The 144,179-nt window shown below is 41.9% G+C and overlaps 7 protein-coding genes across 12 annotated transcripts; 4 read left to right on the forward strand and 3 right to left on the reverse strand.

The window, feature by feature from the left end:
• Positions 1 to 1,389: 1,389 nt before the first annotated feature.
• On the reverse strand, positions 1,390 to 13,788 carry gpr139 (G protein-coupled receptor 139; the record flags this gene model as incomplete). Its single annotated transcript, XM_083931064.1, has 2 exons — positions 1,390 to 2,372; positions 13,641 to 13,788. 2 exons carry the CDS (start codon positions 13,786 to 13,788, stop codon positions 1,390 to 1,392), a joined length of 1,131 nt encoding a protein of 376 aa, XP_083787190.1.
• A 9,541-nt stretch (positions 13,789 to 23,329) lies between these two features.
• proza (protein Z, vitamin K-dependent plasma glycoprotein a) lies at positions 23,330 to 30,170 on the forward strand. The gene is made up of 9 exons (XM_083931063.1): positions 23,330 to 23,460; positions 25,069 to 25,208; positions 26,460 to 26,617; positions 26,790 to 26,814; positions 26,903 to 27,016; positions 27,121 to 27,255; positions 27,618 to 27,739; positions 27,827 to 27,944; positions 29,170 to 30,170. The coding sequence occupies exons 2-9, from the start codon at positions 25,130 to 25,132 to the stop codon at positions 29,703 to 29,705; spliced, it is 1,287 nt and encodes a 428-aa protein (XP_083787189.1). The 5' UTR covers positions 23,330 to 23,460; positions 25,069 to 25,129; the 3' UTR covers positions 29,706 to 30,170.
• A 9,062-nt stretch (positions 30,171 to 39,232) lies between these two features.
• On the forward strand, positions 39,233 to 54,526 carry gprc5ba (G protein-coupled receptor, class C, group 5, member Ba). Its single transcript, XM_083930955.1, has 4 exons — positions 39,233 to 39,827; positions 47,748 to 48,776; positions 48,969 to 49,090; positions 51,141 to 54,526. Exons 2-4 carry the CDS (start codon positions 47,750 to 47,752, stop codon positions 51,183 to 51,185), a joined length of 1,194 nt encoding a protein of 397 aa, XP_083787081.1. The 5' UTR covers positions 39,233 to 39,827; positions 47,748 to 47,749; the 3' UTR covers positions 51,186 to 54,526.
• A 3,381-nt stretch (positions 54,527 to 57,907) lies between these two features.
• iqck (IQ motif containing K) lies at positions 57,908 to 73,006 on the reverse strand (the record flags this gene model as incomplete). The annotated part of the gene is made up of 9 exons (XM_083931248.1): positions 57,908 to 58,185; positions 62,025 to 62,136; positions 70,968 to 71,052; positions 71,451 to 71,528; positions 71,670 to 71,722; positions 71,976 to 72,073; positions 72,155 to 72,305; positions 72,382 to 72,509; positions 72,955 to 73,006. 9 exons carry the CDS (start codon positions 73,004 to 73,006, stop codon positions 57,908 to 57,910), a joined length of 1,035 nt encoding a protein of 344 aa, XP_083787374.1.
• A 913-nt stretch (positions 73,007 to 73,919) lies between these two features.
• On the reverse strand, positions 73,920 to 102,718 carry sun1b (Sad1 and UNC84 domain containing 1b). Of its 6 annotated transcripts, none has more exons than XM_083931460.1 (23): positions 98,837 to 99,033; positions 96,159 to 96,256; positions 87,355 to 87,552; positions 86,729 to 86,976; positions 85,740 to 86,012; positions 85,487 to 85,621; positions 84,927 to 85,055; positions 84,137 to 84,220; positions 83,154 to 83,264; positions 82,889 to 83,008; positions 82,667 to 82,760; positions 82,069 to 82,127; positions 81,118 to 81,302; positions 80,577 to 80,852; positions 80,385 to 80,477; positions 79,247 to 79,338; positions 79,020 to 79,164; positions 78,534 to 78,872; positions 78,324 to 78,408; positions 76,914 to 77,029; positions 76,008 to 76,175; positions 75,834 to 75,926; positions 73,920 to 75,746 (listed from the first exon to the last, which is right to left on the reverse strand). In XM_083931460.1, exons 2-23 carry the CDS (start codon positions 96,239 to 96,241, stop codon positions 75,630 to 75,632), a joined length of 3,243 nt encoding a protein of 1,080 aa, XP_083787586.1. In that variant the 5' UTR covers positions 96,242 to 96,256; positions 98,837 to 99,033; the 3' UTR covers positions 73,920 to 75,629. The 6 variants fall into 6 exon arrangements, with proteins under 6 accessions (XP_083787586.1, XP_083787585.1, XP_083787584.1 ...); XM_083931459.1 differs by lacking the exon at positions 98,837 to 99,033 and adding an exon at positions 96,705 to 96,914 and having other exon boundaries at positions 78,534 to 78,860; XM_083931458.1 differs by lacking the exon at positions 98,837 to 99,033 and adding an exon at positions 96,705 to 96,914.
• Positions 102,719 to 104,652: 1,934 nt separating this feature from the next.
• LOC310959790 (uncharacterized protein) lies at positions 104,653 to 105,844 on the forward strand (the record flags this gene model as incomplete). Its single annotated transcript, XM_083931249.1, has 5 exons — positions 104,653 to 104,782; positions 104,884 to 104,919; positions 105,268 to 105,420; positions 105,503 to 105,621; positions 105,722 to 105,844. The coding sequence occupies exons 1-5, from the start codon at positions 104,713 to 104,715 to the stop codon at positions 105,842 to 105,844; spliced, it is 501 nt and encodes a 166-aa protein (XP_083787375.1). The 5' UTR covers positions 104,653 to 104,712.
• A 2,183-nt stretch (positions 105,845 to 108,027) lies between these two features.
• ccp110 (centriolar coiled-coil protein 110) lies at positions 108,028 to 114,930 on the forward strand (the record flags this gene model as incomplete). Its single annotated transcript, XM_083931568.1, is given in 14 exon segments — positions 108,028 to 108,034; positions 108,037 to 108,191; positions 108,963 to 109,091; positions 109,673 to 110,864; positions 110,977 to 111,098; positions 111,360 to 111,537; positions 111,818 to 111,927; positions 112,066 to 112,182; positions 112,331 to 112,432; positions 112,527 to 112,643; positions 113,144 to 113,217; positions 113,344 to 113,409; positions 113,518 to 113,577; positions 114,828 to 114,930. Coding segments are annotated over 14 exon segments (2,505 nt in total). The 3' UTR covers positions 114,904 to 114,930.
• Positions 114,931 to 144,179: the final 29,249 nt, after the last annotated feature.

A 144,179-nucleotide genomic window follows, 5' to 3' on the forward strand; every position in this document is an offset into this window, starting at 1 on the left:
TGTGTGTGTGTGTGTGTGTGTGTGTGTGTGTGTGTGTCTCTCTGTGTGTGCACATTTAACATTTATGGTTTGTTACCGGGCAAGACTCGAGCAGCACTGAGACAGAATTGATGTACTACGTGACTGTGTTTGGGTGTAAAATGTTACTGAATTGCCATCAGCAGAATGAAGCAGAGCTGAAATGTGTCCCTGTTGCCCTGAGACCAAATCCACTGCTGCATCATGGGACAGAAAACCTTGGACAAGGGATAAAAAAACACAAGGGAAGGAGTGCTGATTTTTCTGTCCTCTCTATCTCTCAGAAAGCTAAAGGGTAAACACATGTTACATTCATTATATTCATCCAGAAAATGGCTAACAGTAAGTCATCAAGAACCATCCATAGTTAATAGAGGACTATCTACTAATAGCAGAAATTTCCTCTTCCTAATATTGGAAATGTGATTACTAGATAATGACACTTTGGAGTTTTTTGTCTTGCATTTATGTGAAGCTACAATAACAGTCAAGTCTACCATTAATAAATATTTAATCAACAATAAGCAGTCTATTCATCCTACAACAACCTCCCGGGGTATCCTCCATAGCAAGCGCCGACTTGCAGACGAGACCTGCGCTGCTAGGATGAACTCCACGCACTCACGAGAAAAGTCAGGAAGGGCTGTTCATTGTCGTAAAAGCCCAAATTAACATGCCTTTGAGACTCCTCTTCGCATTAATCTGGAAATGACAGCACTGTTTTAAAATTGCTTGAGAGACAGCCAGAACCGTCGGTGGCTCTGCCTGAGTGAATCACCCCTTCGAGGTGAGATGTTCAGTGTCTGGACAGAATATGTCTGGAAACGATTCCCAACGGACAAAGACACAGCTGTTCAAAGCTCCTCACCGTAGGCGGCAGTGCGCAACAGAGAGCTTCCATAAAGAAGTCAATGTCAACAGGCACTTGAAGCTTCACTAAGGATTCATCAAGTCGCCAGTTTATTCTTCAGCACTGTGGCTCATAAAAGTCAGGGATACGTGGTGGTGATATCCCTTTATTAGTCTGTGGGTCTGAAGTCAGTCATTTAGCTGTATTATTATTATTTTTTTGCATGGAGGAAACAATCAACATCTATTTGATGCTGCTCGCTGTTTTGTGAATACTTTATTGAACATGAGAGGCCATTTTTCTGTCAAGCACACATCTGCTGTTTGCTTTTCCGCCTTGCTAGCCAACCACTTGGTTATCGCTCAAAGCTAGCTAAACTGTCACCTATGTGCTCTCCAGGCGTGTTGACATTTTCAAGCCTCAAAGAGTCCCATGCGGGCAAAGCTGGTCACCAAGGAAACAATGCCTGAATATGTTTTCCCAACCACTGAGGGCGGGGGCAGCTGTTGGTAACTGAGGACTCAAGAGGAGATACAGATGGGCTTCCCATTTTTGTCATACTGGTAAACCAACATCTTGATGCAGTGGGAATTGGCTGGTGAGATCCAGGGGCTGCTTGTGATGGAAAAGTTGTGGCTGGCGTAAAATGGCAGAGGCTGCTTCCGGCAGTGAACCAAGGCTCGCAGCACGTTGGCTGCCATGCCTCGGAAACGCTTGCTGATGAAGCAGTAGAGGAAGAAGTTGACCCCGGTGTTGAGCAATGCAAGCATGTTCGCCAGATCCGTGAGCATGTGGAGCAGTCTGCCAGCACCTTGTGAGGCCGGAGGAGGGGAGTAGAAGTGGTAGAGGATCATGAGGGTGCGTGGCGCCCACAAAACAGCGAAAATGGAGGTGATGGCGAGGAGAATGGCGGTGGTCTTGCCGGTAGAGTAGCCGCGCAGACGGAAACAGCTGCGTCGTCTGCGCAGCTTACGAACGATGACAGCGTTGAGGGAAAAGAAGACAGTGCAGGGGAGGAGGTAGACGGTGGTGCAGTGCGCCCACACCAGGACATGCTGGGCCACGGTTCTCCTGTTGCCCTCCCCTCCTCCACCACCACTGGCCACCCCGGACAGGCTGTGCCACAGCTCAGGCCACCAGTAATAAGGAGCTGCAGAGAGCAAGCACCCAATATACACAGCAAATATCACCCTCCGTGTGCGGGCCGGGTAGGAAACTGTGTGGTAGCGCAGCGGGTGGCAAACAGCGATGTAACGGTCAATGGTGAGAGGCACAGTGATCCAGATGGAGGTGTGGATGGAGGAGAACTCCAGAACCTGCACTGCGTTATTTAGTGAAGGAGGCAGTGGCGTGGCCAAAATAAAATCCTCCAATATGAAGTCGACAAAAACAATGAGGAGCAAGACCAGGATGTCGGCGGCTGCCAGAGCCAGGAGATAGTTGTAGGAGGACTTCTGACGACGCAGCACCAGCTGGGACAGGATGACCACGGTCAGGATGTTAGCTGGGATGAGGAAGGAGGGGAGGAGGGAAGGTGATTGAAAGTAGATAGGTGGGGGAAATAGGGAAATGTTGAGAAAGTCGATGAGATTAGAAAAGGAATGGACATAGGTTAGGGCAGGGACGGAAACAGAAAAATGTAGTGTTAGTGGGCAGGCAATTGAAAAGAGGCAACAACAATGCAGCTCAACTGCACTAACACAAACACACAACACAAATGATTTTCAGCACCATCTAAAGCACACATTTTCTTTCAGTTTCAGCATGCTATATGCAACAAACAAAAATCTGTTATCGTCCCCAGTCAGTATGTACCATTTTCAACAAGCTGTCCTACTGTGTAATCCTCCTCTGTTTATTGCTCCCTTCCCTTCTCCCCTTCATCTACACCTGCTGTGTAATTTCAGCAGCACCTGCCTCTGCCTTTGGCCAAATTGTTATCTCTAATAAAGAGTAAAGCCACAACAAAAACAGGAGGGAAGTGTGCAGCATAACAGCCTTGGTAGTCTGCTGAGTTCACTCCTGCCTGCAACTCAGCCGCCAGTAATTTAGCTTCTAAAACAAAGCACAAGGACACCCAATCTCTTCCTGCTGGCCTCCATTTTTCAGTGTTTATGCCATATCCCAGACATATACTGTCATACCTTCTCTCCCATGTTGTCAAATTAAATGTTGCCCTCGTCACCTTCTTGTTTATTTATTCCAACTCTGTCGCTTTCTTTCAAAGGCCCGCTGAATAACCCAGGAGAAAAACGTGGGCACAAAGGCCTGGATGTGATTTATCCCACTGCTGCTTCCACCAAAGCATGACCTCTGTGCGCCTGCATCAGACAGGAGGAGCGCAGCTTTCTGCCACTCACGTGGAACTGCAGTTTTGGTGATGGCATTGAACAGGCTCATTACACATTTTCTTTCTTTCTCCTATTCTGTTCCCTTCTTCCCGTTGTCACATGCATATTATTCCCAGGTGATTCTCAGCATCAGACCGTTTACTTTACAGACTGCGAACTAGTTCAAACCTTTCCAAACTCGGAGGAGACAGGAAACAAGACACTGGCTTTGCTTACGCTGAAGTGTTGTTTGGAGGCAAAAAGAATAAAATTAGCGAAATGAATCATCGTCATTATCGTTACATAGAACTACAATCAACATGTCCTCACACCAAAACGACAGAAAGTTTCATTGCCAATGACTCCCACAACGACACATATGGACATTCAACCTTGTGAAACAGTTGCACGGTGGCAGTTTTAATCACGAAAGGATTACACGTGACATTCTTTTTAACGTTGTGAAACAAAACTACTTAAGTTTAGGCAATAAAACTTCTCGGTTAGGGTGAGGAAAAGATCATGGATTGGTTTAAAACGAGTCACGGATGTAACTAAGTGACAAAAATCATCGACAGGTTCAAGTTCACTTTTACTGTCACACGGGACATGAGCACTGGGTGAAAGTCCTGTGTTTGTTTGACTCATCCACCACAACAACCTCCTTCCTATGCAGAGATTAGGGCTCTTATACTACACCACCTTTCATTCTCGTCTGTTCCCGCAATAATTATGGTCGCTAGAGGTTGCCGCCTAACAACAAAATATGAGACATTTTAAGCTGCTTGCTCTATAAGGCTGTTTTGTCTGTGTGAATTCCTATGTATATATTAAAAGTATTGAAGAACTGTACCAAAAAAGTACTAGCTAAAGGTACCCTGTGTGTTATTTTTAAATTGACTTTTTTCCCCAGAAGAATTATTATTATTTCGTACAAACTTTTTCAAAGAATTTCAAACCTACATTAAGCCTGTGAATGTTCTCATTCGTCCAGGTCGTCGTTATCCTCAAAGCAATTTCAGTCAAAAGCAACTGGACTGGTTGTTTGTCTAGGAAGACGTTTCACCTCCCAGGCTGGGACTGTCCAGTCCCAGCCTGGGAGAGATGCGTACATGAACTGATGAAGCCTCTTGGATGAGAGGTGAAACGTCTTCCTAGACAAACAACCAGTCCAGTTGCTTTTGACTGAAATTGCTTTGAGGTCAAACCTACATTGTTTATATCCAGGTTTGCATGCTAGCAGTCCTCTTCTTCCTTGCCATTTCTGCTCCACTGCCTCCTTTGCTTTTTATGGCACATTAGGGTAGACATTATGGAAATAAATGTTTTTCATCTGAAAGCAATGGATTTTGTGTTTTTGGAGTAAGGTTATGATATTAATCCTGGAAAGCCTCTTATATAGTATTTGGCCATTTCTATTTCTTAAAGCACACTGATAGCATTCAATGCATGTGACATTGGACATGAAGTGTAAGATTTAGAGGTCAACTATCAAATGCACACAATAATGTATCCATACTTTACTGTTGCTAACCATGCCCACTTGGTAAACTTGCTGGTGCAGCATGAACACATGTCCGATCTGTTTCCTCAAACGAAGATGCCTCGGACATTGATTTGCATTCGCATCACTGAGACATCAATGCACTTAGCAGCTGTCACTGTCCATGCAGTGTGTGTGTGTGTGTGTGTGTGTGTGTGTGTGTGTGTTCTGTGGTTGTGTCCCCCTCTGCGGTAATAGATCTAGGATTGGATTAAATATGGCAGCAAGGAGTCTGGTACATCACACTTCACAGCCTCAGCCACTATCAGCTGATTACAAATTACAAAGCCGGCTCCAGATAATGACTAAAGATGTCCTTGCCAGACTGAAAGGATGTGTAGCAGAACACACACACACACACACACACACACACACACACACACACACACACACACACACACACACACACACACACACACACACACACACACAGATCATTAGGTTTGTATCAATACATTAACATACAATCTATCAATAAACATAAATGAGATGTCAAAGCTGTTTACAAGACTCGACAAGCCAATAGATGTGTACATGTAGGTCTGCTGGATTGCACTACACCCCCTTGCCATCACAGTCTGCCCCACTTGTACATCACACCAGCCTCCGAATAGGCAAGATAAATTGCTTTCATGTTGAGTCTTGGTCGACTATGTTATCGATTCTTTGTTTTCAGTTACTGGTCTTTCTTTGGGCTTTCTCTTCTTTTTATTTCTGGTGGTCAGTTTGATGCGTGATCGTAGCAAATGAATCCATAGTGCATTAGATTATAGTATAACCCTTGACATAAGGATATGGGTTTTCATAATACAATAAGCATCACAAGTTTTTTCTTACAATCTTCATTGTAATAACTGCAGGTTCTCTAAAATTCATTTTGCAATCGAAATATATCTTCTTTTTGTTTTTTGAATCAGCCAAAAAGCCGTTGGAATATAGGAGATACATACCCACTTCTTTCCCTTAGTAGTTCACCCATCTCATCAGCTTCCACTACACTGCTGGTCATAATGTGGTAAAAGAAATGATTATGCCTCTGCCATTTTAATATTTTTACAACAGATTTTACTCTGCGGTGCTATAAATGTTAAAAAAGCCTTATGTGGCTCCAGTGGGAGCTGCGCAAAGTCTGATAAATTGTCTGAAGTGACTCGAGCCAGCGTTGGATTGGGGCTGAAGACTTTGAAAATGAAAAATATCTTTTGCTGTTGAGTTATAAAGACCAACCCGACCTATGCTAGTGACTACTAGCATGACACACCTGAACCTCCGACCGAACTGTTGGCAGTTGCGTTGCATTATGGGTAATAGGCTCCAGGTTATAACAGGGAAGAAGATGAAGAAGAATGCGTGGATTAGAAAAGAGTCCATCCTGAGTGTGACCATGTTGTTGGAGTTCAGTGCTCAGTGTGAAAAACTATTAAGAATTAACAATAAATCATTGATAAGGGTCATTGTTTCATAGGGGTCATTGTTTGATCATCAGATCTGCTGTTCTGTTTAGCTACTTGATTTTATGTTCATGTTTTGGCCTACAGCTGGTTTCAATAGTCTCTTTTGTCTCTGTCTGGTGACACTGACTCTTCGTACGCATCGTTGCATACAGCCGCCTCTCACAGCTGTCAGTGTGTACTGTACACACACCTGCAGCCTCTCATCTGGCTTATGCAAGTGATCCAATCAGTGCTGTTGTTTTTGTACTCTGAAAAATTTGCTGCTAAACTCTGAGCTGCTCATAATCAACTTCCTCTTTAATCCATCGCCTCACTTCCTCTTTAGCACCTCTGCCCATCAATTCTCTCACTTTCTCTCTTTTTTTGCCCACATACTGTTAAACAGAGAGGGGTAATATGAAATGGAAACAGTGAGGCGTTGACTGTCAGTGGCTGGGTATTATTCTGTTTGAGTTCCCTGTTGAGACGGGGCCTTTCTACAGACAAACAAAAGGGATCCCTGGCAAGCTTGACATTTCTATTTAGCTCTACCCGGCTTGCACTGGGTTTCCCATTCATTTAAATTGACTTCTGCTCTTTACGTTGTCTCGGGAGCCAGGGAGGAGGGACAGACGAGTTGGAGAGCAGCACACTAGTGCACACACAGAACAGAGTAATGAGGACAACACGTACACAGAGGCGTTCATGCATGCATACAGAGACATGTGCCTCTCATGCCTGGACATTCAAGTGGACAGACATGCAGTATATTTTCTATTTGCTGGGAAAAATAAGTGTTTCCAGCTGAGAAGGGATTAGAATGACCTGCAGGACAGATAATGGGCTGCTGTGTGTTTGTCCCTCTGTTATTTGCGTGTGTGTGTGTGTGTGTTTGCACGAGTGACCCTTTCTGTCTATTTGTGTGGCAGTGCTTTTGTGTCTGCACTTCCCCTGCTGCTCCCATAATATCACGAGGGACAGAGCCATTGACGTTGTTTAGCGGGAAAAGAGAAGGAACAGCGTGCTCCTCGAGGTTTGTAACGAGGCTGACTCATCCCAACGCTAAAGGGACGTGCGGCACTGTGCTTCTTAACCCCTCAAAACCGGTTGCAAAACATGGTATGCTGCACACTAGTCGTTAGGCTATCTCATGGGCCTCATATTACACAGACAGAACTTCATAAAAAAGGAAATTATACCCCCCGAAAAAAAGACAATGAAAGTGGGCAGTGCAAATTCATTTATTTGGAGGAAATTGAGGTTCGGCTTTGACGGCTTAACTGGAGGCTAATAAGACGAGGAGTGGAGATGAGAGGGATGAGAAATTAGATGGAAGGTGAAGCAAAGTGTGGTCTGAAGAAGGTCACAGAGTTAAAAAAAAAAAAAAGAGAGAGAACAGGCTATTGAGAGGGGATGGAATGGAGGATTAGCGAGAAAGACAGAATGAGATAGAATGAGACCGAAAGGTATAGAGGAGAGCGGCAAGGTGATGGGAGGAAAGGAAGAGAGGTGAGAGACACAGAGAGGGTGAATATCAAAGCTTGCTCCAAAGGTCACAAGCACTTTGTTCCTGATGACAACCATTTCCCTTTTGTCTTCCCTAAGTGTCAGACCGAACATAAAGCAGGACGATTCCTTAATTCCTCTGAATAAAAAACAGGACCACATCCCTGCTGCAAAGCCACACAAAAAAAATATATGTTGAAGGTAAAATGAGGATTTTACTGACATGTTTAAAGTGAAGAGAAACTCCCTGATGTTGCCATAAAGTAAAGTCCTTGTTGCTTTTAATTTGCAATGAAAATCAGGCTTGTAATGCCATGCAAATTTTATTAATATCAATCCAACACATTTTATCGTGAGCATCAATGTGTGATCTGAGAGTTAATGAGGGAGGTTGGAGGAAGCTCATAAGAAAAGGAAGAATGCAATAAAGACAAAAGAGCCAGAATAAGAAGAAGAGGGATGAAAGGAAGCAAGATATTTAAGGTTAATGGACTTATGGAGTTAGAGGGGCCCCCGCTTGCTTCTAATGATATTGATGCTACTGCAGTGCCTTGCCGCTGCTCAGCTCTTACAGCCATTCATTTTACAGACAGGCCACAGTGAGTCAAAGTTTGGTGGATGTCTGTTCTTAGATCAAGGCTAACCCTGCAGCCAAGATGGAGGATGAAGAGGAAAATGAAACATTAGACGACGTCCAGATCACAGCACTATAATCAGTTTGTTGTCAGCTGGTCAAACAAAGTCAGCTCTGTCCCTGCATCGACAACATCTCTGATTTATTGCCTCAACCAACACCTCCCTCGTTTCTTGCCTCCTCTGTCCTTCTGCGCCCTCTCTGGCTTGTCTCCCCCGTGACAAAGTGACACCACTTGTCTTTCTCCCTTCCTCTCCTCTCTCTTAGACTGCAGACTGGAGACAAACCAGAGCTCAAAACTCTCTTCCATGTGATTCCCTGAATATTCCCTATTTATTCCCCTGCCGTCCATGCCTCGACAAAATGCTCTCACATCCTTTCCACTTCGTCCAGTTTACACTACCTAATCTCAAACTCCATTCTTAGAGTGATAGCATCTATTAGCGAGACCCCATCCCACCACATGCCCTGTCACTGGTGCAGATTGACAGATCAATAGTCCAAATTGAAAATCGCTGTAGCAGCTGACACCTGGCCTACACTGTGACGTGAAACAAGGGGCTGCGGTGAACGTCCCTGACCTTTTCCCCCTTCAAGTAGGAGCAGGGGAGATGTTTTTCCACTCTCTCGTGCACCAGTCACACCGCTGACAGACCAACAGCCACTGAAATTGCTGTGAGAGGCTTTGACATGGTGTACGTGAGTTCAGGCATGTTTGTGTGCACAGGTGGAGGACGGACACATGCACATTTCTGCTCACACAAATCTGCATCTCCACACCATCGGCCACGTACGGCATGTATTATGCATCCTACACTTAGATTACGTAAACATTGGTCGGTTTTATGATGAGTGATGATTATGTAGTTGCACATTCTGTTTCCAATCCCTAATTCTCCATGCACGACAAGATACATGGTTTGTAACTGCTCTTTAGAATGATGCATATGTTGTCTGTTAACATTATTTCATACAGCACCAACTGTTACAAATAGCTTCAAAAATAAAGTGGTATCTGACGAAGGTTTTGGTTACATTTAAGCACAAAAACAACTTTGTGAAGGAAACATTGTGGTTTGGGTTCAAATTTCTCATTTTCATGGTTACGGTAATCACTAAATGCATTTCCATCCACCTATTTTTCTGCACATTTTCAATTTGAGCATAAAAACCTTGAGTAGATATGCCAAATATTCCAAACTCAGAATATGAAAAAGCAAAAAAGATAAAAAAGCAGTGCTGCAGGAAAGATTTGGCAAATAAAACATGACGTACACTGTCATGAAGCATGTGATTCCCTAAAGATTTCTTTCCACTGAAGAGACAAAAGACAGCTGCAGATAAAAACATCTGCGTGGAGCAATAAGGACACTACCTTCCTTAAATCAATACACACAATACCTTTTCTTTATGGATTTCCACTGTTTGAGGTTTGAGTGGTTCTCTTTCAACTATGTTATTGTGTTAACTGACTGAAACATTTAAACAATTCACATTTTCTTTGCCAATTTTTCTGTAAATGTATATAAAATGTGTGCTACATTTGTATGGAAACCAGACCTTCACTCTACTTTCTCCTTTACTCCTGCGAGACCAGACTCATATTTCCTATGAACGCTAGAAATCTTTGTCAGTTAAACTTAAACAAATGTTGTTTCTGGCATTCGCTGTAACAAATGATGCTCTTGTTATTCTTGATATGCCAGTCTCACTGTCTCCAAGGTCAAAAATGAACTGGATATAATTGAGGAGGTTGAAAGTAAAGTACAGTTATAATCAGTGTTCCTTATCTGAGTCAGATACTTTATTTATTTTAGATCTCTTTTATTTCGTATACAAACATGCATTTTTTATTCTTAGTGGATTTTTTTATTTAATATTTAATTTCCTTTTTTTTTTTTTTTAGATATTCCTTTCTTTTTTAGTTTCCTTATTTTTTATACTGTTCTAATCTAAAAATGCAATCCTGTATCTTTTATATAATCTAATTTATATCTAAATCATCTAAATGGAAGTTAGCTTTGACAGATCAACATAGTGTATTTATAATCCTCTTTGGCAATTTTTGACAATTTTAAAGTTGCACTTGAGTGTTTACATCTTTCTTTCTACTCCCTTGCATTATACAGAAGACAATACTGTTTTCTACTCCCCTACTTTCATGTTCATGCTTGATTTACTGGTTACTTTGCACATTACAACTTTGCATACAAAACATATGATCATCTCATGGTATTAAATAAAACACTAAAGTCAATTTTCTGGATTCTTCAACCACTGTTCAGTTTTGGTTTTAAATAGGCTGGCCATCTTAAATTTCTCATTAATGCTTAAATGTCTTGTAGTGTGACCATAGATTGTATATAGAGGTGGAGCCATGTTGTTTGGAGCCAGAGTCTGCACAGTAGTGATCCGGCAGAAGAGTCACATCATCAAAATGTTGCCCGCACGCAAGTTGATCACGGCTGTCAATCATTTTACCCAAGTCAAGTCAAGCCGTCCATCATTATGTAAAGTCTAGTTTAATGCAGTGCAAATAACAAAACATCTAGCCTACATACACAGTCATGGAATGTTGGAGTAATACATCAAATGTGCATTTGAACTATAAATTTAGCAATATGTAAACAAAAATTCTAATTAAAATAAAATGTGGGCAACACTGTAATGAATCAAGGGTTTTGATAAAACTGTCTTCCCTGATGAGAAATTAAATAACAACTTCAAATGTATAGTTATTAATTATAATACAACACAATTTAATTTAGTACTTTTAGTGGCTTTCTGTCCTGCTGCACATATTTTACAAACATGAACACATTTGCAAGTTATTTAAATGCAGGCCTCTTTTTCGGTGACATTCAAGCATCAACACTGACTTTGAGTTGACAACACCTAAACAACGGGATATATAAAGTATGCGTGCAGGTAAAAAGTCTCATTGTGTAGAGGAATGTCCAACTCAAATGAAAACGCATGAAAGCAGCTGTCCTGGCTGGGATATTCAGAACAGCTTCACTGTCACACTCAACAGCTTCCAGACACTGTACAGTAAATGTTTTGGGACATACTGTACTGTACAAAGAGCAGGCCTCACTTCTGTTTGCCACGCCTGTTCTGTCTCAAGCAGTGTGGTGTGGTAAGCACAGAGTGAGAAAGAGAGAGAGCGAGTTAGTGGTTAATTAAAAATGTGGCAATTCGTCTCAGCACCGTCGTCTGAAGCTCCCCCACTCAGGGCTCAGAGGTGCTACTTCATTTGCCTCTGCTGTTATTAATCTCTTAACTCTGCTCTTCTTCTTCTTCTTCTGGGTGTCCTTGTCTTCCTTATACTCCATCCTGTTTATCCTGAGATTTTGGTTCATCATTTCCCTAGGACACAGAGTAATCATCTCCCTCCAATTTACTTCAGCAATCCCTGTTCTCATCACCTTCCATCATCTCTCTTTTCATCTTCAAATCAGCACTCTTGATGTGACCCCTCACTGTCTGCATCTTAAAAGGTCAAAGTCTGTGAGAAACGCACAAACATGACGACATTTCCCTGAAGCCCCTGTTGCTGTTATATCTAATAAAACGCTGGCCGGTAATCAAAGTTACGGCGTCAAATCCGTCGAGAGTGTTAAATACGCATGGGTCTGTAGGTCATGCAGACATCAGACTACTCACACATGCCGCACTCATGAAACATTCATGATTCAGCTTGAGCGGAACGAGCCGTGTCATAATGATTGAATAAGTTCGAACTCGGCTGCTCCAAAGTATCCGCCCGCCGCACTCAACACTGCCATTAATTTAGACAACCACTGTAAGATTGCATTACACTCCCGGGGTTATTGTAACTCAGTGATTAAACAAACAGCCTCAATCACATTTGTAAAGAAAGACAACTCAGCAGCAGAATCAAATAAAACTTGTGAAGCAGGAGAAACTTTAAATGACAGCAGAGAGAATTGCCTGTGCAAGACTTAATTTGCCATTGAGGAGAATTAAGAGATTTGATCAGAAAGAGGGGCTTTTACTTTTACAAGGCTGCAAATCTTGTGGAGCAACTGCAGTCTTGGCGTTCAAAAGCTTTTCACTTTGCAGTGCAGATTTATTTTGATCCAGAATAGCTTAGGCTGTTGATAACATCTCGCTCCCAGTCTTTATCAAGGAAAAGGCGTGCAGAGCTTATAATAATAAGCAAGAAAAATCACTGAATGTGTTTATCGAAATCAAGGTTTAATAGTCAAAGATTTGAATTGTCCTTAGCCCAGCATTCTGGTGATGGGCTGAAGCAGAGTGGGCGTGTTTCTGAGGGCCAGGATATTTCAACCCCTCATCGCAAACTCTGATTAGACATCTAAACTTTTTCTCTTTTATCTGACCTCCATGTTTTCTGTCTGTCTGTCTATCTGTCTGTCTGTCTGTCTGTCTGTCTCTCTCTCTCGCTCTCTCTCTCTCTCACACACACACACACATACACTCACAGACACAGACAAACACACACACACACACACATTCATGTACACGCATGCACCACTTTGCTTCCCTGTGTGAGACTAGGCCAGCGCTCATAGATCACGCAGTGGGAGAGAGGCAGTAAATGGGTCCTACAGTGACTGTGAATGGACTAATCAGTCAATGGTAAAGACGCAACAAGGAAGTGTCATCAATTCAGGTCATCAACAGGAGCCACGTAACGCGCACATGTCCCACTGAGACATTACTCACACGCCGTGCACACAGGCACAACAACTCAAGATTTAAAATTAAATAAAATAAAGGTACCGTTTGAAGGGTGAATAGTACGATTTAATGACGTTCTCCACGAGCTGGTGTTTTTCTCTTTTGTTTAAATGATGCTTGAATATTACCAACTAAAGAGACCAATGCACAAATAAACTCACACACAAACAAAGGCAAATATATACAAAGTACATATGCATGCACAAGGGATTGCATGCCACAAGGTCAGAATGACAAATCAACAGTGTGTGTGTGTGTGTGTGTGTGTGTGTGTGTGTGTGTGTGTGTGGTGTGTGTGTGTGTGTGTGTGTGTGTGTGTGTGTGTGTGTGTGTGTGTGTGTGTGTGTGTGTGTGTGTGTGTGTGTGTGTGTGTTTTTGTGTGTGTGTGTGTGTGCGTGCGCAAAGAGTGACATTCTGGAGCAGCTGTGCATGACACACACTCACTCAAACCGGCAGACAAGTGCACGACAAATCAAGATGCAAAGCATGACTCCTACAACCCACAGATGAGCACATTTACACAGAATAAAGCGTGTATGTGATGACAAACACACACACACACACACGTAAAACACACACTTGCTTGCACATTTCTTACCCGGCAGGCCGAGACAGAGCAGGACGCTGTAGTAGATGACAGGCAGTGGTCCAAGAGGGCATCCCTGGGCAAACTCAGGGGGATGCTGCCCCGGGCTCCAGTTGCTGACATTTGGGGAAAAAACGGGGAAGATGTGGCTGTGCTCCATGGCCTCTTCCTTGTCCTCTTCCTCAGCTGAGCTCAGTGTCAAGAAGCCTGGCCACACGAGCAAACAGCCTGTTCGCCGGTACGGGAGAGAGGGTGCTCTGTCCTTGGGTGCCAATCAGCATGAGTGTGTGCATGCGTGAGTTTGCGTGAGGCAGCAAGGTTGAGTGTGTGAGAAGGAGGGAGAAATGGAGGAGAGAGTGGAAGGAGAGGGAGACGGAGAAATGCCAGAGTTGATATGTGTTAGTAGGTGACGGAGAGGAAGCGGGCGAGAGGAGAGGAGAGGTGAATGTGAAGGTAGAAGTGGAGAGGGGAGAATGCTGCCTGAGTGTGTGAGCGAGGGGGGGAATGGGAGTGAGTCGAGATCACAGCGGGAGGAGGAGGAAAGAGGAGGAGAGATAGAGAGAAAGAAGAAAGGAGAGAGGAAGGTAGAAGAGAGAGAACAAGGGAATGCTCGAGAGCAGAAAGTGAGGGAGAGAGAGAGGAGGCTGAGGGATGCTCAGAGAGAAAAAGAGCGGTTCCTGTTTGAGGGCAGTGAGCACAAAGACAATAAAACTGACGAGGATGTGACAGAGGAGAAAAGATAAATGAAGGGTTAAATCGACTGTGGAAAAAGATGTTTGTCCTTGTCATATTGTCAATGAGGTCTCTTCATTGCACATCTCTTTAGTGCATATTCAGTAACTTGATGGTTGCTTTTGACCATTTATCCACAAATGAGCGCACAAGCCAAATCCAAACATGTACCCACCATCCTATTTGCATATCATAAACGTTACATAGTACAAATACATGTGATTTGGAGGTCTGTGTGTAGGTGTATGTGTGTGTAGGGCGGAGTGGGGCTGGGACCTGCTGCTCAATCTAATTTGCCATGCAGTGTGAACCGTCTGAATCTCCAGTTAAAATGTGCTAATGAGCAGAAGGCTGACACTGAAGAACACTGGAGTATTTCTTCTTAAGAAATACACCAGTTGTTTTCTCTACAAATGAACCTCATCATTTCCACAATACATCCCTTAGTTCTTTAGTCTAATTTAATTTATGCTAAAATGCACATACATTTGCATAAATTATGTCAGCCTATAAAACCTAATTAATTAACTTTTCTCTAATATGATATGTTTGTTATTCAAACATTTTCAGCGGCAGCTAATGATGCTTTCACCATCCTAATGAAGGCAATGTAGCTGGGAATACACATGTAGTAAAAAACTGGGGAATTTTGGGACCAGTTTATTCATTTGCTCATGAAATTATTGTTTTATATAATGACAGATTCAAAATCATGATTAAAAGTCAGACATAATTCAACCTCTAACAATACAATATTTATTAACGTAAATTTTTGAGGTACTTTTACTGTGAGCATTTCCATTTTATGATGCTTCACAGAAGAATCTGGTGGCTGATGTATGTGTTGCACTCTCCAACGCCACTCATTACCGCATTACATTTAAGCAAAGATGTTTGAGTTGTTTGAAATGGCTAGTCTTTCCCTCCGACAGAACTAGGTATATCTGCAAGTTATTACTCAAACCACTAGTCGGATACTGTTTATGACTTGGATTTGGGGGTTAAAAGTGTAGTGTTATATACACAAGTAGCTAATTAAAGGTCCCATATTGTAAATAATGAAATTTCCATGTCTTTTTTTTTTTATTATTAAGCAGGTCTAGATGCTATATAAATACTGTGAAAGTACCAAAACGCACAATCCACGAGAAATGCGCAGAGCCGTCAGGACTTCCGTACAGTTGTGATGTCACAACTATAATATATATAGGTAGAAAGTGCTGCTACAATGCCGTTACGTCATTCCCCGACTGCAGTGATTGTGCAGAGACAGAGAGAGCACAGATGTGGGAGACCCGGAAATGCTGACCAATCAGAGCAGACTGGGCTTAAAGGCACTAAAACAGAGCATTTCAGACACAGGGTGAATACGAGTAAGTTCAGACATAAAAAGTATGTGATTTAAAAAAAAATCTGAAGCATATAAACATGTTCTTATAGAAACCATTGAATGAGTATAATAATGTCTCTTTTAAACCAGGAAGGAATCACTGGCTAGCTTGTGATTTAGCTTACATAGCTTACTAAACATAGCATATAATCAAACTTTCTTTTATTGTATTTAGAAGATTTGCATCATTTAATAAAAAAAAGGAAATTATACTGTAAAAGTGGAATGTTATTCAGGATATGTATTTATTAAAGCTAGCAGAGACGCAGGGTACGTAGTTCGCGGCTCATCTTAAGCAGTTTGATAGTTTAGTGCTGCTTAGCCGCTCAGAATGATGATTTAATAGCATTGATTGATGGACCAAGGTACAGAACAGGTTAGTTTTCTGTTTTGAATCGGATTTGATCCGAATGTTATCACTCCATTAAATGGCCATACTCAGTACTCATCAGCCCCACAGACACGAGTTAGAAGGTGCCTGTTACATAGGTTCACAAAACCATTATCATCAATTCATGTGGTAATCATCACCATTAGGACCTCTTGGCTTTTTGACACTCTGAGAGGAAACGACGGTTGTTTGGGTTTAAATACTAAAGAACGTTGTGTAAAAACCATTCACATGGGACGCAAACTGAAGGTGAAAATCCTGTGTGAGTCTGCCCCAGCCTTCCTCCTTACGCAGTTGTCTGTCTTTTAATACCCTCTTACCCTTGTTGCTCTTCATACCGCGTCATCTTACAGCACCACGGTCAAGCAGTTGAGAGCATTATGGATGGGTGATCCAGCTTACCAACAAATTAGATGATAATAGCCTACTGGGCCAATTAGGAGGTATAGTAGGATCATACTGCCTTCAATCATCTGATAACAGATAAATCAACTGGGATTACATGTTGTTTAGTAGATTATAACCTTTGTTTTAATGGCATTTTATTACTTTATTTTTAAAATATAACAGGTTCTATAGGATCCCCTGAACAGATTAAAAATTAGCTTGACCTTCATGCACCAGCTACAATGTTTCAATGCTGCTCACACGTTCTTTCAATGAATCATGTGCTGAAAGTAGACATCGGAACAGCTTTATCATGAGTATGGTGAAACATGATGTCAGTTTAGAGAAATATCAGCTTTGTTTCTGTTCTCTCGGTGCCTCTTCAGCGCAATCAAGGCCTACGCCGCCTCACCACAGGTCTGATGAAACTCAACCACGCTCTGCTCTGCCCTGCCCTGTCGTTTGAGCGAGATACAGTATATCACTTAAAAGGTAGCGCATGTGGCTCAGACAAGGAGTCACATGCGCTCCTTGTTAAAGAGCTTTAGCCAAAGAAAGAGACAAGAAAGATGTTTTTGTGGAAGAAAACTTGAGTCACAAAGCAGGGGATCACAAAAGAGGATCTGGACTATCTGAAAACCTGCTTGGAGCTTCAATTATGGAGTCTGGAGTGAGCCTCTTCCACACATCAGATGGAGCGCACGGTATGAAGAATAAATTACAGAAATAATGGCTGACCTCTTTCTGCTTCTGCAAATTCCACTTGAATCAGATGCAGAAAAGTGAAGCAAAGTGTGAAGATTTGAGGAGAGGTGAACAGAGTGTAAAGGAGCTTTTGTCCTCTATGTGAACAAATGAGCTGCGGGGGACTCATGGAGGGGACGCATGGAGGGGAGCGCCGCGATTAACTGTTAAATAAAATATGGCCGGCTGACATGAATTGATCACAGAGAAATGTGGGACAGGTGATTCTTCAAGAGTAGCTAGCAGAGCTGTGAAAGACCCCCACAGGGGCAGTGCCTGCCTGCTCTGCAGTACTTAATACAACATCATCATTGGTCCTTGTCACAGAAACTCGATTACACGCAATATTCTGGCGCTTTGATACAGGCGTGATTTCATCGTGTTTGTTTTCAATACAGGACAACAGATACTGTACATGTGTTATGTGCCACAAATAACGTGGTGATAAACAAACCGAACCAGGGCAGGCGATGGTTGTTATGGAGCGTTGGTTATGAAGTGTAGTTATACCTTTACATGACCTCATTACATCCTGCAGTAATACTGTATGGGAAAGAGGTTAATGGTTGGAAAAGTCGGTGCAGGTCATCAGTGCTTTTGTGTGTTTGTGTGTGTGTGTGTGTGTGTGTGTGTGTGTGTGTGTGTGTGTGTGTGTGTGTGTGTGTGTGTGTGTGTGTGTGTGTGTTATTTCCCCATTACATCATCATTACACACATTGTCTGGGGATCTCACACTGTCACATCCTCAATGAACTGAGCAATCATGCGGACATGCACAAACATGCAACACCAAACTTGTGTTATCGCCTCAAACTCCACAGAAATGTTTGCATGTGTAAATGTTTTGTATGTTGACATGTGTGATTAGTTACGAAGCAGAATAAAGCTGATCTATGTGGCTTTGAAGCTGTTTCATTTTGTGGTTTATGGCGTGTGATGCTTGCATATAAGTGTTGCTGAATATCTGGAACACAGTAAAAATAACAACATAGTTATAGGCAGTTGGGGATCAATCGCTCCACCCCAACCCTCGAAACTGAAGGGCGTGGGAAAAAAGACGCCTCGCTGTCGCCCACTGTGTTACGGTTATATGTGCATCGTCCATATGTCCATCTGAAAAATGTCATTTTGGTGTCAGAATGTTTACAAGATATGTGGCTCGTGAAAAATAGGTCCAATATTTACATCAGTGACTACGGAGCTTATGGTCACATATTCACGTTCACTTCTCCACTTGGAATCAATCCCCCTGCTAAATAAATCGATTTAACCGTTTCACTATGCTGCCTTGGCGGTTTTCAAATACAGCCATCATCTGTCTCATGTTCACCATCTTGGTTTAGCTTTTTAGCATGCTAGAATTTGCTAATAAGCACTAAACGTAAAGTACAGCTGAGGCTGATGTCATGGGTATTTAGTCAAAAACTTGAGCTGATGCTGGAATGAGATGAAAAGTCGTGGCATCACCAAAGTCTCAAGTATTCATCCTCTGGGCAGCATGAATGCCTGTACAAAGTTATATGGCAATGTATCCAACAGTTGTTGAGATATTTCAGTCTGGACCAGTGACACAACAGCCTAGCCATCCCTTGAGCCACGCTGCTAACATGGCAAACAAGTAAAGAAAGAAGTGATGAAAAACAGAGGATATAATTAGATGCAAGGAGAATAATTGAGGTTCCAACATGCAGGGAGTCCCAGGGATTGCGTTATATCTATCAGAAAATTGTAAAGGAGCGAGTGACATTAATTATTGACGTCTTCCATGATGGCTGTTTGTTGAGAGCGCCTATAAAATTGGAGTCTGGATTTGAAGAGGAATGAGTCAGCGAGGTTACACGTGAGCGCTGTGCCGCTCGCTCTTTCCTGCTCCCCTCCAATTTAGAGCCAGCACAAGAATAATGAGAGAAGTGGGAAGAAAAAAGAGCAAGAGGGAGAGTGGGAGAGGGAGAGGGAGAGGGAGAGAGAGAGAGAGAGAGAGAGAGAGGGAGATGGAGAGAGACAGAGAGAGGGAGAGAGGGAGAGAGAGAGAGAGAGAGGGAGATGGAGAGACAGAGAAAGAGAGAGGGAGAGAGGGAGAGAGAGAGAGAGAGAGAGAGAGAGAGATACAAGAGGGGGTTCTTGAATAAAACATAACTGAGAGAAAGAGATCGATGGATGATTGGGGGAGATATGCAAAGCTCTCCACTCCAGTGCATGCAAACACAGTCAACATACAGTATGATATTGCGCACGTATGAACATGTGCACAACAACTTTGGATTTCCATAATCATAATCATTTACACATCTAGCAGGAGGTCTGCATGTCGGGGCAGGCTCTCCTTACATTCTCCCCAACCCTGGTTGAGTCTCCCTGGACAGGGGCAGTCCAGCTCCTGCCCCTGTCCAGCACCAGGGACCAGCTGGTCTGAGCAGGCTCTTATAATACCTCTGTTATTAGACTTGGGAAATGGAGACATTTAACACGGATGCAGCTGAGACTAAAGCCCCACGGCCCTGTCTGCAAATTGCATTGCTCTAACAAACAGTCCCATTGAAGTAAGGCCACCGAGGAGGAACTTTGGGTTTAGAGAGCCTTGATGGCCTCAGCGGCTCTTATCATTTGTGTCTTTGCTCATCGCCACAACGCTTATCATAAAGTTTGACATTAACTATGCAACAACTCTAACTACTGGCTCATAACTCCTCCTGAGTGAACTAAATGCTTTTATTTTTGTCATAGATATTAGATAAAAGATGAAGTTCTTCACCGTGCCGAAAACTTCACAGCCTCTTTTCCCTCAGTGTCTCAACTGTTTCCATCTAATCCTCCTGTCCACTTTGAGTTTCTCTTGTCTGTTTAAAGTGATTTGTGCAGAGCCCCAATCATCTCGTCGACTGTTTGTTGTCGTCTAGACTCGTGTGTGTGTTTGTTTGCAGTTAAGATTCGCCTATTGATCACAGCAGATAGCATCCCATTTTGTTTGATCAAGTGTGCGCATCAGATGAGTTGCTGATTCTGATCAAACGGCTGAGTTTTTTTCAATGCCTGTCTGCATGTGTGCCTGGGTGTATCATTAAACTCTGGTTTTCCACCAAAATATGCATACATGTCTTACACCTGTGCAAATAAATGCCAAACACTTATCTAAAGATTAAGAAGCATGTTCCAGACTAATACTGGTCAGTGTGAATGTTTACCTCATCACAGTTTATAGCCTTTATGTTGATATAAGTTATGAGCAGTTCAAGAGTGACTTTTCCTTCTCAGATTGTATCTTTCTGGTTTGTTATACATGCCAGAAAATAAGCACATCTTGGTAACACATTCTGTGAAGACCACATTTATAGTGCATTATGGGGGCATTCATAGTGAATCATAATGCATTTATAATGCTTCATGGCAGCACTCATAAACATACGTAATACTTTTTGATGCACTATATCAACAGTCAGAAAACGTTATAGATCTCTCATCTCATCTCATCTCATTTCATCTTCATCCGCTTATCCGGGGTCGGGTCGCGGGGGCAGCAGCTTTAGCAGGGGACCCCAAACTTCCCTTTCCCGGGCCACATTAACCAGCTCTAACTGGGGGATCCCGAGGCGTTCCCAGGCCAGTGTGGAGATATAATCTCTCCACCTAGTCCTGGGTCTTCCCCGAGACCTCCTCCCAGCTGGCCGTGCCTGGAACACCTCCCTAGGGAGGCGCCCAGGGGCAATCCTTACTAGATGCTCGAACCACCTTAACTGGCTCCTTTCAACGGAAAGGAGCAGTGGCTCTACTCCGAGTTCCTCACGGATGGCTGAACTTCTCACCCTCTCTCTAAGGGAGACTCCAGCCACCCTCTTGAGAAAACCCATTTCGGCCGCACCTCTAAATCTGAGGCCATGGCTCTCAGCAGGAAACCGGTGGATTGCTTACTCCAGGTAGGGAATGAGTCCTTACCCCAAGTGAAGGAGTTCAAGTACCTCGGGATCATGTTCACGAGTGAGGGGACGATGGAGCGTGAGTTTGGCCGGAGAATCGGAGCAGCGGGCACGGTGTTGCACTCGCTCTACCGCACCGTTGTGACGAAAAGAGAGCTGAGCCGGAAGGCAAAGCTCTCGATCTCCCGGTCATTCTTCGTTCCTACCCTCACCTATGGTCATGAAAGCTGGGTCATGACCGAAAGAACGAGGTATGTGACTTATAATACATTATAAGTTAAAGAATCGTATGGATGCTCTTGACTAGTGACTAGTTATGAACTAGTAAGTAAGGTAAGTGCTTTATCATAACGTTTCAGTGTTGATGGGAAGTAAAGTGTAGTGCATTCTCATGCATTTAATAGAATATGTGCTGCCATGACAACTTTTGATACTGCATGGACTAATTGCAAACTACGAGTCCTTACAACAGCTGATTGTTGAGGTGTGTATAGATGAGTGTCGCTAGTCACAATGTATTATAAACCCCATCAGTCATCTTCTAGTTTATAACGAGTCAATCCATAAGATAACTTATAATTCTTTATAAGTCACATCCATAATGTTTTATGACTGTTAATATGGTGCAGCAGAATTATAATTTATTATGAATGTGCTCATAATGCACAATAGATGTGGTCTTCATAGAAAGTGGTACCCATATATTTTTGTCTCTTTAATCACCCGGTGAGCCCTCAGATTTATCAATAGCAAATTGAACAGATTTTCAGTCCTGCTAATAGATATATAAACTAGAGACAGCTTTATTATTATAAGAGATCACAGGTGAAAAGTTGGGAATCAGTGCTTTATTCTTTAATAATGAAATGTGTTTTATAAACTCATAATATCCATTATTTGATCTGAAAAGCAACTAAAGCCGTCAAATTAGAAATAGTCCACTTCTGACTTTGGATCTCATTTTATCTACTTGTATTTAACTATATTCCATTCCAAGTAAGTGGTCTATGTGTATATTAATTTACTATGTATTTATTTTACGTGTATTTATAAAATGTATCTAAGGCTATCTACAGTGCCTATAGAAAGTCATGATACCGTTTTGTAATACTGACTTTGTTTTGTTTCACAGCCTGAAAAGATAATAATACATAAAAATATATATTTTCCTGTGTGATTTACACATTTTGCCTTTCAACATTCCAGTGATTTTTTTTTCAAAAAATTGTTTAGAATTAATAAAAAATCAAAAACTTCATTAGCATGGTTGGAAAAGTGATGGGTCCCCAGATGTAATACTTTGTGGAGGCACCTTTTGCATTAACTACAGCCGTCTGTTTGGGTATGACTCTACCAGCTTTGTGCACCTAGATTGGTGAATATTTCCCCAAATATACCTTATCTCCTGCTATCTCTTTAAAAATATATCTTATCTGATATATATTTAAAAAGAAATCCTATCTTGTTTTATTTTTAAAACCATATCTTATATCTTTTAAAAAAATATCTTATTTTATGTTATTTAAAAAAAACATATCTTATCTTAATCTATTTGTTTTAAATATCTTATCTTAGGCTATCTTTTTTAAAATATATTATCTTATGTTATTTTTAAAACCATATCTTATCTTATGCTATCTTTTAAAAAAATATCTTATTTTATGTTATTTAAAAAAAACATATCTTATCTTAATCTATTTGTTTTAAATATCTTATCTTAGGCTATCTTTTTTAAAATATATTATCTTATGTTATTTTTAAAAAACATATCTTATCTTATGCTATTTGTTTTAAATATCTTATATTATACTATGCATATATATATATTTCAAATATCTTATCTCATGTTCTCTTTTTTAAAAATATCTTATCTTTTTTGTTTTTGTTTGTTTTGATCTTGTCTTATGTTATTCGTTCCTTGTAAAGTATACAGTATACTGAGGTTGTCTATGAGCTTGAGGTTTTTACATATTCATTTATTTTATCATATGTTTTACAGTAAGGCTCTTTAAACTCAGTGTTGTAAGAAAGTGTCTGTGTCCTGCAGGTCCACCACATGGACGCACAGTATAGTGCACAGTGACAGTCAGCTCTGTGTTACAGCGCCCTCTGATGGTCGCTCTTTGTCATTACACTCACCGCAGGCAGTAAACAGTGAGCAGGCTCGGATGTGGTCATCATCCCTTATTTTGGATCGACAGGCCCGATCCCTGTGTTTCAGCACCAGCCGGGGAGAGAAGGACCAGACCGGACCGGTACCTTTATTCAGTCCGGAGCGGTAGGTAGTCTACGGAGCATCACTGTCGTTGGTGTTATTGTTGTTGTTGTTGTTGTTGTTGTTGTCGTTTCATAAACCGTTACTCAGACCCGTGTCGGACCCGCCCTGAACACAGACGGATATGTCAATATTTCACTGTTTTGACATGAAACATTGTAGCCGCAGCTGGCAGAGGAGCAGCAGCGCAGGAGATGCGCCACAGTGCTGGCTCCTTTGTAGTTTGTAACACCACATGAGCTAAATGCTATCAGGCTGGCCACGAGCTGCGCAGACAGACAGCCAGCCCTCTAACGTGAAGAGCGGACACATTGTTCTCTGCTGTGATCTACCAGGACTGAGAACACATCTATGAGGTTACTGGAGAGGCCTTCAGTGTTTGTTTACAGTGTGTTAACAGATGGTCTACACTAGTGAGGCCCGTCAGTGTAATGATGACCTGCTGCAGAAAAACTGCACTATCACTGATGGTTCAACAGCATGAGAAACAGCAGGATTTCATACATTTTTACACAATTATAATAAGAATTGAGTCACATTAACAACATGGTATTACATTCTACTGGGGACCGGAAGGTTTGAATGAATAATTGATTCATTAAATGTTTCATTTCATGGTGTTTTAAGTCTCATATCTGTGTCTTTTATGTTGGATGTTTTATTTATTTCTGAAGCACCTTGTGACATTCTGCTCTTGAAAGGTGCTTTACAAATACTTTACAAATATAAGACAACATATGTTTATTAGTAGACCCTCGAACCATTATCTATGATATAAATGATCAACACATGAACAGATATTTATTACTGAATGACATAGTTATGTTACTTCGATCCAAGCATTACACATACAGGCAAAAGCCATATTAAGAAAACAAACAGATGTTTAAGACATCAAATAAATAAGTTATGGGGGCGGCAGGTGCCCTGTTCATGGGCAGCCCCCTAGCTCTGACATCTCTCTATTAATGCACTTGTTCAGGTCTTTGCATGTGTAATGACTAATAAATATGTGCTTTCACACTAGCGCTGTTAAAAGTGAGTCTATTACCTGAACATTTAGTTTAGTTCTGTGAATTTGGACCCTTCTGCAAAAGACGGAGAAGCCAAAACATGGCTGCATGCTTTGGGAATTGCAAAACCTTGTGATCTTTAACTGACAGTTAGTTCTAAGAATTCTCCCTTTAATACAAGGATCTCTTCAAATCTATTATTTAATAATGACCAGAGCACTTTTGTGAATATCATTGTGGTGCCAGAGACGTCATCATCTTCCAGTAAACCTTAGAGTAAACCACTTTAATGAACACTAAGCACCACTCAGGCTTCACTTTAGTCATCTTTGTGTCCAAATACTCATATTTTTATGTATAGTTTCAATTTTAGTTATTCTATCTTAGTTTATATACGGTACCTCTTATGTTAAATTGTTACTTTCTATACCATCTATATTTATTTCTGTTGTTTACGTTCGGCTGCAACAAATGAATTACCGTGCTGGGGATCAATAAAGGTGTATCTCATCTTATCTTATAATAGGCTCCTACATCTCATTGTCTCTTTCCATTCACCGTGTGCATCATGTCGGTAATCTGCTCATCTTGTTTGTAGGAGAGCACATTGATCCCTGCTGCACCCGACAGCTTGATTCAGATCACGCCTCAGTGTCACCATGTGCTCCTCGACCACATCTGCCGCCCTGCTGTGTCTGCTCGCTGGGGCAATGGCGGCCATTCAGACCCCCGACACAGGTGAGAGAAGGCCAACGAGGAGCCAAATGGGACAATGGTGTAGTCTGAGCTCTAGATAGAGAAAGAGAAGGGAAGGAGTAAAAGGGGGTCAAGATGGCAGCATGCTGAGTACGTGACACGTCAGAGTTTCTCTGCTCTGTTTTAAGAGCTTCAGGGTGGAAGCTTTAACAGATAGGAGGATAGTTTATTTCTGATTATTGGTTTGTACCTATTTCAAAGCAGATAGAAAAGCTTAGTTTTTAAAAGAATGTTTCTTGACATTTTCATGTTGATTACTGTCTTGACATTTACATAAGTACTAAACTCAAGCACCGTTTTGAGGTACTTGTATTTTTACTTGAGTAATTCCATTTTATACTACTTTATACTTCTACTCCACTACATTTCAGAGGAAATATTCTATTTTTTCCTACATTTATTTGGAAACTTTAGTTACTAGTAACTACTTTACAGATTAAGATTATCAATACAAATAGTATTAACTGATAAAATAACTGTTATAGATTAAGCTACACAGCAGTATCTAAAGTAAATAAATCCAGCCACACTGTTACCAGCTGTGACATTAATGTGATATTTACATGAATCCGTCAATAATTATTATCTAATAATCTTATAATCTGAAATGAGCCTTTCTGATGCTTTTGTACTTTTACTAAAGTAACATTTTGAATGCAGAACTTTGACTTGTAACAGAGTATTTCTACAGTGAGGTATTACTGCCTTTGTTAAAGTAAAGGGTCTGAGTACTTCTCCCACCACTGATGAATGGTTATTTTCATAATCAGTTAATTTGCAGATTATTTTTTCAATTCATTGTTAGGTTTATAAAATCTCACAACAGTCCGAAACTAAAAAAATAAATTGTTCAAATTATGACATTTGAAAAGCAGGAACTAGAGAATTTTGGGTGAATCCTGTTTTATCAAAAGAATAGTTTATTTTAAATAATTAATAATTTTTCTGTTGATCAACGAATCAACTGTAATTAATCTGAATCTGAGTCTCAGGGGGAATGCTGTATGTCCAATAAAAGTTACAGAGACAACCTGTAACCCTGACAAAGAATTTCCCTTCCAATTCTATTAAATAGAAATCTCAGTATCAGTCCTCTGAAAAATGTCAGTGCTATTTTACAATCTTGAAAAAACTGTAGTTGCTAATCACCAAGCGTCTTTACGGGCAAACAGCTTCAAAATATCAGTCAGTCTGAGGTGGATGAACCTGCTGAGACATTAACTGTTCCTCCAGTGTTCTTGGACAAGCAGCAGGCGAGCTCGGTGATCTACCGTCAGAGGAGGAACATCGACGGCAGTAAGCAGGCTCCATCTAGCCTGGAGCAGGTCTGCATGGAGAAAGTTTGCAACTACGAGGAGGCCAGAAAAATCTTCCAGGACTCATACCGTACGGTGAGTTCCCGAACTTCACTGTCAACTCCCTCCTCCTTTCTCTCTGACCTCAAACCTCCTCAGTGCCTCGTCTTTCCTTGTCTATATTTTAGTGCCCATTTCATGAATTCATTGTGTAAATGCCATCGTACAGCTTCAACTGTGCACTTATCATGCATATTTTCTTCTGCAGGATATCTTCTGGGCTGTCTACATTGGTAAGCGCTGCGTTGAAATGATTTCCCATCACCCCACAGTCATTAGCAGCGCATCACATCGTCTCATTGACTTGCTGTCCGTGTTTAGATGGAGACCAGTGTGCAGAGAACCCCTGCAAGAATGGAGCTATGTGTTCGGACAGCGTGGGAGGCTACGACTGCGTATGCAAGTCGGGTTTCACAGGGGTTCACTGTGAAAAAGGTGAGGAGGTGGTGCCGGCAGGTTGTGCATGATCGTTGTTAATTCACTTCTATTTATAAAGTATGTGTGTGCTGCAACGTTCCCCTTCTGTTTCCACCATAAAGACCAGACTCTGTGCATTCTGGAAAAGAACAAAGGCTGCTCCCAGTTCTGTAAACCGGGCTACACATCCTATGAGTGCTCCTGCGCCCGCGGATGGAAGCTCAGCCGCACGGACAGGGATAAGTGTGAGCCTGAAGGTACGTCTATATGCACATCTAAATGTATGTATATCTAAATATGACAAACTCATGTTTCATTGGTTCTGGCAGGTACTTCTGGCCCCTCACCCATTCAGACAGATTTCTAGCCGAGCCCTGGGCCACTGTTTCATGGCTCTGATTGGTTGTAGGTCTATCCCATTGCGTCCAGAGGCATTTTGCTCTTCACCTTTGATAAGGCCCCCTTTTATTCTTCCTTTTAATAATAAAACACTATTAGCAATATATTTAAAACCCCGTTGAAGTTTTTTTTTACCCCAAAAAAATGATGACTAAATGTGATTCCAGTTGGAAATAATGTAATGAGAGAAAATAATAATTATAATCATCTCACATTCTAGTCTCAGTCCGGTTCCCCTGCGGTAAGGTGGAGAGTCTGAGACGGTGGGATGACAGGCTGTCTTCCAATGTTCGCAGCAACTTTGAAGGACTTAGCTGTACTTCTACAGAGTGTCCCTGGCAAGTAGGTACACACACTCCCACACTGTGACACATTACAAGTCACAAAAAACAGTCTTAATGCAGCATGTTAATGTGTTTTTTTTTGCAGGCTCTTCTGAAGAGTGCGGAGTCCGCAGGTTTCTGTAGCGGTGTCATTCTGAAGGAGAACCTGGTCTTAACTTCAGCTATGTGCGCCAACAAATACAAGTCCTTCCAGGTGGCTGTCGGTGAGTAGACATAACATAAAATCATTCCTTTAAGACCTTCAACAGTGGGTCCTCGGAGTTACTGCAGGGGGCCCGCCAAAGTGTTTGTTAATCTTTCCAATGTTGTTGTTTTTTTTCAAATATATGTCTGAAAGTATACATTAACGTGAATGCACAGTATTATTGGCAAATATAAAATACTGAAAATATAAATAAATACATTTACACATCCTTGATGACAGGCTTATATAGGCAAGGTAGCCACTAAGGTAACCATGTACAGATACAATTGAGCTGAATGATTCAATTTGCCTTCCAAATGTATGTTTGACATTAACTTATCATGTAAAATATATGGATATGTTAATAGTAATCACTGTAATATCTTAGTATTGTATGCACCACAAAAATCCGTGTGTAGAGGCTTTAGGCCCCCTTGGCTGTTAGGCCCAATTTAATATGCAACTCAATTTAATACAGTAATTGTAGTAGGGGGTCCCTGCTTTGTCTCTCTTTCAGCTAAGAGGTCTTTAGCCAAAAAAAACTCTGCTTTAAGACTATTATTGCTAGAAATGAACAACTAAACCTACAATATGGTGAGGTGTCTCTGTTTTACTCTAAAGTACATTGAGGTACTGTACAAACATTATGAAAGTATCAAGTCAGGCAGGATATGAAAACTGAAAAAAACTGTGTACAATATTTGGTACATGACTCTGCCTCTTCTATTTCTGTGCTCTAAAATATTTTGGACTGGGCTGCACTAAAGTCTAATTATAAGAAATATATCTTATCTATTTATATATTTCGTTGGCTTATTTCCAAAATATAATGAACAAAATGGTGTATGCCTCTTTTAAGCACAAATACACAATACAGATTAGGAGGGAGACTATGTGACTACACTAGTTTTGAGTGTCAAATGCAATGAAAGTCAAAGATTAATGTGCTGATTAATTGACATTAAGTTGTAAAAAAAGGGTGATATTGCTGTTATAACTTCTTATAGCCTTATGTGATGTCTCCAAACACTTTATTTTGTACAAAATCCAGAAATATTTAGTTTCCCATCACATCTTCACATTTGAGAAACTGCAACATGTTTGGCACAATTATCAAAATACTGTAGCTGCTGATGATCAACTACTCAATTGACCGACTAATCGTTGCAGCTCTTCGTGTTCGTATATGCATGAGCTTGAGTAACACCATTATTCCAATGTCTTGTCTTAATGCACCTCCTCAGGCAAGCGCAGCACCAACAATGAAGCCGGAGAGCAGACACTGTATGTAAAAGTAGTTCACGTCCACCCGCGCTATGTGGAAGGTCGCCCTGAAAATGACCTGGCTGTGATTGAGCTTCGCGACCGCATTATCTTTAAAACGACAGCGATCGCTGCCTGTGTGCCCGAAAAAGACTTTGCAGATAGCGTCCTGATGACTGGAGAGTTCCCGGCCATAGTCTCCGGCTGGAAAGAACCCGATCAGGAACCTGCTTTCCAGGGCCCACTCACCCTCAACCAACTGGCGTACAACCGCCTGCCTCAGTGTCTGGAGACTCACCCCACCCTGATGACTAACAAAATGGGCTGCACCACTCCAAGGGTAAATGCCGACTGCACCATGAGCTCCGGCAGCCCTCTGCTCACAATGTACAGGGATGTGTTCTTCCTCACCGGAGTGGTCAGCCAGCCGCCGGGGGCCGACTGCAGCAAAGGCTACATCTTCCAGAAAGTGTCGCGCCACCTTGACTGGCTGCGGACGCTCATGGGCTCACGTTAGGTGGGGTAGTTAGGGAGAACATGGAGGTTACTGGTTATGGAAAATATATCATAATGCAGGTGAATAAATACTAAGAACAGGGAATCAGATGAACGTTTTCATTGAGCACTTGTAGCTCAAGCTTCGTTTTGTCTTTCTGTCTTTGAATAATACCCTCCTAATGGAAAACATATAACAACCATATAGTATCAAGCTTGGTTATTGCTTCATGTCTGTCTTTGTGGACTTCCTCATTCAACCACAAGGTGGCGTTCTGTTAACATAAACAGAGAAGCGTTTTCTGTGCTATCAACCAGGTTAGAAGCAGAAAGAAATGCAATGAATTATTCAGCATGTGTTTTGTGACGTGGACATACCTTTAAATAACCTTTATGTGATGTTATTTTTAGCGACTACTGTTTGACATGCACCTTGTAAAACTCCAGGTAATCACTGTTCTATGAATGTAATAAACCCTAACACATGCCTGATGTCAACTCTGTCTTGTTATAGGATGAAGTATAAAGTTCATTTGAACATTTGAACTGTAGAAAGTATAGGTAGATGTTACATGGTTCATAAGACCTGTTTTAATTGAATCTTTTGAGGGTTAGCCCCTTGAGATGCACCATTGTGTTGTTTGAGGGGTGAAAGAAAACATGGACATTATCAAATAATAAAAATAATATGTAATAAATAAACTGAAGAATCTTTAATAATCAAAAACAATGAAAAAAGGAGGAACTTTGTACATTCTAAACAAGGGTTAGGGTCCTGAATCAGCAGCCAGGAACAACTTGACCAGTTCGCAATAGTTGAGTCCGAGACCATTTCTAGTCAAGGTACGAGACCAAGTATAAGACGTGGACTTGAGACCGGACTCAAGTACTGGATGTATTTTCATGACAGTCCATCTGATAGTTGTTGAAACATTTCACTCAAAAACACAAATGCCAACCTCAAGGGAAAAGTCAGTTGGATTCATCCTCTGGGTACCATAAATGTGACTCTTAGTTGTGGAGACATCACATTCTGGACCAAAGTGGTAGACCAGCTGACTGATTTTGAAATCTCTAGGGCTGTTAGCAAGCAGATGAGAACAAAAACAGTAATGAGACAGAACTCATGAAAATGTAAGTTATTCCAGTTTGAAGGTGATAAGGCTCTTCTATTTCTGTTAATACCTGTCGTGTTAAAACATGCAAACTGTGAAGCATAAAGAGGAACGTGTAAGTGGGGATCTAAATATATGATATAAAAAAAGAAAGTATTAAATCTGCAGTTCTCATAGTTTTAAGTGTAGCTATCTATTTATCTCAGCTAGTCATATATTCTCTTTTTGTCCCCCATGATATTAGCTTTCCCTTACTTTCACACATACCTCTGTGTTGTCTGGCAACATTTTCCCACAGTCACTCTCCCTCTGCAGTCTTCTCACAGTCTCCCCGTTGAACAAGGCCAGGACCGTGTCATGCAGGGAGAGAAAAGGAGAGGCAGAAGAATGGGCAAGCGCGAGAGAGTAACAAAAAAAACCTGGCCTGCCACTTCTGATCGGGCGCTTGAAAAGGACAACTCTGAAAGCTCGGGCCAATGTTGGCTGTTGCCATGGTACTCACCTAGGAGATGGCTCCTTTCTCCCCAAAAATGACTGTGCTCCTTTACTGGGCCGTCCAGTAGAGATTAATTTGAGTGGAGCTCCTTCCTTCCTGGGTCTGGTCCTGCTCTGCGATCCTGCCAGCTCCATTTATATGCTCAAGCTTATATATACACAGAGACGCACATAAACACAAGCAAGGTAGCAGCTAAACTTCATGTGCTCTGAGCTGATGGATCCAGGCTTCAAGATCAAAGAGCAACTGCATTGGTTTGATTCTTGAATCAAACCTAAAATTTGAGCCAATGGGGGAGACAAGGACGTGAATGCTGAGAGGGTGGAAACTAGCAGGAAAGGGGCAGAGTGAGAGGTGTTTGACAGACTGACAAAGCAAAGGCACGAAAAGACGGAAAATGGCTTGTAGATGAGAAGCAGGAACTCAGAAAAGAACCTGAATTTGTGATGTTGACACAGTCAATCCATGGATGGATTCATGGACCTACGTATATTTTATATATATATATATATATGTGCCTGTGTAAAAAGGCCCTGGAGACAAACATTTGCGAGGTCATTATTGATGTTGCAAAGTGAAAGCACTCAATGCAAAACCTTTCACTCAACACAAACTGGACAAAATGTCTGCAAATAGTTGAATTTTACTACAATGTGTCAGACATGTGGGTACATCTGGCCAGTGTCCTACTAAATCAATAATCCTTTACTCTCCCCAATCACCCCAAAACTAGTTGCATGCTGTGCAGCAAATCCTCCCTGGCCTTTGTGAGTGTGTGAGTGTGTGTGTGTGTGTGTGTGTGCGTGTGTGTGTGTGTGTGTGTGTGTGTGTGTGTGTGTGTGTGCATGCTTGTACATATGCATAAAACATACACGTTTATGTGTCTCGTTTATCGGGGGGCGGGGGGACATCAAATGACAGACTTTGGGAGGGATTATCTGTCTGTGTGGTGTCTGATTCCTCGCAGGGGGTTAGCAGTATGTCTGAGTGTAGAAGGCAGATTGACAGAGTGAAAGTCTCGTGCTATGTGTGTAATGAGCGCCCTAGTATCTGTGAAGGCACGCCTATGATCTTGTCCATTAAGATCCCCCCCAAAAAAAGAAATCCCTGTTCCCAATCTTCAAGACACAGTGCTCTGCGGCCCCTCCCCGTCTCAAACTCTGCTCCACGCCAGACAGAACAGCTTCAACTTGGTTGGGTAATTGTGCAGGAGGGTGGAGGTAACACAGGACCCTGAGAGGTTAACGCCTGGACTGGGTTGAAGTGGCTGCAGGAGAAAGAGAGAGACAGGCTATGTGCTTTTATATAACTCAGCTGTAGTCATATTAGTTGTTCGACAAGACTAAGAGTCTACAGCCTTGCTCACTCCACTGTGAGGCAAACTAAGCTCAAGCTTAATGCAAACATCAACATGCTAAAATGCTCGCAATGACAATGCTCACATGCTGACGTGTAGCAGGTATAATTTCCTCCAGGATAGTTTAGCTTGTTAGAAAGCTCATAATGCCTCGTTAATGTTATATTGCTTACCATAATCACCATCATATGTGGAATTTCTGCCAACAATATCTCCCACTTGGTGAAAATAACTAAAGTACTACTTGTAGGCTATCTGGTTTAACTTAAAGAACAAAAATGCTAATTTAGGATATTTACCTGATTCACAAGGCAGTGGGGGTAACCATCTTGTAATTAACCAATAGACTCTATAAGAAGAGGATGTAGCTGTTGTGATGTCACCCATTGTTTTGTGGACTACCATTTGAGTTTAAAGCCCTGATTTTAGCATTTCATTTCATTTCATTTCATCACCATCTTGCTTATTTAAAGTATTTCCACCTTAAAACTGCTTACCTAAACCATTCGTTTTGCAGGTAACCTTTTTTGGTCATAAAGTAAAGTATTGGACACATTCAGTTCTGACCAGATGAAGGCCCCTAGATGAAAACTCCATGGATAACCAAAGTGATTACAAATCCTCCTGAGGTTTTATGGCAATCCATCTTAAAGGCTGTTGAGATATTTCACCCAAACCCAGAAATATCACCTCCATGGTGGTGCGAGAGTAGAGATCTCATAGGATCACCAAAGTCAGTGAGATCCATCGTCATTGGTATCATGAATGTCTGTTCATGGCAATCCATCTAATAGTTGTTGAGATATTATTTTTTATAAAGATCCATTACTGAGCCTTAATGCACTGCAAACAGACATATTTTCTGTGTTCGGTGGCATTTCTTTTCTGCTGATTAAAGGAGAGCATTCTCGAGCCACCTTGGTCCTTGGGACAATATGTCATTTTCAGCATGTGGACACGGTGACTGGATGATAGAGGAGGAAGGTAAATCCTGGAGCTGCCTTTATTCCACTGACCTTACCCTGACCTTCCAGAGGTTAAATCCTGTTTAGAGCCATTAAGAAACCTGAGGAGCTGACAGAAAGCTCTCCAAGGCTCACTGAATGAAAACAAGTGCGCTACGGTCCATGTGGCGGTCATTGAAGTGGTCAAATAAGACCACTGTGTGTGTGTATGTGTGAATGCTTCTTTTGCATGTGTCCTGTCCTCAAGATTCAGGTTTTAAATTGACCCAACAAGGTCATATTCAGATGATGACCTTTAATATCTACCCTACTTCTACGGGGCTATGCTACTTCCAAAGGTCAGGACCTCCGCAGCTTTTCAGTATTCTGGGCGCTCAGTGACAGGCGGAGGGTTTAAGTTAGTGTGATGAACAGATGAGGTCAGGATTATCCCACTAAACACGTTACCTTCAATACCCAGTGACCAGCACATTTCACTAGTATTTGTCTGTATTAGTATTAATACAGAAAATACTTGTTCAGCTGATCTTTTCTCCATCACGCTTCACATCCTCCACCTCTGTAAGACATATGGCAGTCAGTTTAAAATGTGCATCTGGAAACAAAGTGCTTGTTTAAAATTAGACCCTTCCTGGTAATTTTGGACACCTGCATCCTGTCATAGTAAACACATCCTGTGAGGTCGTAGGCCCTCATCCTAATGCTTGTCACTGGAAACAGATGCAGCATGCGGCCTGTATTTCAGCCACCCTGCCGTTGTTCTGTGGTTCATTGTGTTTGAGCCGAGTCTTAACGAGGTGAGACAACCTCCGGGCAGCACGGGGGGGCATGTAATGAAGGGATGAGAGAGCGGGTGGGGGGAGATCGACACTGAAGGAAAGAGACAGACACACAAAAACAGTTGTTGCATACAGTACAACAGTGCGTAAACCAAAGGAAACATCACAGACAGTGGTCATTACGCTGTTGTTCCTGTAGATATATGACACCTTAAGAGCATGTTGTGTCCTCATTAAAGGACAATAACTCACCAGGCAGAGCCAAAGTTAGACTGCTGCCAGTCTGTAAAGCTATATTAGTCAGAGCCCCACTCATACAGAGGTAACTTGTCATCCTCTATAAATACTGAAGCAGAAGCACCGGCTGCACTAACTGATGTTAAAACCGTAGATATGAATGCAAACATGCACACACACACACACACACAGTGGAACAACACTGTTTCAGCTCACAGGCTTTTTTTGGGGAAGTCAAGAGAGAGAACAAATTACATAAACACAACATAACAACAACAGCACTGATCTGCTTCTTTATTGAGCACTGATCTGCTTCTTTATTTTAAATGCTGTTTTATTTTGGTGATTTATAATGTTAAGTTGTGTGTCATGTTTAGTTGTGTGTTGTTTTGGTTTTAAACGTGAAACTTGTATGTTTATGCTGCTGTCTTGGCCAGGACTCCCTTGGAAAAGAGATTTTAAATCTCAACGGGAATATTCCTGGTTAAATAAAGGGTAATGGAAATGAAAATGAAAAAACAACACAATTCATTCAGTGATCGGACACACAGTAATATTAATTACAATTTGGAAGGCACTGCAAGGCTATACCCTGTATTGCATTGTTAATGAAAGTGAAACATCGTTTGTGTGTCTTCCCTATGATCAGAATCTGCTCCAAAATGTGATGGGTTCTTCTTTTGCCCATGCTACACCCTTCCACCAAGTTTCATGAAAATCTGGTCAGTAGTTTTTTTCTGTAATGCCGCTGACAAACAGACAAACTAACTAACCAACAAACCAAACCTGAAAACAACCTTCTTGGCAGAGGTAATAATAAGGTCAAAATAAATCCATAATGTACCAAAAAACACATACTGTACACGTCTGTGAGTGTTGGATGTTTTTATAAATCAGAATGTACATGATGTAGTATGTGTGTATATATGTGTTATATATGTGCATTAAAGGGATAGTTTGACAATTTGGGTACTATGCTAGTTTGATAAGAAGATCTCACATATGTATGGAAAAAAGCTATTGCAGCTTAACTTAAACATAAAGAATGGAAACAACGCTCAGTAATACATGTTTTATGTGGTTTGTTTAAATGTACAGAGTTTTTCAGAGGGTTATGTGCCAGAATATTCCTTCACTGGGACCAGTGATAGAAAGTACTGAGTATAAATATAGTGAGTAGTATAAAGTATACTGAGTACAAATTTGAGGGCAGGCCTATTTGTACTTTACTTGAGTATTTCCATTTTATGCTACTTTATACTTCCACTCTGCTATATTTCAGAGGGAAATATTGTACTTTACTCCATCACATTTATTTGCCAGCTTCAGTTACTAGTTAGGCCTACATTTAAGATGAAGATTTTACACAATAGATAATATAACAACCTTTTAAAATACAACACATTGTTAAAGACTAACCCAGTGTCTGACCGTTTAGGCTTTTGCCCAGTGTAGTCAGGGTCACATTTCAGATGAGTTGTTAACAGCTGCAACAAATATTGTTTTCCCCTTTAAACTTCTCACATGGTTTCAGTTCAATACGTGTATAAATGATCCAATACCTCACCAAAAATTTAACCATAGAGGAAAAAGTGCACAGACCCAAAACCGCCTCACAACCCCTCAGATATATCTGGTGTCTCTTTATATAAAATTGTATATAAAAGTAGTTCGGACTAGCTCCACCTCCAGCAGCTAAAACAGTAACCTAATATTCTCATGGTGTCATATATAATAATATATCAGTCAGGGGACCAACCAGTACTTTTACTTTAATACTTGTACGACATATTGTTGCTATACTTATATACTTTTACTTAAGGATAGTTCATGCAGGACTTTGAATTATTACTAATTGGTACTATTACTTAAGTAGAGCATTTGAATACTTCTTCCACCCCTGACAGGGACCAGTAACTTTGTAGAGACACTGCTGGTTGCCAGGCAACCCCATAGTGACAGCGCCTGGCCACTAAAAGTCAGCCACGTAACACTGCAAATTGTTGTTTTTTACATGTCAACACAGTTTTGACATGTAAATTAGGGAGGTTAAGACAAGCCAGCCAGATTTTGTTACTTTTTGACAGAGCCATGCTAGCTCTTTGTCCTTTTCCAGTCTTTGTGCTAAGCTAAGCTAACCCGCCTCTGGACCCAGTATACTGTATATATTCATCAAATTGCATTTATTGATCTAACTCTCAGCAAGCAAACGTAAAAGGATATTCCCTTAAAAATTTGAATTTTTTTTCTTGAAGTCACAAAATGTCAAATTACCTTCAAAGCTTCACATTTAGAAACTTGCCTGCTGCAGGTCAATACACCTTGTCAACACTTTATCAACCTACTGTGTTGCGGTGACGTCCCTTCATTTATTGTCATTAGTGAGTGATATGATTGCCTTTTCTGTACACAATCTCTCCCTGCTGATAGCAAAGATGATGCAAATCAGGTAGGCTATTGATGATACAGCCAGAGCCTGTCTGCTGATAAAGTGAGCAGGCCATTAATCTCCTTAGTCGTCCTGTTTCGAGGAGTGACCCCCCCCCCCCCTCCTCCTCCTGCCGCCCCCTCTTCCCATGCTGTCACTCTCTCAGCCTGCACCTGTCAGATTAGTCTCACATCCTCAGCTGCCTCCCCATATGATACGCCTCCTTACCGCCTAGAGCCCGCATATCATCTCACTTTGCATGTATTTAAGTGTGTGAAAGGGAAAGTAGGTGGGAAAGAGGGAACGAGAGGGCAATCCCATGCAGAATGTGAGTGTGACTGTGTTGGTTCCCAATGCCCCCTTGGCTTTATACCATTCACATGTATAGACTAAAAAGTGTAGATTAACCCCCCATATCACTTGATGTTTTGCAATCCTATAAAATGAGATGTAAATCGGACAGAGAGGGGATGTTTTCATCTCCAGTGTTACTATTTAAGACCACCACCAGCAGCAGCAGCAGCATTACAGCCTGGTCAGAGGTGTCATGGCTGCCATGCTCTGCTCTTGCTTGTCCAACTGCAGTGGGGACAATTTTGGGACCCAGTGCAAATTGTGATAACACTGCCACAAATGACTTCCACATGCCCAGATCATGCAGCAACATAAAGGCATGATGGAAGTCCGGGTGGGGGTGGAGGTATAGTGGAGGTATAGTGGGGGTATAGTGTGTGTGTGTGTGTGTGTGTGTGTGGGGGGGGGCTCCACCATTCAGCCTCCGTGTAGATGGACTGGAGCAGCTGAGGCGACAAGCATGTGACGAGAGGGAGAAATATAAGCACCACAGCAGTTTGTGTTTGGGTCAAAGAGCCAGAGATAATCCCGGAAACGAGGTTGGAATACTGTCAAAATAAGAGTGTCACCTCATTAAATGAAAATGTATGATTTGCAAGAAGGGTGCCAGTGATTTGTGAGCTGACCAAACAAGTAGTAGCCCAAGTAAGAAAACCATGTCAATGTGTCTTTGTGAAATAATACTCACTCAAGTCTGTTGCTAGGTCCTCCATGATATATACCAGGGTTTGTTGTTCAATCATTTGCTCCTTCTGACTTCCTGATAGTCCATTGCCCATGGAAGAAATATAAATAATAACAATAATAACTTTATTTATATAGCACCTTTAAAAACTAACGTTTACAACGTGCTTTGACAGATGAAAGACAAAAGCATATAGAAATCCATATATATATATATATATATATATATATATATATATATATATATATATATATATATATATATATATATATGTATATATATGTATATACTGTATATAGAAACACATTAACAAGGTGAGAAACAACAAATTAACAACAAAAGAAATTAAATTAACAGATGAAGACAGCAAAGAAACCAAATGATAAAAATAAAAATGAGTAAATAGCCTAAATAAAATAAGTAAAAAGACGACATCATATAAAAAAGTGTATTTTAAGAGGTGATTTAAAGAAGTCACTGATTCAGCAAACCTTCCATTTTGGGAAATAGGCAATGATGTAAAAGAGTGAATGAGTGGCAAATTGTTAAATGTTTTGAATAAAAGCGCTACATAACGGCAGTCCATTTAATAGTCTTTGAGTCAGCTTGATGTTTTGGGAGAAAACACTGATTTGTATCATCTGTATATATCATTATATATAAAATAGTTTCATTTCTATTTCCAAGCAGCAGACTGTGATTTTTTCTTGAACTTTATTCTGAAAGATACAACAGGAAATGGAGGTTTAACAGGTTTTTTACGAGTTTAACTTGACGTTGTATTGGCATATTTTCTATGACTTAGCGAACGAGGCAATAACAGAAATACCGAAATCTGGAACTAAACTGTAGAGTACAAACTGTGAGTGCAGCTTGTTACAGTGACATAAGATTTAGGTGGCGCGTGTGCGTGTGTATGCGCGTGTGTGTAAAAGAGAGAGACCCCCGTGCGTCTTGAAAGGATCTATCAAGGTTTCCCCCCTGACAGGCACCAATTAATTTATCACCGAGTAAAGCAGTAAGAGGGAGGGGGAGGGGGGCAGAGAGTCAGCTCTGGAGAGCTGTCACTTTCTCTGTGCATGTGTGTGTGTGTGTGTGTGTGTGTGTGTGTGTGTGCGGAGAGGGATTACCAGTACGCGCGTTGTGCGGAGCGCAGTTTTGGTGATGCATTCAGTCGGGAGATTTGCAGCGGGGACCACTGAGCGTCGACCCGGACATTCAGCGGCATATCCATCGCAGTAGCAGGAGAAGGGGATCGCGCGGGATTTGGGGGGTGGCACCGTCTCTGCGCACCCCAGGACTTCGGCTCACTGTGTGTTTTATTTATTTTGATGTTTAATTTATTTTTATGATGCTCCTTTAGCGGTGCAGAGTGAAAGCCAACGATGCGCACCGCTGAACAAAGGATTTAGGGGGAAACGATCCAGAATCTCTGCCACATATTAATCCTGACACCCCGGTGTGTTTTGTCTTTGCCCGTTCTGCCTCTGGGGACAACAGACAGGGGCTGAAAAAAACCGTGTTCCTCTGTTTTTTTCAAAGCTGGAGCGGAAAGAATCATCTGGGCTCATCGCGTACGAGTCCATGTGGACGGAGAGAGAATACGCAAACACAGCGAGCGGAGCTCATTTCGAAATGTGACATTTTTTTACTCTCCCAGTCTCCCATCAAACCTGACAGCTGTGCATCTGCCTTCCTTGTCGATTGGATTTGTTTACACCCCTTAAGGTACGTGCTGCTCATCATGTAGACCATGTATTGATTAATAAAAATGGGGGTAGGGGATGTGGTATTCTTGTGGAGATGCGTGTGCGAGATACATAATCAGTCAGTGGGTAGGACTATTTTAACTGAACCCACAGGGGATCTCGGTTTATTTGAATGCACGTCTCGGGTTGATTTGTAATAACGCTGTTCCGGGGCTTGTTACCAATGAGGTGGAAGTTGCATCACTGACAGCCCGGGGAGAAAGGCGATGTCGATGCACCAAATTCATAGGTGTGTGCAGAAAGGGCACGCCGTATTGTATACATACAGTAAATGAACTGTACATTAACACACTGGGCATGGTGCATAAATGAACATTTACACTCAGCGCTTGGTACATACTTGTATATGGCCTTGACCTCAAAGGGCATTTGTCAAAAGCATGTCAAGCTTAACTAAAGACAAGGAGGACTTTGACCTATGTGATATTTAAGGACTGATGGCACATTTTTCTCACGAGGATGAAAAGGTTGGTCTCTTTTAGTAGCTGCAGCTCCATTCTCACCCCACAATACACTGGGATATTTTAGGAGTGTCAGTCACTCCTCCATTCTTTAGTTTAGAGGTTAGATGTCATGCTTTATATTTGGATCACACACACACACACACACACACACACACACACACACACACACACACACACACACACACACACACACACACACACACACACACACACACACACACCTCAGTAACAATAGTCTTGCTGCTGCTCCCTCAAACAAACACACTCTTCTGGAACCCCCCAGGGACCTTCCCATGTGGCGGGTATTGTTGAGAGGGGGTGAGCTGGAAAAAAAGAAAAGAAAAAAGAGCATTCTCCAAATGTGTGTTTGCATTAAGCTGCTCCTTAGGTCAGCTAAAACCAAGGGTGTCCCCTTTAGTAGACTTGCCCCTCCAACGCTGGCCTCAACAAAAGGCTTGTTGTCTAAACTCTTGAAAGAAATTGCACTTAACTGACCAACTGAGTCCAATTAGACTAAGGAAGTTATATGGAAATGGAAGTCAATGCATGGATTGACTTTCTGTAGGTCGATAGATAGGTGATACATTAGCCTCGAGCCTCAGTCAGTGCGGTATTTGTGTACTGGGAAAGCTCCCGGGCCTATTTTGGAGCGTTCTGTTTTCCGTCATTAATCAATATACAGCAGAGTGGAGCTGTTTATTCTCAGGCCGTGCTTTCATGAGTTAGTTAGCATCCTCATGGGAAAATATAATGCTACAGTATCTCCTCGGGGCTGATGCCATATGTACCATGTTTGGATGATTGTGTGTGTTAGTGTGTGTGGACTCTTGTATACACATTACACAGCTTAGTGTACGAGCTGGATTTTCACATACATCAGAACTTACCCACCCCTCCTTCCTCTCTCTCTCTCTCTCTCTCTCTCTCTCTCTCTCTCTCTCTCTCTCTCTCTCTCTCTCTCTCTCTCTCTCTCTCTCTCTCTCTCTCTCTCTCTCTCTCTCTCACACACACACACACACACACACACACACACACACACACACACACACACACACACGCGCGCGCTCCAGGCACAAGGCTCGCTCCAATTTGTCCCTTGCACATCCGCCTGTTCCTTGTTTCTCCTGCTCCTCTGATCACTATCACGCCCTCTAACCAAGTCGGATCTCTCTGGGCTCCTGTGACCAACCTCTCCATTCATCCCATCACTGTATCCAAGATGCTCATTGACATTGCACAGAAGCAGAACACATGACACCTGAAGTCTGCGGCTTTGTTTCAGGGTGCATTTTTTTAGGCTTGGGATGCCTTCACTTCATCACATTCCATCGGTTGTTGATTTAGGAAGAGGAGGAAGAAGAAGAAACGGGAGCAGAGGGAAGGGTATAAGGCACTTGCGCTGTTAATTGTTAAGTCAATTAGCATATGGTCTTGCTGAGAGCCCAGTCACATGGTAATGAGGTCTAATTAGGATGGCAGGGGATGTCTGAAGAGACGGGGAAAATACTTCCACTGTCGGTTTCTTCACGGTGACACCCAGGAGGTCGGTGCTGTGAATTGACTACCACTTTTTTGTGAGTCTATTTATTCCTAAAACGTGTCCTCACCAACTCCTTTTCAATATTTTAGCACACCCATACGTCTTACTTTGACATCTAGCACATTTATCCAACCGTCTTTCTTCTTCTGCATCTCCTCTTTTATTTCCATTTTCATCTACCACACAAGGGATTTGTGACATCACTCTGGAGCGTTACAGATGTGGAGAGATTAGAGACAAAGTCAGACGGATCAGATCATGCGATGTAATTCATAGTTACTGTGCATTTTATTTGAAGTGGGATGATGGTTGAGTTTCTAGTGGTAAGCTGAATGCAATCCCTTGCAATTGTTCAAGAAAAAACACATCAAAGTTACAGTAAATGTATTTTAAAGCATCTATGCACAGGAAACTTGCGTCCTACTGCGTAGGTGTGATCTCAGGTCTGTTTATTTCAGCAAACTTGCACCAGAGATATCTTTCTCAAAACACCAACTTTGAATGTGGCAGTGCTTTTTGCGATTTTCTGTATAGGAGGTCTCTGACTGAATGCAGGACTGCCGAGGAAGGCCATCTCTGCAGTGTCATAAGTTCAGGGATTACAACAACCATGTGTCCTATCAAAGTGTCCTTGAGTGAGGAAGAGAGGCTCCTATTTGTTGTGGATGAGCATCCTACCTAAGAGTGTTTCGACTCCACATTAAGCTCTTTTTCAAATGGAGCTCCTCCAAAACTACAGAGAGAATAGATATTAATGTATTCGGGGTTGACAGTGTGTTTTCAGTTCAGTTCCATCCAGGTAAATTGTAACATTTTGGTCGCCTAGAAATGTCAGCACTTTGCTAACTAAGCTAGGTAGGTAGCATGAATTTGAGCTGGTAACTTAATGATTTTCAACTGACTCTGTGTCACCGCAGCGTTTAGCTTAGTGCAGCACCATTGAAACAACACTGGCTTAGCACTTCTCCTCAGCTAAACCCTCTTCTCCAAACATGGTCGCTTATGGTTGCAGAAAACCTAGATGGGGATGGCCAAAATGTCAAAAATGAAGCTTCACAATATTAGTCCACAAACCAGTGGATCACGTCACAGTGGCTACGTCCATCACATTTATACAATCTTTGGGTAAGACAGGCAGGTCCATATTGGTACTTATTATCGTTACTTCTATGACCTCCCTCCAGGCCAAACCACCACTCTAGCAGCAATTTCAAGCCAATTATTCTCACTCAAGACACTAGAGAAGTTCATGAGAGCTTAATACATAAGAAACAACTGATAAAAGAGCAATCTGCGATACAGAGCTACAAGCTTATTTAGAAGCACAGATGTGTTTTTAATCCAAAGTAACTCTCATACAGTGAGACAGAACATCCAGACAGCCCGGGTTAATTTAACATGACTGATATCTAAGGCCTTATGTAATCCCAGCCTCTAAAAATGTAAATGTATGCGAAAAAAAAAGAAAAGGTCTGTTAGTGTTAGAGAAGAGGGTGGATAATGCTGTGGAGTTTTGAATGGCAACACCAGGAAGCAGATGCCAGCACAGGTCCTTCAAATGACCTGCTCACCTCAACAGCTGATCAGCGTGTTCCCATCCATACACCTACACACTCACACTCACATTTTCTCAGTCAGTAGTGTGAATAAAACAGAAAATGGAGATAAAAAAGAATTGAAGCAAGTCGTTGAAATGCATAATCTTCCACATTATCACCACAGTAATTAGACAGCATCTGCTTGTGTGCTATGTCTGATAATTATAGAAAGAGGTAATTGTACAGGACAGGAGGAGCAGATTTGATGGACTGCAGTGCTGCATATTTGCACTCTCACTCCTGTTGTATGTATAAGGAATGTACGCTGCATACTTGTCACATTCAGCTTTGTGTGAGAATGGGGTGCCTTCACACACAGATGCATAATACATGCCACCAAGCAGAATGTTATATTTACATGCAAATAGAGCCAGCACACATGGGCATTATGCCAGTCTGTGTGTGAGTGACACGTGCAGCATGAATGCATGTAACAGGGCTACGTGCAGAATACAAAACTAAGAAGGGCCTCTGAGTGCCAGCAGGCTGCTTGGCACTGAGGAAGATGATGCCCGAGAAACAGCAGCCATGCAGCAGAACTGGCAGGAACTGGATCCTTCCCCAGTTACATAAGATACACAGCAAGAATAAAGGCAAAGGGGGAGGGAGGGCAGCAGGAAGGGGCACAAGGAGGGAAGAAGAGGAAACCAAAATGGAAGGAAGAGGGGTGTGCTTGGGATTAGATGATGGAGGGGAAAAAGAGGGAGAAAATATGGGGAGAGAAGGTATGTTAGGTAAATCTTCCACAGCACATCTTCAAATGAAGCGGAGGGGTGAGAGCGCTCTGGCTGCTCCGGAGGAGAGGTGGCATTGAAATTCGACAGAATTGAGGATTTTAAATGGAGGGGAGGACAGAAATGGCTGCATGGAGCAGGAGTGAGAGAAACATGTCTCGAAAGATGGGAGGGAGAGAGGGAGGGAGGCAGGGGAGGATAAAACGGCGGCAGCATCCTCCGTGCTGCACAAAGCGGAAGGCCAGGGGCTCTCTCTATGTCTCTCTCTCTTTTCACATGACTCATATTAGTGGGAAGAAGGGAAGAGGACTTGAGCGTGTGGCCTGTGTGCTATAGATGTGTGTCGTGCATGTGTAAGGAGGAGCATGGGTGGTTCTGCACATGTGTGTGTATGTGGCCCTCTGTTTGCATCCTTCAGCTCACCAGTCTGCCAAGTTGCACTCAAAAAGCAGCCAGAGCAACCATCTGTGCAAGATGGAGTGACTGGGTGAGAGGGTGAGGGAATGAAAAAGTGGTGTGCAGGACACAGAGCCTCTGTCTGTGTGTGTCTCTCGTCTGGTCTGCAGCTTCACAAGCTGTGTTATTAGGAAGTGTGACAAAGAAGACAAAAAGAAAAGACAGAGGAGGAGCAGTCTGATCGGCTGGTTGAGGATGAGTGAACCTTCCTCTCTTTGTTTCCTGTCCCTTTTGTTTTATTCCTGTCATTTAGAGAGCGGGCGTAACCATAGTTATCTGTAGAGAAACAGCATGTTTAAAAGAAAGCCTTGGTTTATCAGGAGTGTGTCTGTTTTTGTGCCACAACATAAGCGTAGGGTGTTGTGTAAAAAGCTCCATTGTGAGTGTGTATGCATGTTTTGATGACTCATCTCTCTATAAGCACTGGCTGATGTTAAAGTAGACCAATAATAACCAGCGGTGGTGAAGCTGTTCCAATAAGGCGGGAAACAACAGGCTAAAATAACGCCAGGAAGACGAGGGAGCGAAGAATTTTGGTAATGAGAAGCCGTGAGGAGAAATTTTGGAGGGTGTAAATCTCTGAAGGATACATGAAAGAGCTCTAAATAAATGAATATGCACAAACACAGGCATACAGTGCATGTGTGCACATGCATCTTTCACTGTTATCCCCCCTAGGATCTCACAGAAATAAATAAAGATATATCACAAGATGTAAACAATATCTGCCGGAAAAATATGCTTTTTTTTAATGGATATTAAGCACATCAAAAGCTTGGAAATAATAGATGGAGCAGCTATGTACATAATATACTGTACATTATAGTATCTGACTTGGTTAGAGCTCACTCACTAATAATGATAATTAAGTTATTAATAGCATACTCAACCCTCTTTTATGTAAAAGTACTTGTAATAGAAAATCAGTGGAGGTGGAAGTCCAGATCCTTTAGGCATGGAGAGAGAATATGAAGCTGGGGAGATACTTCACCTATGTTAATCCAGTTCAGTGTCATGGCAACATGGGCATTGTTTTCAGATGAACGGTGTTTGGCCTGTCTCCCTGGCGGAAGTCCCCACAGAACTTAAAATTATATGTAAGTATAACTAGGACAATAAAGTATTACAAGTAAGAGTACTCACTACAGAAAAAAACCCAGGTTCTTGTTTGCACCATTACCAAGAGCACCAAGTGACACTTTCAAAGTACTTGTTTTGTCCAACTATCCAAACCGCAAGATTTTTGAAGTGACACCGAAATGCAGTTAATCCTCACTTTTGAGAAGCTTGGGTCATAAAATGTTTGACTTTTTTCCCTGAAAAATAAATTGAAATGATTACTTATAAAACAGTTCTAACCTTCTGTCCACTAAACTATTAATTGACCAATGGTTTCAACTCTAAATTCTTTATACTATCCAACAGTGTATCTATAACAAAACAGTTTATCATATTTTACACTCTTCATATATTTCATATGCAATTAATTTGTGTTGTAAAAAGTACAATATTCCCCTCTGACTTCTAGTGGATTAGAATGACAAAGTCCTGTGAAATGAAGGCCCTCAAGTCAAATACAAGTCGTTTAGATTTGTGCTGAAGGGCAATCCTTCAGTAAATGTACTTCATTACATTCCTCCAAGGTAGAAAGTGAGATGCATTAAAGTGACAGGTCATACAATCAAAAGAACGTCTGATTTGACAGTGTATTTGCTGCAGATCCAGCAGACATCCTCCCACTTCTGTCCCTATTTCCCTTTTGAAAATAAATCAGTCTGACTCTCTTGCTGTCTGGCCCATTTACTACTCTACACGCTGGAAGTACTGTGTGTGACCTGTTAGCCCTGGCTGGTGTGTATTTAAATCTACCTCTCTCCCCTGACGGATCGACCATGTAACTCTCCCTGACTTACTGGCATGGAGAGAGAATATGAAGCTGGGAATATCCAGTGTCCTTTACGTGGTATGTAAATATTGTGGTACAGTCTATTTGTGGACCCCTTGAGATTTTTTTTTAATGTCAAAACTACAGTTGAAATAAACATCCAAAGTGTAGCTTCAAGTGTGGAGTGGCTTGAAAAGTGTGTGTGTTCTTTGTAAGAGCAGATTGTTTGACACACTAATGTATGAGCCAGCTTGGAAAGAATTTCGGAAAGCTTAGCGATGTAGCGGAGAGACAGTTGACAGTAACCTGGCAGAATGACCTGCCGTCTGTGCGGCATCATGGGGCTTTAAATACAGATCAATCCCTCAAAAAAAAAAACCAGCTTGTCAGGTGAGACAATAACAAAGACCTCAATTAAACGAAATAATGCGTATTTGTATGTGCAGCCGTCCAACAGTTGTGATGAATAAAGGAATAAGTAGACTGAGAAAGCATTGATTTCGCTCACCGAGGGCTGCTTTGTTTTTTTTTCCACCGGGAAACAAAAGTACTCAAGTGTTTGTACTTGTGCTTGAGGCGCTGTGTATTTGTGCGCAGTGTATTATGCATTGTCTCACACCTTGCCTTGCTAGATGCCCTCAGATGCCTGATAGTGAGTAGAACTACGTGTACACACTACTTTCTTTCTCTGTATCTTGTTTTTCACTTTTTTTTCTTCATAAAAATATGCATGATGTTGCAGCTTTCCTGTCAGCGCCCCTGCAGCCGGTTCATCTGACTAGACTGGACAAATAATACACCTGAAACTCTCTTCAGAAGCCCTGTAGGTGCTCTGACTCACTTCTCTGTGAATTAACTGAAAACAGCTTATCTGGGCTTTTCTGGGTTTGTCATGAGGCTCTTTTTCTGATATATGCTGTGTTAATTGAGCTCATGGCTGCAATCTACAATTGGTGAAACAGTATGTGTTTGCGGAACAGTTCAGTCATTCACCCTGCATGAACTACTGTCCTTTCTTTCCTCTCTAACATAGCCTTGGCTGATTGTCTGTATTGTCACTCACAGGCACATGATTACTGTGGAAATGACTGACTGCTCAGCTCTGTTGCATTTATGACCAGAATGACTCACTCTGTTTCCCTTTCTCTCTCCATTCCTTTGACTTTCCTCCTTCCTTGTCCTCTTGTCTGTTGTTCTCTCAGAGATGGCCTTCCTCCCAATCCTCCTCCTGCTGCTGCTGACTGCTGCTCATCATGCCACCGGATTCTCGGAGCCTGTTGAGCCTCTCCCAAGAGGCTGCGGCTGGGGCCTTGAGCGTCCCTACACCCTCCTCTGTGACCTGGACTCCATATGGGGTGTGGCTGTGGAGTCAGTGGCTGCCGGCGGGGTGCTGACCGCCATCTTGCTGGCCCTAGTCCTACTGTGCCGCTTGCATCACATCAGTGAGGCTGAGAAACGCAGCGGAGTGGGACCCATCCTCCTGCTGCTCCTTGGCATCCTTGGCTTGTTCGGCCTCAGCTTTGTCTACCTGATCGAGCAGGATGAGTCATTATGTTTGCTCCGCAGGGCCCTGTGGGGTCTCCTGTTTGCCGTTTGCTTCTCCTGCTTGCTGGTGCAGGGTGTTCGCCTGCGCAGGATTGGCCGCGAGCGCCGGAGCCCTGGTGGCTGCGCCCTAACAGGCCTCGCGTTGGGTTTGAGTGCCGTGCAGGGCATCATCGCCGCTGAGTGGCTACTTCTTACCGTGCTGAGGGAGGGACGAGCTGCTTGTCAGTACCTGCCACTGGACTTCTCACTAGCCTGCAGCTACGTGCTCGCCCTCCTACTAGCCGCGCTTACTGCTGCCTCCCTGGCCCTGTGTGGGAAGACAAGTCAGTGGCGCTGCAATGCCATCTGGCTGCTGGTCACCTGCCTGCTGTCGCTGCTGCTGTGGGTGGCCTGGGTGGGTTTCTATCTGTACGGCAACGACTGGCTCGGGAGGTCCCCGGACTGGAATGACCCGGCACTGGCCATTGCTTTAGTGGCTCAGGGATGGCTGCTGCTGATCTTTCATGCCATTCCTGAATCCCACATCTGCCTGAGACCCCCTCCACAGCCCACTGCCCCAGATTACTTTGACACCTCCCAGAACTCGACACGGATGAGGGAGACTAGCTTCGACGAAGACATCCCTCTCTCTCACAGGCAGTTTGTGGAGAACCAGGGCTACGGATACAACGATGAGAACACTGCAGGTACAATCCAATATTTTAGAACAGACACGCATAAGATGCGTGGGCAGGCTTTAGGTAGAATGTAGGCCAAAGTGAGTAATAGAACGCCAGGAAATATTTGCATTCGTGGCTGGAAATAAGAACAAGAGGACATTTATGTGGCACAGGGTTACACAGTAATCTCTCTTCGCCTCTGTGTCTATTCCATGCCAGGCTTGAGGAGCGGTGGTGGTGCCGGGCCACATAACAGCAACACCGCCGCCAGGCCCAGCGCTCCTTTCCGCAGCAACGTCTACCAACCAACCGAGATGACTATGATCCTGAACGGGGGAGCGGTGAGTACATCCTCGCAGTCACAGGTACACGCCGCTTACACGCCGCTTAAACGCCGCTTAAACGCCGCTTAAACGCCGCTTAAACGCCGCTTAAACGCCGCTTAAACGCCGCTTAAACGCCGCTCTCTCATTCGCCCACACCAACAAGACTGCATGCACATTTGTGCGTTCCAGACCGTACCTCATTGCACAAGAATGAGGGAGGGGTGTGAGTATGAGAGAGTATGAGAGTGTGTGTGTGTGTGTGTGTGTGTGTGTGTGTGTGTGTCTTTGTGTGTGTGTGTGTGTGTGTGTGTGTGTGTGTGTGTGTGTGTGTGTGTGTGTGTGTGTGTGTGTGTGTGTGTGCATTACCCGTTTGTTGGATGCATGGCCATGTGCCTGTGTGTGTTGTATTTTGTCGGCACATGCATGGATGGTTTTGTCACAAATGGTCACTCATATGACATTGATTTGTGTATGGGTGAGAGCGAGAAAGTGTCCATGCACTCCTGTGTGTGTAGATAAGCCACGATTGTATCTGTTCACTGAGTGATGCGACTGTCTTGCTGGCCTGTCACGCCCTTCGTTATGCAGGATGAATGGGTACTGTGGCTGGCACAGGTGAACTCATTTCCAGCCACCGCTTTGAATCAGGCTCGCCACACAACAGCACAACACACAACCTCACACACCACTGGAGGCTAAAACGCTGAAGCAACACTCTCTACGGACTAAAAGATCATTTGTATTACTTGTGATCGCGGGCGTGCTAATTTAACCGATGGAATGCAGAGACCCTCCTTAAGCTGCTCTGCTTAAAATATCATTAGTGTTTCTGTGCATTAATTTTAAAGACAGTTTATTTATATAGCATGCTTCATACTCAAAGGGAAATGCTTTGCATAAGGCATACAATGTATTATTAGAGAAATTCAGCTTTTAAAACAGCATTTTAAAAGGATAATATACATTTAAAACATGGAAGCACAGAATTAAATAAAAGAGAGTGTAGGATATGTAAGATTGAGTTAACAGAATAGTTTGACTATTTGGGGAATAAGCTTTTTTGCTTTATTGCAGAGGGTTAGATGAGCAGATTGGTGCCACTGTCTTGCCTGCATGATAAATATGAAGCAGCAGTCAGCTTAGCATAAAGACTGGAAACAGGTGGAAACAAGTAGCCAGGCTCTGGCCAGAGGTAACAATAAAAACCAGAAACCCACAATTTTGCTTCGGCACGGATTAAACAAATAAATTATGAAATGAGTGAGCTATAAAGGTGCCGGGAGGTGGTTTTAACACAGCCACACCGTTTCCAATCTTTGTACTAATCAAGGCTAACCGGCTGCTCATAGTCAGCATTCCCACATAGGGGTCATCCCTACGTTCACAGGGTCTCAGTTCCTATGTCTCTTGCTATGAAGTAACATTGTAAGAGTTGGTATATTATAGATTTGCTGTTCATTGCATTGCACATTTGCTGAATGCAAAAGAATTTAAGAGATGGACGTTTCAAATGCAGATGAGTGGTAAAAATCTGTTGAGCCACTGTAGAGATATAACTATGTCTGAAATCAAGAAAACAACATATTGACCCAGGGAAACATACATTGAATATTTGACCTAAATGAATAGAATAGATGTCAAATTGAGAGGATACTGAGCTGGAGAACATAGATATGCTCCCCAGAAATGAGAGTGGTATTCACCTTCTCATCCAAGAAATTAACTACCCAAAATATCAAACAATTGTTTTTTTTAAGGTAATGGAGAGCATAAAAGATGATTTGAGCCAGGTCTTGAGCAGCTTTCAGCACACGATATTTCTGTGGTTTGCCTTAAAATCTGGGACAGTTAGACAGATGACACGTAAGGGTTAATGTCAAAGGAGAAGTCCCTCAGAGATGTATTTATTTCTAAACCAAGGGGAGGTTTGTACACAAGCATGAGTAAAACCTGTAAACAGGACCTATGCAGCTACTGTATGTGCATGTGTGTGAAGATGCATGTGTGAATATATGAAGGCATCCACATTGTTTATCATTTACAAACTGAATTTGTCCTTCCACAGGTGCCCTCTGCCCCTCCAACCTACACGGGGAGGCAGCTGTGGTGAGCAGAGGATTGGAAAGATGTGTGGTGGAAAATGAAGAAAAGGATGGAGAGGTTGAGGAGGGAGGGTTCCGGGACGAGGGGCCTGCCTGGTTGAGTTGGACTTAAAATGTGGATGCCAACGTGGCCCTTTCATTCTGTATACAGACTTAAACTCTGACTGTGTGCCAAGCAACTTGTATGAGTGTGTGTGAGAGTGAGAGAGAGAGAAGGGTATGGAGGACAGAGCTAAAGCTCTTCTAGCACACAAATCTCTATAGAGGGGTTCAAATCTCAAAACGTGACCAGCAAGTAGCAAAACAAACCACACGCTGACTCAGATCCGAAAATATCAACATGCGGTATTCTTTTTGTTGCATTTGCTCCCCTGAGACTATACAGCACTGTAAGCACCCTTGAAAAACTGTGAAATATATCGCTTTTTCCTGCTCCATCGCTCTTCCTGTCAGTCAGGATGTCTTTTCTGCTGCTCCTCACAATGCTGGCGCTCACAGGGAAACATTTGGCTCTGTCCTCCATCCATCCACAGTGTAGGTGAGCACATAGGCAACTGTACAGCCCGAGCACCGCCCGCTTACAAGGAACCAGCCTCCATGGGTGTGTATGTAGAGTATATGAGAGGGAAAAAAAGAGTGTGTGTGTGTGTGTTCCTTACATCTCAACTCCACAGCTCCGATAAAACCTTCCCCTTCTGGACTGTCACCCCTAAGTGAACACTTCTTCTTCCTCCCTTCTTCCTGTTCGACTGCCCCGTCTGTGAATATCACATAACTCTTCTCACCTTGCCTCATCCTCCCGCCTGCATGGACACTTTGCAAAATGTGAAACAGACTGTGAAGCCTGCACTGTGTTCGGAGAAGAAGTTCCCGGTGACCGCAGCAAAAACAGCCTGAAGCACCTGAACAGAGGGATCGCAAGCCGCTAATGAACTGCTCTTAGATGGCAGATAGACGGTGGAGTAGAGTGGCTTCTGATAGGGCGAGGATGGCGTCAGTTACCAGTGGGGAGGCAACTCTTCATGAATCTAGGTCAGACTGCTGCGTGCTGCTCTCCCAGATCTCCGGTGGCCACTGGCGTTTTGAAGCAGCCAGGAGAAACTGTCACTTTACATCAGCAGGAAACAGAGCGAGGAAATGAAACGTTCTCCTGTACTTTGCTCCTCTATCAGTGTTAACGTGTGTGATTTTATGAGCGTGGGGGAGTCAAGGTTTCTTTGTGGTGCTAAATATGCTCCACACAACTTCCAAGTGTAGCACAGAAGTGCAGGAACAACGCCGATGCAGATAAGGTAGTCAAAACTGTGAGTGACAGTCTACAGATAAAGCTGTGACTGGTGTGTGGAGATATCCTAGAGCCTTATAAACCCAGATTTACAGTGCAAGGTAGAAAGAAGGAGATAAAATATAAGAGGAGGGAGCAGGGAGGAAAGAGATGTCGAGCGACGGTCCAAGGGGAGTCTATGGAAGATCCGTGAGAGAAAATGGCTCCCTGGTCTGTCTGTGTGTGATGTGCGGGCAGCCGTGCTGCTCTGCTCTACGTGTGGTCGTCTTCTTTATCTAGTGAAGCGTCTCTCTCCCCCCTCCTCCTCCTCCTCCTCCTGTCTCTTCTTCGTCCTCTTCCTCCTCCTCCTCCTCCTGTCTCCTCCTGGTCGGCGTGCCAAGAAGGACTCTTGTTTCACTGGAGTCTCCATTTCACGCCCTTTTCCTTCATCGCGACACGTCTCTCTCTCTCTCTCTTCACCTGAGAAGCTGTGTACATAGTAGTGCTGTAAAGCTTTGCTTGCTTGTTTACGTTTTTTTTCCCTTTCTTTTTTTTAACTGTAGCCTGAGTTTAGACACCACCAGTGTCATATGACCCACTGGAGAACTGACTACTGCAAACTGTTTTTATCTGGGATTTCTTTTTTTAAACTGGTTTGCTTTGTTGTTCATACATTTGCTTGTTGTTACATTTTGCTTTTATTTCTCTCTGGCTGGTGTCTTTTATTTCTTAAAATAGCATTTTGGGAAATGTTTTGCCAACACTAGATAGGCTTTTATTATTTTTTCTGTTTGATTAATGTTTAAAGAAATTATATGAGGTTACGTTGGTTGTAGCTCCCGCGCAGTATTCTCAGTCAAGACAGTGGTCCTCTTTTTACTGTAAGGGTTACGGGGATACAAACCCACTTATTTTTATTTTTTCAGAAAAGAAATGATGGCTGTGAATATTTTTTGGCACTTCATGCAGTAAACAATGACTTATTCTACAATATTTTAGGGATAATTATTAAAAAAAACAAAAAACAGCAGGGAGGGCTGAAAAAACTCACTTCAAGCCCCTCGGACAGTCATTTTGGTGACCCCCGGTCCTCAACTAAGAACAGCCGATGGTTCAACCCTTGACTGCTGCTCTATGTTTATGTCTTACCCACTGGCTATTCTAAAATAGGACTGGTACCAGCAGGCCAGCTCCATGCCCAAAGAGAGCGTGTCCTGCTACGTCAGGCTCTGTTTGGGACGACTCTGGTCAGACACAGGCTACGAGCCCCCAGATCTGTGCGTCGTAGCCCACAAATAAGAGCTGTCCTCAGGGTTTTGGATGGTCAGCAGTAACTAGACAAAACTCTCAGAGCGGAGGAGGTGAGGTCTCAGTTCATGCGATGTTTTCACTCAATGTGGAGTACAAAAAAAACAAAAATAACGTGACTTTGTAGATTTTGCACTTCGTCGACTACCTATCTGTGCATGCTTATCACCATTTCTACATGTAACACCTTTCTCAGACGTACTTTTGAAAACTAACTATTTATGTAAAGGTCGTGTGACAGCAATCATAATTTCAGTGTATATCAGATGACACACTTAATGTCTGTGCTTTCTTAAACACAAAAAGAGAGCTGGCTCTTGAGAAGCAAAGAGATTATAGTCAGGGGAAAATGGTCCAAAATAGTATGATTCCCCAAAAAGGAATGCAAGGCCATCATCACTGGACCTAAGAATAACTTCCTCTGTTAGTTTGAAGACTCGAAAGGGGGCAAAAAAGAATCTTCTGACCGATATCGTCTATGTGTTTCAAATCAAATAGACTGTGGTGAAATTTGCACAAAACTTCTATGTTAAGTTTGTCATCCCTGGGCAGCCCACTGGACACCCATCCTCCCTGGGTTTGACATGTCCTTGCCTGTCCTCTCCTGATTTGTCTTGCCTTCAGACTGTTCCAGCGGGGCAGCTGACAGGGGTGATATTGGTTTTCACAGCTGTGACTGTGCAGTGACGCAGCATGCCTATGTATAGAACTTGATTCCCCTAATTAGATAAATTAAAACAAACAAACAAACAGTTAACTCTCTTGTTTCTGTAACTGAATCAGGAAAAAATATAAGTTCAATAAAAGTGTCATGTTTGTAGTTAACTTTTAATTGGATGTGGTGTGTTTTTTTCCCAGGTAGTGATGCAGTGACATGATTATTATGAAGAGTGTTGAAATTAGAGATATTTCACAGTTGTCTGACAATGATATAGCAGCCCATATTTGTTTTTTCAACAGAAACCCACCATTTATAAATAATAGGACCCAGTTAATGTGGTTAGTACAGTTTTCTGGAAAAGGAAAAATCTGAAAACACAGCCTTCCCCCTGCAGCTTTCGCTGTGCTGTCCTAAGTCCCTCCCTTTATACAGTAACCAGTACGTAATGATCTTGAATAAGCCACAGCCATGGTCCTTAGGCTACAGTAAGAAGAAGGCTACAACACTTCCTCTCCATCTCTCAAACACTTCGCCAATACTGACACGCGTTTTATTGCGTTCATTATCAGACTCTCTTTTAGGCTTTTAGAGAAGTCTGTCCTCCTTTTTTTTGTCTTGCTTTGCAGTCTAGGCAGTTAGCCAGTCTCCCGTCACAAGCTAAATTGTGAAGCTGATAAAAGGAGGTCTGGAAGTCTAGTTTCCTCTCAGACCACTTAAAAAATGCTGAAAGGTTATTATGGAATTAAAAAACAAAAGGCTAGTCCAGCCTTAAGACCAAGTGGGACATGTTATATATGAACAATAAACTCAGAATATTAGTCAAAATCTCCATGACTTTCAAGAAATCTAAACAAAAATCATTTGAATACTTTGAAGCTAATGTAATTAATGAATCCTTACATGAACATTTTTGGGAAATACACATTTCTCCTTTTACCAAGGGTATTTATAAAGCCACTGCAGTCGGTTAGCTTAGACACAAAACGGGGGCGATGGCTAACCTCTACAAAAATCGTTTTTGTAAGGATTATAAGAGATACAACATGTTAATTAGGATAATGAGCTTTAAAGGACAGAGCCAGGCTAGCCACTCATTTCAAGTCTTTGTGCTAAGCTAAGCTAACCAATGGCCCCTCGGTACAGTAGCTTCATATCAAACATGAAATCATTAGAGTGGTATCAACCTTCTCATTTTAAAATCAGTGGTAATTTAAGTAATACGTAAACGTGATTCCAAACAAGTTGAATCTTATCTTTAAAGCAGCTATAATTAATTAATGAACCTGCAGTTCCCCACAGTACACTATCTACTTAGCAGACAGACACTGCTGGAGTCTGTGGTGAACAGTGGATCATTTAGCAGCTCATGAGACAGATGAGTAGTTAGAGACCAAAAACTGAGCTAAAAGCTGGTGAATATTGGACTTATATTCGCCAGGTGGACACAAACATGAGCCCAAACGAACAACCATGTTTCTCCGTAACTGCTGGTTGAATAAATAAGAAAATGTTTCTTTCATTGAGAGTATGAGAATTTATGGAGTAACAGTATGTTTTCCTCTATAATCCTACAGGACACATAGCAAATGTACTTTGGACTGTAAGTCAGGTCATAAACATTTTTTGAACCTCTAACATGTTTTAGGGATTTGAACATTTGTGGCATACTCTTTACCCTGTGTATTCCTAGCTCACACAGGAATACATTGTGTGTGTAAACACAGTCGTATTCCACACTTCCACCTTCTGCCTGGAATCGCAGCCCAGAACCAGTTGTTTTCTGGCTTTGCTCCGACAGCCTGGTGCCCACTCCGTCTGAAACTGCTACTGTGTGATCCAGTTTCAGTAGGTTCCAGTGCTGCCAGACTCTGTGGAGCTGGCTGCACTATCAGATGTCCCCAGAATGAAATGGGCTGTTTTATCACCTCAGCCAGTAGCAGCTGTCTCCCAGGCATCCACATACCTGCAAAGGGAGATACATGACCCTCCTCATGCCTCACCGTGAGGCGGTGTGCGTCAGTGACTAGGATGGTCAGGAAAGTCGTCCATCAAAAGGCCGCCGGATTGCTGCTCTGCAGGGACACTGGAGAGGAAACCAGGAGTATCCTCTCAGGTATGTGATGGGAATATGCCAGGAGGGCACTTTATTAACACAGTTCAATTGACAGTCAGGAGAAGATGGTTATAACCTGTCCGGCAGTCTCTTATGTTGGCATGAAGGAGAGTAGAGAAAAGCAGTTGAGGAGTATTTTTATTCTGAATATTTTTTCCAATCAAATTTCATGAACTTTCCATGGCTGATGGGGGGGAGGGGGGCGTTGGGATGTCTCACCTTTATTGACTTTCAAAAGCCCAAAAAGCAAAATACAAATATTTCAAATCTGCTGACGTGAGGATACACAAAAATAAAATACAGCACGTACAAAATGTACAAATTTCCTGTAATGGGATCACATGGCAGTGATGCCAAATCAGGCCAGGAGCGTAAAGGGAGGGGGGCCTAAATCTATCTTTAATTAAGGTTAATTTAAGATAGACAGACATACTGTATATACCTGTCAAAATACTCAAGACCTCCTCCGCTACAGTAGCTGTCTCCAGGACTACAATTAGCCTTAAGGAAACAAACACACAGACTTATAAGGCGAAAACAACATCAACGTATATATATATATATATATATATATACTGTATATATATATATATATACGTATATTATTATTATTATATATACACCAATGTTAAAACCATTTATATTAAATAGGATATGATTTCGAACTTGCCTTACTGTAACAATTAAATCTACATAGTGTAGAGAGATATACAACAGGGTTATTATCACTTGTAAGATGGAGAATACAGGATGTTCTTCTTTGCTGCTCAGTCGGATAGCTGTCAATCACCCAGCAATGATCTCAGTGATGTTTTAAACACTCTGTTCTTTTGATTCTCTGTTTCCCTGACAGTGTAATTTCCTTTCCTGATAAACAGGATAGAAAGTGCTGCTCTGAAAGCTGACATACCTTCCAGTCTGGCCTCAATTCCTGGCTTGAATAGAAATGCTATAACCTCTTTTGTGGAGTGATATGTATTGCAAAGGGAAAAGGAAAATGACTTGGCAAGGATATACCATTTGGTTATCTTCCACTGAACTATCAGCTAGAGGGGCTGCGAGGAAACATTAAGTCACGTTACGAGAGGCTTCACATCCGACTGTAATAATATGGGAACCGTACTATATGGCGTTCATTTGTCGGGTGAGACTCGTAAAGGAAAGTGATCCATCAAAAAGGCAATGAAAGCAATCAACTAATTAGACATAAATCTCAGACCATAAATCCCTGCCTGGCCATATCCAATTGGTTACACACGTTTTTAATGGCTCATGTAATCACTTTGGTCAGTTTGACATCAACCTAACAGAGTTTAATAGCCTTTAAACACCAGAGAAACCTTGTTCACAGGAGCGAATGATTTCAGTTAACAGTACCACCAGTCTAGCTTAGGTTTTGAGTTCCTAGTAGAGAAGAAGATGCTACTGTCAGGGATTTTTCACCATGCACAGATACAGCCAGGAAATCAGTCAGAGATGGTGCAGACGCCATTTTCTCCATGCTGCACTGGCTTGGGGTCAGCCACTCACCGCCTTCAGGGCTCGTCTGGGGGCTGGGGGTGTGGACCACGGGGCTCTGGGGGGTGGCGGAAAACACATGGATAGACACGTCGGAGTCGCCGTGCTGGGGGCTTCCTGGAAGATCTGTCATGGCAGAGCCCACTGGTGACAAACAAGAACTGCATTCTTAATAGGAACAGGTTCATTGCTGTTGTAAGCAGACTGTTATTAATGGTGATTAATTTAGGCACACCTCAAAAATAAGCTTTATTTACGGGAATCTTAACATTTTGCGTCACTCTGCAAAAGATCTTTAAAGGGGAACACCACTTTGATATTTACAAGGCCCAGGAGAGTTCAATCAATATTTGTGAACATGAGCTGCTCTCTCTTTCAAAGCCGAACACCAGAGAAGTAAGTCTCAAACTTGTGAGGCCGAGTATTAAGTCTGGAGGTGCTCCATAGAAAATTAATTGTTGACCGATTTTGTGAACCCACAGGATGTTTGTTTCAAATACGATAACAACAAAAGATGTTTTATTCAAATATGTAGGCTAACTATATGTAGACATACATGATTCACATGTTTATTTGAGCGAGAGACTAATGATTTAAGGTTTCATTGTGTCAGGTGTTTCTGTTTCTAGCACACATTTACAAATATCAGTTATAAAGAATAGTTTGCAACCCCCATTGCTATCTGTAAAGCATAGACATATCTAATTATACTGTTACCCTCCTGTTTTTTTACATTATGCTGGTGTTTGAGGACATAAAAAACAAGTTGCTTATGAAAAATAAAAGTTATGCCATTCCCAATCATGATTTATAGAAAACTATGTTCCAATAAGGCCTGTGTTGAAATCTGTTTAACAAACTGTGATTCAGCCAGTTACGGACACTTTCTCACTGTGACAGCTGTAAGGCTATTGTGGTGGCCTTTTGTTATCTGCCAGTAAAGGGCAATGGCTTTGACATTATGGAAGTAAAGCTATGATGAATAGACTGCTATATTTGGCCTTGTAAACCGCAGCAAGAGGGTTTTAAATGATGGTGGTGAAAGTTGTTTTGCTTTATTTACAAGCTAATGACTGTAACTGTGGTTTTGAAAACTCCTTGAAGTGCATCAATACCATCTGCAGCATCAACATCTGCGCTGATACAGCTATTTGTTTCACACTTTTAATAATGTGCCACATATAAACATGGTGTGAAAGTTCTTTATGATGAATACATTAAGCTAATAAAAGTGCAGTGCAACTTGTGCCGGACATGGGTACAATTAATGGCAATTGATAGATTTATATAAGTGTTTCATTTCATGCTCCACATTGACAACAACATGACTATGATATATGATTATCAAATGATAAGTTATTACTATTATAACCATTAGATAATGAGGTGTTTTCCCAGCTAACAAACGCTTGGACTGACGGTACACATCAGGTTACAGCCAAGGACAGCCGTGCTGTGATTCATGAGCTGTTGAGAGCTACACCTGCCCTATGAGCCGTGACCTCTTGACCTTGAAGTATCATCGTGTGTCTGCTCTCTGGGTTGCTTTGCTCTTCCCCCTTTTGTTTTCCTCACTGTCTCTGACTAATTCTGATTTCAGGCTGTGAAATGGCAGAAGAGGTATCGCATGCTGGTGTCCTTGGGTCAAATGAGAGGAGTGCAGCTGTTGCTGGATCGACTTAAAGAGTGTGTGAGTGTGTACACAGTAGGGAGGGGGCTTCGCTAAATAATTTCTCTCCCCTCACTCACTTTCTCTCTACCACACCCTCCGTGCCAAACATGGGTAATTTATCTGTCAGTGCTGCTGGAGGGGGGGGCATTTGCTTCATTAAATCCAAAATAACAACAGGCAAAACGAGCAAACAAACTGCAACTTCAGCACCAAGCTCTTTCCCCTCCGTCTGCCTCTGGCTCATTCATTTCTGGTTCTCTCTCTCTGTCTCATCCATTTCAGATTCAACTGAAGAGGTCAGAAAATGGCTTCCATTCAGGATTGTCTGGGCAGACTCTCTTGAACACTCACACAACCTCTTACAAACACAAACACATACCCCCAGGCCCCCTGCTAAAATGTCAGGTCAGCAGTAGTGGTGCAGCAGCTAGCAGCTAGCAGCAGCAGCACAGCGTGGCTTGTGGCACCCCAGTAGAAGAATTTGCCGGCCCACTGTGGCTGGAGTAAGCGCCTTTGTTGTGTGGAATGTGTCAGTGTGGAAGAAACCTGTGTTTATGGTGGTTTTATTGTTTGTGAGTGACAAAAAACAGAGATGCTACAACGCCCAGCTGTAGTGTGCAAGTTGAAGTGTTTGTGAGTCCTCATCTACAGTATATGCATATTAATTTAAAGTGGCTATAATGACTATATTTGGATGGACTGATCACAAGATTACTTGAATGGGAAAGCAGTCGCCCATGGTGGCAAACTCAGAGAATTATTTCCAAATTTGATTACTTTTTCATGAGACTACGGAGGGAAACTGAAGTTTGTCCTGTGCAGTCGACCTGTTGTAGCTGGAAGGTTACTTCCTATTGTGACAGTTAATATATTTAACAAAATGCTAACGCTGGCTTGCTCACAATGACAACGCTAATCTGCTAGCATGCTAACATTTGCTAATTAGCACAAAACAAAAAGGCTGCGTCTGAAATTCAACCAACATGCTATTAGCAGGTTAAAACTGTATGTAAGATTTTTTAGTGTGTCTGAAATCCTACTATGAAACCAGTACTATGTGAAATGCACGCTATTTTCAGTGAAATATTACCGTATGCAAGCACTGGAAAAAATATCCCACAATGCAAAGCGGTAGTAACATCGATTACATTTAAATTTTCATTTCTACATGTTAGAATCCGTTATTATGTCACCTGCAGCTGTTGGACTAGTTGATTAGCTTTTCCAGTAATTAAAGCATTATCTTTATTATCCTTGACGCCAGAAGGTTACCATGGTTACACATCTCCTACCTGCACAGAAGCTCTAAGGAAGTGACGTAGTTATTACAGCTCAGCAGGCCCGAAAACTGAATTTAATCAATAAAGGTACATCTTATCTTAAGGTGCATACTACTGTTTGTACATGCGAAAGTAAGTCTGATTTATAACAAAATACCTTCAAGGTATTGGACAAATTGAAGATCTGATGGTGGTGCTAGAAGAAAACCATTTCATCGCTATCTATCCAATCGTTTTTGAGATATTTCAGACCGGACCAGAGTGGTGGACTGATGTGGCCTGCATTCTCAACTGCTGTGCTCTGTCCTTCATGTACAAATGCAATATACACACACACGCGCACACACACAAGCCTAGACACACTTTATCATCACTTTATACCTCTCTCTGTCTTCATCTGCCTCCGTCTACGCTCTGTATCTCTTCTCTTTCTTCGCATTATCCCCCAGTCCCCATCCTCTGCTCTATCTCAGTGTCACTCAAACATACCCAGAGCCCTGCAGACAATTTATTTCTCTCCTTCACTTTCAATCCTCTCTCTCTTTCTGACTCACTCTCCTCGTCTCTTTCTCTTTCTCAATCTCTGCCACTGCTCTCATTGCCAAGCTTTAACTTCAAAGCCTTGTTAGGATGAAAACTGTATCTCTGCAGTTTATGTGCGTAATTGGGGGTGAGACTGTATTGTGTACCCGCTGGTATATGTACGTGTGTATATTGGTGTATAGTATTGTATGGGTTGATATCATGCACTGTAGAATGTTTGTGTGAATGCTTACGTGTGTTGGCATCCTGCCTGCCTATCAGCAGCTGTTGTCGACCACATTAGAAAATTCAAGATCAATGGTATTGTGTTGCCAGCAAGCCGTAGGCCCGGCATTCAGTGATACCACCATGTGTGTGTGTGTGTGTGTGTGTGTGTGTGTGTGTGTGTGTGTGTGTGTGTGTGTGTGTGTGTGTGTGTGTGTGTGTGTGTGTGTGTGTGTGTGTGTGTGTGTGTGTGTGTGTGTGTGTGCGCGTGCGTGCGCTCTCACCTCGACTCTCCTGTTGAGTCCAGAACCGCTCGACAGTTTTGGCAATGTCACAGTTCTCCCTTAGTTCTTTCTGCCACTGGCGCAGCTCCTGCACATCTGGGCGTGCCCTAATCTATAACACACAACACAGCACACGTGCGAACGCAGCACGTGCATAAATTCACATAAGCAAACATCATCGGAAGCTTAATTAAGTTGCAAGCTAGCAAGAGTTTCCAATATGATTTTTAGTAATAAATCATTCTTTTTTTTCTGTATGGTGGACACAACAACCTCCATACGTCATACTCTGTCAAGTCACATCTATCCTGCTGACAATGCTTTTGCTCTACTTTCATCACTTCTGTACATATATTATATACTTGTGCTCATTTTACAATATCCTCCTGTGAGCTAATAAAATAAAATAACAAAATGATCCCTGTATAAGGATCTCAGTTTTGCAAAATCCGTAACATTTTTTAAATAAGCTTTTTATTAATGTTTTATTTTTTAATTATTATTTAAATATGCTATTTCTTATTATTCGCCATACTTTTATTTCCTTGCTTTTATGTCATTGTAATGCTGAAATGTTTTAATCTGGATTTTCAGTGTTTTCAAAGGTATTGTGTAAATAGTTTTATCGGAGGCCAAGTTGTGAATTGCAGCTTGATGCTGCAAAAAAATAACAAAAGAGGCCAGTGATCATGGGAGTTGTTGTTTTCACCACCATTGCCATCACTGCACTGAGACGAATTATAACATTGACTCAGTTTCTCTGAGAGCTTAAGATCCAAATGTTCGATGACTAAAATCTTTCATTAAAAATGACCAAGATCTAAAAGGTGTATTGTAAAAATGTGTCTTAAAGCGGGACAAAAAGTCAATCTATGACGGACAATGGCAGACAATCACAACGCTGATGCATCAAGGGGATGACGCCATTGCCAGATGATCTAATGCAAAGGTAACTGATTGTTACCTTAATTCAAATTATGGATTTATTTGGGTTTAAACAGTGTTGGAAACATTTGGGATATTGTAAATACACAACTCAACAAAATATATAACATAGGTCTAGTTTTGTTGTTTGTTTTTAGACATTTGAATGCAGAAATGTTATATATGATGTCTTTACACATAAATGACCTAAGGCAAGAAGAGAGAAGGGTTAAAAGACAATGACTGTAGGAGTTAAAATTATGAAAAAAAAAAAAAAAATTAAGTCATGCTGTCTCAGTGTGTGTTCTTTAAAAGTTGTAGAGCCCTGTGAGCTATACTGTGGGAATAATGTCTGAAAAGATCCCTGCAGAGAAAAATCATCAGCATTGATAGTAATGAAGCGTGTTTAGATGTATAGCAGAGTGTGTACGCGCATCTGTGTCCACATAGGTGGGTAAGTGGGTCAAATGCAGATTCATGTCAGTAAGCCTTCTCTGATTCTTGTCTCTATTTGCCTGTACTGAAGGTAGCATAAGTTATGTGTCTGTTCTAGCAGTAAAACCCCTGTAGTTGTTGTGTGTGTTTGCATGTATGCGTGGTGCTGGCTTTTCCTGAGATATTACTAAACAGACTTGCTGTTTTAGATGAATAGACTCTCCCACTAACTTGGCCTCCTCCCTCTCCATCCTTTTCCTCCTCCCTTGCCTTGCATCTCTTCTCCTTCAGTACCCATGTATACCTCTCCCTCTTCTCACACTCAACTTCAGATACCATCTCTCTCTCCTCAGTATTCTCTCCCACCTCTCCTCTCTCCAATCCTGTTTTCCTCGCACTCCTCCTTCTCTGTTCGACTGCTTGAATGGCGACAATAGCGTTGCTATTAGCAGAGGGTATGAAAGTGGGCCTGTTATATAAGCTGGGCGATGGGTTGATGAACGGGTGAGCTAGCAGGCCCCAATAGTTAATTCACAGAGTGTCACAGTGCTGCAACAGCCTCTCTACTGATGGGAGCAAACCATAGAAATGGAAATGAGGGGCGAGGGTCAGAAGGGGTGGGGGTCTGTCGTGTTTGCTCACCGTCGCTTGTGTGCGTCTATTTGTGTGCGTCTATTTGTGTCTGTGTGGTCATTTTTACTCTGTCACTTTTCATCGGTCTCCTGCAGAAACCTTAAACCTCCAGTTCCTCTCCGTCTGTTGCTGTCAGCCACTGATAAACAACAGGAACATGTCATGGCTGTGGGACCCCTGAGACAATGCTTTGCAATGTGTCACAAACAGAGACAAAACCAAAGTAGTCAGTTCTTGGAAATCTGACTTTTTTAGTAGACTTGCTTTCTGCAGGAGGCTGCCGGTTTGTGTGTGATAGCAGGAGACAAAGAGCTGAGTCGAGTGTGTGTGTGCGTGATCATTTTGAAGCCTGTCTGTGTGCATCAGTACAGCTGATTAGCAGGGGTGAGGTATTGTTTTGAATGTGTGCACTCTGTGTGTGATTGTGTGTGTGTACTGTATGTGTGTTGTGTGGGCATATATATATCTGAATATGATTTTCAACACAAAAGTCTTTTTGGTTTCTTTCTGGTTTGAATCAATAATGAACATTTGATAATACACTATTGTGTCGCTATGATCGTCCATGTCACTGCACACATGTTTTTAGATAAAAGAAGGAACCCATCTTCTTCCAGCTCGCAAAGCCGCACAAACCGAACCCCCAACGCTCACCCACAAAATTGCATACAACCACACAGTGACACAATCTGTGCACACTATGCTTAAATCCTTCTGCACAGCCTTTCAAGCTGCCTGCCCTTTTTTTGTGCAAAGCTGCCTATGAGACTGAGCTCCTGTCCCAGCAGCACAATAGCTTCTTTTTGGATGAACTGGCTGCAGTCACATCACTGGCCGCAATGACATGGCCACCACAGCCTCAATCTACGCTTCACACTGCATCCACTCACAGACCCATGATCTTTTTGTTGGTCAATGCTTCCATCAAGACTTAACCAGCTGAGCAACATGTGATATGATTCATGCCTTTGTAGACTCACACAGGAAGTGGTTGCACTGTGAAACCACTGTCCTTTCTAAAAAACAAACAAATACATAGGCCTATAAATACTCTCTATTTTACAGATGATAGTGGATATTACAAGACTACCTGAGTAGGCCTTTTTATGCTATGACGAGTTCATCTTGTTCTGGGACAGCGTACCCCTACAGCCATTCTGCAGGAAGGGGGAAGTGAGGACGAGGCCGAGCCACCGGCTACTGGACATCCTGAGTGCCTGTGACATATTTTCTGCATGAGTGTCACTGCACGTGGCCCGTCACTGACTAAACACTGGAGCTCAATTCAAACCATTCGTCTATCGCTGCCCTCAGATCATTCAACTGGAATCGCAGACCTAGTTCTGTTGTTGACTCTGCAGCTCTCTGGGTGTTGGCGTGTGTGTGTGTGTGTGTGTGTGTGTGTGTGTGTGTGTGTGTGTGTGTGTGTGTATTTGTGTATTTGTGTGTGTGTGTGTGTGTGTGTGTGTGTGTGTGTGTGTGTGTGTGTGTGTGTGTGTGTGTGTGGGAGAGAGAGAAAGAGAGTCTTTCAAACAGCTCTATTAGTTTATGTCATGTGGAATACACAATAACATCTTTATTCAAAATTACTTACCAAATGAAACAAAGCAATGCAACTTAAGATTCAAGCTGTAGTTCAATATCTTGGGAAATATGCTTATTCACTTTTGTGTGGAGAGTTAGATGAGAAGATCTATAGGACTCTCATGTCTGTACGGTAAAGCAAATTTAAATTTTATTTTATATTATTGTTTTTTTTCGACTGCATACAATTAAAAGCTATAGCACCGGAGTTAGCTAGCTCCTCCTTTACATCTGTTGTCACTGGGAAGGTAGACAGAAACAACAACCACAGAACAGCAAATACATGCATCAGTGTAAGAGAATATATAGAAACAGTGTGATAAATACAAAAAAAATCATTGGTGTTGACACTTTTGTGCTGACTTTAGCCAAAGCTTGAGACAGGTTTAAACACTGCAAAGCTTCCTGTGTGACTAATGTTTGTAGGACTGGAATTTCACTTCCCCACTACTATAATCAAGAGGGCTTCCTGAGCAAAATGGTGTCCTTCTGAACCGATTACCCAGTCACCCCTGCTCTAGTCCCCCTGGCACCACCACTCCTGGGATAGACCAGACATCGTCTAAGAAGAGGAGGTGCAATATTATGAATAATTTTAAACATCAGACATGCATTAGAGTAAAATATGAATAAAGCTTGAGAAAACTGTATTTGTCATGATTTTACAGTGATGATGATCCATTGTCTTTTTACCTAGACCTTTTACGATTTGTGTATAGAGGGAATACACAGGCTTGGTCGAGTCACTGTGACCAGGTAGTTATGCAGTAAGACAGATGGGAAAAATCAATGTGTGTACAAAAAGCTTTTCAGCGGACGGACACAACTGGTGCCTGATGCTCTTGAAATGATTCAGCATAAATGTAACATTGCTGATGACCCTTCTAACTCTTTTTTTTGAGAGACAGGTTTGTGTCAATTACGATGCATTCATACTTAACATGTGTCATAGATCTGATGAATTCACTATTGAATCTTGAATTATTGATCCTCACTTGGTTTTATGTAGTATTTTTATTTTATTTTTCTTACCATTTTATTTAATTAATTTAACTTAGTTATTTAGTTTTTATTTTATGTTTTTGTTTGCTGTGCTCTTACCTTATCATCTGTTAGTCATTTTTCTTGTTCATCTGTCTTTTGTACTGTTAGTAGAAGCGTCCTACCCTTTATCTCGCCCTGTTGATGTGAATATACTGTATGTATGGATTTCTATGTGCTTTTGTCTTCGCTCTGCCTGTCAAAGCACTTTGTAAACGTCTACTTTTAAAGGTGTTATATAAATGAAGCTATTTGGATTATTTGTTTTTTGTACAGAGCCAGGCTTGAGTAGCTGTTTCTATCTGTTTTCAGTCTTTATATGAGGTAAAGGTTACCAGCTGTTAGTTGTATAGCTTTGTATTAATCTGACAAATATAAAAGTCGTTTTGTCTCATCTAACTCTTTGCCAGAGAGCAAATAAGCGTATTTCCCGAAATGCTGAACTATTCCTTTACATCTTCTAAAGAAAGACAAAAAAACAAAAAACCCAACATAGAATCAAATCTGACAACAGATCATGGGCTCAAACAATCACTAACATCATAATCTGTATAAACAGATTCTGCATATGAATGTAGAATCTGTAGGCAACGGGACAAGATTTGGGTAGCTGTCTGGTCCGTGTTTATAGTCCTAATAGTATTTACGAATCATGTCTGAGCAGGCTTCGGCTACATGCAGGTAAACAGTCCACGTGGAGAGCAAACGAGGCAGAACGCATCGCCCGTAATGCAATCACGGAACCCACTGGCTACTGTGTGATGATGATGTAGCTTTTCATTAGCTTTTAAAAAGCATTTATCTTCATTGATATGCGTTTCAAGTTGCCAATTCAATCGCTAAACAATGAACGCCGCTCGGAAGAGGAAGTCTTGGCCCGGATATCCCCTAGCTACACCGGAAAGACCAAAATATTAGCAGTTGCCCCGAGAGGTAATTGTCGTCGGACAGATAGCAGATGGGTCAGAGATTGCAAACATCTTGTCTCACCTGAATAAGACTTTAGACAGTATTCTGGTATGCTGTGTTAGGGCTATGCTGCACAGGGCAGTGCAGTGCTTTGGCCAGAAAGATGCCAGCCACAGTGTGTGCACAACTAATAGATTAGATATTATTATGATAAAAGCCTGCTTCTCTGCCTGACCACAGACCCTTAATACTGACAGACTAATTGTAATGCCTATTTATTACACAGAAGCCACAGCACTCCAACTCAGCTGACCAGACCTGAGAGAAGTCCTTGTGATCAGCAAGCACTCAGCGAGTATGTGTGTGTGTGTGTGTGTGTGTGTGTGTGTGTGTGTGTGTGTGTGTGTGTGTGTGTGTGTGTGTGTGTGTGTGTGTGTGTGTGCGTGCATGTACATATGTACGCATTACAGTAGCAGGCATGGATGAATGGATTAGAATCGGGCTAAGGCACACAGTGTAAAGAAGATTATGTAATATGTTTAAACCCTGCAGAGTTGTATGTGAGAGAAACAAGAGACAATCGCATTGTCCGGGTCATTGATGTGAGTGTGAGTGTGTACTATCTCTACCATTGCTCTTCTTCATTCCTCAAAATGTTTGGATGAAAGAGATTAATAATGGAGGGATAAAGTTCCAAGCTACAAAAATACTCCCTTCCCCGCTTCCTGATCTGTCACACACACACACACACACACACACACACACACACACACACACACACACACACACACACAAATACACAAATACACACACACACACACACACACACACACACACACACACACACACACACACACACACACACACACACACACACACACACACACACACACACACACACACACACTGCAGTCAGCGCTGCGTCAGGCAGGTTATGTAACAGCAGAGAGTGTAAGAGTGAAGAGAAAAGAGAGAAAGTGGAGAGGAGGGGAGGAGGAAGAGAACAGAGTATATATCGATGAGAGTAGAGGTGTGAAATTTGGATAAAGTTGTTATCATAGCATGTAAAATATCGGGTTAAGGGCATACCCAGGTTTCTCAAACACCATGTAAACAGCGTACCCCAGGTAAAATCGGAGTTCTCAAACCCCGGTTAACATACCTAGATAACTCCTTTAGTAACCGTAGTTCTCTGCATTTAAACGCTTTACCCGGATTATTATTGGGTTTCTCGCCTGCGCATGCTCCCCACTCCGTGGCGGTGGCTTCTGACCCTTAAATAGAATAAACCAGGAAGCAACGACGCCGTAAAATAACGTGAAAAAAACAACAATAGAGCGTTACCTTTAAACCGAGGGAGGACTTTGCAACGGCAAGTAACATTACAACCAAGAAGACCGGTTCCGGTCGTAATTCTGTCCAAAAATCAGCTGTTTGTGATTTTGACAAAGGTAAACCGGAGAAAAAGCCGTATTCAGTCCAGCTGTATGTTGGCGGAGCGCCACCTACTGTACCAACAGAGGGTGAATACAGGTATATTCAAACAAACAATATGAGAAAAAGAATGAGTTTTGTAAAATTGAAGCATGTAAACATATTCTAGTAAAAACCCAAAATACAAGTATCAACCTGAAAATTAACATCATATCGCACCTTTTAAAATTAGGAAAGATTATGGTGAAATACAGCCTGATATTGTCCACTTAGAAATGTGTAAACCATGATATCTCCATATGAGAGTTTTGCTGGAATACACTATTGAAAAACAATAAATGATATATTATATATTACAGTACATACACATTCTCATGCCAGTAGACACAAGTGATGTTACACACAAAGAAACTAATGTTGTTTTACAGCGCGTCAGTGCTTCACAGAAGACCCGGTTTGTGCTGATGTCCTCGTCTTCGCTCCGCTGCCCGCTGAGCTGTTAACTGCTGTTTTCCTCAAACCGAGGTAACTTCATCCCCTGTCAGGCCTTTGCCTCAGTACCTACCCAAAATATCTCCACCCTGTGTACCTTAAATAAGTCATGATCTTTAGACGCGAAACCCTCAAATTTGGACCCTGATTGTGCCGTGGTCACAGCCTCCCTGTGCTTCTCAGAGGCTACATATCTCTCCCTATTCTTACAGATGTTGCCAAAGCTGCATTCCCTCTGACATGCCCCATTCCTAAACTACTCTGCAACACCATCTTGCCTCTCTCCTCCCATTTGTCATCCATCCATCCATCTGAAAACGTTCCTAACATAGCCTGAGCCTCATCCTTCCAGATATATCCTCCCATTCTGTCACTACTGTCTCTTTCTGGCTGTGACTCTCTTCTTCTAAATCCCTCGGCGGTGCTGGGCTGCAGTGCTATCAGCGGCCCCACTGAACCTCTCTTAGTTCAGGGTAAACAAAGTGAGGAGTGACAGGCAGTCGGCTCACTGCTGCCACCTCATGTATGCAGAGAGCAGACAGATTTTGTTGTTATAGAGATATAAGAGGAAGTGTTGCCCCCTGCTGGTTCACAAGTAGCCAAAACATGGATGCATGCACCCACACACTCAATACATTTCGTGCACACGCCCACAAATCCAACTACATGCAAAAATGTTCAGATCATTCACACAGAATGTAATCATATGTGACAGCACAGCTGGCGTCTTTTCCTCTCAAACACTAAAGCTGAATCCCCCCACAAGCGTGGAGGATAAAAAAATGGAAAAATAAAGATTTCTGTCGAGACCAACAAAAACATGACCCCTGCTTTCATCCCTACAGCATACGACACTGGGTTTATTTGTGTCCGATTGTGGAGAAATCGCTGCTGTTTGCCTCTGGTTATGTCAGTTTATGTCTATTTATATCACAGCACAGAGCACTTCAAACCACAACGCCCGCAGAGGAAGGAATTACTGATGACATAATCAAGCTGCTGAATGAAATTGCCGTCCCCATGGAAGAGGGGCTTTTCAGCGAGGTTTGGGATTATACAACAAGATCGCACTGTGGGCCAATGCACCATTGTTTGTTAGGATAACAGACCCACCCACACACACACACAGACCACACATCACTGTGGTGTGTAGGGTAATTGTAGTCTACTTCTACTTCAAAATCCCATTTTTGTCCACTTACTTAAATCAATCTGAAAAGTTTATGAGGTGGTGATTGTGAATCAGTCAGCCTGACATGCCCATCCAGACATAGCTAAAGTTAGGTGTAAATGTGTGAAGTAATGGGCTTTCTTTAAGGCTTTTACTTTGGAATTTCCCTGATTTTCTTAGACTTCAAAGTTTATATGTTTAAGTTTATTTCCCATGTTTTACAAGGCTTTTAAGACCGGTGTTGGACCAATGAAGATATATTCTTCTTCCACTTCTGTCTGTCTACATTTATAGTCCCAGTCCTTTAATATCTAGTGTACCTTGTATCCCCTCCAGAAAGCCTGGATGAGCAGAGCAGCCTGATCCTCGCTCAGCAGGAGAAACAGAGGGATTGGAGGCCTGGGGCTGAAGACAGAGAGAAAAGATGTGACAAGAGATGAAACAGGAGGGTGTGTCACCTCATCTGCATAAACAAAATGGAGCATGTATCTGTGAATGAGCATGTTTGTGTGTTGTCATAATACAAAACTAGTTTCTGCATATTTATTTATTTTTTTTGAAATTAATGTTTTTTTTATATACTTTAGACACAGTTGGTGACTATAGACCTGCAAAAGACCAAAAGTTGTGTCATCTTGACAAACAAGGAATTTGCAGGTTACAGCTGAAGCATATGTATGTGTGTGTGTGTGTGTGTGTGTGTGTGTGTGTGTGTGTGTGTGTGTGTGTGTGTGTGTGTGTGTGTGTGTGTGTGTGTGTGTGTGTGTGTGTGTGTGTGTGTGTCAGGTTTGGCAGACACTCACTGAATGCTGAGCCAGTCCTTGACAAAAGGGATGTCATGGAAGTTCACCGGGGCCTGTTCTTGCCTGCGGGGGTTGTTACTGAGGAAAAGGGAAGAGCATGAGAGGGGAAAAAACATGACACGGAAACACAAAAAAACACATTTCAGGGATTGATGGGGTGACGTGAGGTGAGGATTGTACAGTGTCGAGAGAGAGCTGTGTGGGTGTGTGTGTTCTTACTTGTAGAGCCACTCAGTCAGGAAGTCGCATGGGTTAAAAGCAGTTTTTTCCCTCTTCAGCACAAAAGAAAGTAATCAACGCCATGTGTCACACAGAGGTAGTATTCAGCATTACTTATACACATTAGATGAGTGAAAGTAATAGTAGAAAATCCTAAAAAGTGTACTCAATCACAGTACTTGAGTATATGATATTTTTACCACATTTATTTACCAATTCCTTAATTTCAGGCTTTTTATGAATCATTTTAACAACATTAACTGCTTGTAGTTAGTTTACTAGGGGTTTATCAGAAGAAATCCAAACCTTGAAACATCCATGTTTCTGGGCTTCTGTCAGCAAAGCCTCCAGTCCAGGCAACAAGACTGAAAACACTCTCCTCTCCAAAAAACGTGCGACAGGACCTGACACAAACACACATACATACATGTATACAATACATTGAGACCAGGATGGCAGTTGCCCCCTTGCATCATTCATCTTACGTTCATGTGACCGTGGAGGTGATGTAGTTTTGACTGATGACGGGCGCTTCTGGCCTGAAGGACGAGCTTTTCCTAAAACAGAGTATCCAGCGAGAGCAGGGTGGCAAAGAAGAGGGTCAAAGTCTCTCAGAGGATCATCATCCACGGACACCTACAGTGAAACCGATGAGGATCATTTCAGAGGATAATAATCAGACAGGCACAAATGAGCTGAATTTTAAGCAGACCTTGGCTGTGGTGAGTCCATAGAAGACTGGTGAGTGTATACTGGCGCTGTACTGGGAGAGCTGGGTGCTCACTGAGCTGCTGTCTGTCCACACAGCACTGGGAGGACTGGGCTGTTCAGCTTCATACTCTCCACAAACACATTATACAAAAAATCATCTGCTATTATTTTGGAATCAGAATCAGCTTTAATACCCAAGTAAACGTAACACATACAAGGAATCCGGCCTTTTGTCACTCTCAATTTACACACACAAAAATAGAAATAGACATACAGCTGAAAACAAGGACAACACAAATGAAGAAAGGTAAACATAAACATTGAACTGTTATGTACAGATATAAAAGTATGAAAAAGCACAGGTTAATGAAATTGTAAATCAGAATAAGAAATACATTAATAATCCCAGGGGGAAATGGTTTAAACATGTAAACAAGCTAATAGTGCAACGGCGCAGAGTGCAAAGGTTGCTGTAATAATTAGCTATAGGATTATTATATTATATATTTATTATTATCATGATTTAAACAGTCAACTCACATAACCGTACAAAAATAAAATAGTGTCATCTTACCTTCACACACTTGTTGCCAAAGGGATTTTTTGGCACCGATTATCTTCGCCATATTCTGCATGTTAGTTCTTGTGGTTGCCAGGGACTTGCTGGTTGTCAAGGAAGTAGTCATGCTTTAACTTCCGGTGGAAAAGGTCCCTTTTGCATTTATCTTTGTTATGAAATTAAACTGTAAACTTTATTAAGCGCACATTGTTAAAATACTCCCTGTATTGTTAGTTTTTTTGGTAGTGTAATATAAAAATACTAAGTTGTAAAAAGGGGCCGTAACCGTTTTTCGAAAGTTTCGGAAATACAACACGATGGCTCACCGCAAATATGGTTTAACAGCCTACACATAGAGTCCGACTTTAGAGACGTCCCCAACGTTAACGAGTGTTTTAGATCTTATAGGATACATACGCTTCTTACCATCATAGTTCTCCTAATGTTTTGTAACTAGTTGCATAGTATGGGCTAAAACGTGCCGAACATCGCTTCACCCACAGATCCGTTGTTCCGCTATTCGCCGCTTGAGGGCAGATAATAGCTGTAAATACTGGTTGAAGACCTACCGATGCTGTGACTAAGACAAAAATTATAATTTCACATCCGTCTCACTGTAAACCCTTGGGGAAAAACTGACAAAAAGTATTTTGAGGCAGTAGCCTTTACCATTAAATTACTCCGTGTATGAACTCCATATATACCTAGAAATAACACCTTAAATTGACAGTAAACACACGAATTCTAAAATAATTAAGGAGCTAGTGTGGCCTTAATTTGTTAGTTGAGGCCTATAACCTTTTTCGAATTTAATAGACGAGGATCTTTACCCATCAGCACCACACACACCAAATAGCATTGGGGCGACTGGTATGTTTTCAAAAGTTAAAACAACAATAATAAAATAGCACGAGGTAAAGTTTTTGCTGGAGCAACGTAATCTTAGTATTTAGCCACAATTACATTACTCAGAGAAGCTCTTCAAAATTAAAGTCTTTATTGGAATATATTCCAAAGCAGTTAAGTCATCTCATGACTGAACAAAAATAGCCATTTACCTTTAAAAAAAAAAAAGTCCAAAGATTGTTCCAAAATGCACTGAACAGCTTTTGACAAAATATACATTGCAGTAACTCATATTTTGCAGCCACTAATTGACTTGTTAATAAATAAGATTGTGAACAAAAAAATGTATACATAAAATTTTAGATTTCCCCACATTTTCAACCAAAATAAATGACTACACACGCCCGCCATTTAAAAAAAAAAAAAAAAATCGTGAAGACCTGTGCCACAAACACGTCTCTTAACAAGTCGTTGCAATGCATCTGCTGACATCAACAACTCCCCAAAACAAAACAAAGGTAAAAAGAAGCAAAACAACACGATGAGTAACAGTAGACATAATGGTAGTAATACAATAATAATTAGGATAATGACATGAATGACTCTTTTCATAAAGCAACACTGATAAAAGCAGATATTATAAAAAGGAACAACTATCAACAAGAAATATACAGATTACATTCCTTCAGGATAGAGGGAGCCCATGTGAGGAGGACGTTTATAACTGAGCTAGAGGGAGACAGACAAAAGGCCCCTCTTTATAACACAGAAGAGAAAAATCGCACTCTTGTCTACAGGAGTACTTATATCATTTAGCGTTCAACAGTGAGATGTTGAAAGCTACATAATAGTAATTATTATGTAGCTTTCAACATCAGTCATAGGTAATTTGAGATCCATGCAAAGGACTCAAACCTTCAGAGAAGACACACATGTAAATCCATGATGCATGTAAAAGTAGGGTTTGGGAAGAGTCACATGGTAGAATTAATCCTGGACTCCATCCATAACCTTACAAATATTTTTTCTAATGTACATATTGAAGGACCTTCTAATAGTCTGAACACACAGAGCTCGGGTCAGTGGTTATATAGTGTTGCTGTGAAGTTAAAGGAGGATTTGCATCACTTGAGGAAACATTCAGAGCCTGTCCATAGGCAGCATGTTCAGTTCCAAAAAGAAAGAAAATATGGCTATGTGGATGCACGATGCCGAGCCTTCAATGTAGAGAACCTTACATGTCCAGTATACACCCACTGTGAGCGTGGTCCAGTCCTGTAGGCTGCAATCAGCTCAGTTAAAGTCATTGACAGCAACAAAAGGAGTGACATGCCTGGGCAGCATCACAGGCAAAGGTGCAGTGGCATTGATCCTAAAAATAGTAGACGAACGGAAACTCAAAGTTAAATACACACGATTAAGAACAGAAACCAAAGTCAGACTGTGTGAAGAAATGGTGGAGAGGAGTCTGTAATCCCCCATTTCAAGCGTCCACCGCCCTGTAAGAGTGGAAGGTGCTCCCACGGGCTGATTCAGTGCAAGAGGCCTTTTTACCAAAAGGAGACTGGGACTTTTAGCTTCTTCCGTGGTTCTTTTCTTCTTCTGCGATCACTTACAATCCCCATACAGACTTTCCTGTGATTCTTTCAATACTACAAAACACATGTTCATGATTCAGTCTGGGCACATTCCTTTAACAATCCACAACTTCAGTGTCTTCATGTCTTTCGTACAAAAACGTCCACAGAGTTCTGCCAAGTCCCCTCTGTTTTTAAAGAAGTTGGAAAGAGCTATGTACAGATAGGGTGATATGTCACATATGACCATGTATGGTAGTGGTTGGGTCACTGAGGCCGAGGTTCTCCATGTACTCTGAAGCGGTACATGCATGTGTATTCTGGATGACCCCAGTTAGACAGCACCCGCACCTCGATGATCTGGAAGGCCCTGTCATTCTTCTCCTGAAAGAGAAGAGGGGAATATTCAGAACATACTGTCAGACAATTTACTGATTTTTATTTATAAAAAGGAAGTGCGTCTTTAATTACCATAACAGGAAAGGTCTGCAGTGACTCCCCATCGTCCTCGTAAATGTATTGCCCCAGCAGCTTCCCTTCCTCCTGGTACTCATCATCTAGGCCCTGTACATAAACAAACATCAGTGTTAATAGACACCCATCACTGTGTCCAAGTGTGAGGCTTCATGTTAGAATGTTGCTTACAAAAACAGTAAAGTTGCGCGGGGCGCTGGTGATGTTTCTGGTCGGGGACAGGGCCTTGGGGATGTGCTCCACGCAGAAGGATGTTGGCAGGATCCTCAGGGACAACCGGATCACCAGATAACCCTGAGAGCCTTTGAATGCCCAGCAGTTACCGGGGTACACATCGGGCTGAGGAGGGGAAGAGAAAGGAGAAATGCCAAAATCAGTTTCATAGCAGCAGCCAAGATTTGTGATGAGGCTTCAGAATCAAATTGATGTCCTCCAAAGTTAGTATAAAATCAGCTCCTTGTGTTTCCTGTTGAAAGGAGAGATGCTTACAGCAAAAAGAAAAAAAAGGCCTTTTCAAATCTCCTATGAGCACCTGACTATTCTGTTCACGATCCTGGACCTTTTCTGAAAAAAATCAAGCATTTCAAGGTGCATTATCATGCTTTTCCAGCACCTCACAGCTGTGATAAACTACATGTATATACAGTACAATACTCAGTATCCAGTAAACGTATTATTGCACTTGTTCATCACATTAAATTAGATGTTATTGTGCTATAAACAACCAACATGATGTTTAAAAGCAGCTTTCTACAGAAGCTAATCTGTTAAATCATCAAGTCATTTTTCATGCAAAAATGTCAGAAAATGCTGTTTTCAGTATCTCAGCTAGGGAGATCTTCTTTTCTCGGTGTTATATCACATATGCCATCCCATGTAACATAACATTTGAAGCTGGTTCAAGCACTTTATTCAAAATCCAAGTACTTTTCAAACCTTGAAATCACCACACTAAAATTCAAGTGTTTTCAAGGATTTCCAGTACCCGTACGAACCCTGTCTGTTAATTCAGATGTGAAAAACTGACAATCAGTAAAACAGACATTTCTCTCATAGACAGCTCCTGGCGAGGCTCACCTGGATGACGACACGTGGAGACTGGGAAAAGTACCACAGTGGCAGACCGAATAGACTCATGAGAGCTGTCTTGGTCTCATATGTCTCAGAGCAGCGAGTGCTCAGGATGCTGCCACCTGAACACACACAGACACACACAAATATTTAATATCAAAGAATCAACATTCTTTTCAATGATTGTGGAGTTTAACATGGTGGAAGTTGGGGGTCAATCATACTGTGCGTCTTGTGTGTACAACTGCCACAGCATTTTTATCTGTAAAGGGATCACATGGCACCGTGTCCTTACATAGATGCACAGTTCAGATGTAATATGTCCTTCAACCCCTGACTTCACTTATCATAGGGAGAGAGATAAGGCAACAAATTCTGTACAAGTTTTTCTTTGTACACTCCAACTTAAGATAAGTTATCCTCATGTTTGTTTTTGTTTCATCATCACTTGGTCCTGCCTTGGTGACAGTGTGTAAGCTTTACAAGAAAGCATGCATTCCCTAGCACGGACTAGTAGTGGCAGTACATCACACAGTAAAGGTCATGTATACATGTATACTCAATCAGTAAAGCCATTGTGTAAACTTCAGGTAACACTGTTAATAAGATATGTCAGGATGTGCCTCATTTAGCTCAGTATGTCATTGATTGATAAAATCTTACATTGGCTTTGCAATAATTCAACAGTACACTGTGTTGTAGTGTTGGGAAAAGACAAAACCGAAGAGACAAACAGCCCAATTAGTCACATTAAGCTCTTCAGGTCAGACACCACAAGTTAGTTGATATAATCACCTGTTTGACCACTATTCCCTCATCCCTCCATTTACCCATTTTCTGGGGGAAACCCTGCACCCACAAATAAACATGCAGCGAGTTGTGGCAATACTCATAGTGCACTTATGGTATGAACATTTATAAAAAATAGTATTAAAATCAAAATCATGGCCTATATCTGCGATTAATGAAGTACCTTTTTTTTTTATTGTTTGGCATTTCAGCCTGTACTTAGAGCTTAAGTAGAGACAGACAGGAAACATGGGGAAATGCAACAAAGGCACCAAAACATACTGCCGTGGTTGCAATTTTATCGGGTATAAAATTGCAACCAGGGCAGTTTGTTTTGAGTGAATTACAAGGCTACGAGGACATCTTAATACCTGCGCCTACTGTGAAATGACTCATGTAGGTCAACCACTGCTCACTAACACGCCTGACAATGGAGCATGAGCTTTTGCTAATACTCTGTTGTCCTCGAGCCTGACTAATGCTTACAACCTCATTATGTAAGAGACATACAGTAGAGCACAGCGCAGTGCTGAGTTATGGAGCAGCTAGCTTGCTAATACCTTCAACAGGGTTAACTACTGACTTCATTGGACAAGTACTGATATCAATGTGAGGCTTTCTTCTTACCTCCAGACTCCAGTGCGTAGTCCACCTGGCCTGTACGATCCTGGGAGTAGAGTCTCAAAGCGTTTTGGACAATCAGCTTCACTTGCTGTAGACACAACAACACAAAATTTATAGATTAAATAAGAGCCTCAAACACATCACAAACAAACATTTAAAAAGAGTTCTGCTTCCGCAGAGATGATGTTGACAGTCGAAGTGTACATTTATTACCTCTTCTGTCAGTCCCTCAGCAACAGCATTGTGCTGGACAGTCCCGCTTACTGTCTGAATGATGGTTTTAGCTTGGGACTGGGCTTCACCCAGGGTTTGGGCCTGGTTAAGCTCCAGCTGCAGCGACACGTTTCTCAGGATGCTCAGCTCCAGTGAGGACAGAGCAGCCTGCAGGTCGGGTGTGCTCACGTAGCGCTGGGACAGCCAGAGGATCAGAGACTCAGGTACCTCTCCTTGCTCCTCTCCTGATCCACCACTGCCGAAGAACAGGGCCTGCAACTCCTTACGCAGCTGGGAGGACACCTGGGAGGACACTTGGGAGGACACCTGGGCTGATATCTGGGAAAAGGATGCAAAGAAAAATTAAAAATTTAAAAAGATATGTAACGGAAACTGGATGTCAGGGACAATTATTCCCCAAACTAACTGCATCACAGTGAGGGCAGATTAAAGGCAAAACAGTCAATATTTGTGTTACTATCTTACCGTCTCCTGCAGTGTGTCCAGCTGCTCACACTTGCCCTTGCATCCCACAACACCCTGGAGGTCCTGTCTAATTTTGCCCAGCTCCATTTCAAGTCTCTGCACCTCCAGTAGCAGAGCATCATGGTCCTCCTGCTTCACACCCACACTGTGAAAAGACAGAATCTACATGTGAGAAAATGTGAACAGCACATAATAAAAGGTTTACTTGTTCTTCCTGGTTTTTGTACCTGACAGGAACTGGGTCTGCTGTTGAAGTGACAACCTCCTTCTCACCATCCTGCTTCTCTTGCTCATACTGCTGCTGCATCTGTTGCACCTCCTACAACAAATATCATGTATATGGTTTAATGAAGATAGGAGAGAAAATAACTACAACAATGAGATTTTCCCAGGAACACAGTTGTATTAGACATTTCATGTCGCACCACTGTTCATTTGAATACAGAGTTAAATGTGAACAGCGCCTACTTTAAGAAGTCCAATATGTTATTTCCATGACCTAGGAAAGTTCAATCAATATTTATGAACCTAAGCTACTCCCTCTTAAAGACAAAAAACAGATATGCAAGTCTCAAACTGGTGATGTCACAAAGTATGAAGTCTATAGAATGGGAGACCCACAGGATATTAGTTTTCTGTTTCATTCTCAAATGAGCTTTATTGTATTATAGTGTTCCTAGTTCTCCAACAGAAAATGTACCCATATACTCAGAACAGGCACTGGGTGCCCTCACTGTCATCTATAACACCTTTCCCAATTCATTGTCAATGGAGCAGTTTCCACACTTTGATGTCATCACAAATGTGAGTAGTTTTTGGATTTAGGAGAGTTGTTTGTGTTCCCCTTTAAAATCTGGTGAAACACATCCAGATCTGCTTTCAAATCTGTTCTGGTCTGTCCTTACTCGTCTGGCTTACCTGTCTGAGCTTGTCAGGATATTCTTTTGTCTTTTTAACACTGTTGTCTGGTTGGCATACTCATCTTGCATGCTTAAAGTTAGTTCCTTTTCTTTTCTTTAATAATTAGACTCCAGGCTTTTATGACTTCCTGTCTTGAGTGTCTTTGTTAATGTTTACTAAGGCGTACATTCTTTACTTTATTGTGGATCCAAATATGTTGCTTTTATGATTATCAACTTGGTTATACTTCTATTTAAATTTTTTGCAGTTGTAACTTTTATTTGCATGCCAAATTTAACATTGGGCCCAAGGACAGTATTTTACACTTAGACATTAACATAAAACTGGCACAACTGTGTGCTGTAAAATAACGAATATGTAAACTATTGATATGAATAATCCATCTTGCAGGATTGTTTTCAGGAGGTTTTCTCAGTTGAAAAGCAGTGAATCTGCTGAACATACCTCAGTCTTGGCAACCAGAGCACTGAGCTGCAATTCCAAATCAGCCAGCCGTGTTGCCTGACCCTCTTGATGCCGTTTCTGCTTTTCTACACTCTGCATGGAGCAGAGATGGAGAGAAAAAAGTGAGATACAGCTAAACTTTTTAATCAAAACATCACTTCTGTAAATCAGCACTTATCCCCGTCTGTTTACCTCTGCTCTGTGTGTTTTCTCCTGCTCCAGCTCTCCCCGTAAAACACCAAGTTTCTGTTCCAGCAGGGAGGACACCCACAGTCCCAGACTCTCCCTGTCGGTCTGAGTGTGTAGCTGCTCCCTCAGGGTGCTGTAGAGACCCAAAATGTCCCCGTGATGCTGCTCCTGCTTCTGGTCACCCTGCTGGACTCGCTCCAACAGCAGGGCTAGCTGGCGCTCCACACGCTCCAGTCGCTCCAAGTCCACACTAGAGGTCGCCACAGGGGGGAGGAACGGCTGAGGAAGAGAAGGTTGGAATAGATGTGGAGAAAAAGTTACACATTTGTGGCATGACACAACAGCATTATTAATCTAGAAAATACACAGCGGCTGTGTGCAAAGCACAGAACAAAAACACTGTGGTCGTTAATTTCTTAAGTTGAAATGTGCTTGAAGTGCTACATACATCAGGTAATAATTTATACACACACTCACAATCGTACTTAAAAGTGCTTTCTAATAATTATTTAAAGCTATTCATTGTTTTATCTCTGTATCTTACTGGTGCCTGGGAGACCGGGGTGGCTGGAGTGTGCTCAAATGGAGTCTCTGGTGCAGGGACAGGGACAGAGGCAGGAACTGGAGCAGAAGTCGGTACCAAGGGGGACGCATGACGGCACTCGGTTAGGTTTATGGCTGGGAGGTATGCAAGCAGGGCAGCAGTGGACGGACCCCACAACCATAAAGCTGCAAACAGATTACAGATAAAGAAGGTTAAACCACAGTTTCCTGCTGGTTGGTCACTCATAAACTCACAATGTGCAGATAAGCTTTGTTCAAACCCTTCAGAAATGCATTTTAAACTTGGTCAATATCACAGAGGCCAAATAGGCTGAATTGTGGGTACACTATTATAAACACGATATTTACTTGTAATGTAAAGCTGCAGCTGCAAAAACCTGGTGTCTTGTGTTTTAATATTTCATTTAATCTAAATGACATACACAGTAGCTGCAATAACGTGTTGGAACAACCAGAATCAGAATCTTTTATTACCAAGTATGTTTTTGCATACATGGAATCTGACTTGGTGTTAACAAAGATTAAAAGAAAATACTGTAGTCAAGAATATAAATAGAAAAAAATACATATGTAAAATGTAATAGTGTCAAAACAAGTCGAGCAGTTTTGTGCAAAAATACTGTGTATTAGCATATACAGAATTCATATTTGAAAACAGACTACAAGTCTGTATATTTTTTAGGTAGGTCACCAGGTGTGTTTGTGTTTAGCTGCTGTGTTAAGTATGTTTGAGCAGCTCTGAACCACAGACTGCAGTAACTCACTAAAATCCTAGACAGGCTGACCTGAATCTGGTACTGGATTTGCAGCATACACTAGGGATGCGTGCTGGTTAGGACATCTACTGCCTCACTATAGATTTCTCTCTGTATGTGCTCCCTAAATGGGTTACACCTGTGATAAAGGAAGAGAGCACTTCTTATAAACTCACCAAAGAGGAGCAAAAGGAGCAAAAGGAGCAGCAGGAGCCTCCAGAGTTTGGGAAGGCATCTGGAACAGAGTCAGACACGGGTCAGATAAACACACAACTGATTTAATAATTTAATAGTTCCATCACGATTGCTGTCTCATCTCCGGAAATTTGGTTTTACAGGAAAATTAGTGTAATACATTTATAGCATTTTATTTAAACATTTAAGTAACCTCTAACTTCACAAACTAACAGCTGTCTCTTCTTGAAAAGCTCCACTAAAACATTTTTTGTTAAAGCAGTCTTTAAATCTTAATGATTATGAAGAACCATGAATTTCAAACATTTAAACCTAAAATAAGTGATTTGGGGCAGTGAAACACTGTAATAATGACATGATATCACCTTATTAAGTAAATATGGTGAACCTGTTAGCAAACAGTTGCTTATTTACACTTCCAGCAGTTATGGAGCAACATTAATTGTGCTTCTGGTCACCTGGTGAATATAAATTCAACATTAATTCTCTGTTTTTGGTCTTTACCCAGTCTTGCAGGAAATATCTGGCTGATTTACACCGCCTGAAGGTTCAGAAAAATAATGGGAGAAGGGCTCTTACCGTGTTAGAAAGAAGACGTTGACGAGAGACATGAAAGACACCAGCTGATACCATCCTGTTGCAAGAAACCACAGAAGACCCCTGCCTGCCTTCACTGGACAGATTGAATACATATAAAAAACACATACAGACTTGAATGACTAGACAATCAAACCATGTTGCCAAAGAAAGAAGCAATGAAGACCTGTACTTCTAAGAAGATAAGCAAAAAGAGCCACAAACCTGGAGCTGCCAGGAGCATCCAGAATAGTGAGAGCAGCCTCTGCACCACTGTCCCGACCCCTGACCCCACCGCTTTGCTTGCTCTCAGCACACAGTAACCTGGCTGGAGGAAAAAGTGACCTGGAAGAAGAAGAAAATGGACCAATTGCAGATCAAGTGGTCGACACTTACGAACAGGTTGAGTTGTAGACTTATCAGTGCAAAACAAATACTTGTAACAGTATATTTACAGGCTGTCATCAATGTAAGTAAAGTGCTGGTTAACCTGTGTAAGCTAGGACGCTCCACAGTGCCCCAACCAGGCGTCTGGGCCTGGAGGACTGTGTGAGGAGGACTGTGTGTGTTTCTGAATGCTGCTTCCCTTTACAGTCATCGCCTGCGTACGCCGGAATGATGAACAGCAGGCAAACACAAAACACAAAAACAAAGGATGGGTGAATGAATGACTTACATGCAAAAATAAATAAATAATTAAATTCTGCAAATAACCACAGCAACAAAAATGGATAAATTAATCAGTAACACTAAATCATATGGTTATAATAAAAACAAATAGCACAATAAATTGTATGTGATGACAATGAACAGCAAAGAATTTGACAACATGGCTGTGATCACTCCTTTAGCTGCGTCTCCTAAATGAAAAATAACTTTATTTAACTTTAACTTCACTGTAACCGTTTTGATTATCAGACTAATTTTCCAAATGTGGTGCTGGACAGGTGGACACAATATTCAAAGACAATATTTGGCTTACTTCTTTTCTAATGCTCCAAAATACTGATTGTTGTCAGTTGAGTGAAACTGCATTGCTCTGTTTTTCTTTATTCTTATTATTTTTATTCATGGTATATTTTTTAGTTTTAAGTCCACTTGACCTGACATATTCTTAATCTCATTTATCTGTTTTTGTATAAAGTGCAAAAATAAAAAATAAAACTACACTAAAGACAGGCAGTCCGTTAACCCCAAGTTTATTTATGTCTCAAATGATCATCATTCATGTCAAGTATTGGTGTCATTTGGTCCCTTGAAACAGGTTTGGAGGACTAACTTGATTGAAAGAAGCATCTGCAGGTCACAACGGTCAACAGGCTGCTGACTGCTTAAAGCAGTTCACACAACCTCTGCTCACTGGTCCTTACACAGGTCACGCATATAATTAACAGCTACCACAAGAAAACGAAGCAAGTATAGAGAGAAAGAGACAATGGTGTGTGTGTATGTGTGTGGTTTGTGTCTGCTTACACAGGGAACCATTGAGCTTAAGATGTGATGCATCTTCAGTCACCAGATCCTTCACATTCATGCTTCCACAGAAACTTGAGTGAGCTGCAACATACATAAATACAACACATTTATTTACATAACAAAACCCCGCTGTGTGAGAAAACTGTGACGATGGATGAAGACGAAGAGTAAATGCAAGTCACCAAAGTGACGGCAGAGGAGGTTGATGTCATCACAAAGAAAATGAGAAAAGAGCTGCATGAAAACAGTTAAGAGGATACATGTTGACAACTGCTAGAAAGAAGAATAAAGAAATGCGAGTTGATGAAATTCTTCTGCAGCTGCAAAGAACCAGCTTCAATCAGCACTATACTGGAAATTAAACTGACCTTGTACGAACTGAAACTTGACAAGTGCCTTTTTAGTTCTGCTCAAGTGTTGATTTAAGTGCACATCTTCTCACAACCTCATGTGAACTAAAGGATGTCATGTGATAGGTTTGTCTGAATTTAGGCAATAGTGTTTTGGGGGGATGTACAGTTAAAATTTTATTTCTCGTATACTTCCTCCTTCAGAAATAGAAAGCAACAGTGTGAAAGTGAAGCCTGGATGAGGCAAGGAAGAAACAGATTTTAAAGAGATCCTTTATTGGATTTATCCTCAGGTGAGGTCTCTTTCTCCTTAAACAAAAAAGTAAGAGCTTAGGAAGGAGAGAAAAATAGTGACAAGAAAGTTTATTAATAGAAGAGGAGCAGAAGGTCAGTAGAGGTGAACCTCGACCTTTGCCCTTTGTGGTAACAACTGGTACCTTGTCCTTCATAGCAATTAGCCCTGTAGCCCATCATCCTGTGGAGAGTGGTCTGCTTAAACAGCCACAGTTGGGACAAACTGGAGGACGCGGCTTGTCTCATCGAGTCAGAAAACGACGCAAGGACACCTGGTGACACATCCGCCCCGTACAATCACTATTAGTCAAAACACTCAGTCGAGGCATGGCTAGAGGCAAAAAGTAACACAAATAAAAATGATGGGGTGACAGAAAACTCCCTGGAAGCTACAGAGAGAGAAACAACAGGAAGCTATGGAAAGTCAGATGAGAGGAAAGGTAATACGGTTACATGTGAAATAGAAATAGACCCATGACTCAGCCAGAAACATTTATAGTGATGATGAGAAGCCTGCTCAAGCAGACAATGGAGAATTCAAATTTGCTGCAAAAGAAAAAGGAGCCTAAAGTCTGTCAGTTTCCTCAAAAATCACAGAGAATCTCACTCTGGGCTAAACAACTCAGGAGAATAGCTACTGTAAAACACAGGAGAAGAGAAAAAGAGAATGATGTGGAATGAAAGAAAAGCAAAGAATGTATACCTTTTCCTGAAGGGCTCTTGGCCCTTGAACCCAGCCAGAGCATATTGTTGAAGAGCAGGGTGACTAAAGACACTATGGGGGCCATGGCTCGTTTGCTGTAGCGCACACACGTGTTAGACAAAGATACCAGGACACCTGGAGAGGGACAACACTACCAATTATATTCTCATTCACAACATACTGCTGATTTCAGCTTCCACATTTAGGACAAATGTGAGTAAGACATTTTAAGTCCCACTCAACGGTTTCTCACCTGTCTTGTTCCTTCGACTCCTGTCTCTGGAGTATATGCTTGTGAAAGGTGACGAAAAGGAGGAGAGGCCGTCCGAGGAAGCTTCTGCAGCCTGAGATGATGATGATGATGATGATAATGATGTTGAAGAGCGTGTGATGGAGGAGTCCATTTTCGGAGAGTGGAAAGAGCAGTCCTTGCAGATGTAACCATTGGCGAGCGAGGTGTGGGACTTTGACGCACTGGCCGCGCCGTTGACACTTAATGAACTGTGGTCATTGCTCGAGCTCCTCCCTGAGAAGGAGAACAGCGTGACTCATTAGCTCAAAAACACATAGGGAAACAATTCATAAAGACATTAATAAGCAAGCATGCAATAGCTTAATTTGTTACACAGTGGAACCTTAAATAATACTGTAACCATCATATAATCCAGTGGACGAGGAAGTATAAAGATCTGTTACCTAGGTGAAGGTAGCAATTCAGAGTAGCATTCATAATCTTAAGTAAAAGTATGGAAGTGGTATCAGAAAAATCTACTTACTAAATGTACCAGGCCACCATTGTAAATAATATGTGCTTGGTTAATTAAGATTTTTTTTAAAGTAAATAAATAAAAGTAAGTATTTTATAACATGTAAGCTGCATTTAAATATTGTAGCTAGCTGCTATATACCTTATCTTTGTCATTGTATATACCGTTTGGTGGATGGATTCACTTTATGACAATGTATTGCATTTTCTCATTATAGGTTTTTAAATTCAAAAGTACAATAGTTCCCTTAATGTTCCCCATCTTGCTTTGTGATACAGGCTCAAGGAATCCCTCAAACACTGTGGGAAACTCCGGCAGAAATAAGACCCGTTCAATATTGTCAATGACAACTAAGAACCACTCACTCAAGGAATAAAACTTCAGATCATTTACTAATTTTCAGGGTGGATTTTTTATCAAAATATGCTGAAATAACTTTTGAAAATGCATAATGTCCACATTTTCAACAACTGACCTAAGTGTCCATCCACAGTAGTAGACGTGGTGGTTGTGGTGACGGTGCGTTGTCTGAGGTGGGACTGGTCCAGGATGGAGGTGAGCAGAGAGGCATCAGTTGCTGTGCCGCTCTCCTGGATGACGCTGCTGCTGTAAATTGGCGTATTAGCGGCTGAGAAGGAGAGGGTTTTCCTCGGTGTGGCGGCTTGGCTCAGTGATAAAGACAGGGAGTTGGAACCAGACTGCTGCTTTTTGCTCCGCAGTGTCCTGGGACAGCAGAGACAGGAAACAAGAAGGAGGTGTGAGTTTTGTTGCATGTATACGAGTATGACAGGGGCATGTTGAGCCCACTAGACAGATATGTACTGTAGTCAGTTTTATGATATCACTTAACATAAACAAAAATAAATGTGTCTTAATGACACTGAGCAGAATTATTCATACCTGACATTGTCAACATCAATATTAAACATCATATACTTCTATGAAGGATTTTGAAAAATGTGCCACTTCCTTAAAAAGTATCAGGCAGAAAACTTTCAAAATGTTGTGTCTCTTTTCTATACAGAAGTGCTTTATGCTTCTCACTCCATTTAATTGCTTTATTAGCTGTGTGAGAGTGTTAGTATCCATTTCTAGCCTCACCGTGTCTCTCTCCTGGTGCTGGTGTAGCTGCTGCTACTGGTGCTGTGGTTCTGGGAGTAATCAGCCAGGCTCTCGTTGTCATAGTGACCGGCACCGGTCTGCAGACGCAGGCTCCGGCGTGACATCCTGGGCGACTCGTACACGGCAGCAATATGGTGCTCCTTCTCAAAATCTAATGCTGCTGTGGAGTAACTGGAGCTGAGGGAGACAGGAGGGAAGAGTGGAACAGAAAGAGCGGGAAAGTTAGAAAGGCGGCATTGCTTGACAGTTAATCAAAAGGGAGGGACGTTTCTAATGTCTGCTGCATTGAAAATCATTTGGAGACAACAAACAGGCCTTGACTCCAGCCTCAAATCAATACTGAACAGGGATATCCTGTACGTCTCCTGATGTGTATGTCATCTTCAGAGAAGCTTTCTTTTAAAACAAACAAAGGAACAGACAGTCCGTTTAGAGAGCTGTGATGCTGTTGTTCCCTGCAACTGGCAGTGGGCCTAGCAGGAAGTGACTCTCACAAGGGAGGGAGAAAGATAGCAAAACAATAAGCACAGTGTGTTTCTGAAAGTCAAACTGAAAAAAATAGCCAGATAAACATCCCAAAGCATGCAAGCAGGCTGAAAAAAATATATACTCCACTCACTCAAATCCAAAGCCAACAACAAATGGAAACACACCATGAATGTTGTAAATAACTTTGCAATGCATTGTGCAGCTGTGACTCACAGGGCCACACCCACCTGGCAGAGTAGGCAGGGAGAGTCAAGGCCAGCATTCAGACATGACTAACAGGCAACAGGGTAGCAGTTGTGAAATTTAATGTAACCATAATAAAACATATTTAATAATCCCCCCTAGCTGGTGCAAACAAACAAACAAACACAGCTAAAAACAACATGGTTATGCCCTCTCTCTACAGTGCTAAAGCATGTACATGTGAATTGTATAATTTAGACTAAGATAAAGAGTGATGATGATTGATGTAACTGACATGCCCGAAAAAAAAAAAAATGTTACATTTCATAGGAAACATAAAATAAATCTCAAATTTATTAATGATTAATGTTTACTCATCGCTAATAATATTGGTATTGTGTGATCAATAATAGCAAACTGCAATGACCTCACCACGCTGCACTTTGCAGGCTGTGTGTACACTCCTCAGCATGTGGCTCATCTAGGTCAGACAGAATTACTCCACAGATATGCATGCAGAGGGCGGATGAAAAGGAGAGGCCAAGCACTTTATCCTTCACTGGAGGACAGAGGATAAACTTCCTGTTAGATGCTTGAAAGGGAGGGACTTTCCCTGAGTCTTTCACATGGGACAAACTACACTGAGCTATATTGCAGTAAATGCATGATGTGCACATGTAGTCTTCAGTGAATGTTGCTCTCCGGTCCTCCCTCTGGCTCTAAACCCTGAGGATTACACACTGAGAGCCAATTATGTGCTTTCCTTCTCGCTCTGCCTCCTGCTCCAAGTGGCTTTTCTCTGAACGCATGACCAGGGCAGCACCTCAACCTCTGTAGCCCGTTGGTCTGAAACTGACCAGAGCTAGTCTTGTGCAATGGTAAGTATTTGTCATGGGGATGTACCATTAGCCTATGTTTAGGATCAGAGCCCTTGTTTACATGAGTGTTTATGTGGAATATCTGTCCTAACCGTTTCTCTGTGCTCCTGAATCCTGAGCCCCTCTACTGAGGTTTCCTAGTCACATATCTACAAAAACATCTCACCCAGAAGAAATGCAAGCCAAGTGGTAACATATTATATATCAATGGCACTACCAAGTCTGCTAAATCATTTAAAAAGGCAGTACAGTATGAAAACAGCAAGGACATTAGTGCTACATGCCGGAGCAAGTAATGCTGGCAATGCCAACTCATGCTACTTCCAAATTTTATTTTATTAACCAATATACCAAAGTTCAAAGGGGGACCCTGAAATTGATAAAAGCTTGCTTCCAGGTTTCATCCTGAGCCAACAAACAACTTCACTGGTATGTCTTCATGTGCAAACAAACACATGGAACGTAGTTTATCATAGCAGATCCTAAGGGTTGAGGATTCATTGCTGATGGCTCTGACTAAACAGGGCAGGGCAAGGCGTGTCTGAGAATGAAAACACGTCTGTATAGCCTACAGCCAGGCCCAATCATTACTCTAACATTCTGCTCTACCTGGCAAGTCACGAGTCACAACACAGCCACCAATAAACTGGATTGCACAAAATTACAGTATGCATCTCCCTGTGGTGCTGGAGATCACAACCTCCATAAACAAACCATGTTTAATAGTTAGCAACTGTTCAGATCCCAGCCTGTCTCACTGGAAGCTGTAAACAATGTTTAATTAGTTTGCAGACTCTTTTCAGTGGTTCTAGGTATCCAAATTGATCTGTGTGCCTTCCCAGGTGGCTCCCACGGCCCACATCAGTGATAATAATAGAGATGGATACTGTGCTTTCAGAACTGAGTGAAAAAGACACAGATAAAGAGACGGACATGCAGTATGGAGAAATAATACACTTCCATCCTGATTCCTGACATTCAGCTTCCTGGAATCTCTCCTTACATAACACTAAAGCTTTGATACTCTTCCCACACTCAGTGGGCACAGCCGGCTTTCTTAAAACACACAACTACACACATCGGACCGGATAGGATTCTACATTTTAGTAGCTTAGGTTTAGCTTTTTTGATATTTAGCACGTTATTATGCATATGTGGTTTAAGGTTAGTGAGAAAAATGTAATATATACACAATAGTATCATCATACATGACTCACAATAAAGAAATAAAAAGGTACTGAGATCCAGCTACACTTCATAAAGACACATGCACATAAAAAGCTGTAAAGCAATTAGTTTATTTATCGAATAGATTTGTTTCTTTTCTTGATCTTTTATGACAGTAAGCTGAATAACAATTTATTTCACCATTTCCTATTAGCTCTACAAACAGATATTAAAGTATATTACGGTGCACATGCACAATTGGAATGGGATCACATCTCAGGATGAGGTGACTTGATCTCAGCCATACATCGAGGTGTAAACGCAACATGATGAATTCATCTGCCTGTGGGGTAGAAGCATCATTACTTCAGAGTGTGACCTTTACCGGCTCATCAGGATATTATACCCTGGAGACAAGAGACTCGATTTTTTTTATGCCAGTGTTGGGTTCACACTCACAGCAGCAGCCAAAAGGACAGAGGCAAAACTGGTTTGAGAGAGCAATATTTGACAAATTCCTTCACAGCGAAGAAAACGTCTAGTAACTTCTAATTTCTGCTGAGTCTACACGTCAAGTACCATGTTTGGTTTGTTGTGCCACCCACCCATCTTCTGCCTGCTTTGCATTGTGTATGCAAAAAGAGTGAGCTCCCATCACAAAGATAACAAAGGAGTAATGATCTGGCACTTCACCATCCACACAGCAATACATGAAAGATGTTTGACAAATATTTTTTTAGGAATTCAACTATTCTTTATTGATTCATCTAGTGATATTCAATTCAATCTGTGAATTGTTTAGTTTTGTCTGACCAACAGTCTAATACCTGAAGCTACCGAGTTTACTATTGCATAAGACAAAGCAGAAGATTCTCACAATTTAGAATCTGAAACAAGGGAATGTTATTTTTGCTTTAAAATATGTGCAACAAATGATTTGTCTCTGCTAAACCTTCACAGGCAACAAAGCACTGTCAAAATAAAAAAGAAATAAGATCACTTTTCTGCTTATAAGCATAGAAACTGACCTTTTAATAGGAACTAATTTGCAGCCCTTGGATGAAAGTCTGCTGTAATGAACTCAAAGAGGAACACACTTGAACCACAAAAAAAAACAAAAAAAAACACTGTGCAGGCAATCATTTGTGGTCTCTCTCTCCCCACACACACATACATATCTTAGAGATTATGGAAACCATGTGAGTTGTAAATCTCAACTTCAAAACCGCAAGTGTGGTTACAAAAGCCTTGTCAAATGCTTGCCAGAAAGCCTGTACCCTCACACGCACAAGAAAAAAAAGTTTTTACAAGACAAGGGGGCGTGTTGTTCCCAACAAAACTCTTGAGCAACTGCCACTCAATGTTACTGAAAATAATTTGTTAGTTAGCCATTAGTGTGTACTGCATGTCTAGGGTGAGACTATTCAGAGATTCTAGTCCTACCGTGTGACAGATTAAAAGACTTATACAACAACATTGTATGCATGCAAATGTAAACAGCCTGGAGTCATTCGTCAATGAGTGTAACTGCCATCTCAAAAAACAGAATTTGTTTGGTTGGCTTTCTAACACAACATTAACTACATAAATTAGTTTTTATCCCTCCTCTCTGATACACAGCATAAAATGGGAATCTAAATCTTCATGGGTTAGTCAGATAACTGCCGATGAAAAATAATTTTAGACAGTGCTTTTAAATATTTAGCACCCCTATCTTGGAATAAGCTACAGGATCATTTCAAGCTGGAATCCCTCATCAGCATGGACCGTTTCAAAAGCAGGATAAAGGACTTTTTGAATACAATTTGCACATGTACTGTCTTTGAGCACTGATCTGCTTTTTTATTTTTAATGTTTTATCTTGTTGATTTATCATGTTTAGTTGTGTGTTGTTTTGGTTATAAATGTGAAACTTGTATGTATTATGCTGCTGTCTTGGCCAGGACTCCCTTGGAAAGGAGATTTTAAATCTCAGTGGGAATATTCGTGGTTAAATAAAGGGTAATACAAAAAAAATACACTTGGGATGCTGTGCTTTGGCTGAAATAAACACTATTTTGTCACCCATTCCCAACAATAAATTTAAATATCTCCTCCCTACCACACTGTGGGACCATCATGCGGTGTTTACTGAAATTATACCACACTAATCCCCCCTGAAATTCAGCTGAGAGATATCGTAGCACACTCTGCCTTCCTGTTTCCTCAAACTGCTGCAAAAAGTATTTTCCCCTGAGGTGCTGAGGCCTATATTTACCAGAGGCTAGGAACTGGGAGTCTGCGACTGAGTTAAAAGCCTTCGAATTTCCATCCAACTATCACTGGGTGGGTAGGATTTGGCACTGTGATTAGGATCGTTCCAGCCCACCCTCAATTTCCCTCCCACAGAAACCACTTTCCTTCTGCCCCTCTCGCTCTCTCTGTGGTGTCCTTCGCTCACCACGTTATAGCACTATAGTGTGCCGTTTCATGTTGCCGTGGTTGCCATGGAGACCACTCTAAACAGCTCCCTGGCTCAAGAGAGACTACGATCAGTAGTTGAGGCTGGACATGTAACATTTCCAACAGACAGATGCTGTAACACCAACGAACACAAGCCTGGCTCATACAGAAACAGAAATGCTTCTGACATCTAGAATACCTCCACATATGCTTTATTATGCAAGGAGACAGTGATCTTCAAACGTAGTAGTGACAGTTTGAAAAGCCGTAAAAATGATTGAAAGAAACTGTGTTGTCATGGGTTTAACCCTCAAAAAGGAGGGACTGTAGTTCAGGCAGCCTCCAGCTGCTGTCATTAGCTTGGCACTTGACCAGTGGTGCATGTACTGAAATACACTCAGACCAGATGTCAGAACAACTGTGACAGCAGCGTGAACAACAACTGTCAAACTGGCATCACTGAACCTTGCCTTGCACAGCGGGACTCACATGTTTATTCGCCACCAACAGTATTTCACATTTATGTTAAAATCGGTTTAAAAATTATATCAGTAGTCTAAATAAAACTGCACTTTCAACCAGCTTTAAGCTTTGAAAAAAGGCTCTTTTTTCCCAGTATTTCTGTTCACATTTCAAAAGATCTGTGTGAAGATAGGACGTTGAGTTTTTACATCTTCTAGGCTATCTCTTATTTCTCATACATTTGTTTTTATCTGTTACATGATTTATCTGCTTCTGCTGTTTGCAGACTGCCACAGACCGAATCAGAAGACTCAATTCCTGCAGTTCAGCTAGCCCTTCACTTGTGGGGGAAAAACACTCGAGCCAGAGGCCCCAGCCACGCACTGACCCACTTCTACCATCATAAAATATGAAGGGTCTGTGTGAGTCCATACACAACATGCAGGCCTGCTTACAGTGAGGAGATGGCTGCTGTCAGTCTGTCTTTCAAGAGGTGGGACAGCTCAGTGCTAAAGTCTAAAGAACCACTGTTCGAATTTCCAACTGGGAGGAAAAATCATAAAGCTTTATCTTTGCAGTGCTTCTCTACATTGTAGACAACTTTTGGCCAATCACGGTGTATCAGAGCTTGTATGTGTGCGCATGTATGTGTAATTGAATGGATATTGCAAAGAGAACTGAAGGAGAAAAGATGAAGTTACACATTAATTCCAATTAAAGGATCTCAGTGTTTCTTCTTGGATTTTTTTCAACAGCTCAGTCGAATCCTTCAGTGCAAAATAAAACCTTTTAGTATCACAGATACTGTTCAGACAACAAGACCCTACTAGCACTCTCTTTAACCGAAATCACTGATTTAGTCCAGTAAAGAGAGAGAGCAACTGAGGATGTGATAGAGCACAGAAACCCCCCTACTATAATAAAAAAAAAACTTGTTGGGTTATAAATCTATTAATAAAAGTGTTTCCCTTGCTGTATATACAATATTAATTAAATCAACACAAGGCTTATGGACCAAGCTGTAATTGTCTCGGAAACAGAACGTGATTGGCTGGCCTCCAGTCCTTTCCCTCTCTCTCTTGACTCGGACCATTCAGTGGCACAAAACTTGTCGCTGCCCTTTTGAGTTTTAACAACAGATGGGCCAACGGTTTCTGTCACCTGACTCCATCCGTCTCTGCACTGTTCTCTTGTATTCACTCTGGGTCACAGACACATATAGACACCATCTATAGTCTGAATACAATCAGCTGTCAGACTTTCTGATGGGCTCATAATTCTGGACTTTGAACAAGCAGCAAATACAACATTTACTGTCTGACTGTTTTGCCATTTACTTAGTGTAGAGGCAATGAAAAGACATAACCAACCGTAACCACCTTCAGTTAGCAGATTTAAATTTCATTGCTCATTTCATTGCTGAGAATCATTAGCTGTAGTACACACCGGCTAATAAAAACCACAGATCTCTCAACTAACTAGTCAAGAAGCATAAACTATTAGCCTAATCCTGGGATCAGAGCCACGGTTGTGACTGTGTGGTTCATTAATAGCTTCTCAGCTGACTGCATTCAAAGGAACACGATTAGCCTGTTCCAGCCTTGCAGTCTACCTGGCAGATTCCAGTGGGGTGTCAAACAAGCTTTTGTACATTCATCTCACTTTGCCTCAGTCCACAGTTTAACTGATAAAACTAGTTTGCACATTATTGGAAGGCACTTTGTGTGCGACAGAGCAGAGCTGAAATCAAGAAGATATTAAGGGTTTGTTTGTGATTTTTGGCCATTTGTATCATGATATAACATATATATGTCAACATGAAAACACTCAAGAGGTTAACTCCAATGCATCAATACCATTCCCACAACATATAAAATATGAGAGCTGCTGACATATTCAATATAGAATGTGACCAATACTGTCACATCATGTGACGTATAACTATAACTTAAGAGATTGCGGCCTGAACTTGTTCAGCTGGACAGGAAATAGTACCATCGGCCTGCTGACTGCAATTTTGACAATGTGCTCTGCGTTTCTACAAGACACAGCTGTAAACCTAATGAGAGGTCTTTGCTTTGGCTCCCAAAACACATGCAATAACTCTTACTTTCAGTCGGAAAGTGAATTAAGCATGGAACAAGGTGATATTTATTTCAGACCTGACCTACACGGCCTTTGTTCTGAGAGCAGAGCAAGGCAGAGGTGACAGCATTGAAGACAGCATTCCTACACATGCACAGGCATTCCTGCTGAAGTGTCGACCACACCTATGGTATGAGCTGTGATGAGGAGCCCAAAAAACAATGCATGGATGAGGAGCAGGAAGGGGAGGTATGGCGTTACAGGAGTGGTACTGTGTATCCAAAACTGACTGTGCTGCCTTCAACTTCTCAAAAGCTGAAAAAAGTTGAAGTAGGAATCTTGAATCTATAATATATTGCAGAGAAATATATGTGAACATTCTCTGTTTTAGCTTGTGTTGGCCAATTGCCCTCTAAGCATAAACACACACCAACTGAATCGTGAGGCTGAGTCATCAAAACCACAGGATTATTTTCCTTTAAAAAAAAAAAAGAAAAAAGAAAAAGAGTAACTGACTTTCAAATCCTAAGCAAGTTAAAAAAAACAACAATGTCATCAAAAGTAAAAATGCATGCTGTAACTGTAACCAATTTCCAATCTAACTTGGAGACAGGGCTTGACTTTCAACACAAGCTGCTTCCTAAAAACAACATGCAGTTGCAACCTATTGCAAGTAAAGGTTTTTGTCTTTTTAAAAGAAAACTGGCACCAGCAGTGAATGCAATACAACCTCTGGCATAAATTGGCAGCCTAGAGACCTTTCATTAGGTTACGCTGACATGAAAACATGAGTAAACTGACAACAGTTATTATAATTGCATTAAGGTTGACATCGCACAATAGCATGCTCTATACAGGGAGAACAAGACCAGAGCAAATGGAATATACAGTAGCTGGATGACTTCTACACTTGCAAACCCTCGATTAAATGCACTAGCAGGGTCTCCATGACCATTTAGCTTCATTCTGGTTCAACCGGAGTCACAAATGATGACATGCATGGTGTAACTGACATGTCATAGGCCTGACTGTGTGATGCTGCAACCTGCGTACTGCCGCACAGCGCTGAGGTCTCACCTGAGAGAGTAGGTATAGCCGGTGTTCTCTGGAGCACACTGTGGTGGCGTATATGTGTGCAGTTGGGAAAAATCCATGGTCATTCTTCTTTGTTTAGACTGCAAGAATCAGGATGCAAGGGATAGCATTCTTAAAGCCAAAGCTCACATGGTAAAGGGGAATAACAAGAACAAACTAACTACCATGCACACTCACAAAAATACATGCACTGCCTTGTTCAGCCTGTCTCTTGAAGATTAATTAGTCCTGCTAATGAGCTCAAGTTCTGCCACTGTGTAAATGTTATTAAAAAACAGATTCAGAACTGCACCACCACCTACACATTAAAAACAATATAGCACTGGTAAATCCCCTGCCTCTTCCCAAATCAAATCTAGCTCTATTCACTGCACTGCTCTTCAATAAAACACAACCACTGGTTACTGCTGCACTCTACAACCATGTCAGAAAGCCCGACAGGCCCTAATGAGAGGTGCTGGACATTCCTTTTCCTCAGAAACACAACAACACTACTGTAGTTCTGACAGCGGACAAGAGTTGGCCAACCTCTTCCTGCATGTTGGCTCGTTGACGGAGGCTACAGACGCCAGAGTAGCTGTAATGAATGACTTGTCTCTTCTCCTCCAGTCGGCTGTCTGGAATAGCTGGTAGCGACAGGACAGAGAGAATGACGATCCTCACTCCTGCTACATTAAGTCGACTCCTCACCAGGACAGCTACTCCTACAGTGACTGCTTGGTTAAGCTCCACACACTGAAAGAGCAGTGTATTACGAAACCACGTAAAACAGCAAGGGGTGGGGCTGAGTTTTAGGCAATGGGCGGGAAACAACTGCTCTGAGGGTTGAGCTTCTCATAGGGAAACATGCATTATGTAAAAAAGCTGTGCAAATACAAATAGTGTTAACACAATACACCAGTTTGTGTGGTACACCTACCTACAACTAATGCATTCTAACAGGCCTGCAATAATCCCACCTTTGTTAAGGTCATATACTTTATGTTTTTTTTTTAACTGCTGTAAAGAAGTGTTGATTTATGGTCATTTTGAGGGCTGCAGTTTGTGCTGCTGTTGAATTACATAATTTTGTTTATCCCATTTATAATTGTGAGATAATCGGTGAGAGAGGGAAAAATAAAGAGCAAAAATCTGACTTTTCTTTACTCTTTCATTATTTTGGAATAATGAAAGAGTAATGACTGGGTTAATGACAGGAATTGTACCTTATATGATTTCATGTGACAAAAACATTGATAACAGGTACACCTCTCTCTATAATGCAATGCAATTAAACAGCACCACAAATAGCAGCATTCAAAAAGCATACAGCTGAACCAACATTTATTAGTTTCGACTCTTGAAACTTAAAAGCTGAACATTATACTGTCATGAACACAGGACTGGTGTGTTTAAGACTGCATTAGTTTGAGCTACGTGGACCTTAAAACTGGAAACTGAGTGAATATTGACAGCCAAAACTGCACAGCATACTTTAGTTAGTCAGATAAACTTAAATGTAAAACTTAAACGAGTCTTTCCAGTGTATATAAACGTTTAACCCCTACTCTATAACAAAATAAACACAATAACTGTGTCGAGTGTTTGGTTTAGCATTTCTGGTCATAACAAGCTTACACATGCTGCATAACAGGGAAGGGAATGCCAACTTTTGATAATGCAAAAACCGAGCAGCAAATAAAACAGATGGCTTTATCTTAAATCCACCACCAAAATCTCAACCCATAATCTTAATCATGTTTCAAATCCGCATCCAAGTCTCCAAGCCGAAAAGACGGATAAACAGAAACAAATATCTAAAAGCCAAGGGGACTACTTTAATTCATCCATGATTAGTTTCATTTTGACTTGGTGCAGCAATCATGATGCCAGCACTCCAAAATTACATACGAGCCTCTTACTGTGCATCCACTACTGCAGAACTAAGAAGAGCAATTTAAATTGTGCAGTGTGTATCTTAGATGTGACTGAATCTTTTCAAAATTATTTTGGGATTTAATCCTTGAGCTCATAATTGAAGAGACAGGTTCAACAATGCCAGAGCATGCGTTCATCCTACAAACACACACCTACAGGCTTAACATGCTACACAATGACACCTTTCCTACAGCGTTGCCCCACACGTTTGTTTTGCTGGCTCCTCTACGTAAACCACCTGCGACGAAGATTGCAAACTGCAGTACTGTGACTAGTCCAGCTCCTGTCTAAACAGTGTTTCAGACCGGCTCCGTTTACACACACACACTCACACACACATTCAGTTTAATAATAACTGCACATAGTCTCCGGCCAAATGACATATACCCCCGTAACGTTCTCACATTGCCCGGTGCTAAATTTAGACGCATGTATTTAGCTCTGACAGGTTTGCGCAACGAAGCACTATTGTCGTTTCTTATCATACAGGTGCATTTAACATGTCTCAGTCAAAACACGCACTCTTAATAACGGATAATAATATATTTAATATCTGATAATGTCGCAGATGTGTATAAATCACTCCAGAAAATAAGGCCCGATGTTGCGTTGGTTGCGGGTAAAGGAGCTCAGCAAGGACTAAATGTATCTGGATAAAGCGAAATGACACATCCACAACAAACTAAACAAACAGTAGTTACATCAGCGTATAGGGTGTTAGTTATACTAGCATGTCAACTTGCCCGCGTGGTTAGAGTCCATCTATGTTATTATTCTTTAGGAGCGTAATCCAAAGGGGAAAGATCCACACATTACTATCATGGAAGATGCGCAAACTTCTGCCAGCATCCCGACGCACGGAAACGCAGAGATTATGTATTACTGCGGAACCACGGGTCCTAAACGTTATTTTTCTGGTAAAAAAACACAAAAGTTTGAAAGTAGCATGAGAGTGTTATGCTAGTGCACAACAAGCAGATTTCCAAAATGGCTTCCCGGGCGTAACAAAGCCAGAAGGATCGCTGCTGAGCTGATCCTCCCACTCCTGGGTCCTCCATTGTCGGCCAGGGCGCACACTTTAAATCTATTGGAGGAAAGCAGCACCGCTGCAACTGCGGGCACCGGACTGTTGCTGGAGCTCCGTGCATTGAGTGGGACCCCACTATTGTTTAAGTTGACATTGAACCCCTGGAGGGGATCTCTACTGAAACTTAAGGCCCCCATTTAACATCTGCCACCAAACTACCTCGAACACATTTCTGACAGCATAAATGATCAATGATACGAAAGTTATAGTTATTCATGTATTTGTATTTAATTAGCTGACACAAATGAAAACAGGGACATTTGTTTTGAATGTCCCCAATAACATATACTTTTCCATCAACCAATGTTGGAAATCCCCTCAAAAGCAACCCTACTCCAAACAGAAAGCCTGTAAATATGTTTTACTCATTTTAGTTTTTCATATTTCATTTATTTCCCTAGTTCCCTAAGATCCCCCTTCAGTGGCCTAGGTGCTACAAAGGCCCTGTCTGGTTTATTCCCCTTTTCAACAGTGATGAAACAAACTTGTCACAATAACTTAGACAGCAGTAAGAGGGAACGTTAGCACAGTACTGTTGCAACATTGTTGCTTAAAAACAATTTAAAGTGGGATTAAACCAATTGTACTAATGCAATAGAAAAAAGTTATTACAATGTTCTCTCTAATCCTTCAGTAATGAAACTTGAGCTGCAACAATTAGTTGATTAATCGATTAGTTGTCAACTACTAAATTAGTTACCAACTATTATGATAATCAATTAATGTAATGTAATGTAATAAAAAAATCAGATTTCAGCTTCTCTCGTGTGAATATTTGCTGGGTTTCTTTACTGCTTTATCACAGTAAATTGAATATCTTTTGAGTTGTGGATAAAACTAAATATTTGAGGAGGTCACCTTGGGCTTTGGGAAACACTGATCAACCTGTTTCCCCATTTTACAGATCAAACAACCCATCAATTAAACTAAAAATAATCCATAATGAAAATAAACAGTGCATCCCTGGATGTATAAACACAATGAAAGATGTATCACTGCTCACAAAAATGTAAATCATGAGATAAGATAGGGAGTAATGTACTCCTTAGATTACGTTCAGAATTAATTATTTTAAATCACTTACAAAGCACTAGGGATGAAATGGTTACTGGTTTAATGATAAACACAGGTTTAATTATCAAACAGAAAAGCAAAGCTGACTGCTCTTTTGCTGTCCAAGCCCCCAGACTCTGGAAAAATCTACCCCACCCTTTTGAACAACTGAGTGTGTTGAATATTTCAAAAAACAGTTTAAAACACACATCCTCTCGTTGCCTTTTCAAACATTTCAAGGGTGTATCTGACTGGTGACTGGTTGCTGAATACTGCTGGTGTTGGGCAATGCATCAGTACGTATTTGTATGCATTTTATTAAATTCTCTTGTAAGCATTTTCCCATTATTACTTATTTACTCAACAAGCCTGCAAAGTATGAGCTAAGTATGAATCCAATGTTTCCTAAAGTTCTTTCAAGGTGGCCCACATTCACTAAAGGTTGCCCTGTACCTCAAATTGTTCATTTTCTACTGCATCTCTGCATTATTTATATTAACAGTAAAGCTGAATTAGTTTTGCTAGAGAATGAGGAGACCACCGCATGTGTCAGCACACTCACATAAAGCCAAACACCTGAACATGTATTTCCCATCAGAATGTTTGGTGTGAATCAAAGCCTTAATAGAGTGTTGAAGTACACAGGTAACCAAGGAACACAGGTTTTCATTTTGTGTGTCTGATTAGACCTTCTCAGGTAGGAGTTGTGAAGAGCTATGCTGATAATGTGGAAGAAGTCCCTGTATACTAATAAGAACGATAAAGTTGTAAATTGTTGTGCAAAACTAACAGCAGAGCTCCTTAAGATAATAAGAGATTAAACATTTATTTTATCTTAACTTGTGTGTATAAAATAAAATATATTTCAGGACCTTAGAGATATATAAAATATTGATGCTTAAATCTGAATCCTGTAATTGAAGGCATGAGAGCAATAAGGTCTTGGATGAGGCGCCATCTGCTGGACAGCAGTCTGTACACTTCATTTAGATGGACTTTGGATGAAATCTGACTGAGACATTGCTATAAGAGTAAACAATAAGACTGTTCACACCCACACCCTGTTTGAGCCTAGATAAGACCTCTATCATCTTAAACATTCTCATTTAGTATCCCTCACACCCAGTGGTGGTAAAAGTATTCATATCCTTCCTTAGGTAAAAGCAGCAATACATCAATGTACTATTACAAGTAATAATACTGAATTTAAAATCCTACTACTAAAGGTCATGGATGCATAAGTACAAAAGTATCATCAGCAAAATGGCACTTGACTGGCATATAGGCTACAGTAATCCATATGAGCAATGTCGACCAAATCAATGAGTAAACAGAGCTTTACTGCTGTAGCTGATCAAAGATCTGCTAGCTTTCATGCATATGTATTGGAGGTGTCAGGCCCTCCAATAGGCCCTTTTCCCTGCAGACATTTTTACATTTTGACAAAGGTGCTACTAATAACATTAGTGGTAACGAGTGATAGTAGAACAACTACTTTAATCATATCATGCGTTTCAAATAACATGTTCATCTCAAAAGTAATAGTAACTACAGCTATAAAATGAATGTATTGGAGTAAAAGGTATAGAAGTATAAAGTAGGATAGCACAAAAAAAGAAACACTCAAGTAGAAGAAATAAAAGAGTAAATGTAGTTAAGTTACATTTCACCAATGGCAATATCCCTTATTCTTCAAGCCATTCCCCAGTCATGTGTCTGGAACAGCCTAGGACCAGGGAAATCATCTTGTGCATCACTCACTAACAAAAACCGTTGCGTTGAGGAAGACGATCCAGTTACTGTCGCAAAAAACACGAGTCTCTCGGATTCAAACGAAGACGGAAGTGTACAGAAGTAACGCTCCTTCGCATGGAGACTTTGCTAATGTTAAGCTCAAGTACATAACCATAACCATAACAGGTGTACGTCCAAATGTGACTTATTGTAATGAAACTTAACAAGCCGTCCCATCACTGTGGTTTTAAAAGGTGTCAGTGAATCCGTAGAGAAACTCTCCAGTAACCATGCAACAACAAATTAGCCTCAACTTTAGCCCCGTTGCTACTGTAGGCTACTGGTCAGGGAAAAATCAAAAGCTGAAGTCGCCTAGCTCTTTTATGGGCTTTCTCTATGCTCAAGCGCTTCTTAACAGTGGGCTGTAATGTAAAACCTCTGCAGATGCAAACAGTCCGCAAAGATACAACACCTGTTCCCCAAAACACTGCACAACAGGACAACACGTTGAAGGACTGGAGGTAAGTCGCAGCCTCTCCTGACAGTTGAGTTCAGGTCAGGATAGCATGTGAAATTGGTTGACCTCATTATCAATACAGAGATTAGACTACTTACATGTTGACTCTGACGCTGCTGGTGACAGTCAATGTGTTTCTCTTGAAGTTAGCTACATCTAGTTCGTTAAAGCTTCACAGGCAGTAGCACATTTGCTCCCCTGAAAAGAGGACCTCAGTCTAACGTTCGCCTTTCCCGCACACGGTCATATTTTCCGTTGCAACACGACGCGTCACGTGCATCAATCCTTATATGGTAAAATTGACCATATATGGGATGTGTCAAAACCATGGTAACAACGCCTTGCTTGGATATGGCTTAATTGAACAGCACCACTCAGTGGCCGCTGACGAAAACAACAACAGTGAATTCATAATAAATAAATACAAATAACTACTCACTACCTTCTAAGAGGAAGAAGAAGAAGAAAATATATTGTCAGTGTTTCCTAACTTGTCTCTCATGTGAAGCCTGGAAGAGAAAGCAAATTGAACTTAAATAGCCTTTGTATATAGGCCTAATAGGAATTCTCAAGTTCTTACAGTTAGAGATGAAATACCTCTAGGCCTACTTCTTATCCGTGAACTCTCCACAAAAAAATGTGCTTGATTAAACTAGAAGGCTCAAATTAAGAGAGCATAAATAATTAATCAAGGTAATATCTATCAGCTAAGATCCCTATTTCAATGCAAGGGAAAATTGCTCCAGAAATCTTGGGAACACTTCCAGTGATTTATTTTAAGTGCCAGTGCTTACTTTACTCAATAAATTACAATGTTTTGCACAAATAATCTTTTCAGTATCCATTGTTCTAAATATCCTCATGTTTACAACCCCCCCTCCTATTGTTAAAATAACTGTATCTCTTTAAGGGTGGACACCACCACACCTAAGAATTCCAATATGTTATTTTCATGATCTAGGAAGTTTATAATATTACAATATTTGTGACATAAGCATGATAGGAGCTACTTTCCCTAAAAGTCAGAAACTAGAGAGGTAAGTCTAAAACTTAGCCTATAAAATCTGGAGCTGCTCCATGGACGATGAACAGGAGACTGTTTTTGTTTGTTTTCTTTTTTATAACCAGATAAGATTTATTAGTCTATGTTGTGGTGTTCATAATGCCAGATCGGAAATGAAGCCTACCCCATTTACTCAGAACATTCCCCTGCTCTCAGTGTCATCTATAACATATTTCCCAACTTTATACTTGATGACATGTTACATAGAAATAAAATTCATAGACTTTCCCATTCAATTCAACATACTAGAATTGTCAGCAGCCATTTTTATGTGTATTGTTGCCATGCAAACTTCCATATAAACTGACTTGGTGCAAGATGCAGAGGTTGTGCAGTAACTGAAGGTCTATAAGATTACAGGGCCATCCACTAAATATGTTACAACTTTTTACAACTTAATGCTTTTACAACTTAATGCTTCATCCACACACTCGTGTCACAGCGTAGGAAAGCACATTGTTATCACTAAATGAAAATTTCCCGTTTTTCTGCGATCAGTGTTGTATTGAGGCATGTCAAAGTTAGCACGCTAGCTACCTAGCTAGCTGTCCAATGGTTGGTTGGTTGCCTGACTGGTTCAGTTATGCTTTAAAGCTGCATTGGTTACAAAAAAAATGAACCAAACAGCAATCGAAGTCTTCTGACTTACTGCCGCTGGGTCTAACATCACTCGTGCGTTGGTCTGCTCTCTTTCCAACAAAATGTGACACACTTTACTGCCCCAATGATGTGTGTTGTCACTATTACAACTAACAACAATCACCAATTTGTTTTGTACTAGTCAAATTACTGCAGCAAACTGCTCAATGTGCTTTCTATCCCTTTCTATTTCTATGGTTCTTCATGTTAACAAATCAAATGGATGTAGTTCTCCTTTTTAGTTTTCCTGGGAATATAAGTGAAAAGTAGTTTAAGTTGACAGTATTGTTCAAAGACCAAGAACAACTCAGTCTGTGAGCAGTCAGAGAAAACCTGAAAAACTGGATACGTGTCATTTGTGGAATGATGGTGATGTGATCCCATTGTCCTTGAGATCACATGACTCCATTATGTGACGGGGAAGATGCTTTTTAGCCTGATAGCAGTTGTCTGCTCTGACTTTACATCTCTTTTCTACTGTGTATAGAGCTGTGAGTTGTGTGTGTTTCGTGTAGCGTCACTGACAATGAAAATCTTAATTTTTCTAATGTGTATGTACTACCTTCCTCCTGTGCAGCCTGAAGAAATTGACCGCCGTAAGTAAATAAACACTGCATTTTTGCTGGTTTCCTCAGTTATGATAGTATTTGTAATTTGAAGTCTTGGTTTCTGATGATGACTGCTTTCATTTTAACAGATGCCTATTGTGAGAGTTGTCTGGCAACAGCACAAGGTATGGTAGATAATTATTCAGCTTGCCTTAGAGCAGGGGTAGGCAATTCCGGTCCTAGAGAGCCACTGTCCTGCATGTTTTAGATTTCTCTCTGCTCCACCACACCTGATTCTAACGATTTACTCGTTACCAAGCAGCTGATGCTTGTCACAGGTTGATTATTGTTAGACTCAGGTGTGTTAGGGTAGGGAGAAACCTAAAACATGCAGGACAGTGGCTCTGCAGGACCAGAATTGCCTAGCCCTGCCTTAGAGCAAGAAACAATGGTTTAAAACGATACAAATTGAATTATCACCCAAGTGTCACTTGTTTTGACTAAAGTAAATAAAAACATGTACTGCCCTTCAGAGATTGAGAAAGCCATGAAAGAAGCCCCAGCTGAGACCAGACAGATGGTAGTTGAGAGCCTCGTCAGTGGGGGTGTGTGTGAGAAACTGCTGTCCTACAAACATGACCACGTCTCTCAGGAAAAAATGACATCCTCCTGCATGCACTTGTTAGGTGAGGTCAGGAGGAAAATAATGAATTTGCCTTTTTTTTTACACTGTAATTAATTAATATTAATCTTTGAATCCCCATCCAGATTCTCATTTTGACAAGTTCCATGACGCTTTGGTGAATATAGAACCAAAGCATCTGGATATAGTCCTGTGTTATGAGCAGTCCATGGCATGTGTAGGGGTGAAACGCCAGTCTTTTCAGGTAGGCTGTGGGTGTAATTGTGAAACATATGAACATTAATATCTATGTAAATACACTAAATTGCTTATATGAGAACTAACTTTTTTCCCTTGTGTGACAGAGTTCAAAAACCACCTTTTCAGAAAGTGATATTGAAGCTCTACTTCAAGACAACAAGGAACATGTACGCATTGCTAACCCGATACATTCTGGTTCACCTTTGCTCTCAAAAGATGAGTTGTAAAAACAGCAACATCAATTTGCTTCCTACTGAATGTGATGGCTTGTTGTCCTACTGTTGTACCACTGGCTTGTTGATGCTTTGTATTAGAGTGTCAGTATAATAAAGACATCATTGAAAAATAATGTACCTGTATCTGGCATTTCCTCACCTTTCAGCAGTGTTAAATAATACAAAGGGCTTCAGACCCCATATCATTTATTTTAGAATGAAATAGGGGCACATAGTGTATGATGATGATGAAGCCCTTTATTTGTCACTAGTCACAAGTACCAGCGAGTACAGCAAGTATATAAAGAGTATACAATATTTGTTTAAAAATATATACAATATGAATTTATTGGGATTTCGGTTGAAAATTGATAAATATGGCTGGTATTGTGATGAAGAAAACCTGTACCGTTGATGATTCTCCCAGATGACGCATAAAGAAATAACTTGAGGGCCTCAGTTGATCTTACTTGAATATATAGTTTAATAACAACAAATCTGATAAGAGAAGCTTCAGAACGTTAGTACATGATCACAGACACCAGCAAGCTTAAAGTGTCTGCAAAAGGGCACCACATATTATAGCACAACCCTCCCAAGGACCAACGTCCTGTTATCAGCCATGGCGCCAGCATAAGAAAACAACCCCTTTTACATATAATAGAGAGGAAACAGACATCTCTCCACTCACCCATGTTAACCCACATATTTAAGATATCATAGCATATTCTACATTCTATGTCAAAATCAAAATTTGAAATTATTTATCTCAGTTATTTGTGTGTAATAAGATTGCCACAAAGCAAAATTGTGTCATTCCAGAACAGAACAGGAATACTATAGCCTACACACCTGGGAATACTGGTATGATGTGGGATTGACAATATGATAATTACCCTTTTTCATCTCTCACAAATTAGTTGATTTAAAATGTAGATGGTGAGGTAATTGTTCGACAAAAATTCTCGTCCCATTTTTCTCAGTGTCACCTTTTACTTTGCTCTAGGTAGATTGAATACTCCTCTTCCGCCATATTTGAACAAACATTCCATAGAACGTTCTGGACTCACTCATTTCTCGGCGAGTGAGTGAAATCGATGACAATGGAGTGAAATGGTTGATAATAGCAACAGGAACAGGTCGCGTGGACCGTATTGGAACGTGGCCGACGCGCTGTTGCTAGGAGGCGCTGTTGGAGCCCGGAAGAGTTGAAAGTGATGATGATGGGCAACCCGAGATTGAAGGAGAAACACAAGGTTCACGTTTTAGCCGCGGTTTGATGGTTTTTCTCTGCGACATTTATGCATGTTTAACACGGTAGAAGAGAAGGACAGAAAAAAAGGAGATTCACGCCCCCCCCCTAGGATCTGAAGGTAAGAAAGGGGTCGAGCAATGTGCACGGGTTACGTTATCAACTGTCATTCACAGGCAGGGCACATCTGGACTACAACGTCTTTATGCCGTAAAATCGAGCATACTTTAGATTATACCGTCAAAACTGCCGTTATTAGCGTTAACTTGATTCGTAGCTGGGTACAAAAAGAAAAGCATTCCCACCTCTGTGTTGTCACTAGGCTGTAATGAAGCAGTGTGCGTTATAGCAGCTGTAATGAGGCGACTGGACACCACTAGGTTACTGACAGCATCGTGAGTATCCCAGGTTGAATTACACCTATTCGAAGGGTAACATTTATAGATAAGCTCTATGGAGTAAATGACACTAAAAATCACAAACCAGTTTTCATTGGAATGAAATAACGATTTAATTTAATTCACAATACAGTAGAACAGCAAGGCTAACGCCCTGTACCTGTCTGTGAAGGGTCTGAACTATCCATCTGCTGACAGGCATTTCAGAAATGGAAACTGTATTGATCAGACACACGATTCCATATGTATTTACATGAGACACGGAAATGGAAGTCAGTCACCAAGGTCTGATAGAAAGGAATGTCAGGAATGTGATGAGTGTGATAAAACCATTTAGGGCAGACAGAGCCTCTTTTGTTGTGGTCTGATTTACACTGATCGACATATAGGATCTCAGGTGACTTCCTCTGGTGATGCACACACATTGCAGTCCACACTCACAGGTCCACTGGCTTACAGACGTCCAGCTAACACTCCATCCACACTCTTGATTTCATTTAACAGCCAGGTGACGAGGCGATGTGTGTTTTCTATTCAAAGTGTGGATGTGTGGGTGCGCGAGATGGAAAGCTACGAGGAGTTCTGTCTGCGGAGTTTGGCCATACTGCAGGAGGAGGGGAAATTCAAGAAGACGACATGCGAGCCACTGTGGTCCCTGAAGGCTCTCTCTGTCATCCACTTCCATGGAAGAGCTGTGCTTTCGCCTCTGGTAAGGCAAAACAGAAAAAAAGATGTTTCTAAACCAATTACCGTTTATAAAGTTTCTTCATGAGAAGTAGACAGATGGCTTGGTATCCAGAGGAAGTAAAGTGTTGCCACATAGATGGCCCGGCTTTTTAATGACACAATGTTTGGTTGGTTTCCCTAGAGAGTCTGTGTATCTGTCCCTGTCCTGTGTGTGGCTGTGTTTTTCTATGCTGCATAGTAACAGAAAGCATTGCTTACACCGTTCAGTTACAGCAACAATGAGGAGGATACAGTTATAGATATTGAAGGCATTAAACACAGAGACACATAATCACAAGATTTTAATTTAATTTAAGGTAACATTTAGTGGAATATCTACGTAATGTGAAGAACATGGGATGGCTCGTCTCAATTGGATCAGCAGTTGGCAGCGGAAAGCGAGAGGAGGTAATTGATGATGAGGAAGACCAAGTTAGTCAGGAGAATCCATCTGCTAGTGACTGCTGACAAAACAAGTTCTCAGGAAAAGCCACATGATGGCTAGTCCAATGTGAGACTAAGGATTTATCTTCCTCTCAAAGAAAGGAGACAAACATACAGTGGAAGAAGAGTGATTGTGTTATCAGTAATAACTGAAAATAGATCACAAACAAACCGCATGAAATACATTTTGTGTACTGGATACTTGTCATAACGAATTCTTGCTTAATCTTTTTTTCATACGTTGTTTTTTGATTCTGTTTAAGCCCAAGAAGTATACGTTTTTGAATCAGTGTGTACTTTCTTTTTCCAGTTGAGTGCAGAGCAGCGCAGTGAGATGTGTGATCACAGACGGAGGGCGGTCCAGCTGGAGGTGGACAGACAGAACCAGCAGAGGAACAACCTTTTTGCCCGGGTTCAGGACTTATTGGACCAAGCTCAGGTCAGTAGCGCAGTTGTCTTGGTCACAGGCCTGGGCGTGTTCCAAGAAAAGGAATACAAGATGTTTTATGAAATGAATGTGACACTCTCACTCTCACTTTGATTATTTCATAAACACACATCTTCATCTAAACTTCTCAAATATGCACGGACGTAAAATAGGTCTGTGTCACTCCCAGGATGTAGCACAAAAACTAAATTACAGTCTGTCCTAGAATCTCTCGTGGCATTTGCAGATTTGAATACAGGTTGTCTTACTCAACATTGTGTCTGGCAGGCTGTGCTATTTTGTTTTTTTACCATGATTGCCCTTTTTGTCAACTCAACACTTACCGACAGCTCTTTTTTTAATGAAATTTTGGGTCTTATAAAAACCGTGATCGGCCAGTTATTGTATTTAGTTACAACTGCCTCTGTGGTGTGTTTTTATCACAACCCAAGGGATTTACTTTTACTGAAAAACCATCATCAACAATCTTCCATTTTTGGGTATATCATTCCATCAGCCGGTCATTTTTTAATTGTCGCTTTTGATTTTTGCACTTTTTTGATGATTGGTCATTACTTTTTGTCACTGTACAGGCACATACAGTACCAACAGAAGACGTTGGAAATACCCCAGTCTCTAAATCAGCGACTGTCAGTGGCTACACCCTGGTCACCGACTCTCCTGGACTTCCCAGAGACCCTGGATTTGGGCTTCAGACAAGTGATCAGCCTGTCACTTCATGCTCAGAGCCCCCCATCCTCAGTTGCTACAAGGCAGTTGAGGAGGTGGTGGTGGAGACGGAAGAGAAGAGTGAGGAGGAAGAGGTGGAGGATGACGACATTAGTTTAGACAGCCTTCTTAAGAGATCGCGGGAGTATGTGAAGAGAGAGCAGAGTCAGCAAGGGTCAAAAGTTATTCACACAGTCACCAGGACTCCCCCGTCTGAAGCTGTCTCTGACAAGGAGAATAAGGACATCAGTCCCATGGCGAACTCAGGTGTTGAGTTTGGATTCAGTCTGCACCATAGCCCTATTGGCTCACCTCAGACCCAAATCCAGCATCGGACTCTGGACCCCAATCCCCAACAGTCTGGCTGCCTTTCACCTAGTCTACCTGACCGGTATGCTCGTCTTCCCAGCCCAGAATCCAGCATTAGTCCCCACGCACGGAGACGCAGACCACGCCCAGTTTCTACAGGGAACATCCATATTTCATTTCCCATTGGTCCATCAGACCTTATCCCCCGAAGCCCAGGAAAGTCAGGGGAAGGTGCTGGCCTGGCAGATTGGGCGGAAGCTCTCTCAGGGGCCATAAAATCCCCTGTTCACCGAGGCTCAGTGGATAGTGAAGGTGGTGGTGGTGGTGTTAGCAGTGGCAGTCGTCGATCCAGCCATTGTGGTACCAGTCCAGTGCAGGAGACCTGTAGCCCTGTTAGTGCCTCAGGGCTTAACCCGAAGGGACACCATGAACATCTGGCTGCAGGATTTCGCCGGCGCTGCCACACCCTGGACAGCCAGCTGCAAAGCTACCATTCAGGAGCTGAGCACATAGACCGCAGCCAGGAAAGGGTTCCTCGCTTCATGGCAGGAGTTACATGGATGGCTCCAAGTTGGCGCACCCCTGCAGCACACTTAAACCAGTCATATGAGGTAGAAAATCCCTCACCATGTCTGCTGAGGCCCCGCATGACCCCTGACTTGGCTCAGGTCACACTGGGGCCAAACAATGGAAGGATCACGCCAGCTGTCCTCAAAAATGCAGTTGAGGCACAGGCCAGCAAGACAGGTGTGTCTCTTTTAAACAATACCTGTATTACGCACTGTATTTTCTAAAATGTACAGAGTTAAATGTGTAATTTCCACTGATTGTACGTATATTTATTTGTGCACATGAACAGAGGAGACCCAGAGGCGAGCACAGGCTCTGGAGGACTTGCAAAATCGTCTGGAGGAGGAGCATGTCTTTCAGATGTCTCTGCTCCTGGCTGAGCAGGAGAAAGAGCAACATCGCCTCTGTCTGGTCAGCACATGCAATCACACAACATCGAGTCTAAATAGAAGTAGAACCCAAAGATGTACTTTTTGTGCGATATTCTATCAGTTATTTTACAAATTGACAATCATTATTTTGTGGTTTGGTTGCAATGCAGAAGTGTGAATTTATTCTCTTTGGCTTAAGGTTAAGGTACTGAAGTGTGTGTGTGTATCCTCAAAGCATGACCTGGACGAATGAGAACATTCATAGGCTAAGTGTGTGTGTACTGTATACACATGTGTTTAGGAGCTGGAGGAGACAGAACGAAGACTGATAGAGCGGGGGTGTGTGCGGCCTTTGAGTGGGGACATTTGCGGGTGGAACTGTAGGTCTGTGAGTGACAGCCGTCCTGTTGTGAGCCCCTCCTGCCCTGGACTAAGCCCCGCTCACACACCATCTGAGCGATCACCTGGACACAGTATTGGTACCACTTCTCCCTGCTCACTTATTATTGTGTTGGAGTTTGGAAAACAGTGGTTACAGAAGACTACATGCTCAGAGACAGATTAATGTTGTAGTTCATTAACTCTAGAGAAAGTTTGTTTATACTTTTATACTGGAGTTTTCTGTCCATATTTTAAGCAATTTTTTTAACATTTAAAAAAGATAATTTGGCTCTATCACTTGTGACTTCCTCACATGTAGGCTGCTCAAAACAGAGGTGGTTGAATACCGTAATTGAAATAATCTGTTTCTTTCTCCAGGTTTTTCCAGTCCTGTAAGTTCAAGTGTGTCCTCTCCCTCTGTCCAGCCTCCCGTCTATCTGTGGGGTCCCACATGGGCGGTCAGCAAACCTCGAGCAAGGCTTAGTCTGGTGGGTATGCTCAAGTTGACAACAGGGTGTGTTTGGCTGCATGTATCCAAACAAGAGATGGACCTTTATTCCTTAAACCCTCTCTGTGTTTTTGTCTTCACATTTCCATCGTCTTGCATCATTGTTGTGTTTTTCCAGGTTCTGACTGTAGAGCAGCAAAGAGCGTTCTGTCGAATTGGCGCTATCATTCGCGGCTTCCTCACTCGCAGACTGCTCAAAACAGAGAAGGTCAAACACCTGCGCCAGACCGTCATGGTGAGATCAGACTCTCACATACACACAAATCACATGCTAAAACACCAGTGTGAGTGTAATAAGATTTATTTAATATATTAATCATAATGTTAGTGACTGGGAAAAAAATGTATGTTTATGAATGTGTCCTGTGGATATGTGTGCTTAGGATACACAGGAGTTCATCCGTTCATTCCAGACTGAAGCTCCACAGAAGAGAGGCCCCTGCTCAGCACAGGATCGCTCCCTGCAGGAGAGAGTGAGAGCCCAGGTACGAATGTGTAGTTACTATCGATAGACAGCAGAGATCCATCTTTCTTTGTGTTTATATGTGCGTCTTTTGCCCCCCCCCCCCCCCCCCCCAGTTACGCGCAGCCCTTTATGACATCCATGACATCTTCTTTGAAATGCCTCTGGGGGATCGATTAGCATTGCTGCAGCAGGACAGGGAGCTCCAAGCAGAGAGGAAGCTGCGAGACAGGGTAACCTCAGGACTGTTATCAAACACACATCATATCATATCATATCATATCATATCAAAGCATATCATAACATATCATATCATATCGTATCATATCATATCAGAAGAAGGTGACATTTGTTGCTCCTCTTTTAAAGGAAGACCTGAACGAAAAGTTCAGACATATTTTCACTCTCAGTATGAACTTGAAAATGAACACAACTATACTAAAAATATAAAACAACACAACCATGGCTTGTTATTGTCATTTATACATGATTTGCAATGTTTGTCTGCTAGCGCAGCTACATCTGTTATAACTGGTCTACCTGCTGAAAACTGATGGCACTTAAAATAATTAAATAATGAGTTGTATTCATATGGCACATTCATTACCAATTACAAAGTGACTAATAATGAAGATACACTGTTTTGTGGTTATATTATAACATGCTTTTGTCTTATGCTGTCAATATCATACTTTTATCAAAATCTATGTTCTTTACTATGTTGAACCTGCAGGAGAAAGTCAAGAGCCCCAAGGAGAGAGTGGTTCTGTCTGCTGCCACACAGAGGTCTCTGGACAGGAAAAAGAGGTAAGATAGGAAAGTGGAGCACAGACCTACATGGCAGATGGGATCTGGATTTAGATGTTTATGTGTATGATGATGAGTTCCAGTAATCAACAGTGTTTTTATTGTATGAATATGGTACTCCTCCAGGGTTGGTGAATCCCCAGCACAGGCTAGGAAGATGCAGCAGAAGCCAAAGAGCCCCACTACCAACAGGTACCAAACAGAGCTCTCAGAAATTGTATCACTTTTTTGTGTTTTATACTGTATTTCCCTGCATTTATTGTCCTGAGAAAATCAGCTCTCTATCCTTTTTTTACCCAGAGTCCTGAAGCCAAGTCAAGGCCAAAATCATCCTGCCCCAGGCCAGCTGAACCGCCAGGGGTGAGTTTATTCTTCTTTTACCCTAATTGCAAAGTGCCCTGCTGTCATATGTTTATATTTAAACAAACTTGCATATCAGTAAAGTTTGATTTAAAGCTAAAATATTATGCTAATTTTTAGGTTCATACTTATATTTTGGGTTTCCAGTAGAAAGTGACTACATGGTTTAATGTCTGAAATGCTCTGTTTTAGAGCCTGTCTCTTTAAGCCCCCTCCCAAAAAAGCCCAGTCTGCTCTGATCGTTTCCAGTTTCACGAAGATATTTTCTCACAGTAAATTTGCTGCTAGATTAGTCTAGAAATATTAGACTATTTTAAGCTTAATAAATAGCCACCCTGCCCCCAGGCTAACTGTGGATGAGCCATGTTATTTGGATAAATTTAGATATCTACTAGGGTCTGCTCACAGTTACCATACCATGCCCAAGCACCATTCATGGCTAAAGTCTAGTTCGTTTGACCAGTGTGAGTGCAGCTGTGTGGTACACGTCCCAGTCGCTGCCCGGTTAATAGAGAGGTGGGCTTCAGCATGGCTCGATTGCACATGTACGAGCACTAGCATGCGCACGTGTACGAGCACGAGAAGTGATGGCAGTCCTGAGGCTATTTATATGCGGGTGTTCCCCCGCTACAGAGATTTAAAAAGATGCCGCCAAAGGTTTCGCGGTGGTCTGATGCGGAGGAGAAGTTTACTGCAGATCTGGTCACATGAAAATATACAAAAGCAGTCGGACAGAACAAAAACTCAGGGGCGATGACATATAAGCAAAAAGCAATCGTGCTGTGGCCCAGATCTTTTGGAGAAATGTGAGTGCAGGCCCGGCCAGGACCGCGGGGGAGAAGGGAGGGGGGACAATCGCGCTAGAGCTAGGCACAAAACATTTGGGCCAAATGTGAGTGGACCCTTTAGCATCTGTGCTCTCGACGTCTCTGCACCTTAATTGCAGCCGGGAATGACTGTAAGGGCACTTTCTACCCATAACTGTATGAAAAATCCTGACAGCTCGTATAAAGGCACAGTTCATGAATATCGGCTGCGTGCATTTCTCTGTGGATTGAACATTTTGATACTTTCACACATATAGAAATATCGCTTTTTACAACATGGGACCTTTAAGTAATTAACTGTAATTCCAACATAATTTGAATCACTTCTCGCTGAAGGCAACAGTGAACATAAATGTACAGATTTCAGCTTTCTCTGATGGCTTTAAAGTCAGCACAGTATGACAATGACTGTTTCCTTTTCAGGAGCTGGTACAGAAAGACCCCAGAGGAGAGAGTGAGGCGCTCAGACAGCCTGAAGAAGCAGCACTCTCTGGGTTAACAGGTGCCTCAACATCCCCTAGACCTGTGAACTTGAATTTTTAGTTTTTGAATACAAACCTTGCACGACTGAACCTCCAGTCAGCGCTGCTAATAGGATTGTCTCTTATGAAATTAAAGTGCTTGTATTCACTAACACACTTTAGCTCAGTGATATACACAACCATCACAATGCCATCGCTTTTGACCGTTGTAGCCTGCTGAATCTTTTTTTAGAGGCAACAGCTGATTGTTATCCACAAAACTCACATGTAGCCTAATACTTTGTGTAGAGTATTTAATGACAAGGTAGGTACATTTTAAATGTAAAAAAAATAAGTATCTGTTCTTAATTGGACCTAGAAGAAGCTCAGAGGTAAAGGGAAATAAGTCAATGATTTTATCTGTGCCTACAAACTATGCCTTTGCAGTCTGTAACATTTTAGCATGCACATATTTACTAGTTGTGTTCTATAAGTGAATTCACAAACAACAGTTTCATGCTGACAGTCACATGAGTTTCCATGAAAATAAGAGTATTTAAGTGAGCATAATTGATTAATTACAAATGTTTTTGGGCTTTGAGTACCTGTTTGTGCTGTGTTTCTCTATTAAATTGTGCTGAGTTTACAGTACTCTGAGACATGTCAGCATGTTTCAACATTTGGCTTAAATCAATGCCAAATGAAAAAGAAATAAAACATATCTTTGTTTACACACTAGCACACTGTTACATTAATGTAACTTAACATGGGATGCACAACAGAGTGTGGAGTTTCTTTAGGAAACTTTACGAATAAAGCTCACTAAATTATTAACACCATGTAAAATGCATGCACATTTTCCCTTTATTGTCCACTGCCCATGTCAAGAATAAGGACTCTAAATAAAATAATATTTATCTGGACATATTATCTGACTTCCTGTTAAAATATTGGTACACTCATCTGTTCTATGTGATGCCACATGGACTTTATACTTCTGCAGTAGTTTTCATTTTGTTTATATTGTTTGTTGACATCGCTGTACACTCTGTTAAAAAAATGTTATTTTTTATTATTGTGAGTGTGTGTGTGGGTTGTTTTTTTTCATATTTTCTATGACCAGAATAAATTCTGAAATACTTGAATCTCTGGACTCTGGTTCATGATAGAATGGAAATACTGTATATTCACAGTGAAGCTGACTCAACAAACCGCACACAGGATTAAATGATGTTAAAGATCTGAAGATGCAATGCTATTAATATCATTTAATCTTAGTTTTGGGATTTTAAGTCACATTCATTTACGTTAAGATCACTTTCTCTGATTTGCTTTCAATTGATTTCATGATTTTAGAAACATTTCTAGTCATGTGGTTTCAAATAGTGATTCTGTTGAAGATATTTCATTTTGACCTGCGTTTAGATCATTAAGCCACATAAACACAGTGGAGTCGTAGGTTATGCTGTAGTTTTTTTTCAGACGTTGTGCTGAGAAACTCGACCATAGTAACTTTGCTGCTTGAGAAAATATAAATGCATTTTATTAATGCATTCTTTATTCTTGCGCAGTAATAAAAAAGGAACTGATAAGAGTGATGATAAACCTCTGGATTGCAAAGCAGAATTAAACATGATGCCCATCCCTATTTATGGCCCATCTGTTTATCTGCAATTTTCATCTTCTTGCAACAGTCATCGAGAGCAGAGCAATTACTGTTAAATGAACAACACACGTCTACTGAACTGTTGGGACACGAAGAGCAATCATTATTCCAGTCACCTGAAGGCAAGTGAGTGTTTAAGCAAAACAAAAACACAGTGAACCTTACATTCACTGTTAATCAGTGCACTGACTGATGAGAGGGAAAGAAAACAATAATCACACTAATAAAAAAACTGTAATCTTGCTTTTAAATAAATGTCTGTTAAGTCACATCTATCACCGAAGAATGTAAATCTTTGCTGAATGAATATATGGTCCACTGATGAAAGTATTGTGTATTGTGACATTTCCTGTATGGGCTTTTGGAACGGACTTCTGTGCATTTTTCCACTCAAATAAATATAATTCTAAATCAACAGGACTGAAGTTTTAAAGGTTGAAACTTTAAGTAAAATTTAGATAAAGACATGGTTGTAAGATGGTCGTTATCTTACAATCAAAATAGATGTGTGGGTTTTTTTTAAACCTTTATTTAAACACGCAAGAATTGCTTGAGATCAAATGACCCCTTTTTCGAGCAAGGCCTGGCCGAAAGGGCAGCATTTGAGAAGGAAATGTAAGACAAATCTAGAAAACAAAAAGCACAGACATGAGACAAAGAGACACATATAGTCCAGAATGTGTTGAAGAAGGACAGTGCACCACATTACACACCAAAATAAACATTATGTGATGATGATAAAAAATACTGTGTGTAAATAAACATTTACACAAAAAACGTGTGAGCCCAGTTCTAAAAATCATTAATAGTGATGAGTTCCTGCTATTTATGTTTTTGAAGACTACCAGTGAAGAAACCTATGAGCTAACAGGATACAGGATGCAATGGGTGAGTGATTTACAGTCGAATCTTCACGCATGAGTATAGTAATAAGCATCCAGCATATGCAGTGAGGTAGAGCAGGCCGAACCTTGATTTTTTTTTAGGTCATTTTACAACAACATAAACGATAAAGACGCCAAGCTACATGTGGCACTTGTGTTTTTAAAAAGTTGACGTTACTGAAGTTTATTAGATAATATTCCACATATACATACACAAAACAATCTGTCAGTTTGACTGACATAATGTGCTCACATACACTTACAGTTATCTATAAACCGAGCTGGACATTTCTGGAACAAACCCTTCGACTGTTTATTGTCATGTGGCTTTTGTCATGTGACATATTATATACTGTCGATTGCACTGCTAATGCAACGTCTCCAGTATGTATTTTTCCATGGGTAGGGCTATATCTGGTATTGCTGTGAAGCTTGTGTTTTGTGTTGCAAAATCTGTATTTTTTCCTGGTGCTTCTCTTGCTGTGAACACCAGAGTGCAGTAGAAGTCAATGTTTTGCTGAACAGATGTTTTGATGCATCCCCACAGTGTGCATGTAACATTTGAAACAGATGATCAGAGATACATGGGGATGTTCAGAAAGATTAGAGTGCCATTGTTTGACTATAAGGATAACTTAAATCTCAATTTCTTTCTCCTTTTGACTGATATAAAAGAGGCAAGATTAAAAATGACACCAACTAAACCAGCTGGAGTGTCTGTGATTCATCAAAACAAGAGGTATGAAGTGAGCAGACAGGAAGAAGTCTTGATGCCAGGACCAGAAAGCTCAGTACTAGCTAAATGTTTTCTATCACAGTTTTGATGGGGTAATATCATGTAATAATGACTTATTGTGTCATGTCACTTGGATGTCCTGCTGCAGTGCTGGAATATTTGGTATACATGAATATAACCTCTTTAAATACACCACAAAAAAACAAAAAACAAAACAATAAGTGTCTTCTGTCCAAAGCTGGACAAATAAAATCTACCAAATGTTCCATTCCTAAAACAAAGCTCAAGTTTTATTTCTTATCACCCAACCGGAATAACTCTAGTTGCCCTGCATGTTTTCAGTTTTCTCCCTACTCTTACACACCTGATTCTAATAATATGCTCGTTATCAAGCAGCTGAAGCTTGTCAAGTGTTTGATAATTGTAGGATATAGGGAGTAGGGAGAAACCGAAAACATGCAGGGCAGTAGATTGGTATACCCATGCTCTAAATCATCATATCATGAACAAATTAAACAAGAAATGCACTAAATCTTCTAAGAAAGTAAAGTATTTAATCATCAGGGAGACCAATCTTTCTTGCTCCCATAGCTAATGGTAATGTACCTGAACGTGACTGTGCACACAGTGATCTCTGAATTATCAACCTTTGATTCTGTGGCGCATTACACCGCAGCTTAATGTTTAGATTTTCAGGGGGAAAAGCACTGATACCGATTGTACACTACCACATAACTGGCCAAGGTCGAGTGTTTAGCTTAGGAACACAGAGAGCATTTAGAAAACCAGGTAGTTTTTTGGAGACCAAAACAGAGCTAAAAAAGAATAAATATTGGATAACTACCAACTCCTGCTCAAATACAGAAACATTTAGCCTACCTCAGCCCAAAGGCTGCAGCTCAAAAGTTTCTAAAGTCCCAAATATAACCTAAGAATCAAACCAACAACTCTCTGACACATATATTAGTGTCAGTTATATGGATCATAAAAGGTAGGATTTATTTCCAAGCTACTGTGTTGGTTTGCAGTGGATGTAGCTACAGTAAATGTACCAACTATAAAGGCATCTCTGGGGTGACTCTGCAAATGAGCGTCCTGTTCACCTGCCTCCAGTGCCGAGCCGAGCTGACCAGACCTTTCCATGACCCTGCTCAGTGGTGACAGCTGCACCCAGTCTCTGTGGAATAACACACCATCCCAGAACGGGCCAAACAACAGCTCCTTCAAGACAGACAGGCAGTCAGACGAAGTCTTGAGCAGGACCTGACTCAGCCCCAGCCACCCAGGTGTGCATAGCTCGCCCCAGCAAAACAACTCTTCTATTTTACCCCTAGTTTTCCTCACTTTACCTCATTTCCCTGGTCTATATTTGTAATCATACTGTGCACTATGTTGATTTTCCTGCTGACAGATACATTCTCAAACATCAGAAAATCAAGAAAAACAGATTAGTGGTCACCTTGACATTGTGGATGTGAGAAAAAAACAAACAGATAAGATCTAACTGCAGAATAGGAGGAGGGAGAGCAACTAAGATACAGGTTGGTGCACTTGTGAACTTTAACCAGAAACAGGCAAATGGTCCATCAGCAGGACACCTGTGTTTACTCATTCCTGAGTACAGGGTGTACAGTGTGTCTTAGTGACATGTACAGCCCCTTCCACTGCCCAGGACGGGTCATTTTCAGGGCATGGTCATTAAGAGATGCTGTAAGCGGTAAGGAACTAAACCGTGTTTTAATGTTGATTCTTATCTAGTCAAAGCTTTGTATTATTCTCATCTCATATGCTCCTAGGTTCCTAAGAACAACCACACCATAACTCATTTTACTGTGTTTATCATCACCTATAAAGCATACTAATCAAAGTCTCACAAACAGTCCTCACGCAGATATGAACACGCACAAACACACTCATAAACTAGTTCCCTGAAGCGTGTGAATTACTTTATTGTTCATGGTGCCCTTGAAATGTCCTCAGAACTGCTTTGTTATTTTTTTAATATTGTTAAAAACCTACAGTACTTACTCTGAACCAATATTTAACTAATTCGGTGTATAATTATAAAATTGTGTAACTTATATTATCCCCTGACTATCTCTAGAGTCAGCTTGTACGTCACCTTTTTACTCTTTTTTGTGTGTATTGAACGACACGTTATTTATTTGATGTGTGTTATTGTGTGATTTTGTGTGGTATTTTATGTGGTGAAGCCGAAGACAAATTTCCACATTGTGGACAATAAAGGAATTATTATTATATATTATTATCAGGTCAATTTGTCCAATATGTTTTGTTTTTTGACTAAATAATGCACAAAACTAACGACAATCCCATCAGCCTCAGCGGTAGACAGCTGCTGACAAGCTGAACTGATCGTGAACGAGGTAAACATTATACCAACATCATTCTTTAGCATTTAGCAATATATTCTTTATCAGGAAAACAGACAATATGTGGTTCCTGCCTTCCTGTCAAATTATGCTGCTTTGTTATCATTACTCTCTCCCTCATTCTACTATCTTTGTTGTCAATAATATCTCCCCAGTCTCTGTAAGTGTGTGTGTGTGTGTGTGTGTGTGTGTGTGTGTGTGTGTGTGTGTGTGTGTGTGTGTGTGTGTGTGTGTGTGTGTGTGTGTGTGTGTGTGTGTGTGTGTGTGTCTGTGTGTCTGTGTGTGTGTGTGTGTGTGTACAAGCGCATGGAGTTTGTCAGTATTCTAGCAGTGGGTAAACACAGCCTCCAGCCAAGAAAAGCTGTGGTGGTAGTGATGTTGTGCATGGTAATTTGGAGGGAAGACAGGCCTCTGCCCAATGTAAAGCGGCTGGATTAGTTTAGTGTGTATAAATCCAAATGAGCCAAGTGGATTGGCACAGTCTCTCAGGGGACCTGGGATCCCTCCGACAGAAACACGGCAGAGGATGCCAGTGTGTGAGTGAGGCATGTGTGGAATGATGCTTTCACAAAGTGAGGGGATCAGTCTGATTTAGGAGGCCCCAACTAAGATCTTGATTATGGGGGGCGTTCAGAACATTTCCGTCTATTAGAGGAAGGAGTGTTACCTGGTAACCAAACACAACCAGTCGCACGCTCAGGATACATATGAGAAAGAGAAAAAGCAGAAAGAATCTTCATTGTTCTTGTCTCTCTTTCTCTCTGTCTCTCTCTCTTTCTTTCATTCTTTCTTTCTCTCTCTCACCCACCCTCTGTTTCAGACCATAAAAGGCAGGGATGTTGTGTGATGGATGGCAGCGGAGCCTCTGACTGAACAGGGAGCTGTGGTGCCACTCTACAGAGTCCCTGCAGTTTCTCCATTCAGCTCCATTCATAGATGACAGCACAAGGGGGGAACCTCTTCTATACTGAGCAAAAACATCACGTCCTGCCTGCAAACCCACCTCCCATCTCTCCCCCCACTCTTGTCCTCGGATCCAGACCTAGTAACGCTGCTGTATTTTTATGGTTTTCAACAAACTTCTCCTTAGCAACCAGACCAAAGCACCAGGAGGCCAACGTCCCATAACAGTGCATCTAAAAACAGCACCATTCTTCAAGGGAGAGATAAATCTCACAGATGATAGGTGTGTTCTTTTCCTTTCATGAAACCTGCCATGACGTTTAATGATGATATTATCACACATATTAAATACAGAGCTAAGCTAAAGCCAAAGACAAAGATGAAGATAAAGTCCTATACTATAAAATACTTACACATATTCCTACACATATGGGTTGAGACCATTTGGAGAAGTGTCTTTAGGTTAATAACCTCAAATAACAAAGGCAGGGTCTACATTCTGTCAGGCCACGTCACAACAAGATTTTGATTGCAACTTCTCCACGTCACAGACATTTCTTACATTTCTTTTCTACTTCCATCCCAGTTTCAGCATACTAGGACAGGAAGTCAGTCCTGCCCATAGTTAGCGATGATGCGGTTAACGGTTTAAAATTGTACTACCATTAGCATTTTCCATTGAAACGGTGTGATTACCACGCTTAGGAAAACTCCCGATACAGTAAATACTGTCCAAAATAACACCAAACCTCTACAGTAGCATGATAAGGGTCCCTACACATAAAACAAAGCATCAATGGGCTCCTTCCTTTTGAATTGCATTTGCTAATCGACTTGAATGGAATTTACTATGAGAGGAGCTGGTACTGGGGCCAGTAGGCAAGTCTTTCAAAACATTCTTTTAATAAACTCCGGGTTCGCTCACTACGTTATTGGTGCTTCATGTTCTGTGTCAGGACTCTTATCATGCTACTGCAGAGGTTTGGTGTTATTTTGAGCATAATTGGTGGTTAAAAAAAATGTTTTAATGCCTCCATCGTACTGCCCCGAGTAAATCAGTGTTAGCCACGTCCAACTGTTAGCGACTTTTAGCGACACTAACTGATTTCTTTGTGGCAATAGTTCACACACAAAAAACTGTCTCAATGGCTTATTTCATGTATGTAAGTGCCAAAAAAGACCATGGGATGATTTTGTGCTGGAATTACACTTAGAATCACACACTAAGAAAAACGTGTCACTAAAATAACAATTAATCAGTCCACCAGTTAGAAGAAGAAGAAGAAGAAGAAGAATTACTTTATTTATCCCGCACGGGGAAATTGAATTTTTTCACTCTTATTATTATACATGTTACACACACAGGCCCGAAATACACACATGCACAACCAGGACCTATACATGCAATTAAGGAGAGATGTTAGAGTTAGTGAGCCTGGGCTGGAAAACCTTTTACTCAATCAGGTCATGTCATTGGCTGTATTTATTTTTCTAATATCTTCATACCTACTTAACATTTTACACGGTATATGACAGTATTTGTGTAAAAAAATAAATTGTATCACTTTAAGTCTTACAGATTCATCCTAGTAACCCCTTTTACAATTCTATATCAACACCTCTCCGCTCCAATAAGTCTGACAGGGTATGATTGTATGAGCTCTGTTGACAGCCTGCGTTTTGTGGAAAAGCTTGTTCTCAACACGCAGCTGAGGGCATGCACACATCCGCAAATCCATATTTACAAATGTTGATGGAGCTGAGGCTGTCTCACAACTCTGTGGGGTTCTAGGAAAGTTAGCGACATCCCTCTATCCTCCAGCTGTTCTTCCATCCCCTCCCTCCTTCCCACATCAGTCCTTCTCTCCCTCTCTAACCGACTTCCCACCGCCAATGGTTCCCTCTCGATCATCATGAATATAGACAGTTTCTTCTCTTTTCCATATGTTGCATGTCATATTTGATCCTCTCTGATATTTGAGTCGCAAGAAGATTCAGTTTTTTTTGTAGTGAGCGCAGAATCAAAACACCTACATTAATACTGCTCCTGTGCCTCCTGAATGTGAGAATTCATTTTACATGATGCTGTTGATTTAACATTTCCCCAGTGCTACATTACACAAAATGTGATGACAGTGCAATGATGCTGCTGCGCCGTGTGTCTCCGTGTGGCTTGAATGCAGTCTGCGGCCACGTCTCACCAGCGTGAGAGCTTACAGGCAGCGGGCTCATCATGCCGCCAGGCGTGGTTAGATGACTTCCATATCCTCCTCTGTCGCCTGTGATCTCCTCTGTCATCCCACCAGCACTGTCTATGCATGTGGCTTCGTGCTGCCACACCACCCCAAATTATGACCCAGGAAGTCTTGAATGTTCTCTCACGACTGCTGCTTTCAGATTTTGTTATTAGCTTTCAAAAGGATACTGTTAGCCTGTATTGCGCTGTTAAAACAAAATTCCTCCACTGTTACAGAAATAAATGGAGTGGATGAGTATTAGATTATTTCAACAACAGGGTTCAGACACTAAACATCCTGTGTTTGCAGGACATCAGCTGTCATCTTATGGGCCATTATGTGGTTGTGATTGACAGAAGAGCTTTGATTTGATGAAGGAAGAGAGCATGGCATCACATCCTTCTCTTCCTGTCTTTTGGTGACTCAACACTCACCCTGTCCCTGACATCTGTGATCTACAACAACACTACAGCTGGGCCTAATCGTGCCAGACTGACCCCCCTTCCCCTTGGCCCACTATTGTCTTACCTCCCTTCCTTCAGGAGTGGACAGAAAAACCTTTTTGGCTTAGGGTTTTTGATTTCCCTAAGTCTGTCGAGAAGGAATTTTAATTTGTAGCTGGGCTCAAAAGAGTGTGACGGGGAGCAGGGAGGGAGAAACAGGTGCAGCGGGGTCGAGTTCCCTCTTCCCAGCTATGGAAATAGACACAATTGACTGTGCTGTGTTTATTTTATATCCAACACATATTTTAGTGTAAAGTTTACCCTGCACATTCATAAAATATGCAGTTTTAGTTAGATAATCAGTTAAGTATCATAGACGACTTCGATAACCAGAAAATATTCACATTTGAGGCGCTGAAATAATATACCTGTATATATATTTTTTTACTATTACTAGACTAAGGCCTACAGTTATGCTAGCAACTTTGTGTACTTAACACATTTTAATACTACTTTTAGCTACATGCATGCTAATGTTAAACAGGTGTAAAGGTCATTGTTTACCGTGTCCGCTATCTTAGTTTAGCATGATAGCATGCTAACATTTATTAATTAGTAGGCCTAATGGTGTATTAGTTCTGAAACAGAGACTGAAACTGCGACACAAATGTCCACAGGTCTTGTGTCTCGGTTCTGTCTTCTGTGTTGTGGTCTCGTGAATATAGCCCTATGTGCTTCAGACCGCACAGGCGAAGAAAGCATCTGTAACCCAGTTATCAAACTGTTGTTATTGTGAGTCCCTGAGCCTATCCATCTGCAGAGGGAGCGTACCTATGTTCCGCAGGTCCTATGTTTCCTGCTTTTTATGAGACCGGGGAACAGCTGACTTTTTTTTTAAAAAAAAGGGGTCAGATGTTCCTCACTTTTCAAAAAAAGAGTCCTATGTTCACCGGCCTGTTATTTTTTCCACAATTCCCTGGCAAATAGTCTGATGTAGACCTTAACCCTACCCCTTAACCCTGCCCCTCACCCTAACCCTAACTGTAACCTCTAGCCCTAACAAAATGCTGACTTAAATCTGCAAAGGCAGAGGAAGAGGCTTATGTGACTGGGGAACATAGGACCCGGGGAACATAGGGATGACCCCTCTGCCGAGGGGGTTTCTATGCTGTGTTTACAAATCATGTGGGGAACATGAATGTAGCCTATCAAATTTCATGGCAATCCATCTGATAGTTAATGAGATTTTACTCAAATACAAATATGAACCTCATGGTGGCACTAGGTCAAAAGGTCAAGGGATCACTAAAAATCATTGGGATTTACCCTCTTGGCAACATAAATATCTGCACAAAATGGCAATCCATCTAATAGTTGTGGCCATTCCTAGAGCCATACCGCTAGCATACATAAAAGAATACTGAAATTATTAATTAAATATCAATAATAATAATAAGGGCACAATATATTTTGATTATAGGCCCTGGCTGAGATCTGTAGTGCATGGTGACCTCCAACATGCAGCTCATCCACCAGGCCCTCTTCCTCACATTGAAAAGCTTCCCTGGATTTGTCAAGCTGCCGGCCTCCTCAGTGAGGCTTCATGACTGATGGTTTTATTTTGCTTCTACTTTAGAACATGAGTGGAGGAAATGAATGGCAAGGTGGAGAGAGAGGTAAGGAGAAAAAAAGAGAGGGATCACGATTTTCCTCATGAACAACTCGAATGTGACACATTATTAAGGGCTATTAAAAGAGGTAAATCCGTCAAAGTCAAAACATACTTTTAGGCAAAGTATTTAAGGAGTCCATTCATACTCTGACCTTTTCTCCTACTTCTCTCTTGTCATTCCCTCCCTCCTGTCGTTAACACAGAAACCAAAATTATTCAGAGTGGGAAAACATAAATGTAGGCATATGGAACTTTACTGCTGAATAGAGCACACAAAAGACAAAGTGTTGGCTTCTGCCTTCTCAGAGAAATCCTTGTTTTATAGGCAAGACTGTGTTTGTGTTCATTTGGGTTTATTTAAAACTTTCCAATCTGCCTGGTAAATGTTTTAGGAAAATTTAAATCTTGCTGTGAAGCTGTTAACTATTGAGGGTGGGAGTGGTGCAAAGGCCAAGAAGACCCAGCGTGAATGTTGGCTCTCTTTCACACACAATATTGTCGAAGGTAAAAAGCGGTCGTTCTTTTATTCGAGAGATGCAGAAAGTGACAGACTTAAGTGTCAGGATAAAAAAATGCCTGAGAATATTAAGCACCTCATCCTTTATGACCTATAGATGGCGCAAGACAACCAGTCATCAAGTGAAACATGTTATTCTGTGAATATCTGCATGTGTGTGTGTGTGTGTGTGTGTGTGTGTGTGTGTGTGTGTGTGTGTGTGTGTGTGTGTGTGTGTGTATGTGTGTGTGTGTCTAGGTGTGAGGAAGTGTGTTGCTCCCATTACAGCGTCTGTGAAGGAAGTTGACTCACAGAGTGAAAAACATTGACCCTATTTCTCCTACCATATAATAGCCTTTCATACACTTTCATGCACACAGGCATATTGATCCCAAGCACACATCCCTATTGTGTAGTAGAAAAAAAATTGTTGGGGTCAGTAAAAGAGATCACCTGAAAAGTAGAGCTCAAATGATAAGTCAACAGATTAAAAATTAATCAGCTACAATGTTGTTAAAATTAGTCACTTTATTAACCACAAATACCCCAAAATTGCCCCCCCAAAATTTGTTTTTTAGCTTCCCAAATATGAGTATTTGCTGGTTTTCTTAGTCTTCTGTAAGATGAATATCTTCAAGGTCAGTCAAAATGTTCAAAGATGTCACCTTGGGCTCTGGGAGATAGGATTTTATAGACCAAACCACCCTAAACAATCTTGAGTTGCAACCCTACTGAAAGTGCATTGTAAGGTATTTCCATTATTTTGTCTACCCCATGAATATAATTATACACTGATCTTACAGAGACTTGACTGCACATATCTCTCTATATTCTGTACATACAGCCTTCAGTGACCAAATGATTTTTATCTACACTGTGTAAACATATTAAAGCTAGGAGCTCCTCTCTCACTATTTGACTATTCAGCAGCAGTGTTAGTGGAGGCCTGACTGAGGATCCTCCTCCTGTTTCCTCCACAAACAGAAGGAAACCTCTAGGAAGAGCAGCTGATTGATTCAGTTTCCACTCTTCCCTTGGCTGGAGGGAGTCTGGGGAAGTCAGGAGGTGCACGGGGAGCTGACGAGCTGACTGGAAAACTAAACATGACAGCGCCAGAGGAAGGTATGGCAGGGGGTTGAGGGAGGGAGGTGTTGGCGACCGTTTCAGACATCTTAACAGCTGAACCCATGTAGAAATCCCTCACCCTCCCCGTCCCAAATCTCACCACTCAATGTCCTTAAAACACACCAGAACGCCCACAGGTCAGTAGGAATATTTGCTGTACCAGTGCAGGCCTCCCTGCCTGTTAATTGTGTATGTGAGCTGCCTCGTTTTACCTGCCTGTCCGCCTGCTCACCCAAGGCCCTGCTATCTTCTAAAAACTTGATCGATAATGGCTAACATGTGAAGCATGAGGCGACAGGTGAGCATGCCACACAGGAATACTGACCTGCATAATGTCAAACCTTTTGGCACTCTGCTCTTTGTTGACCTATTACATTTTGCTACCTTCAATGTTTCTATATGCGTTGTGATAGGAAGTTGTATTCCCAATCCTATCGTAAAAGTCATCAGTGTACCAAAACAGGATTTTAGGCCTGTAAATCCCATGTGTGAATAGAGCAGGTTATTGTCTGGAGAATTCACAGCAAGCGAGTGGGTGTGTCGATGATGACGCTCATGATCATGTGGCCGGTGCGAAACCGGAAGAAAACATAAAACTTTTGTCAGAAAGGGCCAACGCCCAACTCATCAAAGAAATTCAAGGAACAGCAAGAGACTTAACTGTTTTGGACCAAATTCATAGCCAATTCATTGGCTATGTGCAAACGGTGTACTCAACGTTTTGTCCTGCCTCCTGCACACTCTACAAGTGCAACCCCTCGCAGAGTATTCCCAGAAAGTTCAAACGGATCTGACAAAGACAATCTCTGCATGTGTGAAAGGGAAACTTTTCCGGACCTGACAAAGTTCATATGAGAAAACCACTTAAGATAGCTAACAGTCTGGTAGGACACATGGGAGAGTTAGAGAGGGATGACATGCCATTATGATCACCAGCTGGAGTCAAAGGCAAATATTTTAATAGGCCTCCCACCTAGGCCAGCCAAAGCCATGGGCTCTCGTCAGGTGTGTTTGTAGGCGGGATGCACCTGAGTCATAAAGCTTTGCTCTGTAACTACCAGCCCTTCAGCTGATGGCCCATTATATCGGCTAGCTGACCCAACTGCACTGCCCAAGGGATCAGAAATAACAGGGCTGAATGGAGCAATTGTAGACGACAGAGAAAGAGGGAGGGCGGGTAGACACAGCAGGGCAAGCATCAAAGTATTTATTCAGTATACCCCCCCCCCCCCCCCCCCCCCCCAGTGTCACCACCACATAGCCTCAGGGGGCTGCACATCTCATATGATGTCAGCGAAACAGGGCAGTTTAAAAATGTGGGCCAGTAGTTTCCTAGTATACCATGAGAGCGCTGCAGCTCTTGAAACTCAAACATGATCATGTGCTTGTTGGGCAGATAACATCTGAATGAAAGTCTCGAAAAGCTGGCTATCTCGCTCTCCTGTAGAGGGGGTTAAATGCCAAACACTAGATGAGCCCAGTGGCTTCACGCCAAAATCCCAAGCCTAATGAAGTTTATACAAGCTCTAAGTCGAACCAGTCAACGAATATTTCTGTGAGAAAAAAAAACTTGGAAGAAAAAAGGAGAAAGCCAGAGAAGCAAGGGCTTCCAGTGGAGAAGCACTATGTACACAGAAGCGTATTACAGCCAGTAAGAGCAGACGCATCAAAATGCCTCAACATTGGACGGTTCCCAAGAGGAAAATGCACACAGATATGTTTCTTCTTGTAATTTGTTACGCAAGTGCCTGAAGTTGTCTGGAGCTGTTCTTCCCTCCTCTGTATGAGGTTCAAAGAGGTCAGTTTTGTGAAGAACAAAACACATCTACAGTGTAAGCCTGGCTGTAAAATGAACTTGTGTGCAAGAGCATGCTACCTGTCTGTGCTGTTTCTTTGTTTCAATTTGGTTGTTTTTTCCCCCCAGAGTAAGAATAGCTTTGCAGCTACGGTTTTCAAGGAAGTCAGAGCAGCAATGAGCTGAAGTGGGGTTTGGTTTTCTCGCAGCCTGTTGATGTCCTCTTCTGTGCCTCATCTTTCATGTCAGCCTGTCACTGGCGTCCAGCAGGGTCGAGTATTGGGTCATGTCAGTGTGGTGCCAAGTGTCCTGGTGTCTCCATTGCTGTACTGTAAAGCCACACTAACACACACATGGATGTTCAAGGAATTTACACACGCAAACAGGCAGGCATATACAAAAATGCCGGTGACACACACACACACACACACACACACACACACACACACACACACACACACACACACACACACACACACACACACACACACACACACACACACACACACACACGTATGTGACATGTATACTGCACATGCATGCACAAATGTATGCATGCTCGCACAGACTGTAGACCTATAATGACTCTAGTCTCTTTGCCACCTGATCAATCATCCCAACTGCCATTAGATCTACAGGAGAGGCATTCCTTCTTAACAACTGGAGAAGGGGGTAGTGTGTGCGCAGGGAGGAAGAGGGGGAGGATTGAGACATGAGGGGGAAAAATGTAACGTCTTAAGTGTAATACATTCGCGAAGATATATATTTTCACTCAAAGCAAATGAGCAAAGTTATTGTGACTATAACCAACAGAATGAAAACAATTTCTCCGGTCTGTTGATTTTTCTGCAACAGTGGAGAAAGATTTCCTTTTTTTTTAAATATTCCCTGTCAGTTTTCTCATTCTTTGATCCATCTCACTTCTCACAGTCTCTGTGAAACATAGCTGGCAAATGTAACGGCGGAGGGGGGGGGGGGGGGGGGGGCTGTTGAAAAGCTAAAGAGAGCACAAAAAAAGCTGCCTCTAGCTCGGTTCGTGTTGATGCATGTTTTGCATCACACTTGTGTAAAAAGTAGTAGAGGAGGAGTGAAGAGTAAATCCTCTGTGAATAAGGTACTTTATCTCCCCTGCTGTCTATATCTTTCACCCTGTCCCTCCTTCTCCTCGCCTCTCTTCTCTTTGATTTTTCTCTTTCTTCTGTTTGCTGAAAGAGCTGACTGTGCTGCTCCTAGTGAGAGCTCCCAGTTTGTGTGTGTGTGTGTGTGTGCGCGCGCGTGTGTGTGTGTGTGTGTGTGTGTGTGTGTGTGTGTGTGTGTGTGTGTGTGTGTGTGTGTGTGTGTGTGTGTGTGTGTGTGTGTGTGTGTGTGTGTGTGTGTGTGTGTGTGTGTGTGTGTGTGTGTGTGTGTGTGTATTGCTCCCTTATTCCTCAATATGATGAGAAAAGCTTGAAATAACAATGTCTGGGAGTGGAGTGTGTCCCCTCTGTACTCTGTTTCATCTCTTCTTCCTCTCTGTTCTCGCTTCTCCAGATGACAGTGATGCCCTCTGCAGATCTTCTGCAGGTGTGGGCCTTTTGACCCCCGGGACAAATTGCAAACTTATCCCTGTGCGTTAACACACATACACGCTAAGACGTGGGTGTAAATGCGTGCACAGACATGTGCATGCACACGCATTTACATAAAGTCCCTAGCACATGCAGTACAGATGCATGTATATTAGATAGGAAACCACAGTCCATAATAGTAAAAATAACTGAACATGAAAATGTGCACAACTTCAACCTCTCTGTTTTAAGGAGAGGACAATGCACGGCATGCTGCTATGGACAGGATTATCACAGGATCTGACCTTCTGACCTTTAGGAGGTCATGTGTGAGGCGCAGGCCGCAGCCACCAGCCCCACCAACACCAGAATGTCTGACGTCTCAGGAATCTGCGCAGCACCACTCTGCCTGACCACGCAGCACAACACAGAGCTCTACACAGCCCTCTGTGAGAACAAAAGTACAAATGGGTGAAGATGACTCACTAATATCAGCTCATAACCAGCCATGATAACAATTTATCTCTCTCCGTTTCTGTGCTGAGTGTCTCCTATGTGTCACCTTGTTTTCTGATTGACAGATAATACACTGATATGATTTTAAATATTAATTCAAATAAGTTAATTCACAGTAAACACTATCAATAAATATCTTAACCAATGGAATTATTTTGAACTTTTTAACAAACTTTTTGTCACTAATTTTGTGACATTCTGTATCTCAAAGCTGGCGTGGCAGAGCTTACACACACTGGGTGGCAGGAACATAAGAAGCATGATTTATTGCAAGAGAGAAAAAAAGAGTCTCACAAAAAACATGGACGCCAGTTTCACTACCATACCGAGCTATTTAGATCCTTCAATGAACAGCTCTACATGGGCCTCTCCTTATGTTCTCTCATGTTCCACATAATTCGGCTGAAAGTGTAATGTGTGTAGCACATGCGTGCAATACATAGCAGCCATATGTGAGATCTGATATGCAGTCCAGAGGAATGAGGAAAGCTGAACAAAAAAGAAGTGAAGGATTCACTGACTATCAAACACACACTTTGCCTCATTGCCTCGCAAGAATATATAAACTGGAGATCAGAATTAGAGAACAAACTAGGCACATCTGCGCCCACAGGACATCACTAGTTTTTCACACTGCTCTGGTTTGATCTTGGTCCATTCTTCTTGCAGTCTCTTCCACAGTTCGGTAACTGAGAGATATTCTCTATGGGTTTAGATCTGGACTCTGGGATGGCCATTTCATTGTTTAAATATTCAAGGAACTGCTTAACCTGTCTTACATAAAAATTGTGGACTGATTATTGGATGACAATTGCACTGGAGGTATTGCCTGTTGCTGAAGGAGGTTCACATAAACATTTGCCTTCACTCTGCCATGTAGCGGTACAAGAGGCCCAACTCCTGCAGCAGAAAACATCCCCAAAACCATGACACTTCCCCCTTCAAATTTGACTGACTTCTTTACAAACTTTGGGTTCAGTCTTTCCCCAGTTCTATACCGAACATAATGTTTACCGTCAGACACAAATAATTTGAATTTACTCTCATCACTGAAGTGCACTCTGGACCAGTTCTCCTCTGACCACACAACATGCTTCTCAGCAAAGACAAGTCTCATCTTTTTATTCTTTCTGCTGATGAGAGGTTTGTTCACTGCAGAGTGGGACACTGTGTGCAGAGACAGATCCTTGCCCTGTTCAGCACAGAACTGGAGAGTAACTCCAGGTGCAGTGTTGAACTGATTCCCCAATGAGAGTCTTTGCATAATCCTGTCCTCTAGTGCACTTGTTTTATGTGAACGACCAGCCTTTTTTCAGGACTTTAATCTGTGTCCTTGTAAAGTTTCAATATTCTTGAAATCACAGACTTGGAACGCCCAACCTCTCTTGCAATGGCTAAGACGGGACATCCCTTTGGTTTTCATCTGGACAACCTGCTGTCACAGGGTTTCAGTCACCTTAGAGTGCCTTGCCGTCTTGCAAAGTAACCCGGAGAGCTGCCAGATGAATAGAGTGTGTCCAACAATTAAGTAAATTGTCACCAAATGCCAGATTAACACCGATAACTTGGAGGTATCTGAAAGTGTTCTCTAATTTTGCTCACTGTTTTTTTTCACAAAATAAAAGTTTTGTTGAAGTTCCTTGGTTATTTAAAAAAACAGCTGATATTCTATCAAATTCTGAACAATAAAAAATAACGGTATTTCAGAATAAATCAAGTATATAATATCTTGTTCTCTAATTTTGATCTTGAGCGTACATATGTGTCAGATAGCTTATTTGGCAGGATTGTCTTGAGAGATTGCAAGGTCATTTATTTTGGTAGATTACATCAGAGGTGTCAGATCAAATGTACCTTTTTCTGTCATGCTTCACGCCCACAGTTTCTACAGGTGGTGGTGCTTGGCTTCTCAAAAAGTATCAAGAAATAGCAGATTGATTTGAGGCTGACGCTTCAGACAATGTTTATATTGTTTGGTGACCTCACAAGTAAAGTTGGCTGCAATTAAAAGCCCCATGAAGGCTCGGCAGTGGTTACGCATGGCTCCCCCATTCTCGCTGTCTATCCTCCGTGCAACATACCGCTCGTTATCCCTCATCCACCGCCTTACCGTCAACACCACAAAAATGTTGTACACTGTGGGTGCATGCACGGGTATGTATGTGTTGCTATGTGTGCGAGAAAGCACGTGTTTGTGTGTATTTGAACGTAACTGTGTGTATATATCTAGCTGTGTTTTTGCAGGAGCTCGCACCGGCCGCAATCACTTTTGATGGATATCTACTCTGGCTTTGGAGAGCTGTACGTTTTCCAGTGGGTGACTCATGGGGCTTCTGACGGATGTCTGTACCAATTTACTGCTACTGCCACCGCTGCTTCTCTTGTTCCCCACCCCGAGTGTGTGTGTGTTTGTGTGTGTGTGTCAGTCTATGAATAAGTGTCCTGTGCATTGGCTGGTTGTGGTTGTAGTTTCCAACTTCTGCTTATGGACTTTCCACTCTTTTCTTGAAGAGCAGAAGACAGCTACAGTTCTTTAATGTACTGTACACACACACACACACACACACACACACACACACACACACACACACACACACACACACACACACTGAAAACACATAAAAATTACTCAGCCAGGTGACTCACTTTGATCTTCTTAGACTCCTTTAAATTATTTATCTTATCATAAATGTGCTCTGAGCAGCATGTGGTCGTGTTACACACCCTGTGGTACAGACAAAAGTGCATTCTTTGATAAAGGTTACATAACCTCATTGTTGATCTGAACAGACCAATGTGTGGGGATAACAAGACATTTTCTGTTCACCAAACAAAACTGTGTCTCTGTAGGTCAGCCAGTTCATGTGTCATGTGGGACTTGAACTTTTGAACTGGCTGAGCCCTGGAGTGATAGATTCTTTACCTGCAACGTCTTACCTGGAAAAGCTTACTTGAATTGCTTCAATCATTTATTAGCTTGACAAACAGAGCGCCTCCCAAGCTATTGGATATCAACAGCAGAGACTTCAAAGGATCAAAGGAGTTACCAATGTGTTGCATATACACTTCCAGGACGAGATACTGTGTGAACTGTGATATAATGTGTGCTATACAGGAAATCCCGCAACGTTTACACTGGTTAAGCAGGATTTGTCTGTGGTCTTTGTCTTCTAAAACCTGACCAGTTGCAGGGATGTGTATGTGTGATTGTACGTGTGATTAGAGGGTTTGTCCTCTACCATTGAGATTCCCAATCAGGGCTACTTGTACGTAGAAAGATTGAGAAGCTCAACTAATTTTAAAAAATCCAAATCCAAATTTGATTTAAAAAAGATATATTTAAAAATGAAGTCATCTGTAACAGCTGAAGACTATCTCATATTGTGATTAAGAGTTTGTGAAAACTAGTTAGCAGCAGGTGAGCAGGGAAGTCTAAACAGTGATGGACAAACAGTCAAAAGAGCTAGATTAAAGTAATGGATAGATGGTTAAAATATATATCCAAAAGTAATGAATAGACAATTAAAAGACATTTATAAAAGTAATGGATAAACGGTTAAAATAGATGTATAAAATTAATGGATAAACAGTTAAAACAGATATAAAAAAGGATTAGTTTATGATCACTCTAACACACACACACACACACACACACACACACACACACACACACACACACACACACACACACACACACACACACACACACCCACACACACACACCCACACACACACACGTAAGCTGAAGGGGAAATCCCCCTCACGGCAGGTAAAACAGTATTTCTTTAGAAACTACAGGAACTATAACTTAAGGGATCACATATCTTTGAGCTGAAGTAGTTCTTTGGCTAAAGGGACTTATTTCAGCCTTAATTGCTTTGGTAGGCCCCAGTCTAATCTAATCCAACCCAGCCTGGCTGAGGAAGGAGTGAACAGCCTCATCTAGTCAAGTAAAAAGGGAAAGAAAGAAAGAAGATATAGTTCAGATCCCAGAAGACGACATAGCTGTAATGCATCAAGCATATTTAAGAACTGCATGACTAATCGCTGACTGCTTCAAACAATCAGAAACTCTTGCTCAAGCCTGCGGCCTTCCAAGACGACGTCCCACCTGGGAATCGCTAAGAGATCATGGAAATACAGCTCATCCTTTTAAACGCTGAACATTTTTACATCCACCTTTACATCTGTCTTCTTCTATTAAATAGCATGAAGAGAATGAGTAAAATCATTTGCCTTTGACACGTGTGAGTGGCCTGACCACCCAGTCGGCCCCCAGGATTCCCAGCTCATTCTCTCCAGAAAAGAGATGCCAAATGCCAGTTGCTGACCCAGACGTGAAGCCTTTTATTGAGGACCATCCCTGGGTGGAAGGACTTACTTCTATTCACTCTGTTTTCATCCCTCCAATCCTCATCTGCAAGCAAAGGATCCTAACACACCACTGTGATTCCTGTCTTCATCGCAGGCTATTCTGGGCTGAGTTTACCCAGGACACCGCGTGGCTTCACCCAAATTTAGCTGCCCACAGTATGCCTGAGTTAAATCATCTGTGTTTGTTATGTAAATAATAAATATTCATTAATGGTTCTTCCACAGTTCCTCAGATTCTTTCTCATTATTTTCTGTCAGCTCTGTAATCTCTAAAAGGATTTTACCCCTTCTGGACTTCTAGAAATAATCCTAAACTAATATTGACGCATGCTAAAGAAGTACGCTTGTGGTGGTGGAGTTGGACCAGAGGGCTGTGAAAAGGGTCGTGGAGCCGAGGCCAAACCACAGGGCTACACAGAGAGGAGAGCTGCCAGCGGAACAACGGTGCATCAAAGACACCGAGTTGAACCCCCAGCCTTATCTCCGCCCCTCGCCACCTCTCACACTCATACTCTATTTTCAAAAAGACTAACATAAGGGTAAACAGCAAAGCCCTGAATATTGTTGTTATCATTTCCAAACAGCATTTTCCAGGCCAAAACAAATTTAGGGACTCTATAGGCTATATGATGTGTATGCATGGACACGAACAGGCACTTGCATGTGTTTTTGTGAAGCAGCACACACACCTTTTCATAGATCATGTGTTTACCCATGCTAGTTTAGCTCACGGAGAATCACATTCTGTCAGTTTCGCTGTATCCAGTGGGTCCAGAGCCCCCTAGCTGCTCTGCCCAGTGCTGTGGCTCGGCAAAGGGATGGATTTGGCTGGGTACGGCCATTCTGGGCGCTGGTCCCATCCCAGCATTGAGGTGATGAAGAAGGACTCTGTCACCCCCCCACCACCACCACACACACAAACCCTGCTCCCAACTATGGCCACAGAGGTGAGGAGGCACCCAGGGGACACGCTGGCTGGCGTCTGAGTCCACACTCTGACAGAGGACAGGCTGATGGTGCCAGGGTGTCTTGCCCGCTGCTGTTCACGGCTACACCCCTCAGCTGTGAAGTGCTCCGCAACCACGACAGTACAGTCAGGTTTCCCATCTTTATCTGTTCATGATAGAACTGCGTGCATGTAGGTCTCTGCAAAATCTGGGTCCAGCTTTGTTGCATTGCAGTAGTTTATGGGATTAAAACGTGATGACAGAGGTTACTATGCGGTCTAGATGAGATTCAATGTTATCCAGTTTGTCCTTGATATATGTACGATAAAACCATACTGAGAAATTGACCTCCCCCGTTGGAACCTGATAATGGTTTTTAGGATTTAACTCTCTCACACTATGCCCTCATCTTGTCGAGAGAGGGCATCTCCATTCACTTTACTGCTCTCCTCTGAATAGGGTCACACATTTGTTTTGATAACACAGCTGAAAGGTTCAACTGTGCCAGCCTACCCAGGTGCTGGTGAATAGGGAGCCGCGACAATGGGCCATCAACTGAATGGAGCATCAAAGTCGCCATTGATGATTTGATGATGATTGAGGGTCCCTGCATGAGGGTAGGGCCTCCCGCTTCAGAGGGACGGTTGTGAGCGAATAGCACCATCATACAGGTTCAACCCGCCTTTGATTTGAGTCTTTCGTTAAGTGCCATAGTGGCGCTGACGTCAGCTGCATCTCGCTGCTCATTGGGAAGCGGGAACAAAGGGTTGTGTTAACCAGGTGTATTGTCCTGGTCTTAATGGCAAACGCAGGCAAGAGCTGACTGGGGATTTTGGTTGAATTTTTACTGGAGAACAGAAGAGCTGAAGATAAAAGCAAAAAGAAAATAAAGCTGTTTTATTTTCCTTTTCTTCTTTCAGTCAGTGAACTTAAATACTCCATCCGGGCCTGACCCACATGACTGCCGAGCTTGCCACCTGTTCCGTGGGAAAGCAATGTTCAAGACTAGAGTTCTCAAATCCGAGGGGGGATAAAGAGAGAAAAGAAATTGAAAAAAAAGAAAAGAATGGAAAAGCATTTAGTTTGAGCATGCCGTGCGCATACCGAGGCTCAGCTCGCAGATTCCAAAGACAAGCTGATGGAAGTGAGCCAGGTCGCCTCACACGGGAGGGGAGGAGATATGGAAGAGAGGACAGAAGAAGATGGAGTAAGAGAGGAAGAGAGAATACAAGGGGGGTCGCTAGTTGGAGGCATTAAAGAGATATTCTCTTTAATCAGGAACCTGCAGGATGCTGATGGACAAGGGACGGTGAGTGATGCAGGGAGATGGTGAGAGGGGAGGCAGGGGGTGACAAAGATAAAGGGGATAGCTTGAGGAACACTACAGCTGGAGAACTTCAACCCCCCACCCCCACCCCACCCTACCACCACCCCTCACCGCAATAACCCCTACGTGCCTTCTGTTTGCCCTCACACCAAGAAAAAGAATGTCTTACAGCCCAATATGTACTGACGGCAAAAAGAGATGAATGCGGCAGAGATGCTCCGTGAATTGTTGACCTCAGACGTTCACTGACAGGGAGGCTTTGAGAGAGGACAGCAGTCAAGCAAGGGCCCTGTGAGGATTAATAGTTCAGGGAGATGCAATGAGACAACCATGCCACAAGTGGTTTGTCATGTTCTCTCTACAGTTTCTCCCACCGTATCTTTATCCCACACACATCACAGACACGAATCCAGGACCCCGGACTCCTCCGAGCTCTTAGGCCAGACTCAGTGCATGTGTAGGGAACAAGTGGGCCTCTTTGTTCAATGACACCACCATCCTTCACTCCAGAGGTAACTCACTGACAGACTGCTCGGTCGCTAGAAGAGAGATGGATGAGGACACTTTGTACCTTGAAGAGAGAGGGGAGGGGAAATGGACTGATATGACCAAGAGATAGCAGATAGTAGAAGAGGATATGTTTTTTTTGTTTTTTTAATCAGTAAAGCAGTAAAAGACCAGAGATAAGAGAAAATAGAGGAGAGGAGAGCAGAAATGACCCACCGTAAATTTGGATTTGTTAAGTTCAGGCCGGAGCAATAGGAGCTGCATCCTCCAGAGACGCCGCGGCATCACAGGCCAGATTACTGTCTCCACTGTCTCTCAGCTGGACCTCCCTGACAACCAATACCCACCCGGGAAGCTTTGTAACCCAGGCCATAAGAGGGTGGGGCAGGGTCAGGGGTTGGGAGTTATAGGGCTGACAGACAAGAGAGATTGATGCCCGTTGACAAAACTTGAGCCCTACTCGGTCTCAGCAGCAGCCCTGCCTGCTCCCCAGGGGCCAGAGGGGAGGGGATCAGAGATACAGATACAATCCCCCATCCCCTTCTCATCCCCAGGGACACACACTTTGACTGCCCCCAACTTGCGTACACTTAAACGCTATACCACTTTCCTGTTCTGTCTTGTTTGATCATGTCCTTAACTGTAAGAGGAAGCAGCCAAAAGACCTCAGTAAAAGGAGAGCTCTGACATATTTTGTTTCATCCAGCCGTGAATTCCTGCGGGGGTGCATACATGCGTTACTGTATGTGTGTCCATCGGCCAGAGCAGAGCGTGGTGTTATTGGGAGAAGATGGAGAGAGTCTAGTGGGTCGATGTATACTGTGTAGAGGTAAAGTAATGCAGCATTAACTGTCTCAGATAGAGTTACATAGGGGACCAATTCCTTAGACCAAAACAGGCTGTTAAACTCACAAACGGCCCTTTGCAGATATTGTTACGCACAGCCGACTGGCTCGGTGAGGGCAGGCTGGTGGGAAAAAAAAATAGTAGAAAGTAGAAAGGTTATATTGTATTGTTTGTTGTGACGTTAGATTGTTGCAGCACTTTCTCTTGTGGAAAAGAGTCAGCAAGAAGAGCAGAACATGCAACATGAACGCTGGCTGTGAGCGCAGATCATCGACTCTCTCCTTGTCTCTTGTCTCGCGTTACATGAAGTCATTCATGTGGAACGTGAGAGCACTCCCCGGCCCTCTGCGGAGAGAATGTGAGATGCTGGATATATACTGTTTGCAGATATGTACAAAGTTGTAAAATTTCATCTGCAGGGGCGACCAGATAAATAGCACTGTGTGTGTGTGTGTGTGTGGGTGTGTGTGTGTGTGTGTGTGTGTGTGTGTGTATGCGTGCGTGCGTGTGTGCGTGTGTGCGTGTGTGTGTGTGTGTGTCTGTGTGCCCTGACACATAGTGAAGATCTGAATGGAAGCCAATGAAGAGTCTTCACGTCTGGCAATGCAGTCGTAAAGGAAACCAGCGTTATGCAACTCACATACTTTATTTTTATTGTTTTTTAAATTATATTTTGTTGCATTTTTGGCTTTATTAGACAGCACAGCTCAAGATCGACAGGGTAGGGGGGAGAAGGAGAGAGGGGACGACGGATCGGAGTCGCAAAGGCCTCAGCCTTTGGATATTGGGTGCATGCTACCAGTTGAGTACATGTATAATATATATGTGTCTAGTTTATTTTTATGTGGACTAATATTGAGTTTTTTATGAGTCAAAAGAATTTGTGCCAATGTGCGTCAAAATAATTTATCATTTTTTCAGTGCAGTTATAATGTTGAAGCAGAGTGTGATCAGGTAATTTACTGCAAGATTCAATTTTCAAAGATGAGTATAATATAAATGCAGTATAATATTGAAAAAATAGAAACATTATAAAAGAGTCAATTTAGACAAAAAGAAAAAAGAAAACAGACTCACGTATGGCTTTGTACATATTGTGCATTGCATTGCAAATATGTGAAAAGGACATTATCAAGGATAGTAGAGCTACACTTGCAACTAACTGATTAATAATTTAAATACATTTTCAATACGAAAATGCCAGATATTCCCCTGTTCAAGCTAAATAAAAAAGAACATAATAGGTAAAATGGTCAAATAATACATGTAAAGTGTAATGTAATACAAACCATCTCTGAGAATTACATAAGAGAAAAGTATACAGTTGGAGACATATGCTTGGGGGTCATTGTGCTCAGAATTTTGTACAGGAATTTATGGCTTTATGTGTTAATATATACAAAGGCAAAAGTTATCTGGCAACGAATATTTTTTTAAAAATCAGTGGATTTGCATTACTGTAATAACATGCACATTTAGCTCATTCAACTGGCAGCTGTTTTTGAGAGAAAGCTTCAATAGGATGGATACATTTTTGCTGCGTTGTCATGTTGGAACTAGCTGACCTCCCTCCATCTCTGGCTGCGCTTACCCGGTCAGAAAAACAAGGTGAGGATTGGGTGTAAACAGAGAATCACTGTCTGTTTGAAGCCAACCAGGAGGTCATGTTCACGGCCCTGTCCACTTCCACCCTGTTTCCTCCATTGATTGGAAATGTTTATCACATTAGGGAGAGGTCAAGGAGGGGGTCAAGTCAGTGAGGGGCCAGTGGTCTTCTACCAAGTCTGGCTTATGATACTGTCCAGAGCCTAACCACAGACACGGATAGGATTTAGTGGATTTCACAGGTACAGAGGGAGAACATGTTTGTGATTCATTGAGTTTGAAGAAAGGTGGAAGGTTCCGAACAAGCGGATGAAGAAAAGCAACAGGAAGCACATTTGCGTTTCCAGTTTTTTCTGTCCACTGGCTCACCAAACACCAATTTACACCTACCTGTTGACATCCTCAGTCCACCAGTAACCTACCCATGTTCAACTCCTCCTCTGTAATTTGCATCATCAACCTGGTCTCAGATCAGCAGGACACTCAAATGAAGCTTTCATCTCCAGACAGAGGCCTAGTTCAGGGCCTTTCCCTGTGACCCGGGCCCTGCCTTGGCTTACCCCGGGGCACAAAGACATCCCTTCCATGAATGACAAGGCTGGGACCTCCCCTGCCTCCCCATTTGACCTCCTTGTTGGCCTAATTGTGCGTAATGCCAGGGCCGTGCCCCACCCAACCCCAGCAGGCCCCAGGGCTGCCGCAGCGAGGCCCACAGGCTACAGAGACCAATTATTTCCTTATTGTTGACACAGACAACCTGACAGTCTCCCTCCCACATAACGTCTGTCCTCCCATGTACTCCTGTGTCTGTGTCTGTGTCTCACCTCTCTTCCCATCTTTTTCAGGACCACCTAGGTGTTTGCAGGGCCTAATGCACACTTTTTTTTTCATGCTGTGTTGGCAGTATCTCCTCTGTTCTGCTCACGCTCTCCACATACCAGCGGAGAGAGCCATTAACAATGCCGCCCCAAGGCACGACCATGACGGGAGAGTGTGAGGGGGTTAAAGGTCACCTGCTGTCGAGCCAAAGTCATTTGTTTACGTCTTGACCCAGAAGTGTTTCCCAAAAAAGAGTATTTATTATTAATATTATTATTATTATGAATGTTATTATTATTATTATTATTATTATATGTCCTAAATGAATGTCTACATATACGAAACTAGTGCAGTACCTATTCAAAGCAGTCCAGTTGCATGGCCCATCTACCCGCTCATCCACACAACTTCCCACTCGACACTCCACTTCCTTGGGTCCTGAGCAATACACCTACCATAACAAAGTGACATTAATCAGCGTTTGTTACAGCTAAGCTATTTGGAACCAGGCTATTTCGGGGAACAAAAGTTACAATGCTCATGCTTGAAAAAGTTGGAGTTTGCCACAATGTAACTTCTTCGGTTTCTTTTTCTTCAACTGTTCTTGAAAGTATTGTAGCAAGAAACGGAGAAAGAGCTGTACCCAGCATGCTGTCTCTACAGTGTGCACATAACGCACTACTAATAAACATGTCTCGTAGATCACATTCGACACTGGACTTCCTCTGGCCCTCAGCAATACACCCACCAAGTGTTGATCGGATGAATGGGTCAAGAAAATCAAAGGAGAGAAAGAAACACAGACACTCCTTTCTATATGAGTGAGATGAAAGCTTTGCTATGTTATGGCACTTATCTTCCATTCCATTTTTCAACTTTTGTTTTCAGTAAATGAGCAGTGCGGCTCACTGGTGATATCCATCAACCACAAAGACACCCAAAGCGTCCACAAAGATACGTTAAACGACATTAAAGAGACACATCTGGGTACAGGGTACCTGTTGCCTAATAATCTGTCTATGGCTGTAGATTATTCAGTGTTGCAAATAGCAGCTACTGTATTTATTTACATGATTTCATATTCGAATATTTAATAATGTGTAGTTTATTATTGCCAAGAACAATGGAAAACAAATGTGCCCCGCTTCTTTAAGCCTGTGACCCTGAAGACAATAGGAGTGAAAAAATAAGTCCTGCCATGACAAAACATATTCATGCACTATATAAACAGTATTGAGTCAAGGACGGCAAACTATAAATCGTAGACCCTTTTCATCTTGAGCCCTGCATGGATCGCAAATTGTGGGGAGAAGACAGGATTGGTAGTGAATATATTTGTGTATGTGTAAGTTACGTGTAACCTTTCTGCAAATTGCCAGGTAGCGAGCAACTTGTTATCAACCCAATGTATTAAAATTGTTATTATTAGGTATGGCACTAGAGAAGAGACAAAAACGAGGGAGTGTTTGTATGTGTGTGTTTGTGTGAATGTGTACACAGAACGTGTAATCGGGAGTGCACAGTTCTGTTAAAAACTTCCCTCCCAGGTAAGCATTAGCAGGGTCACAGTTTTACAGTTAACCGCTGTGATCAAACCTCACTCCTTTCCCCTCTTGCCGTGTCTTCTCTACCGAGCTGGATGTATTCGGAGCACAGTGCGTCTTAACAATGCTGCCTTTATGTGGACCCACTCACTGGTGGTTTTGACCCGTAACTACCTCTGCTCTCAGACCAAGATGGAGTGTGTGCGTGTGTATTTGGCATATGGTATGGTATATCTCTCTCTCTCTTGATCTTTCTCTGTTCTCCAGCCTAAAATGTCCACCCCACTCCTCAGTGTTCACACAATACTCAGTATGTGACAGTTATTGTTCTACTGGGATACAAGTCCCACCAGGTGTGTATGATGTGTGTGACAGACTGATGATTTAGCACCGCAGGTCTGTGCTTTTTAACGAGTGAGAGGAGCCTGCGTAGACGGATGGATAAGTTGGACCCATGGGAGTCATACAGGCTCCTATAGAGAGGTCCCCGGGCCCGCCTGACTCCACCCCAGACACAGTGCTGCGACCGGGGTGTCGGTCCAGGCTGGTATGAGCCTGGGCCGGTCAGTGGTGTGACGAATGGGACACCTGAGCCAAACTGTAACACCACCAGCGTGGTGGGTCCCCCTAATCACTCTGGCTGCCCAACTTCCAGCATCGGGTTTCAGATTCCAAGGAGTGTGATGGTGGAGCTCTAGCGCAGTAGGGCTGAGGTGTCTGGTTTGCTTTAACAACAAACATTTACTGACACTCCTGCACATACCACTCAGTGCCCTTCAATGCTCATACACAAACCCAAAAACACACAGATGAGCAGATTAACACATGGTTACTCACATGCAAACAACATATGCACCAAAACCTCACACCCGAGGCTCCTGAGCCTTGTAACTGAGAAAGTTACAGGGCCAACCTGGGTCTCCGATTGGATC

The sequence above is a fragment of the Echiichthys vipera genome (assembly GCF_963691815.1).
Source record: "Echiichthys vipera genome assembly, chromosome: 17".
Taxonomy (NCBI): Eukaryota; Metazoa; Chordata; class Actinopteri; order Perciformes; family Trachinidae; genus Echiichthys; species Echiichthys vipera.

Coding starts and splice junctions, on each gene's coding strand:
- gprc5ba (XM_083930955.1), top strand. CDS start 47,750: ATGGCCTTCCTCCCAATCCTCCTCCTGCTGCTGCTGACTGCTGCTCAT. Junction 48,777..48,968: donor CAACGATGAGAACACTGCAG/GTACAATCCAAT, acceptor ATTCCATGCCAG/GCTTGAGGAGCGGTGGTGGT. Junction 49,091..51,140: donor TGATCCTGAACGGGGGAGCG/GTGAGTACATCC, acceptor GTCCTTCCACAG/GTGCCCTCTGCCCCTCCAAC.
- sun1b (XM_083931458.1), bottom strand. Junction 84,221..84,926: donor TAATTGCTATGAAGGACAAG/GTACCAGTTGTT, acceptor TGTATGTTGCAG/CTCACTCAAGTTTCTGTGGA. Junction 82,761..82,888: donor GATGCTCCTGGCAGCTCCAG/GTTTGTGGCTCT, acceptor CAATCTGTCCAG/TGAAGGCAGGCAGGGGTCTT.
- proza (XM_083931063.1), top strand. CDS start 25,130: ATGTGCTCCTCGACCACATCTGCCGCCCTGCTGTGTCTGCTCGCTGGG. Junction 27,017..27,120: donor AGGGGTTCACTGTGAAAAAG/GTGAGGAGGTGG, acceptor TCCACCATAAAG/ACCAGACTCTGTGCATTCTG. Junction 27,256..27,617: donor GGATAAGTGTGAGCCTGAAG/GTACGTCTATAT, acceptor CTCACATTCTAG/TCTCAGTCCGGTTCCCCTGC.